Below are 144,179 nucleotides of genomic sequence, written 5' to 3'. Positions count from 1 at the left end.
TACAAAATACAGTTGTATTAGGATTAATTGTTCAAATAAAATTACTTCAATATCATTAGACAACCACCATAGGATTCTGTTTCTGTAAAAAAAAAATATTGAGTGAAACAGCGTGTAAGCAGAAAGTACAGCAAAATACCAATTGTAACTGACAAGCCTAAGACTGGAAGTTCCAAGAAGCTTCAAGAATGGCTTATACCTTAAGACAATTTCATTTAGGAATAAAACTGGGATAAGATTCAGGTGTTGTCATCTATCAACACACAAATGTTGATACACACACAAAACAGTTTTGAAATCAGGCTAAATTATGAATGAGAACACAGATATTAGATCACGACACAATGTCATCAAAAGTATACACTTCAGTTATGCGGACCTCATCAAATATAGTAACAAAAAACTGAATCCTATAGAGCCGTCCCTAAAGTCAACATTTAAATCTGGAGAAAGTTCAATTCTAATTCAGGAGTTCTAAACTGGTGTTGGCATATTGCTTAAAATGTTTGACATATTGACTGCCACAAGGCACAAATAAATTTTAATTCACCATTCTATCCTCAATGACACAAGACGTACAGTATTGCTTCAAACTTCATCTTATATCAGGATCACAATCCAAAACACTTAACTGGAATAATTAAAATGTTATTGCAAAGGAAACTGGAAAGTTTTCATGCAAAACATGGAATAATTTCCTCCAAATCCATTCCTTAATATCAATGAAGCTGTGGGACAATTATTATTATACATTCAGTACATTATATTTCTGGTTTAGAAGGAAAAGGATGAACATACTATTAGTTTATATTTATCAGTTTATTAGTTATTAGGTATTTTCCAGTGTACAAATTTAGTTATTTGAATATTTTTTTTGATGTACAAATTTGGTTATTGGAATATTTTTTCAAAAAGGCAGATTTGTACTGAAGACAGTATTTTAAACAGGAAAAATTGTTATTTAAGAAAATTATATGCAGACATCTGTATCAGACATAACCATTTACTACACTATCATAGACCACCACCCAGGAAATAAAATCAGTGTGATAATACTTTTATCATGTGTTTTTCGTGGGCTGCCCACAAAGACAAACATGATGGCTTATAACCAAATAGGAACTGAAGACAAGGCACACCCTCTCTGTTGAAAGTCCTCCATTGTTGGCCAGAAGGTCACAGATGCATTACACACAGAATACACTACACAGAAATGTGCTTTTCTTATTCATCTGAGTGATTACATAATCAGTATAGAACACAACAGTGTAAAGGAATGACAATCCAGAGTCTTCTTGTACTGTGATTAATAATGCTAAGTTGAGTTCCAGTAATTAAATTTCAAAACATCTTTCTAATACTAATTTTTCTGATTAGTAACAGTGTATTTATTTTAGTTTAACTCATACAATTTGTGGAATTATAAGAAAAGGGTTACAGCTTCACCTGACTCTTACATGTGGGTTATTACTAGTATAACTCTGTCACGACTATAGTCCCCCCTCCTTAAGGGTGCTCCAGCCCTTTCACTAAAGACTTCATTCCATGCACCTGCGCCCTATTCCCTGCCCACCTTATAAGCCAGGCGCTGACGCTCTTCCGGGCTCTGCATCTGATTTCCGTATCGTGCGAGTCCGGGACCAGGAAGCGCCTGGTCCCGTTAAGGTTTTAACCTCGGTTCCCGTTCCTGTTCCCCGTCTGCCGGTTCCGACCCGGCCTTCTTGGTTTTTAATTCTTGTTCTGATGGATCTCCTGGTTTTGGACTTACTCGTGTGTTTTGGATTTTCCCTAAGGATTACTCTTGGATTGTTCGCCTCGGCCACACCTCCCCCGTGCACCAGCGCACCTTGGACACGCCCCCCTGTCTTCAGCCCCGTTTTCCTGCATGACGTTTCCCTAGTGTTTCCCCACTCCGTCGGACTGTGTCGTCCGCATAGGGTCCGGAAAGAACTGTTCGTTACAAACTCTTTATCTAACTAAATCTTACCGATTTCATGCCTAAATCTTCAAAATTAAGTTCCTCTTGGTGTGCTTGTCCAAGGGATTTTCATGGTGCTCAATCAATAAAGTATTTCATCAAAGTGAAGGCTGAGCCCAGTTGTCTGATCACCAGTATATGTACTAAGTTGCTTTAACCAGTACTCCACAATTATCAGAATGAAATTAGGTGAACATCTGCTAGAAATGTATAGGTACGAGTCAGTTAGCATATCAGTGACCCTTCTGTCTTGCTAGCTGCCTGTGAGTTTTCAGGGTGGTCAGTATGAGTCACATTACTGCTGATCCTGCTTTTGCGTAGACAGTGTGAATAAGAAGTGCATGGCTCTGACATTGTACAGTCCTTATTCCGTCTGTACTGATACAAATTTTGTCATGTTAAAGCTGATTTAATTGACTTGTAGCATCTGTAGTTTAGGTGGGTATAAAAAGTACTATTGGTGATTTCAGATTGATGCTGAAAACCATGAGAGAAGTATCAGTGCCCCGGAGCCCCAGCATAACATCTGCATTATGCTGAACAATCTATCAGCACTGTAGTCTACAATGCAATCTTTAGTTTCAAATAAAAGTGTCAAAAATATTTTAATGTACTGCTCTAAATTATTAACACTTCAGAATTGTACTCATAGATTTACATAGGTTCTACATGGTTTATTTTTTTAGATGTTGTATTTATTCAAAATCCCATAACAACACCTTGGTTTTCCAAAGTCCTTCACATACATGAGGAGAAACACCTTATCCATCACTAAAGCAGAACACTCACCTGTGTGATACACAGCAGCCATTGTGTCATGTGCCAGAAGCCCCAATCAGACAGAGAAGTGAGAAACAACTACAATAATTGACCTAAAACAGAAATTGTAGGGAGGCCTAAGGCCAAGCCTTTAATCAAGACAATAGGGTTAACATCCCAAAGGAGAGCAACTCCTACAACACTGTCCACTTTCACCACACAGGGGCACTGGACTGGAAATTCCAGTCCAGCAGGAAGAACATGGTCTACCGGTCAACCAGTACCAGCATAGTATCAAACAGTTTTCCTTTGAGGACTCCCACCATAGTACTTACCAGGCCTAAACTTGCTTAAACTTGCTTAACTTCGGAAATTTTTACTAGATTAGGATGCGAGGTCATAACACTTTTGCGATTACAGTAAACCACACTTAATTCACCATTGTTTATCCATAAGGCAGGTAGCAGCTAAGCTGCACAACACATATACAACAGCAATTCTCTCTTGTGTCCTGTGAGCAAAGGTGAAAAATGTATCATGTATTTCTAAGGAATTAAACTGTGTATACGTGTTTAGGCCAGGACTTTAAATACAGATGCACTCAGCCTGGGCAAGATCTAAGAGTAGTAGCATGTACAATATACTGAAGGGTATTTTGCTTTAAGAAAATAAAGAGGTGGTCTTGGATGGGAGCCTTGGTATTCGTCTAGCATCAGAAAACACCTTCATAGCATCTTTTATTCCCTGAAGCCTATGAATAGTGGTACCGTGGGGTAACAACCTGATTGTTGGAGTTGGAGTATCAGTACCAGGCTTTCATCACTGTTCATTTCCATTTAAACACCTGTTATGTAAAAAGTTTTTAAAAGTCTCAAACTTTAGGAGCACAAACAGACAAGCAAAAAAAAAAACCTTAAGCTTTATCAGGTATGAGGAACTCTAGGACTTAAAATCGAATTTTGTACATAAAAATGTTTACTGTTATTTTGTGTCTGTGGCAGTGTGGGGGCAAGTGCGTGTTTCTACTGTGGCTAGCCATTATGTGCACGTTTCAGCATGCACTGCTTATGCAACACCCATGGGGGGGACAGAGAACCTGACTGGGGGGATGATGAACTGTACTGAATGAAAGTATTTCTGCCCACATAAAGGTAGAGTATGTACAGATTCACCCCTCATATAATGGGGGTTACATAGGGGCAGGCTGATGTATCTCTTCTGCCATTTCTTATTGTCCTGTGTTTTGTAACTGATTTCTGCAAAAAATCAGTTGACCCATGAGTACATGGGATTGTGACATTATTCTCCATGCTTCACTTCACCCTTGCCACCTCTTCTCTCTGCACTCTTCATTGGCTATCCATTTCTGCTACTGTCTACAACAGTACCCTTCCCTCCATCACTCTTTCATCTCTTTCTCAGTGCAGTCTCTCATTTCTCCTCATGCCCCCTCTTGTTCTCTCTGCTCGTCTTCTTCTGGTCTCTTCCTCCCCCTCAGACTGCTCATTCTTCTAATCCTCACGCCATTCAGGGACCCTGAAACCTACCAACAGTACTGTACCTTCTCTGACCATCTCCAGGCACTTCCTTAGAACTTACCAAATTGATGATTTATCATTGTAATTTTTGTGCCTTTTTATAATTTTTTTTTTCATCCATCCATTTTCCAAACTGCTTTATCTAGTTTAGGGTCGTGGGGGGGACTTGGAGCTTAACTCTTTAAACAACAGGTGCAAGATGAGATATACTGTACCCTGGATGGGACACCAGTCAATCACAAGGCACACAAAGACACACACACTCACTCCAAGTTAATTTTGCTAGAAGCCAATTAACTTACCAGTATGTCTTTGGACTGTGAGAGGAAACCAGAGAACCCAGAGGAAACCCACACAAACTCATGGAGAGCAGACAAATTCTATGCAGCTAGAACCCCAGGAATTGAACCCAGAGCCCCAGCGCTAGAAGACAACAATGCTAACCACTGCATCACTGTGCCACTGCTGTTTTTTATTTCAATTACAGTTAAATTATGGTTTCAGTCTATACTTTTGATATATTTTGAAGCATAGCATTTTAGTGATTTTTTACCTCATAATCATTTTTGGTTTTGTTTTTTGTATTATACAATGTTGTTGTATTGACTCAGGGGTGAGCCATCCTGTTCCTGTGGGCCTGGAAGGCTGTATTATTTAAAGCAATGATTTGTATTTTTGTTTGTGTTTAACTTAATGATTAAAAAAATCAATATACACACATAATAATAACATCTGCATGTCTGGTTTAAGCCACTTCCTTCCTCGTTTCATTCTGACATGCAATTCAGCATGTCTTCTGCATCTGTCAATGCGTGGTACTCAAATGAGGCACAGACAGTGTAAAATTCAATACAGAGGCAAGTAACCACATTTAATAATGGCGGCACATTTTTTCTCTCTTATTTATTCTACAATCAGAAAAAATGTGAAGAGGTGCAGATTAAAATTGATTCTGCCCTGCTCATATCTTTACACCTCAATGATAAGCCTTGTCTAATCTTCATCCTATTTTGATTAGAGTACCCTAGACTGGGTATTTTATGTACTGTTGATAACAATACAATATATAAACAACGTGATAAAACTTGAATAATTTAATTTTTCAAGACGACTGCAAGCGTTAAATTTGCTCACATTGTTTTTTTTAACTTTTGTATGGTGGTATCTTTGTTACTTGAACCATACAGAGTCTTTATTATGAACAAATATATGTATATATTTATGTACAGAGCTGAAACCACTGAAACTCTATAAAAGTATCTCATGTAGTACAACCCAACATAAATTAAACAAATGTCTCTACCAGTTTTACTGCAACTGCTGGTTTTCCCTTTAGTATTGAATGCTATACTGACAGTGCTAGTAAGTACTTGGCTACAGTGTTCAATTTGGTCAAAACAAGCCAAATGGATTATTTCATAGAAAACAACACCATCTAAATTCTCCATGATAGAATATGTTACAGCTAAGGACTAAAAGGACTACAGTGTATGTTTTAATTTAAAAAATTAAACTATTACTATCATAGTGAAAACATTTTGACACATTAGCTGGTGTGTTATAGAAAACTGACGTGCAGATGACAACAATAAAGCCTTTCCCTTCCTGTTGAGTAACTTTCATCACTCTTCTTCAATGATACAGTTCATGTGCTCCTTGAAATGTACAATTTCATTTCCTAATAATTCTTTCTCGGAACATTCATTGAAATTAGACACAATTTATGTGTCAGCTGTTTGTAGACACCTTCCTAGAATTATTTGTCATGTAAGACATCTGTATATCTAACACTTACTGACATTCATCTGATTATGAAGGGACTGATATTAAGACTAACCTCCTCTCTGAGTAAGCTTTTAGCAAAGCAAATGTCTCAACAAGGTTTTCTTTTCATAAAATCAGCTGTCCTTTTTTGCCCATGAGGTTTGTATATGAAGGCATAATCTTGTGCTTTTATTCTTGGTATGAAAAAATAGCTTTTACAATCAAGAATATTAGAGAAACTACCTCAGTAAAAGGCAACCTTCCAAACCACAGAATGCTCTAAAATTGTTATTCATTTAATATAATGTGTTTCATATACTGTATAATTTAAAAAAATGTAAGCTGAAAATTGTAACTTGTAACTTTTTTTGTAACTTTTGATGTCTAAGTTCTATTGACAATATCAGTGTGATTACCAGTAAGTAATTAAAAAGCTATTATCCATATTATTTTAAGCAAACCATAGTTCGATTAAATAAATTGCTTTCACTTCAATAAAAATAGTTCTTTTTAGAAAGCAATTCAGAAAGGCAAGTGTTAAAATTGTATTGTTGTATTTTATGATTACATTTTTGGAACAGAAATAGACACTGACTTTATTTTCTTTCGTAAGTGTGGAAACCAGGAATAACAGGAACTGAAAATTGCCTCTCAAGTTCTTTGCTGAGGAAACTGATATAAAATCCAAGTTTATTAAAAGCTATACCACTGGAAGAAGGATTGAGTATGTAATGTATACTCCACATAAAGGGCCCAAAAAATCATTTTGCTATCTTGCACCTTATTGCATCCCCTAGAAGGTCAAACTGAATAATTATTGTAACTAAAGTAACTGACAATGCTGTGTGATTTATGATCCTGAAATCCATGGTTTGCAAACACTGGTTTACAATCTCAGATTTTTGGGGGATATAAGTTTATATTTGTAAATATTTTAGTGAAATACACAACATTTCATCGTACAATAAATAAACAAGTGAGACACTTGCATTTTTGTGGTAACCTAAATTTTGTGTGAACCAAACTATTGCCCAAATGAATTGCATGATCTTACTGGAATTACAATTAGAATTAAACCATGGAATATAGACACCATTTGGGGAATAGTAAAATGGAACATGGCTTTGTTTCCAAATACTTAGTCTCACATAATGTGTTGCATGCTTTAAGACTGAACAGCACAGCAAAAGATTTGACAAAGCAACAAATTCAGTGTTGACTTTTATAAGAGAAGAATTACCTCAATAAAACACTATTATATCCAGTTCACTGGCATGATTGTTCTTACTTGATTTATTATCGTGTACCACAGCTGCACCATCCCCAGTTATGACTGACAACAGTTTCCTACATTTTCCTGATGAATGGAGAGTAAAAGAGGTCAGCCGATATAACCTAGCTCCTCAAAATCTCAGCTGTGTCACACAAGGCCAGCTCCCCAGCCTTGTGTACCTTTCAGCCCAGGTCAGTTGGCCCAGTGCCCAGACCTCTCCTGAGGCTCTAGTGCTTCCCTGTGTGGCAGCTTGGAATCCTTCCAATCCATCAGTCCCAGCCTCCCCACCGGGTCCTTGCCCGACCTTCTGAAGCTCTCTGCTGGGGTTCGTTTGCAGCAGGCCAAGTTATCAGCCACTGTGTCTCTCCCTCACTTTATCTCTCTCCCAGGCTGACCTTATCTTTGTATTCCACTTCATACTTCTTACTTATCCCAATCTCCCTGTTCCAAACAACCGTTTCTCCTTTCTTCTGCTGAGATGATTTATGATTTACTGAACTAAACTGTTCCAGAAGAAACAGTCTCTGACTTTTCTGAACTGATTGGGAGGAACTGCACAGTGGAGGAAAACTAGCATTGTAATAAAATCCAAAAGCCCATTCAGTAGAGATCATGGACATGGCCCAGTAGCCAAAAGATATTCTGCACCAGACATCTATTTTCATTAGAGACTGAACTAAATAAGTATAAACTTGTAAAGATCAACACCAATCAAGACTGAAAGAAAAACGGAGAATAGTTATATTAGAAGATGAAACAAGAAAGACATTTGATTTAATTTGTTTTTATTTAAAATATCATTTATAATTTAAACTATTTTTGCGAAAAATAGTAATGAAATATTTTAGGATGGTATTATTAAAAATCTTAAAATATTTTTGTAATGTCTTAGATGTCCTTTCCCTCACATTTTTAAAAAGTTGTGATGGTGCTAAGCAAGTCCCTCTGTCCCCTCTAACCTAATAGGTATTAAAGCTGGAAGACTTCAACACTATAAACATGTCTGGTCATTAAGTTCAGGGCCAATGAAAAGGTCTCATTAAGAGAAAGATTCTCTTAAGAGTTAAGATAAGCTTAAGAGCTCCTTAAGAGAAAGATTCTATTAACAGTCCTTAGTTTTGTTAAATAAAGTAAAGAAGCTTTACTGAGAACTGAAAGTTTATTCACGAAAAATAATAATGGTTTGGATTTTTTCTCATGTTATTACCTTACTCCTAACACTCTGATAAGTCCTGCTTCCAGGACTAACGCCAAGCACCACACATAGACACACACAAAGACCAAATTGTATTGGTTTAGATGTATATTAAAAAATATTTAATTAGGGATTTGTTAACTTTGTAATTCCCAAAACATAGTGAAATAAATCTGTACAAATCAGATTTTTGCTTCATAGAAAGTTCAATGTATGGTAGCAACCAAAGATTCGGGTCTTACAACATACTCTTGATATACAAATTTGGAGATTCTTTTTTATAGTATTAGCAATACCTGATATTGAATAGAAATGATGTACTTCAGGGATGGGCAGCTTCAGTCTGTAGTTTTTACAGGTACTTTCCAATAAATTAAAACCTAATAATTAATTAGTTTAAATTACAGATATTTAAAGTAGAATGAAAACCATCACAGGGTACTCCACAAAAGGACTGCAATCACCCTAGGAATGCCACTAGAGGCCGCCATACCAATAGTCTCAATACAGTAAGTGCATCAGTACAGCTCACTTGTGGTATTGACATCTAAGGACAGAAATTGTTAGATTGGAATGTAAGGATTTTCACATGCATTTTATTTGTATGAAAGAAGAGTGTGTCAGATATAAAGGGGAGTGTTAGGGCTAACAGATAAGGTTTTATCTTGAGAAACGTGTTTACTATGGATTTTTGGATTCACATCTGGACTTCTACTTCTAGTTATTGATGTAGCTCTTTGTTACATCAAATACGTGTTTTTATAAGATGGTACTGCAGGCAGCATTTTCTGCAGGGGATCTCCTATGGGGGATGAATATTTTTTTTGTTTCCAGAACTCCAGGCTAATGTTCACTTCTAAAACTTCTGCTTTAAATGTAACAATTTAATGTTATCCAATTAAAATATTAATTTCCATTGACATGTCCTTCCTGGTGAATGAAGGCTGTTCTAAAAAGTAGCTTATTTTGACATTTGGCATCTTCTGTAGTGGGAAATTAAAGAAAACCCCTTTAATACACCATTACATCAACATGGGGCCATTATTGGCTTCTGTCCGTAACATCTTGCATGCAAACGGGTTGCTTCTGCACACCATCGGTTAAGGGAAATGTGTTTTTGTTTAAGGCTGGATATTCAGAAAAACTTAACAAAAAAAAAGGTTGGGCTGTTAGTTATGAAGACCTGGGGGCTAGACGTGAGAAACTGTACATTTTTTCAGTCTTTCTTGTAAGCGCTCTGATAAGTGCATCCTTTCTGTTACATACTTCTCCACCAGCCAAAGCTTGTTAGGCCAGTGCGTGTGGATTGTTCCTTTCTTTTTCTCCTTAGCGTTTATCTAGATGAGTAAACATCGGCCTTGTGACATTAGAATGCTAGTTTTCATATTTACTGAATGTTGTTAAAATCTGTGTGTTTTGTAGATTTGGTTCCAGTAGATAATTTAAGAAGTGTCTTCTCCATCATGCTATGTTACAAAACAAGCAGCAATTGGATCCAAGACTTTACCCCAAAAAATAAACTTTCTAAAATGTTTAGTTGAGTTCATGTATTTTTTACTTAACAAGGACTATGGGCCCTATCTATCAAACCGGTTATTGTTAGTGCAGACGTTTAAGAAAAGAACTAGTATGACAAGTTAATCAGAGTGAACACCTATTAAAAGGCATAATCCCTTTAATATTCTTGGGGGTTACTATTCTGACATCTTTCCAGATATTCTCTCGGGATATTCCACCAGATTTCCTGCAGCACTTTCCAAGATTCTTGTGCTGTTGGCTGTGGATTGTGCATCTGTACACCAAGGAATAAAGGACTCTCATCTCACTGGCTCTGTTGGCTAAACATTTACTTTTTCTTTTCTTCTTGCCTCTTGGATCTAAAATTTCACATTTAATTGCAACCAAACTTTTTATTTCTGATGTTATGTTAGACGTTTTAATGCCATCTCATTTTGGTACCCAACCCCGTTAATGGTTCTTTTAACTGTTATTGAGCTTTTTTGTTCTTTTACTTCAGATGTAGCAATCAAAGGGTGATCGTATAGCAAATATTTTATTTTGCATCACTAAAATGAGTTAAGCATGTCTAAAAGGGAGGGGTGATCCCTGTCAGTCCCAGCTCCCCACCCAAATAGGTCATGGTCAGTTTCTTCAATGAAAATCAAACTTTGCAGTAGAATTAATTGAAATATCCATTATATTGAAAAAATCCTCCTGACCTAACACATCTCTCTATTTGGGCAGGTAAGAAAATGCAACCCATTTCTTAACAATTATCCTAACTCTCATTTAATTTTAGAATCAATGTGTAGTCAAGTGGAGTGTGTTGATTTAAAAAAAATCTCACAATGGTAGTGAAATGACAAAACCAAAAAAGGAATTAACTAAAGAAATTGTAGAACAGGTCTGCTTACCAAAAAGTACAGCATAGGTTACAATTGACAAAGACATTACCCAGAAGATACTGTGACTTCAGGTGTGGAAAAAAGAATTATGCAAGCATTAAAAAAGGTTTGTATTGTAATTAAAGGGTTTGTGCAGATGGAAACATCCTTTGCCTATTCCAGTAGTGATGTGGCACAAATCTAAAGAAGCTCAAGAAATTAATGAGCTCAGTGATAACTCAAGAGGATTGTCCACAGGTAAAACCCAAGTGCAATTTTTTTTTAAAAATTCAACAGTCAAAAAAGCAACTGGTTTTGAAGAAGCCTCTTTGATCCTTCAATCAAATTCTAAATTGCTCAGGTGAATCTACAGGAGAAGATTTAGAAGTTGTTTTAGAAGTTCTCCTGTGTTTCAGAAGACAGGAGAAGGACATAAAGTGAAAAAAGTTGAAGAGGGCGAATGTTATGATTCCTATACTATAGGATTGTTTTATTTCACCAAACACTGAGCTTCACAAGAAAAAGACAGCCCATATGTGTTCCCTGACTGGAATACCATTAAGATACTAGTCGTCTGTCCTTTGCTGTTGCAACAAAGTAACCAATATTTAAAAGCCAAACCCCATATGTGTTTAAGGATGAGTCAGACATATCTCCAGACAGATGGCAGGAGCTACAGTACAAGTACAAAAAAACCCGAAAACTGTAAAAAGAAGGAAAGAGTTGACACATAAAACATTAAAATACAGAGCTTCATCTGATTACCTTCTAGGGCTAGGTTCCAAGGGTAGTGACACAGTGGAGTGACCACAAGAGGCTGCTAGAGCAATCCCTTGAAAAAAGTATAAATACCTGTAATTGATAACTGAATGGGATGTGCATCTGGGGTTAATTATTCAAAGATCACAGTCACCTAGGGTAGTCGGACGTGCACTTACAGTGTATATATAAGGTAAGGCAGTGGGTTGTGGTTTGGGAGATAGGAACTACAATTTGTGTATGTCTGTATTTATGTTTTTCTCAGGAAAGCAACTTAGGTGTCCTGGTGTATAGAGAAGGTAGCATGCTTAGGGTAGGGCTAGGTTTTCTTTGTGTTTCCTGACTCACTTTTTTTTGTGTTTGTTTGAAAAAGACTTTTAACTGTCATGGTGCTGAGAATATCCTCAGTCATACCACCTCATCAAAAGAGGTAGAAGATATTCCACAGTTCTCAAATACTAAAATTGTATTTTTTTCCTGTTATTTAGCTTCATCCATGTTAGGTAGGATCGTTAATCTGACATTTTCACTTATATCTTTCAATAACACAATTTCAAACTATTAAAATTCAGTTTATGTTTTCCCTTACCTCAATTTAACGAATCAAATACTTTTGGCTAAAACTGTATAAGAACAGAACATAAGATTATGCTCATCTGTTTGGCAGTAGTTAAATGATCCAAGCATCATGTAGTTTTTGAAAGGGTTGTCATCTATTTTAATAAATGCTCCTAGAGTTGAATGCTCTCCATATCCCCAGGTCTTTGTATAACTAGTTTTGATGAAGATCCCTGGATTGGCTTGATTCATATATTCAAAATGTTTAAATGTATGAGTAAAGTTCTCACATACTCTTTCAAACTAAACTGCAAATTAAAAGTTGCCTTAAACCCTTAAGATTTGATTGGTGCAGGCTCGATAGATGTAAGTAGATCTTTTCTTATTGTATATACTGTAAGTACAAACTGGAATGTGTATTTTCACCCATTTGAGCAGTTACACATATATATATCAACATAGTATCAGAAGACTTATTTGATTTATTTGACTTATTTGATAATTCTGAGAGTCAATTTTACCTATGCGATCAGAAAGAAAAGTAAAACAGCAATCTTTTAAAAATCTGCTATTTGATGCACTAATGTCCATATCTCTATAAAAAAATAACATCACTGAACATTAGCACCACACATTAACATCTATTTGAGAACTATACTCTCAATTTTAAGCTTTATAGCCTTATTGGTGCAGTATTATAGCTTTATGTAGTAGTTTATTGAGGTTCGCCAGCCTAGACAAGTGAAGAGTATTGTAGCTGACTAATGAGTTAGCAAATTGCAACAGTTTACCTTCAGTTTAACACAGATAAATAAGCCTCTGGTCTGTGTATTTATACCTGATAATCTTTGATTTTCATGATGAACTGTACTTGCAGAATGCTAATACATGTGCCTTGAAAGGCACAAAGAAAAAAAATCAAAGTCTTCAATAGCAGTGAATACAATACAATAAAACACATGCTGCAGCTGTAGTTCACTGCTGGTGCTACATGGTGTCAGTTTGAAATTGTGACATTTTTATTGGGAATAGCAGGCCATGAGATTGTTTAACTTTGTAGGCATCAACTATTACTTTCATGAGATGAGTAGAAGAATCAGACAACTTACATTTCAGACATGAGAAATTTTCCTTTGTATTAACAGTATAACCCTTTCCTAAAAAAATATTTGAAAGTAATTGCATTGTTCAGGCAAAAGGTACCATTTAGATTTTAATAGACAAGTCAAGACCACACTAGTTTAAAACAACCATCTAAACTAAACATAAAATATCGGAATCCTATCCTTAAAATCCATATTTTGACAAGGATATAGGTCTAGTTCAAATTATCAGCTGTTCTAAATGTTTATGCATTTGTTTGATCATATTTTGTATATTTTTAAAAAGAATCTTTGTTGTTAAAAGCGTTATGGACTGGCTTTTCATTAAGCATTAAATCAAAGAATTGTGAAAAAGCTAGAATTTCACATTTGAATCCCTCAGTGATGTATGCCAAGCCCACATTCACATTTCAGCTTCCAGCTCCATGGCCTTTGTAATGTATATCAACTTTTTGAGCCTTTTAACATGACTGTGCATTGTTCTCCTTGTGTCCCGGGAGCAGGTTTGCTGTATTGTTTATGTAAATGTGTACTGCTGGGTGCTCCCCACAAAAAGCATTGAGTGTCTGCGGGACTGACGCCGACCCTAACAAATGCTCTGACCCCAGCAGATGGTGTTGCAGGGACTCTAGTGATCCAGAACTAATAGCGTGTGCCATGTCACATTGTCTGAAACAGACTGCAGAGTCCCTGAAACTCCCCACTGCAACAGCTGGAAATACAGTGCAGACTGCTCAACAGTCACTTGAACAGTCAGTTAAACATTCTGCTCTCCACCATTTCAGCTCTCTACTTGCACCAGCCAATCGGCTTTTCTATCTAAGAGAATGAAACATTAAAAATAAATATGTACGGCATACATACATTTTTTAGTCTTTCAGTTTTAACCATATGCAGTGAGCGTGACATGTCTTAAGGACCTTCGGTTGCACATTTGCCTTTTTTTGGATCTGTGCTTCTCTTTACATTTTTGGGGCCTCCAAAGGATCTGTGGTTCTGCTGCCAAAATCTAAATGTGCTTGTCAGATGCTCACTCTCCTGCTCCATGTTGTCTTGCATTATCGCTGCACTTCCTGGTTTGAAGGAAATACCCTGATAGCAAAGAAAATGCCGAGTGTGGATTTTGCTGTTCCAGTTTTGACAAGTTCTTGCTGCTGACATCAGTTGAAACTTTCAGTCTGTAACTGCTGAAATGCTACTGAAATGCTACTTTAACATTACAATAATACAGGCTGAAAAACTACAGGCATACAGTATCATCCTACAGTAGACAAGCGAAGATCATGCACATGTAACCACACAGCAGTGGAAAACGTCTTTTTAGACAAAAAGTAGTCACAATGTATTTCCTGCCTCCACTAGTCTTTTTAACTGTAATAACTGTTACTGTAGTTTGTGTGAGAAGAAACAAAGATTGTCAACACTGTAATTCACATTAATCAGGATCTTCAAAAATTCTATTACAACCACTCACAGTGCAGCAGCAATGAGCATGAGTTGTGGCTAATTCAACACATTTGCCAATCAAATCTAATTGACTCAAACATCATTTGCTCCTCTCTCTGTATCCTTGAAGCCAAAAGACTACCTCCATACTATTATATACAGCTCTGTTATGATTCAATGGTAGATTAAAACAAAATCGCAAAATGTTAGTAGAAACAATAAAATAAAAAATATAATTGAAATATTTTTCCAAAGAAAAAATGAAAAACAAAACAAAGTGATGAGTAGAACAATGCAAACTGTCTCTCATTTGTGCATAACAGCGTACAAACAAGGGGCATGTATAAACAAAAATAAAAGTAATAGAGGTAATACAAATAAAAGAAAACCCTTAATATTTTTATTTTAAAAGAATTGCAGAATATAAAACAACTGCATTATCTTGGCCATTGTTGACTAACTATATAATGACTTTTGTCAGCGTAAATTTATACAAATCTTATTTTCAATAAATGTTTGCAGCTGTTGTTTTTGGATTTTAAGTCTAACCATGTGTAGCATTACACTGTCAGTTCAAACTGACAGATTTGCTGTTTGACGCAGGGGTGTAATGCAGAGTAGTGCAATGTCTTAACAGGCCTAATTGCACTTGGCCCATAGTTTTTGACATACCATACTGACATGCCCTTCAGAAAGGAGTAATGTACATGCAACTGCTTTCCCTCATTCCCCTTTTCATTTTCAAAGTTTTTTCCTAAGATATGGAATTTTTACTAGGATGTAATCAAAAATTACTTTGGAACTTCCATAAGCTTTGAGTCAGACTAAATACACATCGATATGTTATTACAAAATACATATCTTTGTTTAATGCAGAACAAAAATATTTTATTTTATTTCTAAAACAAAAGAGCTATGCAAAACTATTTTGGAAAAAATAAAGCATGAGCTGAACAGTGTTAATATTCATAATTTCTTGCTCTGAAATAGAAGCACGTTGTTCACTAAAACAACTTCTTTTTTGAGATTTCTCAGTTGCATACTCAGTAAGAAGCATGTCTGGAGTGCATTGCTGAAAGCTTTAATCCAAACAAAACTGTTTAAACCTGGGCTACTATGCTATACTTGTGACTATCTCCCTTGAGATAGTCTGTGCAGCATTTTTGTGTGTAACAACGAGCCCTGAGCCCTGAGCCTGAGGTTCCTATGGGTTTTGTAGTATAACTCCTCCAGGCACTGTGGGATTTACAGTGAGTAAAATGTAATATGTTGCTATATTCCCCCCTGCACTTGTGTGGTTCATAGAGGTAAAGCTACAGTGAATATCTGGGGAGATTAAAAAGAATTTTGAAATTTGGGGATTTCAGACCTTTTAAAAAAAACTTTATTGCTAATTAGAATTGTTAAATACGAAGTGAGTATAGGCAACAGTAAATTTCTGATAAGACTGAAAAAAGGATTCAAGTGATCCTAACCTAGTACATTTTAAATAGACACATTTAAGACATATTTCAGTACGGTCACCAATTTTTAGACAACAAAGGTTTAATATTTCAGTAATATGCCTATACTAAGACCTATTCCTTTCCTCTGTTTCTTTCACAATTGAAAGGATTGCTTCATGTAAGAGATTTTTAAAATTATTAACACCTATTTGAATTTCATGTGAAAGAAAACACAATCATAAACTTGCGTAATTAAGACAAATACACAGAATATATAGAAAAGAAGCACACATTACACTCCAAATGCAGATTGAGATGACTGTGTATCTGATGTATGACATACTGTAAATATCTTACTCATGTTTGCTAGGCCAATCAAAATTCAGTATTTGCGTGATCTAAATCTCTAAGTTAGTCATATAACCACTGAATGACTGTTAAGCAGAAATCTGTACTTTTTTTACAACAATCAAGAAAGTTGATTTTACCTCGTATTTTAATATACTGTATGGTGCATCTGGAAAAGGCACGCATATCACAAAATCCATTACTGGGCACTATGTTGCGCAAACATGCAAAAGGAAGTCACATGAAATTATATGTATTTTATTGAGAAACATTTTTGTTCAAACATGGCAGAATGCAAAAAAAAAGTTAAAAAAACACATTGGAAAATGAACTCTGGCACATGTTTGATACAAATAGTAAAGCATTGTCTGAGGAGCTGGCAGGCATAGAACCACCCTTTTTACTGTTATAAAATGGATAATGCAGATGTGGTTTAAGGCATCAGACAAGGAAAGATTGATAAATCAATTAAAAAAGAAGGATTGTGTATTTTAACGTATGCAGTGTTCTAACTTCTATTTACGAAAACCAAAACTTCAGTGATGAAAAATAGAAGCAGCCTCAATGTATGTAAGTGATGAAAAATAGAAGCAGCCTCAATGCATGTAAGAAGGGACACTTATGCTTATACAGTATGTCTTTATTAACACTGGGAGAGAGATATTAAGATGATGAATAGCACTCTGTCAATATTTAACTTTTAGTTTGTACAAATAATTTTTCAGTATTCGATTTAGTTTCTATTATGAACGAAAAAATAAAACTTGCAGAATTCTTGTTAAGTACCAAATGCCCTTCTGTAGGGCCTTTGATATTGTGAAAAAATCCCCAGAAAGTTATACTGTGAAAATGTTTACTACTAAAATTTGATTTCTGACTGTATTACCCATCTCCCCATTGACTGTACTACTCATCTCTCCTGCTCTGTATTAATGTAATCGTACAGTTTGAGCTAATGTCATTTGAGACAGCAATATAATTTCTTTGTACACTTTGTTTCATTTTTTACTTTTAGTCTACTACAAATATTGTATAATTATAGAAAATCTTATTTTTACACAGTTATATACAGTAAGTTGAGTTATTTTATATATATTTTCTATGCTTCAGTGTGCTGCTTTACTTTTTAATATAAGAGAAGATGTGTTTTAAGTTTCCTTTGTTGCTTATAACTTACTTAGTTGTAATCTCTTTCTTAAATGGCTATATCATTATAAGTAGTCTTGAATTGTGTTTCTTGCTGAATGAATAGTTAAAGGCTTACTCTAGTGGTAAAGCCATCAGAACGTAGACTCCAGTGCTAAATAATACCAAGCTTTATCTTGTGCTACATTTTATGTATGATTTTACAGAATTTGTATATTCTTTTCCATCTATTTTTATTTCTTTATTGAATCACTTTGAGTGAATTGTTTGAGGGAGAAATTTGCTTTGGCTTTTTAACGTGTTTTTAAAGCATAACCTTCACCTTGACTCAAATAAATTTTGGGGGGGGAATTTAGACTCAAGTTTTAGAGATTTGTAGTATACATCAAACGATACCATACTACAGTCACAACGTCCCAGTGGTTCTACTATTATTATTAGTAATAGGTAGGTAAGGTCCCCTTTTTCAGGGGATAAAGGCCTCTGGGGAATGGGGGACAAGGGCCATCCAACACTGGAACCCACCTATTACCCCCAGAATGATTAACCACTGGTACTCATTTGGAAAGCAACCTAAGTGGATCTGGGAGCCATCTGGAAGGAATTAGAGCAAGCTACATCACTTGCCCCTACCCGGAATTGAACCCAAGATGTTGCAGTCAGGAGCTAGATACCCTTGCCATCTGAGCTACCATGGCTCCGTTATTAGCAGTATAAGTGTGAAAAAAGTAGACTTCCACTCAGTTACCTCTTGTGTCCAGGTTTGTTCTAAAGAAAATATAAGGACTGATATTATCCAAGCCCTTTAGAGTATTTTATATACTAAGTACCCTAATAATCTTTTCTGTTCAAGACCAAGAAGATTTAAATATTTTAGCTTTTCAATACATAAAAATAATTTGATCCTAGGATTTTAAATCAAAAACAGTCGTAAGTGAAAGTCAGCTATGCAGACTGCTCTTGGCAATTGTAATGAAACACTAGTGAATCTGATCTAAGGAAATGTACCTTGCATTTACATACCAAACTTCAAGTTTAATATCACTTTTAAGGATACTACCTCATCTACATAACAATATTTTTTTACTCAATGTAAGCCAGCTTAATGTAATGGAACCACTGTGCTCTTTCCCGTATAAAAGCTAACTGTGGTTTACCACAGAAAAAGCGCTGTAGAGTGTAAGATATCTACGCAGTAAAGCGTACAAAAGTAAGGAAAGTCATCATACGAATACTGAGAAACAATAGTCAAATAAATTAATATTGTAATGTGAAAACTGCAAAATTACTCTCCACATTATCTTCTAAACCTTCATAAAAGAGCTTCAGCATATATATTTTACAAAACAATGAATTATAACTTTATATACTGTATATACATGGTAGTACAGGACTCCAAAGAATGTTCTTAGTGTACAGTTCAAAATGAATTTGACTTTGTGGACTTGATAGGTAAAACTGACATAAGAAACTTTGTATAATTAGCACAATTTTGCCCATATAACTTTCAAGATGTGTCATCATAACCCTTGCAGAGAGCACATAATCCATGCTCAGCTAGCAGGCTCACTAAACAAAACCACTGTGCAAGAAGAGTTTAGTCATGATTGCCAAGTCTTTTTGAAGCCCGCAAACCAACATCTGCAGATCCTAGACTCACCACCCACTCCCAGTGATTCTACATTCTTCCTCAGCCCTTCAGAAATGATTATCTTCCTTCAAAGAATATTCTGAAAGAGAAATTCATTCTTGTAAATGATCGTTTTTTAGTTTTGTTTTTAAGTGCTCTTTTAATAGCTCTTCTTTGCCTGTTTGAATTCTAAATAACAAGAGACTGGTGAAATTGGTTCTGGTTTCAAAATCACTTAATTGCCAAAGGTCTTTCACAGGACATTAAGACAGGCTATTGGGACATTCTTATCAATTGATAAGTACAGACACAAAGAGATGAACTACTGTACATTTATTCTTGGAGAGGTTTTAGTTTTATCTGGATTTTTAAGTATTCACTACACCATGACCATTCACATCCAGATCTTTACTTCTACCAGGAATTTGGCAGTAGAAATCCATAGGTTAAGCTAATAGTTTTATATCACCACATATTACTGCAGGCCACAGTTATTTTAATAAGTACAGCTAGGCACTTCCAGATGGAGTCCATATTGTAAAGAGAGACAAAAACTATACAACTCCAAGTTTAATACCAGAGTTGCAGAAAACCACTTCTATATGTATATTTGTGAAAATCTGGACTTAATACTGAGTACAAAGAAACCGAAAATTAACCTGTTGAATTGTCCTCAAAGACAAATGCATGAGAAAGAGATGGGAATCAAATGCCACCAGTTGGTTACCCAACTGAAGTGCATACTTGTACAGTGTACTGTATGTGCAAGTAGTTGTACAAGTGTGTTTGAGAACATTTTTATAACATACTACATTAAAAAGGGTAACAAATTGCAATATGACAGAATGATTACTTTGAAATATCCTTAAATTCTCACTGGATCTGAAACTTTCAGATTCACCCACTCAGTTCCTTATTTAATTATGGTGAACATTTTGGTTGTGAGCGGCCATTGTCTAGCAATGGATCTGAAACCTGGCCATTTCATATGCCTAAAAGACTGAATCTCATGTGGCACTGTAACCACAACACATTGCTTCAGTAGTGTTTTAGCTCAAGTTTAAAATACTGTGTAAATATATTTCAATTAGTATATAATTACTCAAATTACAAGGTAAATGTTTTTGTTCGCTGTCATAGAAAACAAATGTGTATGTTTTTTTGTGTTTGTTTGAATTATAATACTACATTTAAGTTAGTGAGATACTAATTTATTTAAAACATCTACCATAGAAATGTATGCCAGCAAATGGCAAAACAGCAAAGGTTCGGCCCACATAATAAAAACAATAACTAGAAGAAGGAGGCAACTTTATGGCTTCCAAGTTTTACAGTTACAAGGCATGGTTTCAGACTTATAAAAATGGGAGTTAGGATTTTTTATGTGTATGTACAGTGTATATATATATATGGTATCTTAGAAATGATACTTTTCTTAAAGTTATAATAATAGTTGAAAGTAGTGTAATTTACAGAGTAACACAATATCAAATACAAAAATGAGTTATGGCACAGTTTTGAAAAAACTCTTTATGACCAACAAATCATGTGACCCATTACCCACGTTTTCATACACACACACACACACACATGCACAACATTCCAAAAACTTCTAACATCCAGAAATAAAAGACTCCAACACTCTACCACAGAATTATAAAGCAAGACCAATGTACTGCAATAGACTGGCATCCTGTCCAGGGTGTATCCTGCCTTGTGCCCGTTGCTCGCCAGGACAGGCTCCAGATCCACGATGACTCAGACACAGATACACAGACACGCACAACAGGGCCAGTTTTCCCAGAAGCCAATTAATCTACCAGTATGTCTTTGGAGTGTGGGAGGAAACAAGAGCACCCGGATGAAACCCATGCAAACACAGGGAGAGCGCACAAACTTGACACAGATAGCACATCAGATCCTGAGTTGAATCCAGGGTGGCCGGCTTGTAAGCACTGTACCAGCCCACCACTCTAGATCATTAATATGAACACAACAGAAAAGTCATTATTCATAAGTATTCAACTCTTCACAGTGGCAAACCTAAATTTAGGTGGACATAATTACTTTAATGAACTGCTACACAATTAGTTGTGTAACTTCTCATGATTTCATAATAAAAAAACACCTGTTACTATGAGGTTCTTGGTCATGTAGTGAATTTTAAGTAAACACTTAACCTTCAAAAAGCTAAGAGGCTTTTAAAGCAAGGGAGAGAAAATTATTTAAAAGCATTGATCAGGAGAAGGGTGCAATAGTGAAGTCCATGAATATAATAGTGCCATAGTGCATTAGTATGCTCACAGATCAGCTGTCAGGGGGAGGAGAACAGAGTGATGAAGTCAATTCATAGATGCTGATTATTAGGAGGCCATGAGTAGTAAAGGCCGATAGGAAATTTGGCCAGGAAAAAACCCCTACTCTTTTCAAGAAACGCCCTGGGATTTTTATTGACCAAAGAGAGTCAGGCCCTTGGTTTTACATCTCATGCAAGGGACTGCACCTTCTTTATAGTATATTGTCCCCGTCATTCACTGGGGCATTAGGACCCAAACAGACTGCAGGGTGCACACCTCCTACTGGCCCAACTAACACCACTTTCAGCAACAACCTTGCCAGGAGGTCTCCCATCCACATACTGCCCAAGCTCACACCTGCTTAGCTTCAGGGGCTACCAGTTATAAGTTGCAGGATAATATTGCTACTGTCTTATATCCCTGGGCATTGTACTACCCAGACGCTGCTCTGACTATCCATTCCACCAAACTGAATAAACAGTTCTGAGCTCTGTTGTATAGTGGAAAACGGCCTTTTCATATTCTGCATCCCTGCAAAAAACGGTAAAAGATGTAGTGGTCGGACAAGCACAGATTTTTGGTCTAAATCCCAAATGTTGCATTTGGTACAGACCCAACACAGCACATCTCCAAGGCAACCCTACCCCTACAAAGGAACAAGATGGGGGAAGCATCATGCTCTTGGGATGTTTCTCCTTAGCAGGGAATGGCTTGTCAGGGCTGAAGGAGAAAGGGATAGAGCAAGGTTCTAGCAAATACAGGAGGAAAATAGAATTTTGCCTGCTAAAGACTTAAAACTGGGCTGAGACTGACCTTTCAGCAGATCCAAAGCACAAAACCAAAGCTACACTGGAATGGCTTAATAAGAAAGTGAATGTCTTTGTGTGGCCTAGTCAAAGTGCTGTCCTGAATCCAATGGAGAATTTGTGGACAGAATTGGAAAGATTTGAAAACCAACTTGAGAGAGCTTGAATAAATGTGTCACGAAGAATGGGCAAAACTTGCACCAAGCTGGTATGCAAAGTTGTATACAGCAGTTACAATTTGCACTTGTAATTGCTGCCAAAGATGTTTCCACCAACTTTTGAGTTCGCGGCTCTGATTAGTTAAGTATCTACATATTGTAGCATGACTGACTGAGATCCGATACAATGAATTACAAAGAAGAAGTTTTTAATGCCCCTTTAAATTTACAGACAAGGCTATTCCCAAACCAAACTTGTAAAGGAAAAAAAAAAGAAGAAGGACCGACTTTCTAGCTGTCTCTCTGCCAAATGACTGCTTCAATGTTATTTTTTTTCTTTAGTTTTTGCTGTCCTTTACTGCAACTCGTATTACCATTAAAAATCTTCAGTTTGAGCATTCAGGTTAACAAACTGAAGCATACATATTTTTCTAAAATTAATATCTTATTTTCCAAAAATATGTATTTAAAAAAGGGAGGAACAATCTGAATACTTTAATTCACATATCAACTTTTTTAAAATAAGTTTTTTGATTGCATAATAGTTATCCTCTTTGTTGATTAAATCTACTCAACATACGCAACCTCAAATTTCCCCAAACAATGGTCACAATTCTAAACTTCTACTTAAAGTGGTCAACAGTTGTAGTGAAATGACAAAATGTGAGGTATAATACTAAACTAGTATTATACTAAATGAAAAATACTCAATTAAAATAGTTTAAAACCATTAATTAATCAACTCCCTCTCTTCTGGAGAATATTTCCACTAGGCTTCTACTGCTTGGTTTCACTAGTCTGCAAAAGTTTACTGTACATAAAATGTGCAATATGCGTGAATTCACCATAGACTAAATTTGCTTGGTTCATGGTCTCTTCTCTTACGGTAACTTTTCCTTAGCATTAGCATTTATAGATTACAGTACAAAGTTAACATTTATTTAAAAATTCTTATTAATCAGACAAAAGGTTCCTGAGGATCTGTCATTTTCAGGGTTTTATGCTGTACAGTGTGGCCACTACATCGTGTGACCCATCCATTTTTCTTTGAAAATAATTATATGATCATGCAAAATCCAATAAGGTAACCTTTGCTTACAACCCAATAACACCATTTTCACTCAGGAACAGGAACAGGTCTGAACAGGTCTTTACAAATATCTCATGTTTCATGAAATTTACTGCAGTTAGATTTTGATTGGTCCATGGTGGTATAGTGGTAAGATGGCACCCTGGGTTCAATTCCAGGGGTGGTATCTGTGTGGAGGTTTTTTGTTCTCCCTGTGTTCAGTGGATTTTCTCTGGGTGCTCCAGTCCCCTCGTACAGTCCAAAGACATGGTGGTAGGTTAACTGACTTCAGTAAAATTAGCCCTGGAGTGAATGTGTGTTAGTGTCTGTACAGTATGTGACCTGCAATTGACTGGGGTCCCATCCAGGGTGTATCCTGCCCTTGTATCCCCTCTTAGACTCTGGCTTCATCCACAACTGGACGAAGCAGTTTAGGAAATGGATGGATGTTGGCCATCTTGGAATGATGAAAACACACACAATTAATACATTTGAATACACTCATGTTTAATGAAAACCATATCTAACATTCTGTCCAGCTGTTATAGAAGACTTGCATTTTAAGGTAAAAAACATGTAATCCAAGATAATATCTACATATCTTGCACCACAACCCCAGAAAAGTAGTGTGTTTCGTCATAGTTAACATTTACGTTCACTCTGAGGGCAATAATTGCAATTGGTCATCTTTGTGACATTGTGACTTGGTACAAGGCAACTTCTCATAATTGATAATAAATACCATAACCATCCATACAATGAGATTGTACCAGGTGATAGTCACTTCAAATAAGGTGAAAGGAAATACTGAGGTTAAAGCATTTTAAGGATATCTCACTTAAGAATTTCATAATAGATGACTACATTTGGGAAATAAAGGCTTGAAATGAAAGCCAAAGTTAAAGCAAAACATCATCACCAAACAGATGCAATGGAATATTTTGTAAAATAAAGACCAAACTGTCAATGTAATACAAACATTATTTGTTCACCTAATATAAAGATATTGCAATAATTACATTTATTATGTTAAAGCACAGGTTTTTATAATGTATTCTAATATTCGATTAACTAAACCAAAGCAATTTTAAAAAAATACAGGTTTATGTTTAATATAGGATAAAGATCCGTAAGATCTTTACACAACACAACAAATTCTTGCTATTTTACTCTTTACAAAAAAGATATAACTGCTCTGGAATCAATCCAAAGAAGTGCAACCAGATATGTTCTTGGGCTTGAAGGAATGTCCTGCACTGACAGGCTTAAAGAACTAAATGTTTCAAGTCTTGAACAGAGACTAGACTCTAGGAAGGGAGCAGGACCTGATTCAAGTATTCACTGACAAAACCAAGCATATGGACTTTTTGAGAATCAACAGGAAAACACAATCCAGAAGTAAGAAGCTGAAACTGCGGAAGAAGTTTATTAGGAATTTTTTGCACAAAGGGTTGTGAGGGTCTGAAACTGAAGCTGATAACCAACCATTTCTTAAAAAGAAATCCTTGGTAAAATCCTCACATTAACTAGTTGCTAGCAACCAAATGGATTAGATAAATCACAAGTGGGAGGAAGTCATTTGGCCCTTCTAATGATTTTAGGCACACAATTAATCCTTCACAGAAGATACAACTTTATGAGATGTCCTTTTATATTGCGTGGAGAATTGTATTAGTAATCATCACAGCTATGTGAAATTCACAGGTGTACCATAAGAAAAATGACTGAAAAGCAGTTCAGAAATTAATATGTTCATCAAGATACTGTAATGAAAGTCATCCACAGAACATTATTGGGCTAAATGGCAACTCAGCAGAAATAATCTATCCATGTTCTAACTGCTTCTTCCAATTCAGGGTCGTGAGAGAGCCAGACCCTGTCCCGGCAAGCTTCAGGGACAAGGCAGGGCAGCAGATCTACATTTTAATACCTTACACTGCGGAGCAGTGGCTCTGTAGCTAATTATCTGCGCCTGTGGCTTGCCGGTTCAAATCCCACAGCCGGCAGGGGAATCCTACTCCTATGCGCCCCTCAGCAAGGCCATTAGCCCCAGCTGCTCCAGGGGTGCCGTATAAATGGCTGACCCTGTGCTCTGATCCCAAACTTCTCTCCCTGTCTGTGTGTCTCATGGAGAGCAAGATGGGGTATGCGAAAAGACAAATTCCTAATGCAAGAAACTGTATATGGCTAAAAAAGTGATCTTATCTAACAAGAGCTTTTCCATATCCTATGCCACATTTTAAAAAATATTGTTACAGACTGAAAATTTGAAAAAATTATAAATGTGAAAATGTATCTGTCTTCAAAATTACTTTTAAGCATAGTGTTACAGGGAGATTTCAAAAGACCACCTTCACTCTTAAGCAGTTTAGAAATTCCAACTGCACACACAAATCACATGTACTGTATCACACCACTGGAAGCTCAAATTGACAGATTAAAAATGTAAATCCCTTTCTATCAAATACATTAGCCGTACAATAGGTTATTCTTTAAACTTCAGAAGTAAAGTCAGATGCAGACTTGTTCTCCAGAAATAAAGATTAGAGCGGACTATAGGCCATCATCTCTGGAAGGGCTGATTAGTTCTAATTCTACATGAAATCCTTTGTGGTTTGTTGGCTTCATCCTGGCTGTAGAAATGTATGCATATGTGAACTGGTACCTTTAAGGAAGGAAACAGCAGAATTATGTAGACAACAATATCTAGCAAACACCTGCACCTCAAATATATTTTTGTCAGCAACGTGGTCTATTGCTGAAGGGTGTTTAAAAAGTGAAAATCGTGCTGTCTTCAGAGATGTACAGTATACAGTAGGTGTACTGGCATGAATTCCTAGCAGTGCTATCTCAATATGTTCTATCTAAATTGTGAACATAGATTGTGTGGTCCCAAGAGTTCTAATTCATTGTTAAATAGTGAAAATTGTTTGGAGGATTAGAAACATTCTCTGCTTACCAGACAGGGATGATGTGGCATAGACAAATTTCATACCCATGTGCAGGGCAGAAAGGTCTGAAGAATAAAACAGCAAATGAGTGAGTGAGTAACAGAAGTGATGTCAGAGTTATCAGCTGTCCCGAGAGAGGTGCTGTGCATGCACAGAGCCCATAGGCAACCAGGATCAAATCTGACAGGCTCAGGGAGAGCTGCACTTGTCACAGGTGCAAAATGAGGATATGTGAGATGTGTTATTCTGCAGATTCATTCATGTTTGTCTCAGTTATTTAATTTAAGTAGCAGCCCTTTACTTAGGTACTTTTATTTGAACTAGATATATTATTTTATTTTTGAAATATAATTAATTCTGCTCAGACAGGGACAGGTACAAGCACAATTGAGTCACTAAGAACAAATGTGAGATACATACGTACTCTATATTTTCGACACTCCATGATGTCATATTTTCAGTGCTGCTAAAATTATAAATAGCAGTTACAAATATTGCTGTTTGTCTAGCATGACACTAGTTAATTTGGCAACATTCAAAATTTCTTTAACAAAGTTCAGGAGCTTTTTGAGAAAGTTTAAAGTTTTTTTTTGCAGAAAACTGAAGATTATTCAAAAACACTAAAAGGTTAGAATATTTTACAAATGGCATTCTTTTTCCCCTGATTTAGCCCTGATGGTAAAAAACACTAAGACATGACCCTTGTCTTATTTTGGTGTTACCAGAAATGGGAGAATTAGAGATATTAATTACTTTATCATTTAAAGCAGTATGGAAGACTCCTGTGGCATAATTTTGTATTATCCACTTATTTATGCCCAGGTCAATGCTAATTCATTTAGACAGTACACACTTTGCATTCATAGGTACAACAGATCATTTTCACTATTCCACATTATACTATATCTTTATTTCCACATTAGACAGAAGGTAAGACCCATTCTGCACTTACATAAAATAAGTCCTAGTTCTGTAGCGGAACTGTGAACAAATAATACAATTATTTATGCAGCAGAATCAGATCCCTTAATGTGACATTCTATTTGTGTTTTAGTAAGGATCCTATCTCCAGCTTGCATTTGCCCCCATTATCCATCCATGAATAAAAATAAACCACATTTACAGTACTTTAGCAGCTAACTGGTTCCCCTTTTTTTCTAAGGAAATGAGAGGAACCCCATTAGTCATTATGACAAGAACTGTAAATCAACCTTGGCAAGGAACACAATCAATAAGCATCTTCTGTAAACTACAGCCTCTCTTCTTTCACTATGACTGTATGTACAGTATGACAGTTTATGAGTGGTTTATTTACACGGCGATGACTACAACAGAGCTGTTTGCACAGGCTAACAGAAATTGTAAGATTATGATACAAGAATGTTACCTATGAACTGCCAGAAATGCATAACAAAACAGAAGAAGACATTAGTAGGACACGATAACAATGAAACATTCTCATTTCGTTTTGTTTTCTTTTACCCAGCCAAGTGTTGCAGCACTTCTTTAAAATTTTCTAATAAAAATTAAAGAAAGGCGTGACCAAAGTTATTGTTGGGCAAGTTAACAGCTTCCCCGTTAACAGTTTAATAATTCATTACTACTTCAGATTTTCCCTTTCTATGTTATTTGAACATCTGTTAAAACAAGTGGATGCTTTGATGCTCTTTTAACAGCTTCAATTAAGAATGACTCAAGGAAATTATTTAAAGATGTAAAAATATAAAACGTTTTTAAATTTTCCGAAATTAAATGCAGCATTGTTGCTTTCTATGTTTCATGAAACAACTCGGTAGCACGAAAGGAAAACAAATCAGAAATCCAATTTTCTTGAGACATTACTTTTCTGTGGTTACATATTTAACTACAGAAAATCTAATACCCATAAATTCAATCCATATACTCTCTCTCAAATACATAGCCGAAGGTTTCTGAAAACGTAGGATTTTCCCATATGCGAAGTGTTAATAGGAACTGCGATGGAACAAACTCAAATCCAGCGTTTTATCCAGGTGTAAAATCAGGGTCTCAGAACGCTTACAGACTTCTACCTCTATTCGCATTTCTAAAGATATGCAGTCACCCCTGCTGTTCGTCTTGTTCTATATTACCAGTGAATTCTGCAACCATTATTAAGTCTCACCTAACTTAAAACTGGAAAACATCTGCTTCATTATGGGTTATTAACAATCACACATATGGATTTAAATGAAATTTTTACTTTCTTAAATAGATCAGTGAATCCATACAAACTGAATGCAGTTATGATAACCATCATCACAACTAATAATAACAATAATAGAAAGTTCTTTGGATATACGTTATCATTCTGATAACAGGCACCATTGTGCGAGTCTTGAACACTTTCGCACTTTGCTGTATTTTAGTTTGCCAGTCAGCACACAACCTACTGTATTATTTGCGTTTTTCATAATACAGTGAAAAGCTCTTATTTTACTGTACCGTTTAGTACACAGTAGGGACATGCAGCGCTCCACGTTTTCTAAAACCCATGTGCAGAAGTGAATGGCACAGTTTGCAAGTTTGCAATACGCCATTGGGCTAAGGTTTTCCGAGTAGTGTGTTTTAAAATTAAATTACTGGAAGGTTAAAGATGCTACTTCAATATATAAAACAGTCGGACAGTAAGGTGGCGTGGCGGATAGGGTTCTGGGTTCCGGGGCGTCTTCTGTGAGGAATTTACATGTTCAGCCAGTAGCCGTGTGAGTTCTCGCCAGCCCACCCAGCTTCTTCACACAGTTTAGAGATGCTGTCTAGGATGACTGGCGTCTCTTACAGTAATTGTCCTGCAAATGTGTGTATCCTGCAATGCACCGGGCGATTCACCGCGAGTCTGTGTTGAACAAAACGCTCGTCGGGAATCGATGTATAATTAATTTTCATGAAATAGCGAATAATGCAACAAAAGCTGTTGTTTCCAGTACTAATGTGTTGTGTTTTTTATGTCTACTAATAATATTGCCCATTTGTTCTTATATTTGTTTTACGTATGAATGTATAGTCGCTCGAAAATAATACTTCATATTATTTTTTAAATGATTTAGTATCAGATGTATGAAAACAAAAGACTAAGCTTCATGAAGGATTTTTAAAAATGACATTTTTTTAAATAAGATAGTGCTGTTATGGGTCCTAGCACAGATTAGAATTGCTCTAGGCAGGGCTAACATGGTATTTTGTCCTCTCACTTGCAAACTGTATGGCATCCACTCCCACGTTGCTTCCAAAAAGTAATTTAAGCCAACCTTTAAACGTTAGAACAACTTCTAGTGATTCAAATATAAGAATCTTAGATTTTTTTTACACTAAGAAACAATCTTTCCTGCTTTTAGGAATACAAAGACTTATCCAGCTTTTAAGCTTGTATTGGTTATTTCATTGCATAAAATAAGCAAAGATTATTAAGATTAAAGATTATAGATTTAATCTCAGCCTTAAGGATGCATCCAGGTTTGTTCAGGGAAATTAAAGGTTTTTGAAGAGCAAAAGAGGAGCTGAAAGCAAAGCAAAAACAATCAGCAAATATTCACAGATACTAAAACAATGACCTAATATCATTATTTAATTTCCCAGCCAGACCATTAATTCTTCTGAATTAAGACAAATTGTTCTCAATTTATAGGCCTGATTTTAATTATCTGAAAATTTAATTTTCTCAGTCTCTTTATCTCAGGCTGTGACAGGAGATCAACTGGACTGCCAGATCTATTGAGGTTTCACCCCACTTCACCCAGTACAGTTGAAAGATGTTCTGATTTTGGCACGTGTCTGGGACTTTTTAATAGCAGACACAGCTCACCTGAGACCCAAGTTGTTATCTATTCCTCCTCAAATAGATCAGTAAAGGATGTTGTATGCATACCACACCCCTCAGTCAACTGCCTATTAGCATGATAAAATGGAGGTGAAAGATGAGTCAAGCTGCACCGCCCAAGAACCTTGTTTTCTTTGAAGTTAAAATACAGTCTCTTGACTCATGAACAAAAAAAACTCACATTTATAAAAACGTGTTATACTGTGCAGGATTATGATACACCCATACTCAAAATTATAGGGACACTTTTATCATCCTACTGAAATGTAACTCAAAATGGGAAAAACTATAAAATATTTTACAGAAAATTGAATTTGTCAAAAGAAGATCTTGCTAGCAATCAGGTCATGCAGCTTTAATTCTGAGTACTGTGTTCATTTAGTACTTATCATTACACAGAGTACCTTTATGTTGGTAACACTGTTCTTTGTCACTTTCTTTATAAGTTAATTCCAATAAATTTAATCAATATTAAGGTCTGATGAAACGGCCCACTGAAATGTTAAAAAAATGTAAGTAGTAGGAGTCTGGAATTAGCTATGGCTTTGAAAATAATGCACAAAGATCTTCCAGGATGCAGATGGATGAGATGCTTTGATGGATTATTTGCTTGCAATCAATGAAACTACAGGGGCTGAACAGCCCCTCTCTTTTGTAACCTTTCTAATGATCTTAAAAATGTCAGATATTTATTCATGTCCCAATAACTCTTATCTTCTATATTTTGAGAATGGTTTGGTGTTTGGTCTTATCCCTTTTTCATAGTTTTTCCATCTTAGCAAAGTTTTTTTTTAGTACTATCACCTCTCCCAATCATATCTGCGTCTCAAAGCTCTGTCTTTTCTGATTGATTTGATTTACACTATCATCCCATGCATTTCCTTAGTTTTAACTGAGTCACTGTTAATTGCAAAACCGTAACCTGGTTCTACAGTTATTGACTGTGGCTTGCATTCCATTCTTAAAATGTAAAATAAGGCTCCTTTCTCACAAGTTAAAGTATTGCTGAAGTATGGACTTAAATTTTAATTGTTGCATATTTCAGGGTATATTAGATATAATGTTGGAAATAGTTCATTTTCATTATCGTACAAATTAGAAATTAGGGATATCCAATAATAACCCCTCTGAATATTCGTGAACCAATATATGTAGAAGAAAAGAGCGGTAAGCTCATTTAACTTAACCACTGTGAATTGATCAATATTTTTCACATGTAGTTTCTTCCAGTTAATTATTTGCCATTTTGTACCTACAATTTTTGTTACCTGCATGCAATGCTCTGCACATCCGACTATATTTTATTTTAATCAGTACAGGGTCATGGGGGAGCCAGAACCTAACCTGGCAAGAAACACTCGTAAGGTGGGATACACCCTAGATGGAACGCCAGTCAATCTTACTACTCTGCACATGTTTCCATTAAAGGGAAACTGCAGTCCCAATTTCTCCAACTGGTTATTAAATCTCAGTAACTAAATAAAATAATTGACATTATAGAAAAAATTACACATTTCAAATTCAGCAAAAAATCATTAACTTTGTGAAAATACTATGTCACATGAATTATGACTTAATGCAGCCCTTACTGCTCTCGAGTCACTAATGTAATGTGATGCACAAGCAAATAAATACAGGTTGTGAAGCCGACATTTCACCGCAGAAGTGTTCCAACGTGATCTGTCAGGATTTGTCAGGAAAACTGTCTTCAAATCGAAAGCAGTATTTCTATTGGATAAAAAGGGATGTATTCACAAACCTGCTTGTTTACAAAATGATAAGTCCACACTGGAAGCTTTATTGCCTTGTTCTGAATCACAGAAAATAGTGCTGCATATACTTGAAACTTTTGTCTATTTTGTGATGTAAACTAGAGGTAAACTAAACTAGAGATAAGTTACTGTGTACATTTTACTTTTATTGTGGTTTGAAATGAACACATCAATGCTGATTCTTTCTAACCCTGAAAATAGGGTTGCAGTTCCCCTTTAAATGTCATCTATCGGGAATTTGTCCAGTCTGCAGTTTTGTCATAACCTTTCTGTATTCCATTCACTGCTTCTACGATTTTTGATAAGTCTCATATTTATGTACCATCTAAGATAAGATCACTTATTGGCAATATACAATTTCTTGCATTAGGAATTCTGTGTTTTCACATGCCCCAGCTTGCTCTCCATGAGATACACAGGCAGGGAGAGAGAAGTTTGGGGTCAGAGCACAGGGTTAGCCATTTATATGGCACCCCTTGAGCAGCTGGGGTTAAGGGCCTTGCTCAGGGGCCCAACAGAGTAAGATTTCTCTGCTGGCTGTGGGATTTGAACCTGCAACTCTCCAGCCACAAGTGCAGATCCTTAGCCACAAAGCCACTGCTCTGCCCCATCTTGGTATAGTTTGTATATTTTACAAGATCTAATGTATGCCACACAAATTATGGATGCATTTTACACATTTGCTTAAACAAATTGAGCAAAGGAGAAGGGGAGTTGCGTGCATGTTTGTTTGCTGTGCAATGGACTAGCATCTAGATAGGCTTTAGCTCCCCCGTAACCCTGTATTGGATAATGTGGTTAGAAAACCACATTAGATTGGATGGATGCAGAAGGGGAATGTTGACCAGAGCTCTGATGAGTCATGTCAATGCAACTGTGTTCAAGGCCGGTGTTGCTCAAGCTGTATTTGTACATGCAAGCTGTAAAAGATGATCCTATACCTCTGATCTGTCTTCAGATGATTGCTAAGGTGTTAGCCTTAAGAGTTCTGCTTTGCTGATATGAACAGTTTGAAGGAGAAGTGGACCAAATGTACTGATGGTGGTATTTACTAAAAAGTCATTTTAGAAACATTGTAGATTTTATAGCTGAACATATTTATCAGTCTAAAAACTAAGCCACCATTCATATCATGGGTCAAACGTGGAATTTTACAACAATGTTGTAAAGAAAGGATTCCTGTGCAAAAGAACACCTTATGTTGTAATGCTGATAAGATCCTGTGATAATTTAATTTATTTAGCCAGCAGGCATTTCACCCTGCAACTCACAACTGGTAACCAATGAAGTTAGGGAGGTGTGAGCATGGCCAGTACCTGGATGGGAGACCTAGGAAAGCTAAGGTTGCTGCTGAAAGAAGTGTTAGTGGGACCAGTAGGTAGTCTTCATCCCGTGGACTGTGTGTCCTAATCCTACTGTAGTGACAAGGACACTATACTGCCAAAAAGTGACTCTCTAAAGAGCTGCTAAGGAGTAGAAAATAATAATTTATTGCTATAAAGAGACATTTTTTCCTTCTTTTACTTTTTAATGTGTAGTTTACCTAAAATATAGAGTTCCCTTGAATTATTCTGCTTTGATATTCAGTAAGGTTTTTATACATAACCTTGTTTAGAATAGTATGTTTATGATTATTACTTTTGTAAAGACTGATTTGTGATAAAGCAAAATGAAAGGCTAGATTCTAAAGTCAGTTTTTTTAGATTTACAAAAAGGTTGAAATTATTAAGACTTTATTATGAAGCATTTAAAAGACACTATTAAATAACCAAACTCCAGGACACACTAGAAGGAAGGGATGATGATAATCGTGATAATCGTTAATAATACAGATGATGATAACGACATTAAATGTATTACTAATATGTGTATTAATATAGATAGTATAATTTCATGCGGTGTAACATTATGTGGGCCTGGGAAAATACAACATTTTCACGGCATTGTGTGACATTTCGTGGAAACCCATCCCGCTGACGGCTATAATTTATCGCCCTGTAAACACGTGGGAATACAATCACAGTACCATAAAACAAGCAAGCGGCTCAGACACCAGCGAGATCTCGCGATGGGATGGGTTCCCCTCCATTATTGTCTATTATGAGAGTTTTCCTAATCTCGCGACGTTTCTGAAGTTTCCCACGCCTGTTGTTGTGGCGTCTGCCCTTTTCTTTTCACTCTCTCTTCTTTCTCTCTCCTCCCTCCCTCTCCCGCCCCCTTTCTCTCTCTCCCTCTGGCTCCTTCCTCTCCACTCCTCGGCTGTTGTCTCGGCGGCCCGTCAGGCGAGAGCGGGGATCTCGCGAGTGTTGGAGTTTGGGTGAGAGTTTGTGGAAGATGGCGCCTGTTGTGACAGGGTAAGTCTGAGATTCAGAGCTGATGGTGGTACAAGAGTTAAAGTGGAATTAACTAATTGGAGTTAAATTAGGTGTTTTTGCCGGAGCCCAGCCCGACGAGCAGCCCCTCTGCTCTCCAGCCTGTTTTTGTTTATAATGGGTCTTGGTCTTTCCCTCTTCTTTCAAAATGTATTGTGTGTATTCTCCCACTACTCCACACTCCTTTCTACTGACTGTTGCTGCACCGCCGTGTTGTGGGGGCTTTGTACTGATCGAGCCCTGTGCTTCTAACTGGAGTTCAGGCTGCACTGAGGATCTTTTTCTTCTTTGGAAAACCCGGTAGCTCCACGAGTACAATCAGTGGATCGAAAAGCAGAAAATATTTTCAGCGTTTTCCCCTCCCCATTGCTAGGCAGTCAGCGAGTTGTAACTTAAATCCACGATGCATTTTTTCCCTGAATTCTGCTGCATTGTTTTGTGAAGCTTGCAATATCTGAGCCCATTTTCAACTCTCGTTTGTGTTTTTTTTTTAACTTCGGCTGTTTTTTTGTTTGCGTGTTGTTGCCGTTCCTCACCGTCTTTGACAATAATCCCGCAAATCGTGTTTCGGGATCGCAGTTTTTGAACTGCGAGTGCTCGAGTGTTCATTTTAAGTGTTGTTTATCACGGCAGCACCTTGCCTTGTTTCCAATCACATCTTTCCTGCTGCGCGATGCAGCTGAACCAACGCAGATGCGGAGTGCAACTCAGGACATACGAGGCAGAAGATGAGCACGAAAGAATGTGGTAGCTGCATTAAAACATTTCAATTTAATGTTTTAATGGAGTTATGGTTTGCTCAACGTTTTCATTTAAATACGTTTCTTCACAATTTGCTTTGTTCCGGCGTCCCCGGTGGTGCCAGTTACAGCATATTGCTGATTGCATCTTTGTGGTTCACTTTATTGACAATGTTCTGAAGTTAGTGAACGTGGTTTATTGAACCATCAGCTACGGCGATCAACGATTTAGGATTTATGAAATGCAGACGGACCGATTTAATCTAATCCAGGGTACCATTTAATTTATAATGATTGAGTACTTTATATATTTTAAAGAAGCAGAACGTATACTTCTGCACATATACAGAAACCAAACTAATCTCTGGTTTTAGAAGTCTGAGAGCGTTATTTCCGTTTTCTCAAAAATATGATCCATATAAATCTCCATGACCCGAGCTCTCTTACTTTGCGCTTAAGACAAAAATGTTTGATATCAATATTTTAGTCTGGGTAACAAGTCATTACCTTGGGAGGGTGTGATCGTGTTCCTTTATTATATTGCTGCTGGCTGTGTACAAGTGGGCAGGCTGTCTGGCCACCTGTCCAGACAGTATCTGGTGGTTTTAGAGAAAACTTGCCATAAGGGGCCCCGATTCGCATCCTGACGGTTCTTCCCGAGATCAGTGTCAACAGTATTATCTTACCGATTCACATCTGTACTGTTAGAGCACTTCTACAGTAGTATTGTTGGCATAACAAGCTATTATTGATGCGCAAGCATTGTTTAGGTGGTAATACATATCATAGTGTACGTTTAATACGGTTTGATTTTTTATTTACATAGTCTGGTATCAAAGCTATATCGGTTTACTTTTCATTAGTGTATATTTTATAATTGAGGTTTTCATTTTAAATCAATAACGTTCATATTTACAAAAGACTGCCCAACTTTTGTAATAATATTATATTAACTTTTGGATTGGATGCAGTTGGAGTTGGGAATACGATTCAGTTTACAAATCCCTTTTAGATATGCCCATATTCTGAGGCCTTTACGGCTGCGTGGCATCTGGGCACAAGTGATGAGAACCAATGGCACTGTTGTCATGTTTGACTGGATATTGTGCAGGTGAAACAAAGGAGACATCACAGTTCTGAAAGTTGTGGTCTTTTGAGGATAAATGCAACCATTTCTCATGTCCAGGTTAGAATGGGTTTTTATGGTATCTGCATCAAGCAAGTTGTGCAAAGTGGTAGCAGATTGAGGAAATGTCTCACAGCATAACTTCATGCATTTGCTCAGTTTAAAAAATCATTTGACTTGGCTTATTTTTTTTTAAAGTTTGATATGTCCAATTCTTTTCTTTTTTTTTCTGAATTCTTTTCTGAAAGTGTAGATTAAACAACTGGTTTTATGAAAGGTACGTTTTCACACAGCTGTAGAATATATTGCAGCTCAGTGAGAATATGAGTAAAGTTTTTAAACTGATGTGTAACTACTTATGCAAACAGCAACTCAAGTAATAGCAGTATTTATTGTGTGTGATGCACCTACTGTAGTTTCATTGAGTCACTGGAGGGTAACAGGATGTTATTTGCTCGGACAAGACTCTCTTTGCTTAAAACCTTTGCAAAGATAGAGTTGATGTCATTTTCATTATTCATAGTAATTGAACAATACAGTATTAAACGTTTTACAGATTGAGGGGCTGCCTCAGCTTTAGTATTTTAATTAATCTAGTTAATGGTGCCCTAAAATGATAAAGAAGTAAAAGCACAAAACATTAAAAGTGTTGAAACATGAATAATAGGTTTATGTTTTTATCAAAACTGGTGAAAATTGTTACCGGTGGAAATTTAGAAAAATCGTTTAGTGGCATTTTTCAAGTGTCTCCTTAAAAAATCCTAAACAGGAAACAGCTGTGACATACGTTTGTACTGTGTACAGTTGTTTCTGGAGGCTCGAAATTGGTGTGGCTTTAACATTGCTAGATTTTAATTTTCTCCCCCATTGTGGAATCACAGATTCTCTAAATGTTAAGTTTTCTTGTTAATTATTTCCCTCCTGCTATCCTAATAAGTTGTTTTGATTAAGAAAATAAAATGGGATCCAGATTGGATGAGATGTATGACATTCTCAAATTGTGACCACTGCCAGAAAGACAAAACAGTATTCATCTGGTAAAGTGTTAATGGGAAAAGACGGGGGCATTTATTTTTAAAGGAACAAGTTAAAGGTTTATTCCATGCTGAAAAGAGATGTAAAGGAAACAACGTTTCGGCTGTGGAGCTTTCTTCGGGTGTAGAAGGCTCCACAGCCGAAATGTTCTTTCCTTTACTCCTCTTTTCAGCATGATATAAACGTTTACTTGTTTCTTTGCAGCCTACGCATGCTGACGCAGCTACCTGCTTGATTTATTTTGAAGGTGTGCTTAGCAGTTTTTGTTGTTTTTTATATTTTCTCTGTACAGTGTTTTCTGTGGCGTGTTCTTTTTATCGGCAGCAAGTAGCACAGTGTTTTTTCTGGAGGAGACCTCCAGCTCATATAGAAACTGTCCCTTTTCTGATGCCTTAACAACTTAAATAAACAGTGATATACAATTCAGGTCACTTGTTGTTTCATTATAACTTAAAAATAGTTTCTTTATTCATTGTATTGTGTATGCTGCAACACATTACAAGCAGAACATCTTGTATTATTTTGCATTTTGTTAGTAGTTGCCTATTTTTGTAACCATGTTGGATGTGGAGGAAATATCCTTATGCTTATTTTTTAAAGATATATCTTAGTGAGGCCACCAGGATTATGATTTATGTCAATGTAATGCAAATTCTAAATCGATAAAAAGAGCCAAACTATAAGATTGCCATGAAGAATGCAAAGCTGTTTTGAGAAGAAATGTTGAGAACGTTTTGCATATATGTAATTTAATAATTAACAATGTATGTGTTGCATCTAAAATCATAGGTGCACAATGAATCAGACTTCTTTTCTCTGGCTTCTGTCATGTCCTTAAAAGGACCATTTAAAAAATTAAGACGACCACAAGGCTCTCAGTATCCCCCGAAGTCTTTCAATTCCATTATTATTCTGCACTCAGGAGTGAGAACCAGACTGAAACCCTGACTTTTCAGAACTTCTCTGTGATCAAAACGTTCTGCTACCTATGGAAAGTTTTCCTGTACAATTGTTGAAACCTCAGCAGTTGTATGAATATATAATTCAGTGCTTTTGCAATACAACCTACCCTTGCCTAAAGGTATTTTTTAAGTTGGTGATTCACAGACATAATATCAGAGTATCTCTGTATGCAGTATCTGTGTGTCTGAGCAAGCTCCATTCTTAAACTCTCTAACCTGTCACCGTCAGAGCAGGCCCCTGTTGTCTCCTTATTCAGATCTAAACTAAAGACACATTTGTTACCATTGACTCTCCATTAACTGGTCATTTAATGGTAGTACATCTCCTGGCATGAGAGGGACGTTGAATGTTGCCGTGTTTTCAAAATCAGCAGCTTTTTGTAATTTGCTGAAACTCCTTAAATGCCATTGGGTTAGCACTGAGGATGGAGCATATGACATATATATCTATTTTGGTTTTCAGCATCTAATTTCTCTAAGTATGACTAATTTCCAAAAGGGAAGGAAATTGAATTGAATTGTTTTTGCCAGTTCAGGTAAATATAAATGTTCTGTTTTCTTTAAATGATTTTAATTGCCTTATTTTCTTGTGAACAGTTAGTTTCCCTCATCTGGATGATTAACTGATTAATCTTCATATTTACTAAGTAGCAGTTTAAGTGGCTTTCAATTAGTATTTAATGTCTTATAAATATTGGCCTGAAGAGTGCTTTATATGTAATACTGGTCATCACATTTTCAAACTAATTGATTAAATAATTCCCTGGTAAAAGCGATAATACACAGCTAATTTGTTAGTTTGACAGTCTAATAATTTAATTAATAATTAATGGTAATATACCTTATTTTTTGCTTTCTGAGTTTTATATGCAGGGGCTAGATTCCTAGGGTTATTGAGAAGTACAGAAAAAACAGAGCCAAAGGTCACATTTGTAGGTATTATTTTCCCCATGTTATTGTTACTGCAAATTATCTTTTATCGAACGAATTTTTGCATGTGCATTGGTGCTTTGACATGACTAGCAGCTTCTAGATATATAACTGGTTTCTGAGTACAGTGCAGAATAAACCACATTTCACTTACTAAGAATTTTAAGTTTAGTGGTTTAGTGGTATAAATTGGCCCTGGCATGTGGGTGCGTCTGTATCTGTGTGTACCCTGTGATGGACTGGTGTCCCATTCAGGATGTATTTTTCCTTTGTGCCCGTTGCAAATGCAGGTTGCTTGGGAGGCAACCATAATACCAAAAGCAGCATTGGAAGATCTTAAACACAAACGGGTGCCTTCAGAGTACATTGTTGAAAGCTACCATTTGATGACTGTAGTATGCATGGCTGGGTTTCAAGGAAGAATGCTTTTTTAAGTGTGAACAGCAAAAACAGGTGACTTGATATTCCCAGCTACATCAGAAACATTACATTTGCTCATAAACAGCTTAAAAAAGTTTAATTAGTATATAAATGAAGCTAAATTCAGTTCTAAACACCTGCCTGCGCGGGAGTGCTAAAATATGTTTTATGTGCACTGCCAACTTATCTTGGTACAGTAAACCCGGTAGTCCTTTCTAAGAGCTGTTATTTTTAGTGCCGGAGAAGACAAACCAAAGAACTTTGCAGTCTGGATTAGATCTGTCATTTTCATCTATAATCAAATCAAGTCATCCTTCAGGTTGATCGCCTGTTGGATGTGTTGAAAACACAGCAGAGAAGAAAAAATGCTGAAGCTGTCTTCACCCAGCTCCAGCAGCAGTTATGAAGATGTACAACTGGAGCATAAGCCAAAAACACAAAAGAAGGCTTTGGGAGCCCCTGGTATTAAAGATGTATAAAAAGCTAAAGGGTGTATTAGTGACTGAGAGTGAATTGTTCCAGGTTCCTTTTAGGATATCAGTGTTTGAGTGAAGTATGAGGTCTGCCCAAGTTGTAATATATGAATCATTAAAAACAGTAGCTAAGTTTGTATTCATGTTTCTGTCTGTGTGCGTTGTGTTTCCGTCATGTGTACTGCACTTCTTAAATCTTTAAATGTACAATGAAAATTTAAAAAGCCATTCACTGATTGACTGTCAGTGTTATTATAATCATTATTCTTAACATTTCTTTATACTTGTTAATACTGTTATAGACTCTAGAAAAAGTCTCTTGTCGTATGCAAGTTTTTATCTTTTTCCATCCAAAAGTGATAACATCTGCTATTAGATTGTATCTTGTGACCCCACTTCTGAGAATAATTTATGTGCTCTCAGGTTAAGTGCATTTCTCTTTGGAGAAATTCTTGCAAACCCTTGGCCCTTAGTGCTTACTTTGGCACTATTGATCATGCTTTCACAATATGGATTAGGGAGGGTTGTTTGGTTTTATGGGGAGTACTGACTGATAGAAAATAATCTGTGTGTTTGGTCCAACAATAGTTTGTTGAATTGTTGGTAAAGAGTGATCATTATGTCTGTCAGAAAAAGTTTGTAATGTCATTCAGGACACTTTGTCCTTTTTGTTCAGTTCTTCTGTTACCATTTGGTCAGTTTCTTCATTGGCACCAGCTTTCATTTTTGTGCTGATGACACCCACATTTGCACAAAACCTCTCATTAGACAAGCTCTTGATGCCTTGCCACACTGCTTTGATGATGTTAAAAATTGATGCAACAAAACCTTTGCATCTGAACTCTGTCAAGACCAAAGATAGATTGATTGCCGGTCTGTATCAGCTCTGAAAATGTCCACTGTAGTTTGGCTATTTATGGTCCTGGAATCAGGCCATGAACTTATGTAAGGAATTTTGGAGTCAATTCTGACTTGAGCTGTGTGTATTCAAATACATCTCTCCCTTATGCAAGAAAAAAAGATATGTGGGTGCTTGCTGGTTAATGAAAACCTGTTATTTCATTTCAAAGCTTAGCTGTTCAGATTTAACCAAAACTAAAATACAAGAGCATATTACCTGTTTTACACTGGACCACTGTGGATTTCAGATTCTGATTTAAAATGCTTATGGTGATCTTTGAAGGCTTGAATGAAATCTACTATATATCTACCCTTTATTTTTGCTGAGGTTGCTGTGCCCTTGTTTCAAGCTGGTGGGATGATGCCCAAGCCCATATCAGATCTTGGCCAGCTCTGTTTAATTTACTGCTTTACTTTGTGTGTTCCAGTGTCTTGTTTTGTTGTACACTGCCTTGAGAAAATGTTGCATGGAACGTACTTGATAAAATAGAAGTTTTTCCTGTAGTTGCACAGAACTGGTCCCGTTTGAAATAACTTAAGCCGCCTTTGAACGGAAACGTTTGGCTTACTAATTAATAGGTATGTTTCAGCACATTTAGCACTTTTTTAAATAACGGTCATTTAGACTTGAAATTTGCTCTTCTGAATTTAATGGATACCAACAGAAAAATAAATGTATGCATGAGACTGTAGATTGTTATTGTTGTAAATGAAATCGAATCATTGGTTAATGTATTTTTTTTTGCAAATCAAATCAGATGAAATTGAAATTTTCACAGTGATTCCAAAATTGATGTATTAATATTGAATGACAATAATTTACCAACCTAGTATCAAAAGGGAATGTGCATGCTTTTTTTGTTGTCTAATAATCCATTCATCCATTTTCTAACCAATTAAGGTTTGTAGGGGAGTTGTAGTCTATCTCGACAAGCATCGGGTGCAAGGCAGGGTACATCCTGGACTGGATGCAAGGCCATTGCAGGGCACACACAGACACACACACATTCACACCAGGGCACCAGGAAACCAGGACCCCCATATGATCAGAGGAGAACATACAAACTCCACACGGATAGCATCCCAGGTCTGAAATTGAAGCCAGGACCCCAGTGCTGCACGGTAGCAGTGTTAACCACTGTGCCACTGTGCTGCTTTTGTCCAATAACTACTTCTTAAGATTGGATGATGGACCAGAATCATTGAGCAAAGTCCTCCTACATCGCTTCACAACCTGTGAGTGTTCTTCAGGACCAGCAGATGGACCTCGATAAAGCTGGTACAAACCAAAAGTCAAGTTGATAGCTGAAGTGCTTTCAAATCCTTTATGGTGTCAGCAGGGCAGAGTATGCTGTGTGTTGTAATCTTTGGGCATTGTGTGGTTTTGGGCAACATTTTATACACAACCACACAACATGCCAAAGTGTTTGCAGTGATCTTTAACCAGGTGATAAATTGAAAGTCTTTGTGACATTTAAAGGTATCTTTATGAAATAATAATTAATTTCCTCAACAGGTGTGGTAGAGCAGCATGCCTGCAGTTTTTGTTGTGCCGTTTAATGTCTGTTGCTCATTTTTTTCACTTTCCAGTTTACTCTTTTGAATTACTCATTTTCCTTTTCTTGTGACTCAAAACTACAAAATTATTTACATTCCTGAAAATCTTTAGCTAACAAGGTCAACAATAAAATTAGGCAAACCTTCTTAACCTTTGTTTTTTTTCCCATTTAGTTTTACATGCGGCGAAATCATAAAATTGTGAACATTTAAGACCGTAATTAAATTACAGTTTGGCATCTTGTGCTGACTGCGTGTATGGCAGTTAAATATTTTTTTGATCGCTCAGACTGGTTTTGCATAAACAGTATTAAATGCACAGATCAAAAAGTTTGTTTTAAAATTTATTACATTTAGTGCTGTCATGCTCATTATTCCATAAGAGGAAGTTTGTATTATGTTTCATGCAGGTAGCATAAACCATGTGGTATGAGGTTTGATTGAATTAAGTTACATTGCATCAGATACACTATTAATTGCATTTTAAAAACAGATTTTTTAAATTTCATTCTTCCAGTGTTATATTTAGTATGGTATCCATAAAAATACAAAGATCTGGTTCAGATTAACAACATACGCTCTTTTTTACCATTACCCCTAATCATTGTATTTCTAGGTATGCCATACTATCTTGATTGATACCAGTCTTTATCTTAATTTATAATGTTATATAGTGTGTAAATGCTGATGCCCAACCAAATAGTTTCTAATAAACTGTATATTATTTGTTGTTTCATTTTTAATACTACAGAGAAATTAACAATAAATATTTAAGGAAAATATTTGTATCTTATAAAAATCCAAATATAAAATGTCTGTCTGTGATTCTAAAGTAATCCACAATTGAATAAATTATCCATGAAAGGAATGTTAGTGGTCATCTCCATTTCAGCTGTCACTTGTCAACATGTAATCACTTATGAGAATAGACTGTAATGTGATTTCCAGCTTTATTAAATAACCACAGTTTGACAAACCCGATGAACATCCTTTCAGGATTGGAGAGGCTTGATTTTAGCAGAACCAAACAAACAGAAATAATATCATAACCAGAATAAAAATAAGTAGTAGAACTTGGGGTAACAAAAGTAGCATTTTTGCTATTACTGTAGCCTTAAGCCTTTAATGCAGATTCTTCAGTTCAGGGAGTTATTGTTTTTGGAGACAACCAGATAGCTTTAAATCTGGTTAACAATAAAACAATTAGCTAAAGACTACAGTATATCTTTCTTTTCATACACAACAGGCTTACTCTTAACGTATTCATTAAAATACTGATTTCTGTTCCCTTCTGTTTTGTATCAATATCTGTCTCTTTGTATCATCTCACCTCCACTGGTCTTGGCAGTGGTTACTTCTCATTTAGTAACACAACGGTTTTATTTTTACTTAGTTTAAGGTTGAATTGTCAAATTAATGTTTTAGAGTGTATTTTGACTAATACAAGATATTAACAAATGTTTAACACAACCAAACAATGTAAAGAAAATGAATTTTCATAGCTTCAGCTGACTTTAACCTGAGGCACTATGGTACCTAGTTCTGCCACCATAGTTTTGTTATTCTGTAGTGTTGCACTGGACAGTCATACCAGGGGCAAAATGGAGCATTACTTTAGAACTGGAAAGAATATTAAATTTAGCCATCGTGATAAATGTATCAGAATTCGTATCCAGGGGTGAAGTTGATTATGTTTAGGCATATGTTCTATATTTTCTTCTACCAACATCTCTACTGATACAATCGTACGAGGAAGAAATATTACCAACAGTCTTGTCTTTTGTATCTGTTCCTCCCCCTAGATTTTGAACCCCTCCATTTTCTCTGAGTGTGTGTTTCTGGAGTCTCTCCTGAATGCAAAAATGTAACTCAAGCCCTTAAAAAGTCATGTTGCAGCTCCCTCAGACAACCACAGAGATAGCAGCAGCTTGTCAGGATTCAGTATCCCATGACACAATTTCAGTGCGAACCACAGCAGAGTTCATTACTGCCATGATGCAACAGTATCCCTATTCCCTGCATGGAGAGTTTCAGAATTTCCAGAATCTAAACAACCTAGTTTGCTTTGAACATTTTCCATTAATGTGTTTATTGTGCTCATTTTTGTGTGTGACCTTAGCTGTCGCACTGTCAAGTGTCTTATCAGCATCAAGTTTGGCCAAAACAGAAGTATGAGGAAGTGTGTGTGAGGCTTTTCTTTTTTACTCTTTTTTGTCCTGTTGGTAAATCCTAGAATTAATTCTGTTCAAATTAGATGTTCTATGTTGTACAACATGTAAATGTTATACCACCAGTGAGATTCGAATGAAAAATGAAAGAAATGTTTAAAGACTCTTAAAGCTTTGTCTTCTGGTTTTACGTGGCTAGAAAATGGGGCCTATATTATTTAATTGTGAAGAAAGGATTCATTTGATCACCAGGATACATATTTTCTCAAATATTTTCAGTGACAAAAACGGTGTACATTTTAGAGTGGTTAATTCTTAGCATTACATTTTCTTGTGTTGAAGTTGATTTGTTTAATGGAAAACAGGCATAGATGTGTAATTTTTCTTTATTTCTTCTTTTTGAATTCTAAAATCTGTTTGTCATCCTTTAATACAGCCATGTTATAACTAATAATCATTTTTAATCTGCTATTTCAGGGAGATAAGTCAGATAGTTTTTCTGTACTCTCCTGTTTGTGATGTCTTGTCAGTTTTGAGTAAAACTAAAAGGACTGTTGCTTAATAGTGCTTGTGCAGCCAAGAGCCCACTATGCCTCATAAACACAGCCATTGCCAGTTGAAATCCACATTCATATCAGCATCCACTTGCTGTGAGCAATTCCCGTAAAACTTTATCCCCCCTCATGGAATAACAGAAATCTGTTAAAAATGTATGTATTCATCAGATGCGTCAAACAAAAACAGATTAATTCTTTATGTGTTGAAGATGTTTTTCATGCTCCGCTACACGTCTGGTTGGCTGATCTCCATGACCTCCTACAAATGCTGGTGGTTTGGTACAACAGCTTACTACAGTGTGCTTTCACTGTATTAAAATGTTGCTGTTGCTTTTAGTTCTAAGTACTTTTGTACTAAACAGGTTAGAATTTGATTAAAAGTCAGTTTTGATTCTATATATATTAATTACTTGTTCATCTTGGACAGTACCCCAAGTGGTCATAATAAAGCTCAAACCTTTTTAAACAAATGCCCAAAATACTATTCACATTTTAGTTTGATCCCTCATGTGACATTGTTGGACCATAAGGTTAAGGATAAACTTTTAATACTTCTTAACTGGACTTACTTGAAGTTCTATTATATTAAATGTAGCAGTGACTGTTTTAAGTGATATCATGTAATTGTCATTTCCTCTGATCTGTGTCGAGTTTTGTTTGCCTGAAATGAAAAGTAATGCACAGTGGTTTTGCAAGAGATAATATGCACTTTGAGGAAGAAGTTAGGTTTACATTAAGATCTGCAGCTTCATTTTAGTGGTAGTCTGTTCATATACCTCCTTTAACCGATGCGCCTTAAATTTTTTGTATCACTTCACAGATTTATCTTATTTGACTTTTCATTGCTTAGACATGTCTTTTAAGGTAGTAATGATGCTGACATTTAAGATTATGAATAACTTATGGATATCTTAACATAGTGACAAGCCTGGGCTTCATTATCATCTAGTAGATCAGGGATGTTTTCACTGTGAATTCAAGGTGATTGCCATTAAGCCATTAACCAAGGAAAGTTTTATTTTCTTGGCCACTAGCCTTTTTGACAAACACATAATTTAGCAGAAGACCATTGCTTAATATAATATTATTAAGATTATAAAGTAATCTTAAGCATTTTAATTAGAAAATATATATTTTGTGTGAGTTCTCGGTTAAAGTAGAAATAGAAAACCTTACATTTAAAAAATGATAAACATATTATTTTAAAATGGAATCTTTTTCTTAACATATTTCAGAAACTAATAAGATTCTAATTCATTTCAACAGATTAAGTCTCTGAGAAAACGTTTGTTTTCTTCTTGATAATCTTTTATCATGTTACTGTTTAGACCAAAATTGAAAGTTGGAAGTTGCTGGCTTGGATCAGGAAATATGAAGTCGTGAAATTTTGTGACTAATTCTTTTTAAGGTTGCTTTAAATCATGGTTTATAAAAGGGAAGTTTGTGGAATCTGGTTATGGAAAGTACAGAAGAGAATAAAATGTATGTGTTGTGTTAAAGTCTCATTGAGCAAATGTCCTGTGGGAGAAGCTTGATTATGTTTCTCTAGGCAGATATCATACTGCCAATCCAAGTTCAACTGTAAGATCCACATAAAAAGGGTTACTTACAGCTTTCTTTCTGGACTATTTATTTGTTCTTCATTTTCTGATATTAAGTTATTAAACCATGTCAGTTTGGAACAGGTGTTTGAGAAAAATAATCTAATAATCTAATTTTGCCAATCTTACAACTTCCCTTTTAGACAAACATTTGTTTAAAACAATTTTGTTTGCTTGTGAGGATCTAGTCACTGAAAAGTGTTTTAATCATTAAATGTCTGTCGATACCATTCAAGAAATATCTGTAATAAATAATTAAATGATTAGTACAGCCAAATACATTTTCATTGAAAAGAGTGATGTTTAAAATTGCAAATGAGTGATAAAGAATACAGAACTAGACAGTCATCTCTAAGCTTTTTCTGTAAATCCCCTCCTGGAGTCAAAAGAAAGACTTGCTGAAGCCAGTCTCATTTTCAGTTGATTTATTCTAATTTTTTTAATTTTTATTTTACGTGTTACTAAAGGAGATAGTTAAAAGATAATGGTTTCTATGGGGATAAACGTTGAGAATAGATAATCACACTTAATATAGTTTTCAGTAGGATGACATTCTTTGTACAAGAGGCTACAATTTTAGCTTCCAGAACATGAAAATCATGGTTTGAATTGCAGTGGGTTGTGGAAATTGCAAATGTTCCAAGTTTTTCCCAAGATTTGCCACACAGTACTCTCAAGAAATGATTCTAACAAAGAAATGCTTAAATAGTAGCAGTCTTGGTTTATCCTGGTGATGTAATAATAGTAATATGAGTGGTGGAGATGAAACATTAAAAACATTTTATATACCAAATAAACTGGTGATTACATTTGTTTTGACTAGGCTATTCCAAAAAATGAAAATAATTTATTTGCAGTTGTGTCAGGTTTTCGGAGTGTACTAAACAGTATGAAATTTTTACCATTTGCTCAAGCATGAGATGGACACTTCTTAATGAGCCATGACTTCTGCAGCTTTGATTCAGTGTTGTATCAAGATCAGATAGTTTATTGCAGCTACAGCTGAGGCAAATCTTGCAAGGTGTATTATCAGTGTGTCGCATGCAATCATTCCAACGAGTGGAAAAAGCGGTTAAGAGTTTGTTTTGAAATGTTGATGCGTGCTACCAGTTGTTCCTCTTTTTGGAAATGTTTGGATATTTATGACTGAATGTGTATCAGTCTATAAACTAGAAGAGAAAATCGTGTGAAATTACCAAGGACATTTGCAATATTTTCATATGTCCTCCACGGAGCAGAAAAAAGTCACAAGTTAACATTTGGAAACTAATGAAATATAAAGGAATATTTTATAAAAAAACTTCAGAAATGTAAAGGATTGACGGCATGTTTGGCTCGAGGGATTGCTGAAAGTGCATTCTTACATTTATAACCATTTTTCTGGCATGTGAAAATAGAATTATTGCTACTTTTTCTATATACTTCTATATACTGGAGGCCCTGTGTAAGCAGCATTTGTGATAGGTGACAGAAATGTAAGGGAGGGAGGATCCAATGATCTTGCATTTTGTTATTTCTTTTTTATATGATGTATGATGTATAATGATGTATCTTACAGTTACTTGTAATTTCTTCTGCAGCTTTGTGGTTGGATAATATGTGGTTGTAATATATTTAGTAACATGAACATCAGATGGAATCAATCTGATAGGCAAAAATTACTTATCATGATTATAATCCATAATATTTTTTAAAAGCTGCTTATTCTTCAAAAGTTAGACTGGGTGCCCCTATATATGTGGGATTTCCCCAATTACCAGGGTGTGGTGGCACAATCCAAACTGCATAGAAAAATTATGTTCAGGTTTTCATAATATGTGCCTAAGCAGCATGTAATATACTAATAACAATAGTGGATGCACAGCATTCCAAATAGAGAGAAAAGATGGAAGAGGAGGAGTAGTATCACAAATACTATTCGATACAGATAAATAACCTAGAGGAATCAAGGCTCTCCACATTTATCCAAGTTAAACTTATAAAAAGCATTTAAAGGGCATTGTGAAAGAGAATGCTACATATCAATACATATATACATGAACAAGAGCTGCTCTGACTGCTGTACAGGCCGAACAAATAGATTTGGTGGGCCAGAGCAAGCCCACAGGCTGTATATTGGACTACATATCCCAAGACAGCTGGCTATTAAGTTACCTGTGTCATATAGAAAACAGAATAGCGTTTAGTATTTAAACAGTTGCAAATTAGTGAAATGCTAAACCATTTGGATATAGGCCATCTTGCCATTTCTTTGATGAAAATGCAAAAAAATTCTACATTAGTGTAACCTGAGGTTATTTAAGTGCTAATTAATATTTTGGTCAACATATTTGATAAATTACATTTAGTTTCACAATAAATCCACGTTTCATTATAAAAAAAAATGTTTTAGGACGTAATATTTAATGAATAATGCTGAATTGGGTAATGACTGTTAGGTTATGTTAAATAATTATATGGATTATTTTGATATTTCTCCAAGTTTTTATTTGTTTGAAAGCTTTACCTAGCCTGATGGCTGGATGATGTTTTTACAAATTCAGCACTTATTTCTTTAGCAGACACCATTATCCTGAAGTAATTTACAGTATCTCTAAAATTTATATTATGGTAAGTATACGTAATCCAAGTATCCAAGTACAGCAAGTACATCCATCCCATTTTTAGTGGCTGCCTCATCCTAAGAGGGATAATGAGAGCAAACTCCAGATCTGTTTATCTGAGAGCTGGTCACTATGATTAATTAGTCATAAAACTGTACGCACTGCTCAAATTGTGATAAAACTCAACTGTGAACTGTTTCAGCTTGATGGGATGAAAATAAATCTATAAATTTAGTACAATTATATCTTATGTGTAGGAGGCAAACTGCAAACATGGTGTTTGTAAACCATTTGATTGTAGTGTTATTTCCTTATTCAACGTCAGCAACTCAAGAACACCAAGATTGAAGAGTAACATTCACAACCTAACCTCCTTCTCTCAGGCTCATTTGGGCTATGTCATAAATATTATTGAATAAAATAGTTTTGAGCAGTTTTCCACCTGCACTCCTCAAGAATTGAGGACAACGTTTTTTTAACTTCAGGTATGAAGTAATGCAGAAAAGGAGAATCACTTTCATTATGAACTCCAGTGTAGTATTGTTCATTGACTAAATATTGTTTAGTCATTCAACTTTTCTCTATTACATCAATCTCATCTTTAGAAAATATATGATAAACAGAATGTGAATAGGCATTTTGTAATGACCTGCCTGGTTGTTTTACATGCAGAGAATGTGAAAATGTATCTTCCAATAACATTTTTTAAACATGAACAATGCTTCAGACCAGATCGTTACCAATGTTTTATCGGAAGCCTTGCTAAATTAAGTTATTTGGGATTTTGAAAACAGTGATTTAACACCATACATTATATAACAGGTAGAACGTGCTGCCATACTGCTGTTTGTGAAACCTGTAAGTCTATATACAGGTTTCACATAACCTAAGGTTATCAGATGAATATCAAGAGATATTCCAAAATGGTTTGGCTTCAGCACATAACCAAGATGCCAGCAGGGTTGTAACACAGGGTATATCCTGACCTTTGTTTTTTTTGCAAATGCATTTTCCAATAAAGCTGTGAAACTGCCCTAACTGCTTTCCTCAACAATTTTGCTCTGTGGTGTTCATATTTATCATATTTATTTTGTTCAGTTGAACTTTTTGTGCACACTTTGGAAATCTGATTAAACATGCAGAAAACAATTTATTCTTAATGCTGTAGCAAAAAATGCAACAATGTTGAGTTACAGTAAAGTAAATGCGTAGTCTCTTATTTTTGCAATAAACTGACATTACAGTTGATTTAAAGTATTTACCTAATAACCAAAGACAGTAATGAAGATGCACTAAAACAGTGGATTAGGCACGAGAAAGTCTCGCCATATAATGCGGCAACTTATAAAGGGGATTTTTTTGTAAATTTGTTGGGTTTGGGACCATAAGAGTAGAAACTTTTCATATGGGACTTAAGGTGTGAGGTTATTCCCATAAGAATTAATGGAATTGAGCTGGGATACAGACCATAACTTAGACTGAGTGTCTGTTTCACTTGTAACTAAATACAGTATAGAGGGTTCGATTGTTAAGTCCAGTCTGCATTCCTAAGTAATGCATCTCTGGAACACAATTATAGTGAAATGACTTGGGGAATTAATATCCTTTGGGAATAATGTAATTAGCTTCAGATAACATTGCCAACATACAGTTCAGACATGGGTATAGACAGTTAATGTACATATGTCCCATAAACAATAACAGATAGCATCACCAACTCCTTTTGAATTGTGGTCATTATTATTACATTATTAGTGTGTTTAAGGATCATGAATTTGTTAGCCATTGAAGTTTGATACATTCCTTGATGGTGCAAATTCTAATGTTGGGTGTAACGATTCATAATATGCAACAGCATTGTCTACAGGAATAAGAATTTGTATTGTTAGGTTTTGCTGTTCACAATATTTTTTTTTAAATGTAGTGAATAAAATAATTCATAAACCATCTGCAGTGCTGGCATTTGGTGCTTTGAAAAATGAAGTGAGGGGAAGGGAATTTTTACATCAAGTTTCTTGATTCATCAGCGACGCAAGTGCAAAATGTAGTGTAGCAGAGTGATTAAAACTGGGACTGCCTGTAATTGGCCTTTTGAAATGTAATCATTGGTAGAATACAAGTCTAGTAGGTGGGCAATAGAGGCAGACAATAGGGGATTCATATTTTTTTTTTAACATAGAAAATGCCAGTTACATGTCCCATGATATAAAATGTTCTCCAGCTGTGTTGAGAGCATAATTGTCACTGAGGTTTTACAGGTGAGGTTTCTAAATGATGTTATCTTTCCAGTCATACTCAAGAAAATTAGGCAAATAATTCATAGATCTCTAGGGTATTTCAAATCTCACTTAGAATGGGCACAGTATCTACAAATTGAAGAATTGCAAATGTAACCACAATTCATAAAAAGGGGACAGAACTGAACCAGAAAACTACAGAACAGTCATCCTTTATTGGTAAAGTTATGCTTATAATAAAGTTCCTAAATTAGAAGAATACTTGGACAGATGGCATTTTAATGGTCCTTTTTTACATACTAGAGTTCATCAAACAATAAAAAGGTAATTCAATACTGTTTTTTTGCTCAAATTCTACAAAAAGGTGGTTCCTGCAATTAAAATCCAGAGGAATCTGAGGTAATGCATGCATTTAGATTGAGAATTGATGAACAGGAAACAGTGCATCATCTTAATTGGACAACATCTGATTAGGCAGATGTAAACAGTGGTGTGCAACAGGGGTTTGTTTTAGGCCCATTGCCTGATCTTTGTATGTGGCTTCAGTTCTTATTTAGATAGTAATCCGGATAAATTTGTAGTTGACACAAATATAGGGGTAATGGCAAACAGTATCAAAGTCAAGGGAAATAAAATGAGACTTATACACATTGCATGGATGATTTGAGAGGGAGGCAGCTACGTGTACATGTAAAGTATTGGTAACAGCTGGGTTAGAACATTCAATCATAAATTGGTTATACCTAATGCAAAGCATGTGCAATTGTGTGCTTCAAATGAATGCTGACAGATTTTAACATTAGTTTTTCCACTTTGATAAGAGATCAATACAAGGAAATAAAAGAAGAGTACTTAGTTATCTGAGTTGCAGCATACGTGTCATGGAATGATTACGAGTTCAGTATTCTCGTGTGTTTAAATATAGATTTTGACAAAGTGGGCAGATAAAACACCTAGGAATATCTCTACAAACTGAATAATCCAGTAACACTGTAGGATTCCAGTATGTACCAGTACTGATATATTGGAAAGCTGCAATAATTGGGCATTTTATAAGCCAAATTTACACCACCAGCTATTTGTGGTTTTTGTTTTGACCGTTAGTGTTGAAATTATTAGTGTTGCTGTTTTATTTGATCCGCTCACTGTATGACACAAGACAAGAAGTAGACACAAGTATTTCTTTCCTTACAAGTACTAGCATGTGGGATACACCTTCAGAATTCTGTCTCAAAAATCAGTTTGAAAATATTGCAAATATCATTATCAGGGAACATCAGTAGCAGTGAACCAACACAAATAAAATAATAGTTGTGTAGCTGCGTCAGCATGTGTAGGCCGCAAAGGAACAAGTAATAGGTTTATTACATGCTGAAAAAATGAAGAAAGAAAACACTGCCTTGTCTTTCTCACGCCTGAAGAAGACTCCACGGCCGAAACGTTGTGTTTTCTTTCTTCTTTTTTTCAGCATGGAATAAACCTATTGCTTGTTCCCAAATAGAATAATAGTGAATTTGTTTTTCATTTTTAGCTGAATTGTTTTTCATTTTCTTCCAGAATATTGATGAACACTGGTGTACTAATAATAATGTGAATGAGAACAGGAACAATATTTTTATAGATATATGTAGGGAATTGTGATTTTTGAAAGACATGCTTGCACTCAAACTACTTTGAGTGGGTTCTGTGAGTTGCTGTTAATTTATTAATACTGCTTATGAATAATATGCTCATTGGTGATTAATTATATTTGTGGAAAAACAGGACATTACATAGTACTTGTTTCACTTTACTAAACAAAAATTAAACTTTGGTATATTATAAAACTATGAAATGCCATCCATAATAGTTTGGATTTGTTTTGAATATTTAACATAATAAGTGAGCTCTTGTATACAGTACATGCTTCAGAAAACGACACATTATGTTTATTCTTTTAAGTAAACTAAGTAAACATTTTTTGTTGTTGCTAATGCAAAATAGATCTCTGTGTACAAAGCCATGTAAATGTCATTTTAATTTTTAAAACTATTTTAAATATTACCAATAGTGGTACTGGCCAGTATAAATAGACCAACCAGCATATTGGATTCACTTCAGAAGAACTTTAATGGAATGCTTGTAGGAGCACAGCAAGTGCTCATGTTTCCTGACCTCTTAAGTGACAGAAGAAATAAAAGTGAGAAATTGCTTTCTTATGAGGAAATACTCCATATTTTGTGATAAAGCAAATAGGCTAAGAGTGCACTGACTAACAAGAATTATTGTTACTCATTTTTTCCTGTTTTGGTCACAAGCTCCCAAGTGCATTTAAGCTTGGCCTCAGCGGGCGCAACAACACTAGTGGCATCACATTCACTGGCCTTGTACACTTTTCTCTTCTGAATCAAGTTTTAAATCTCAGTTAGTATCTCTGGGACATCACTGAGTGTCAGGTTTGTTTTTTGAATAAGCATATATCCAACCTATCTTAATTTTAAATTACGTTTTATATTTATGTACAGTATATGTGTGTGTCCTTTGTTTAAGTGTATAGTGCCTTGAGAAGCATCAGTGCATACAGTAATAAACTCAGGAGATATTGCAACTGTAAAAGACAATATTAATATAGGTATCATTTGCACATTCTGTACAGCCTTTATGAAAACGTCAGTGCTTCTTTCCTCACATAATATTCCCTTTTTAAATTCTTCGCAGTTATCACCTAAAACATACACATCTTTTTTTATAAAAATAAGTTGGAGTTTTGACTTGTTTGTGCAGTTTCCAATTTATATTTACTTATTCTTCAACAGTATGGCTCACCAACATGATGCACGCCCCAGTATTAGCAGGCTACAGTTAGAGCACTTGTCTGTAATGTGCAAGGCTTTTGGCACTTGGTGATTTTAGCCAGTTTTATTTACGGGAAGATTTACAGTACAGTAATTTAGTGATGTGCCGATGAGAGTGCTCACTCATGCACCCTGCAAGTCTAAGTGGTCATTTGTGCAGCAAGCCAGCTCAAACTCACCCAGGTGTGGAGCTGTTCTGCCAGTTGTACACTGCGTCTGGTGAATCCTGCTAGTCTGAGTTTGAATGGGTGATAGCTGACCTGTACAGTTCAGTTTGCTCTGCACAAGCTTTAGGTGTATTTAATTAGAATTTGAAATTCAGTCAAATTCATACTGTAGGACTGACTATGGAGGAACTAAGGAGTTAGGATTGTTCAAAACAGGGTGGCAGAGAAGATGATCATTTTCAGTAAAGTTAGCAAAGGATATCTTCATCCTGAATCTAGCTTAATATGTTAGTGTTAGAAGGGATGTATTTCGGTTTTAAGGATTGAATTGTGATGCAGTTGGTCTTGCTTTGATCTTTCCGACACTTGGCCTCTGCCACAAAGGAAACTGCAGCAGATTGAAAGAGATACCTGTGAAGTTGGATACTTTTCGCCCGTGTTATAATAGGACAGAGTAGCAAGAAGTCAAAAATGGACTCTGCAGAATTTTTGAGCAGTAGAAATGGGTGCATGCAAGAGTGCAAGCTGATGGAGAATGGGTTAATGTTATGTAGAATTTAAAGAGGAATTGTCAAGTTGAAAGGAAATTTCACTTTTCCCACTTAAGTAGAAAAAATGGTACAAAACTTCAAACTGATTTTTGTTTCTACAAATATACATCATGTTTCTTCTTAGAACCGTTTGTGATAAAAGCAGGAAAAAATAAGTAACTGATTCTTGTAATTCAGTGTACCCTAAGCATATATGCTTTATTGTAAACTGCGCTTGAATAATACAGAAACATTAAACATTTTCAAGTAAATGAAAAGAGGTAGTTTGTATTACGTTACAGTTTCTCAATAAATAGTCATGGGTCAGCATGATAAAGGAGCTTCACTCTACCCCTAAAAGTAAATAATAATTAAAAAAAACTTCTAATCATACTTTGACAGCATACATGCCAAATTGCAAATGAGAATGTTAAAATGGAGACCTAAAACTAAAATGAAATAAATGTCCTTTTTAAATGCATTCCACATTTGATACTTTTTAGGCATGGTTTGAATTTTTATTATGTTTTAATGGCTGTTACCTTTCTAATATGTACTGTACAAGTGCAGGAATTTACATATTTTGATCAAGCTCAAAATAACATTTTTTTTTTAGTCTTAACTAAGACTCAATCTTTGCACCTGCCCTGTGATGCTGCAGGCAAAATGCGGACAAAGGGTTCTTCAAGATCCTTTCCTTTAGTCATTACAGCTGGTTGAGCAATTCCTCGTCTCTTTGACAAGTGGGCATAGTGGTTCTGTAACCGTTACCAACCACAGGCTGTCATCTGTTATGATATTGGATGTTTCCAGCAAAGGTTATAGAATATGTGGTGCTTGTGTTTTCTATTGTGCCTGTTTTCATAACTGAAAATACCTATTAATTGGTTAATATAATGTATAATACCTGTGGAAGAACCAGTCTAATGTGGTTCCTTTTAATGTATTTAAGGACAGAATCAGATTTTTTTTCTGTGATATTTGGAAAAGGTAAATAATCCAAAATTCACAAGTATTGAACAAAGTTAGAAAATCACTAAAAGTGTTGACTTTAATCATGCAAAAGAGGATATTTGACATCTTCAACCATTCTAGAACATCTGAGAAAACATCTTTCATTAGTGCAAAATATAGTGTAGGAGTCAAGGTCATGCTCTCTGCACTAAACAAGACAGACGAAACCTGTTTCTTTTATCTGCTGAAATAAAATGTTAGCACTTTCATGTTACTGGTTAGCAAGATGAGCAGCTCAAATCCTTTGTGTATATAATGACAATTGTACTACATGTAACCTTTTTTAAGAATATATTTAGTATTTCTTATATTGATACTTGGTGATATGCAGTATGTCAGAGTTAAATTTATGAGCTTGAATTTATTTTGGAAATGAAAGGAGAGTATTGTTCTTGAGTAGATGAGTAGTGATTCTTTGCTAAGACTGGGTGTTATTTTTTATTGTAAAAATGGCAACAGACATTAACTAGTTGTCATAATAAATGGTCTTCTTTAGTAATATTTTCTGGTTATTATAACCTACAAGTGACAGCATCAAAGTGCAAAGAGTAGAACATTTCTTTGATTAACAGGGAGAAACTTCCAGCCACTCATTAGCCCAACCAAAGCAAGTAATCCTATAATTTTCGACTAACATGCTGTGCACAGCATCATTTTCTGGAAGTCCCCAACCAATCTTTTGCCCCTTGGCAATGTGAAAGGAAGCTTTTCTTACCCTTAATAAGGGTGCAAAGAAAATTATTCACCTTCTTGAAATGCAAGAAGCAGGTAACTTTGCTTTCAAGTATTTTATTTATTTTCCTTCTAGATTTGCTTTTCAAACAATGATGAACTTGATAGCCCTTTGTTCACTGGCTGAAAAAAATTGTAATTGCCATTTTTCATCAGAGAAATCTACAATAGGTTGATTAAAGTTATGGAAAAAGTTATGAAAAAGAAAAAAACAGATGTGAGTGAATCAGTTGAAGAATTATGTCAGAAAAAAATATATGCATAATCAAGGTTCTTTCCTTAAGCCTTCTTAAATCTTTGTGATTTCGTCCTTCACTAAAGATGTGTATAATTTGAGCTACTGTATCTAGACTACTTTTTGACACTTTCTTCTCCTTATTTCCTCTTTTTCTTATTTCAAATTCTGCTTTAAGAATTAAGCGTCTCATGTTGACATGACTGTTTTACACATGCTGATGGTCTCCAATGGCCTGTGTCTCAGTGATGCCCTTTTCTACCCAGATATTTCAAACGTGTTTTTATTACTGTTGATGTTTGCTATTATGCTGGTCTTTCCTATATGTTTTTTTCACTGCTTTCCTGCTTTTTCCCCCATCTCATACAACTCACAACTTTCTTGAATCTTAAATCCTATTATGTGTTCAGCGGACCTGACAGGTCCTAAACAACTGGCTGTAGAGTTTTTACATGCTACCCTTGCAGCTGTTTAGTATATAATATATTTATTTACACTTTGTTTCTAACCTTCCAAAATTTTAGTAGAAAAATGATTGTAATATTACATCAATATTTAGGTTTGTTTTGTGTGTTTGTGGTTTGTGACTAAAAAAAAAATGTTTTTCTGGTAAAGCTGATGTCCAAGGGGATCATACTTTTTTTTGTGTAATTTTGTGTGTAATTTTCTAGGCTTGTGTCCAACAGTAAATTGTTTCTCCAAAAGCTACATGTGGAACAGCAGTGGCTCTGCTTAGTGTTGGAAGTGGTCAGAAAGTACAATTTCTTTGGCTTTTCCTCTTTCATTAAAGAACAGAATGTCAAAAGGCCTGGCACCAAGAGCCTACAAAAGCCATGTGTGGCTGCTTGTCCCGAAACAACCCATCCTGTCAATGTGCCATACTAGTCAGTTGTTGTACTGTTTGGAAAGGAACCTTCTGAGAGGGATCTTATTTCTGGCACTTTTGGAATTCTTTTTATTAAACATTATACCTTCTTTTGAAATCATCTTTTAGATCTAAGAAGGTGAAATACCCCAAACAACTCATTTTAATAGCAGTGATACTGCTACTTAACCCATTTGGTGTTTTCTTAGGAAAGTGTTTAGAAGTTGTGAAAGGTCAAGATTTTTTAGCTTTGAAAGGAATGATTGTTTTTTTAATACAGGAAAAGTATGACCCTTCTGCAAAATCCCATTGAATCATTTTAAACAAGATGGTTTAAATATCTTCCTTGATTCTCAGTCTTAATTTGACAACTGTGGTCAATGAAGTGTGGCTTATTTATGGGAATATCACCAGATTGGTAGAATATAATGTATTATGAAATGACAAAATTAGTGTAGATTAGCTTTGGTAGATAAGTTATTTTAGACTGACCAGCCATTTCCATTACATCAGTGGTGTTTCTCTTGGCTAGTTGTAAAAATGTTTCATTCACTGTGAACAAAAGGCATTTTGGTTTGTTGTGATTTCGCTAGATAATAAGGAAACTAAACAGGTTATGCTACCATTGAATGAATTATGTAACGCAAAAAGATCTTGATGTTGTATTAAAACTAATGTACTATAGAGCTACAGTAAACTTTTTTCTGAGGTTTAATGTTAATAGTATGATATTTACACTTATGCACTTTTAAGATGCCCAATCTTTCCCCTACTGCAACATAAGAGTCTATCTGTTAAACGTCACTTTTTTTAGAGGTGGACAACTTGAAGAATCTCCATCTCAGGTTGAGAAAAAAAGAAAATTCTCTTTTAATATAATAAGAATAGAATTGTATTCCAAAACATATTGGCAAAACAAAAATTATTCACCACAATGTAATTGAGATATTTAAAGTTGAATGTTGGGGGTTGTGCTTGAAATTGTACAACAACAAGTGTCAGGAAGTTCCATACTGATGCATGGATTTTACACTTTTGCAATTTTTGTAAAAAATAAAAAAAATGGAATTGGAAATGGATTTACTTCAAGATTGAGGTTGTAGTGTTTTTAAAACAAAGACTGTGTTTGGGTGTCTGATTTGTCATGGAAAAACCACTTGTCTTTGAACAACACTGACGCTCTGATAGTTTTTATGATAGGGTTCTGTGGTATTGACAAAAGTTATTTGTGGTACTGAACCTGCTCTCATACTGTATAGGCCCATGTATTGACTATCTTGTTTGGAAATGTGCAAACATTTTTGGATTGTATTCAAGAGCAAGCTCAATTGTAGCTTGGGGTTTATCTTAATATTTTCAAAGATCCTAAACATTTCAGTCAAGATGTCAAAGTAAATGCTAAAAATGCTACATAAAAAAAAGATATTCTATCTGGTGAAACCTGCCAGGATAGTGACTTAGAATAACGTAAAACCTTCAATGTTGTTAAATTAACTCTGCAAAATATATATGTTTTAAAAATAGAAATTGTTCTCTTAATACAGGACTTTGTTTTTGTTTGTTGCATTGTAGATGTCCAGTGCCAGCAACCACAGTTTGCATTCTCTTCCGCTACCCTTTTTTTTCTGTGTTGTTTGAGTGATCAGGAAGTCTTTATGCTGGGTGTTTTTTTGCACATAAAGAACAAGTCCTCACCCCAGAGATCACAAGCTAACTCCTTACTAATGTTGTTTTTCCACTTCATGTGATCCGCCCATGTTTATATTTTACTACTGAAATTGACCGCAGTGCTTCTGCTACTATTCTATAACTATTGTATTTGCTACCAAGTAATTTTCTGCATTGAAACTGAATAATACTTTCTTGCTTATACAAGAACACCAACACACGGCAAAGGTCTGAAGACCATCTAGTGTCAAGTAATTTTTCTGTGTTTTGGGGACAGAAATATGTCAGAATTTAACTGTACACTGTACTGTACACATGGACTCTAAAATCCTAAACATATGATAAAGGAGGTGGCAGTTATAGTGTACAGTATATCAGGGAAAGTTCAGTTGTACTTAAGCAAATACAGTTTTGATTCATATTGGCAATCCTACCATTCTTAAGGAATCATACTGCATTGTTTTTGAAAAAGGAAGCGCTATCAAGCCTATTGTAAGTGAGGACCCAAGTTACATCTATCAGAAAAGTCATTGTAATGGCAGGCATTTATAAATGTTTAAATATATACAAGGTGGATTTCATTGCAGTGAGTTTGGGCTTCATAATGTGGGTTTCTTGATTAAGGGTTAGAACCATATTTTATATCTTGTAAATGTCTTTGACTTGTCATTCCTGTTTATGTTTAAGAATTAGAGTGGAATCATGACAAAACAAATGTCACATTTTGCAGTGTTTGAAGCACAAATTTGAAGTTTTCTACTCCTGTTAGTAGAAAGGAATTCTGTGCCAGTGGCATGGATAATGAGAAATACAGAACAAGAGTTTTAACATACCAAAAAGCAACTGAACATCCGTGCATGCTCATTAATAACATAGCTTAATGCATCTTTTATAATGAGAGTTAAATAGTGGGGTTTCTTTTTGTTTTGGAAATTAAGAGCTATGGCTAATGATAAAGATTTGTTTCCACTGTTACAGATACATTTTATATGTTCAGATGAATCTAAGAAGAAACACTCATAATCATTTTTTCCCCCAAAACATTATTGTATTGCTGGGATTTCTAGGTAGAGAGCAGTAATCATTTTTAGTTTCTGTTAAGTTGAAGTTTTTTTTTTTATCTTGATAAGCTTAGTGTATTGTGATGTTTCAAGTATAGTGTGTTTTTCAAACATAAAGAAGATAACAGCATGGAGAAATTTCCAAATGCCGTTTCTTAAGCGAAAGTTTTTTTTATAACAATTATTTTCACATGAAAATGTATCAACGTTTATGGTCCCCAAGATTCTTTTTTATGTTTCAGAATGTTTTGAAATACACAGTACAAAGACTTCTTGGTCTTAATATCACATTTGGCAGACCTCTTTCCTCATCATGTACTGTCTTTAGCCATGTGGTTCACTTGTCGTAGCTTAGCTTCAGCACTCGTTGGGCTTTATTGATCACTTGCTGTAGTTCTTGTCCTGTCAGGGCAGCATTTTGTGTTTGGATTAGTTATCTACATTAATGCTTGTTTGGCAGTACTGCAGTTTTCCATTCTTATAGTATGTCTAAAACTCTATATATTCTGTATCTATATAGTCTGCTTCTTCAGACATTTGCTGACAAGTGTCTTGTTAGCATCTATCCGACCAACTTCTCTTATTCTTCAATTTTAATGATCTTTTCATTTTAGTGGTAAGTTGTGCACATCTTGATGTTTCAAATATTCATTCTGTTTTCATGGTTTGCAGAGAACACTCTACATCGAACCTGAGTCCTTTCAACTTTCTCCAAAGCCCTTTCATCATGTTGATGATTGGATTCTAATTCACTATATACACTGAGCAGTCTGTTAAATTGCCAGTGATGCATGAGCTTTTATTGTTTGATTCTATAGTTTGGTCGGGTTATAGGAGAGTGGATTATCGCTAACTCAAGATCAACCCTCCTCCTTTACCCAGGCTTGGAACTGGCACCTGAAGGTGATGAATGCCAAAAGAACACAACAGATAAAAGAGGAAAAAAAAGTTTGCATAGAAGAATGAAGAGACTGCAGAGGTTTGTAGCTAGAGCTCTGACTAAGAATACATCTTCACATATTAGACAACAGTGCTGTGCCTTTACTGTCACACTTAAAGGACCATAAACTGTCAAGTTTCCAAGCCAAATTCCATTTCTTGGGCGCGTCTCCCTCCTTTTAAGGACTGAATTGGTGTGCAGACGTTTTTAAGATAATTTTTTATTATTTTGGTTCATAATGTAATCATAATAATTATTATTTATACATACAGTGCAAATGTTTTCAGATCCTTAAACAATTCTTATGGTTATATAATGCTATATACACAACCTACTTTACATTTGACTAACAAACAAAAAGAGAACAGATAATACGAAATAAAATAAAAAAGTAATGATTCATATGTACAGTATTGAACAATTTCACGTGGCAACCCTAAATTGAGGTCCGCAAAATGAGATGCATAGTTGAGTGGCCTCAGTCTGTCTGCAATAATATATGTTTTTATTCTTTCAAATTTCAAGCAAAGAATTAGGCACGAAGACTATGGAGCTTTCATAGCAGACCAGTAAAAGTCAAAAGCACAGATCGGGAAAAGGTACAAAAGTATCTTTTAAAGTATTTAAAGTTTTTGAATCTCCCTGTGAATTCAATCTACTCAGTTATCAATATAAGGAAGTTGCACTGTGCTATCCTGATACTGCTTGGATCAGGTTGTCCCTCTAAATTTGAGCTGCCAGGCAAGAAGGAAGCCGATGAGAGATGCTACTCTGAAGCCAATGAAAACTTTGAAAGAGCCGCAGAGTTCAATGGCTGGAATGGGAGAAAATGTGTATCAGTCAACAGTTTCCAGCAAAGCTGACCAATAATGAAAAGAGGCAAACCCATCTTAAATCCCACATGTAGCTAGCAAAAAAGCATTTAGATGATGAAAATATGTGGCAAAAAGTTTTGTGGTCATATGAGACGAAATTGGAACTTTTTTTTATAACTGTAAAGCGTGATACTGGTACAAAACCAACACAGCTCCCACCCAGTCAAAACTATCCCTACAGTTTAGCATTGTGGGTGCAGCATCATGCTATAGCGATGGTTTTCCTCAGCTGGAACTGGAAAACGTGTTAGGACTGGAGGAAAAATGGAGCAACGTTAGGCAAGTACTCCAGGAAAACTTGTTTCAGTCTGCTAAAAACTTGAAGCTAGGGCGAAAATTAGCATTTCTGCAGGCCGATAATGCAAAGCACAAGGTCAGAGATACACCTTAAGAATAAGAAAGTGATTGTCTTTGTGTGTCCTGGTCAAAGTCCTGACTTGAATCCTGTTGAGATCTATGGAAAGAGTTAAAAACTGTTGTCTGATAGTAGTCTCCAAACTGAGGCATTTTGAGTAACACTGCCAAGAAGAATTGGAAAAGTTTTCACCAAGCCGGTGTGCAAAATTAAAAATAAAACTTACCAAAAAATGCTTGCAGTTGTAATTGCTGCCAATGCTGCTTCCACCTTCAGTTCACTGGTCTGCTTACTAATACAATTAACATAAGTTAATATATTCCATCACCTTCTTATCAAGTATTGTTTGTCACAATTGTTACAATTATGTACAATTGTGTACAATTTAAAAGAAACCTATTATATATTTTTTTAATTCATCAGTTATATCAATAAGCTTTTATTATGAAAAGCTGCAAGATTAAATTTGGTTCTTCTTGCTTCTGCAATCAATGCTATTATGGCAAAGTGAACACAGCTCTATAGAAACTTTAACAAACAGAAAAAACAATCATGCTATTGTGTAACTTGCGCGACCTGTAATGTTGTAACCAAAAACAGTTGGAGGAATCGATTTACTAGCATACAAAGTATGCACCAAATCATTTTCATTTATATTACTATGCTTTGACATACATGTTTAGGTGTGTGTACTTGACTGTGCTGGAGTTTACCAGCTGGAAGCTTGCATACATTATGGTTTATAAAAGGTAACAGGTTGCCACTTAACTAAGAACTACCTACCTCCTCAGCATTACATTAATGCAAGAGTAAGATTGTAGGTTGTGAGGTACTGAGCTGCACATTGGTCCCATCAATATGACAGTACAGTACGGTCTCGACATAAAGTAATATTACATTAGCAAATTCGCTTATCCACCATTTGGTCTTTGGGGTCTTGGATGGAAGAAGAGCAGAGTGGAATAAAACCAAGCGATAGACTATTATATGCAACTTTCAGATGAACCATGCAAGAGACAAGGTTGGTGAGATGAATCTGCCTAGTGAGCAAGTCTCCCCTTGCCACCTGCCCAAGTACCAACTACTCAGCCGCTACTTCTCAGTGTGATCTCGTTTTTGCATTGTAACGAATGGTCCCAGTTTTTTGTCAGTTGCATATGGAATGAAAGGCTAGAGACGACTTTACAGGCTCAACATAGTTTTATTGGTTGACTTGTGTTTTCATTTTTAGATTGACTATAGTTTTTGCACATTCTATATTTACAAATATGATGTTTTGTGATATAGCATTTGGCATAATGCCCAGCTGGGAAAATTGCCCAGGCTTGTCAAGCTCAGTGAAAGTTTCAGTAACTACACAACATGTGTGTGTGGTGTTTGCTATTACATTAATTTTGCATAATTACATAAGATCCAGCAAACATACAGTATATCCATGTTTTTTATTTCCTTTACCTAAGTGATAGATTTACAATATACCATTTTATTGTGATATTTAGTTGTATTATCATGTACATTTGTAGTGTTTGTTTTTGACCAGTTCCTGAATCATATGTGCAGTATTCCTCAAATGCCATAAATTGGTGCAGAGTGGACAATTTTTTCCTTGGTTTCTCAGGGTTCATATTTTGGTTATGTGAAGTCCGCCAGAGACGTTTTAATGCCTTTTTCCTTTTTCGAGTTTGTTGTTGTGGCAGGCAGTACCACTTTCCTGAAACGTACAGGTGTGAGACACAAAATCAGTATTGTGATGAAAGAATGGTAGGAGTTGTGTGCTCAGTTATATGATGTAACTGGCATTATTAAGCCTGAACAACTATCACAAAAATACTTTTTTAACCAACACAAATGCCAGCCAACACCACGAGACAGATGCTACATTGGACTGTCCTCTGCAGACATCACCTGTTTTTATCCACACACATCTGCTGTGGCTGCAGTGCTGAAATCATGATTCATCAGAGCAGACTACTGTCCCGTCAAACACTAGAGAATAGTGACACATTTCTGTAGCTGTGGAAATTCCCCACCTTAAACTTGCTGTAGTGAATAAAGTATTTCTTCTAACTGCTTGCCATAGGTTTTATCCGATGAAATGTATTTTTGCCTACCTGCTGTTACTGCAGCATCTAAAAGCTTTTCACACTTGCCTTATTTATGCCCTTCTGATATATATGAAAATGGTTGATGAGTGTCTGTGGTGATGTTTGGCACTTGTCATACTGTTAAAATTGAACTGGGTGACCGTTATTTACATATCATTTTGACAAGCTAATATCTTCTCTAGTCACTCTAGTGTAGTCAAATTCAAACCAGTCTCCAGGAAATAGGAAAGTAGCTACACATGTGAGTAGTATTCTAATTACATCTTATGTTTTAACAACATAGTATGTTTAGTGTGCAGATGTATAAAACGTATTCAGATATGTGCTCAAGTAAAAGTACTGTTACTCTGAAAAACATGTATTTAAGGAAAACACCCCTTTTCAAAAACTACCTGAAAACTTAAGTGTGAATGTCTCTTAACATTAAATTAATCTCAGAAGTAAAAAGTAGGCATCGTTGAATTCTGCCTAAGAAAACATGCATTTCATGCCAGTTACATTTATCAGCAGCACTACTTTTTTAAATGAAACCACATTTATGCATGTAAATCTTAAAGCAGAAATTGAAATTGTAGAACTTATGCTACACATGTGAAAGGGCTTACCAGGGTATTGACTCTGACCTGTTTGCTTATAGACTCAAGAGTGTGGATTGACTCCCTTTTTTCCTTTTGCTAATTAGTCACAGTAAAGTCAACACTGTGATCTTTTTCAGCTGGCGGGGGTGTTTTCTCTGCAGAGAAAATCATATTAAATGTATAGCAGTTTAAATGATCATATTTCAGTTTTTAGAATTAGTCATATCTGTATATGTATGTTCACATTAATTAATTCCATAACCTGTTTGTATTCCTTTATTAATGAAAGGAAAGAAAAAACTGATGCAGATACCTTCACTTTTTTTACCTTTATGGTAAGTGAATATACAATACGTTGACAGTGTACTTGGTAAGCAAAGAAGGCATTTGCGGTGCAGAGGCAGATCAAAGTAGATCTTTAAGGTAAGACCATAGGTGATCCATGTTCTTCTCTGCCATTTTCAATATGAACAGCACATTTATCTTCCCTTCTGGCAGTATTCTTGTGTTGACGGGCGACACGTGGTTAGCATTTCTGCCTCTCAGTTCCAGAGCTGGGGTGCTCTCCCTGTGTTCAAATGGGTTTCCTCCTGGGTACTCCAGTTTCCTCCCATAGTCAAAAGACACTATGTCTTACATGTTGCCCATGTATGTTTGTGAAAGTGACATTTGATGTACTGTTGTCCTGTTCAGGGTTTAGTTCTCCACAGAGCCCGGTGCCTGCTTAGTTCAATGGATGAATTTTGATTATTATTCTTATTTGATTTATATTAAGCACAGGTCAATATGGTGAAGATTTTTCTGCAGTTTTCTCAGCCAGTGGCTGTTATGAAACTTAAAACTTAACTTTTCACTTTATGTGATGCCTGAAGGGGCATAGACCCTTACTTAACTTTTGGAAAAAACATCCGTAGGGCTGGGGGTGTGGTGTGTTAATAGAAACTGATGGGTTGGTTTGGGGGTAAGACAAACATTTAGCATTACTGCTTGAAATTGTAGCTTTGGAACTTAGAGCTTTAATTTGCATTACAAAATATTTTGTCTCTCTGCCTGGGAGTAGACGAATAGAATTTCAGGCAGTTCTTTGACTCGCATAAAAAAAAAAACTATGGTCACTTGTAAGGCTGGATAAATCTTCTATTCCTGTGAGATGTTCGGCACACATACATGTGGAATGCAGTCATTCTTCAGCTATCTGCTTCTGTAGGTTTCATCTCATGTCACCATCTGGTGGTTTGGGAATATTTTTTAGGACTAAAAAGGGTTTAATACAAAGAATACTGTGCTGTAGTTACAGATATTAATGGCATATGTTATTAAGCGAGAAAACCTTCCTTTGCTGTTTTAAACTCAGGGGGACCGTAATTGCATTTTTAATACTCAATGGTCTACTAACATTTTTGAGGTGAAGGTCAACACTAAAAGTAATTTATTGGCTGTCACGGGACAAAGAAATTAGGTTATCCCTCGGCATATCATAAATAGTGGCCAGACTCTCAACATACATTTAAAAAAAAAAAAACGTAGAAGAATATTTTTATCAACTACTGGCCAAGGAATATCTGTCAGGTCACACACTTGACCATACCATTTTTTTGAGGAAACACGTGTATTTCACAGTTTTCACAGTATTTTCTTCATCATCCTCAGTCAAAGGTTACCAGTAACAATTATTAAGAGAATTAATCCAGATCTTAAATATATGCCTTTTTTGTTATCTGGAGTAATTTAGATATAAAGACCTCTTGAATATCTTGCTGATGGTTTACATGTTTTAGAAGTTTGTTTATTCAAGGTAAATTCATTGTTTCTATACTTTAAAAAATATTCTGTATTGACAGTCTAATACTTCTGCAAGTAGCGAAGATATGAGAAACACCTCAACTTGAAAAAAGGTCTCTTGCAACCACAAGACGTCCCATATATTTAATTTGCACAGTGAGATTTTGTCCATGCATGCTTTTGCTAGCCTCTTTATCCAGATAAAGACATCGTGGGGGATGGCACAAGGCAGGGTGGCCCTGGACGGGACACAAGTCCATCTCTCAGGGCACACACACAATTAGGACATCATTGCAAGGAGGGTGAATACTTTTCAAGGCACCATTACCTTGAATAGGCCCTCAAGGAATTGCCAAGGTCAGCCCAATGGACATCTACAAAGTCAACAGTGAAACAAAAACCAGAGGACAACTGGAAACCATGGGAAGTGCATTTCAAACTAAGAACAGGTATCACGGTTTTACACAAAGGCTTGCACACATTTTTAAACAGAGCGTTCTGCAAGTCTTTCCGGGGAAAGAACCCAGACAGTTGAACCTGATACAATGGCTTCCTTCATGAAGCAGCTGAATAAGAATTTTTGCTTCAGTTGCTTCTAATTAAGTAAGCCATTTGTTGCATCATATTATATGCTTAATTCTGTGCATAAGCTTTATAACATCCAAGTCATAATATGATGCTATAACAAGATGACATATCTGACAGGCCTCTTTGGAACAGGGCTGATCCAATTTACATCAAACCAGTGATTGGCTGTAGTAACATCAATGATGAGAGATCATGTGTAAAGCTGTTATTTCTCAGTATAATACCCTTTACACAGTCTTATGAATGTTTAAAGTAACCCAGTATTTTTTTTAAATAAAAATCCTTCATTCATAAATATGGGTTTCTAATGTTTACATTTTAAGATTTTAATTATTTTAGGATTCATTATAGCTTTTGAATTGCTAGTAATTAGGCAAATGAGTAGAATAAAGCAAATTACTAAAATATTATAAATATTTAACTTGTTTATAAAACATTAATGGGGACATTTTTCTTCATTTGTTCTCTGCATTTGCTTTCGATTTTAATTGTGTAATGTTTAAAGTGTGTTAATTTAAAGTGATTGCCTTTACTTGGTCAGATATGAACTATTTTTTTTGTCCATCCTTTCAGAGAAAAGATGTTAAGGTTCGTGTAATCTAACGCTAGGACTATGAGTACACAACTTCCTGTTTGAGTCACTGATGTTTCTTCAGTTTGCTATGGATACATTTCTTGCCACAAATCAAACATTCAAACATGTAACACTGCAGAAAAAAGGGGGAAGCCCAAATGCTTCTAAAATAGAATTAAGAAGCTTAATAAACAATCTTTATTCCTGTTTATTCAGTTATTAGTCGTTTGTATTTTATAGGCTTATTAGTGTTACATAGAAAGTAGCAGTGAATGTGTATGTGTAATGTATTTGAAAATGTATCTTATTCTGCCCTTGTTTCAACTAGAGCAGTCACAAAGATAAAATTGTATTGTAAAACTTTGTAAAATAAGTAGGTCTTGGGTTTTATAAAATTGTGTGAAAAGTATAGGTACAGGCTCTAGGAAGTATGTCTTATGTCTGTTATTTGTGTTTTAATACAGCATGAATAGTACACTTATTATTAGCAATAGGTTCCAATCTGATACTGTTTTGGTACGCTGTGTATAACTTGGATCCATTTTGTTGAATGTCCTGTATGCTTTCGAAACGTTCAATCTGTCAAGCAGAAAAGTTATTTTCGGTATTTACCTTATTTCAAAGCCTGTCATTTGTTGTTTTGATCTAGCTATAACGCTCATTGAAACACCGATGCGTTCTTTCCCCGTCCCTGTGTCGGTTGTAATTTAACTACTTTATCTTCAAGCTAATTTTTACATTTTTTGTATATTTGTACATCTGTTTATTACGAATGTTCAATTATTACCAGACTCACCGGTTCCACTCCAGTCAAATAATTTATTTATTTGATTCAAATAAGACAACACATGTTTGTTCCAAAGCGCATACTGTTGGCGCCATCGCTTCATTTCACACCATGAGGCCGTAATGCAAGCAGCAGTGCTTGATGGCTCAGTGAAGGACATGGACAGTTCACAGACATCATCAGCAGCTCAAGGACAGATGACTTCACCATTTACCCAGACTGTGCTTAGCGGTACTACTTACCTAGGGATGCCAAAGCTTGGATTTCAACTAGAAGCCTCCAGGCTTTAGGCTCATGTTTGCTCTCAGACCAGAGGAGACCTCCGGCATTTCTTTTTACTAAAGTAATGAAATGTCATGATCTGATTTTGCTTTTGTATTTAATAAAAGTTATTTTAAGAAAATAAGGAAAATTTAAAATTTTCACTTTTAGTGTCTGATGTCCTCTGCTGATAAATTTAATATAATGCTTACAGCCTGTTATGTTACATATTTTCCCAGACGTTTTTGCTGTTCGCACTGATGTATTACACTGAAGTTGCAAATGCCTGCTTAACACAAAGTCTTGGATTACTCATTTATTGTGGAATAATAGAAATGCTTTTATTCCTGTACATTGAAAAAATTAATTAATCATAAAAAATGCTGTGCTTGGAACACTAGCCATTTTAGGTTTGCTTGTTCAAAACAGATCTTTTGAACTGCAATACTGAGGTGTACTGTGAACAAAACTTGCCTACAACTATGCAGTCCTTCTGCATTTTAAGTCAATTTAGGTTTTCTTAATTATATAAATGATTATATTTGGGTGTGTAATGTTCAGTCCCTGCCTCTTTATTACAGATAAACTCACTTTGTCACATGACAGCCCCTGTATGCATTTTGTATGAGATATAAGTCTGTTGAAATATAGTTCTCCAAATCCTATCTCAATAACTTGCAAAAACTCCAAATTACAGTTGTCTTGCTGCTTTGGTATTGCATTTGCAACATATTGTTTTCTGAGGTAGGAGTGTTCCAGAATTGTCATCTTGTCTGGATTTGCAGATATCTATACTGCCTGCAAATGTATGAAGTGCTTTAAAACAGGCTCCATCAAATTTTCCGTTCCTAGTAATTGTATAAAATTATATTTTATCTACTCTCATCTTTTTCAGAAAGCCAGGCATTATAAATTTATATTTTTCACTGAGGTTTATCTCTGGTATGAGGTATTGAAGCAGAACGTTTGATGGCATTTCCTCATTAAAGTGGTTTATCTGCAGTTTCTAAGAACTGAGAAAGAGTTAGCGGTTAGCTGTTTATTTTTGTAAAAGGGTCTCGCTCAGCTGTAGGATTACTGTCTGAAGTCAAGGGGGAAATTGAAATGTTGAACTTAGTTTTCTATGTTTAGTTTCTCGAATAGTAGACTTCAGATTTGCAAAGTTCCGTTCACTACATTACCAGCTGTTTAATACCGAGAAAAGGCATGATCTATAAAATGTGACTTTTATCTGTGACTGTTGCTATAGAAATGTTACGTAAGACAGCAATTGAATATTTAATCACAGAGTTACTCATTGGCCAATGATTTCTGGACTTTCTATTAATTCAGGGGTGGGGAACCTTTTTTCTGCCAAGGGCCATTTGGTTATTTATAACATCATTTGCGGGCCATACAATATTATCAATTTAAAATTAGCCTGCTATATTTGGTTAAACATTTAATTAACTCACCCCTAATGTGATGGCTAGAACTGCCTCCCTTTGGTGAGGCGTGTGATGTTAGCTTGTATTGATGATGTTGCTACTTGCAACTGCTTTTCCAGGTTTGCGTCGGTCAGTCTGGAGCGCAGTCGATCAAACAGCCACTTTCTATCATTGAGTTCCCTGACAGGTTTTCCCTTCATCTCCATGAACTGCTTGACTTCATACCACAGTTCGTAAAACACAGTGTGTTAACACTTTCAGAACGTATACACTCCCAGCCTGCCTGTCCTCTGAGTCACCGCAATACAGGCAGACGGGCCGCGGGCAGCTGACGAGAACAATGCGTGTCTGTCCCGTCATGTTATCACGATATCACATTAAAAATTTTCATAGTAGTCGATATCGATAATTATCCCGATAAATGTCAAATCATTATTTCTTTCAAGTTTAAAGGCAGATTTTTTCTCCTGAGTGAAAGTTGAAGAAACCAGACAGTTAATTGGTAAACTAAACAACTCTTTATTTTAAGAACACAACACTTGCCAAACAGCAGAAAAATTAAACAAATCTGTTAGCTGCCCGGTCTGCAACACACACGCGCACTCGCGCAGTATTTTGTGCGCATGGGCAAACATGCAAACAGAAACATATATATCGAACTTTTGTTAAAATTATATAGAGGAAAATTATATGGCGATAATAATCGTTATCGAATTATCGCCCATCTCTACGCCTGCGGTTGCCTTGGCAGGGCCAGACCAAATGATTTTGCGGGCCTTATATGGCCCGCGGGCTGGACGTTCCCCACCCCTGTATTAATTGGCTGCAGTTAGAGGCACAGCCATTGTATAAATGAACACTGAAGTTTTTTTCTTACCAATATTTTTCCATATATCCATTATAACATTATTCCCGTTATAGGTCACAAAAAACCAGAACATATCCAAACTCATGAGGTGCAGAGCACAACCACACACTGGACAGGACAACAGTCCATTTCAGACTGGCAGATGTAAGCACGCAGGGACAATGTTGAGATGCCAATTAACATGGCCAGCACATCAGGAAACCAGAACACCCAATGAAAGGACACAACACAGGAGGTGTCCCAATCTAAAATCTAACCCAGGACCTATCCCAAAACTGTGAAATTGTCTATTATTAATACTAACATTCCTGTTCTGGAAACTTTTCTTGTAATCTGTTCCTAAGTGTGTCACTAACTTTGTGTTCAAAGGGTTTTGTTGAGCCACTTACAGCAAAAGAAGTTTTGGTTTTCATTAATATTCTTGGCTAGAAAGGCCTAATGGCTTCCCCTCATGTTAAATCATTCTGTTCATAATTTTTAATTTTAATGTTGCTAGATGAGTTTTAGTCAGTATTAAATTAACTTAAATTACATGGTTTGTCATACTCCCTTTTGAATGGTCATAAAATTTTCAAATGCTAAATAGGCGCTATTCTGTATTTTCAAATGGCCGTACAGTCACATGGCCACTTCACAAATAACAATCATCTGATTTGACTTCAGATGCTGTCTTCTTGCTTGCCTTTTCATTTTCTACAGCTCAGTTTTGGATGTTTAAAAGGCTACCTATCCTGTCAAGATAATTTCAGACTTGCTGATATACCCCTATCTGCATAATTACATTGACTGTAAACTTTGTTCTCAATATGATGTTTCCTATGCATTGGCTGTGATTAGGATGTTTTCTCCTTGCATGGTATGTGTACAAAATACTAATAGCTTTTTGAGCATGATGGGCAATTCTTCAGGTTTTCTTTAAGTATGGTTAGAGCTTTCTTTTTCCTACTTGATACCTCCTGGGTATGAAATGAAAAAAAAAAACATGACACCTGTGGTTAGAAAAATGGGCTTGTTGGCACACTGACAACAAGTCTGTGAATTCATAAAAGGCGCACAGGTTCACTGATTATTATCATCTTATGTTCAGTTAAAGATAGGAAACATGATGGTAGAATTTATCAAGTTAGACCTTTTAAGTTTCATTTAGGATTCATCTGACCACAAATAGTAAGGAGCAGCAGTGCCACCAGCTGAGTGTCCATGATTGACCCAGATCCAATAAATTGTGAATACTGTGGATCGCTTCCACATAGCATCAACTTTGGATTTGAACAGAGTCTATGCCATAACTTAAAATCTGTGGGCTGAGTGATGCAGTGCAGTCCCATAGATACTGGTAAAGAAATGACCCTGACTAACAAAATCGTGAAGATTTGCTGAGCTCTCTGTTGTTGAGCAAAATTGATAGCAGGTTTAGGGACAGGCCTTTTTGTTTTTGATGATGAGCTGACTACATAGCCCCATATCAACTCTAGGTGGTTAGGGAGGTTAGGGACCATCAAGTCAAGACGTATGGGGAAACAAAGTATATAGGGGAATTTTTATCCACAAGTGTAAATATGGAGGGTTCAGGAATATCTAAGAGTGTAAACTTTGCCCTCATTATTCAACTTGGGAGGCTTTCCTATATGAAATAATGGAATAGAGCACCATTAGGGACAAGATACGTTCCTAAATAATGCAATTTTATAGCAAAATTACTTAGGATAATTTATATCCATAAGGAATAATGTAATTAGGTTGAGATACTTTCCCAATATACAGTTCAGATAAAGGTATATACATTATGGTATCGAATGGTATATACATTACATGTCTATATATATATACACGTTGTATTCTCGCCAAAACCAACAGTCATTCATTGGTTCAGGGTAGATTTTTTCCACATGCTGTTCATGCATATAAAGTTAGTAATCACACCTTGATCCATTGGTTGGATCAAAATTTTTTAATGTTAGGTTTTTTTTTGTCACTATTTTTTTTCATTTATAGAACAAAATAGTCAGTGATTTACCAAAGGTTTCTGGCTTTGAAAAATGGCATAAGTGCGGGGAGTTTTTATATCAAATCCTCAGTTTATCAGATATATAAGTGAGAAATAACATGTAAGTTCCCCCACTGTAATGGGGACTACCTGTACATTTTGAAACCTGTGCTCCATCTCTTATTTGAACAAAACCCGGCTGTTAGCCTAATCCTTTATTCTCTTAGCACAATAATACTCATTCCACACAGCAAGGGGCACTCCAAACTCTCTGCTTCAGTGTGGAGTCACTTTTATTGATGTCTCCAGATCAGTAAACCATCTTGGGTAAACGTGTAGGCCCTGTATCAGCCAACACTAAATACTGCAAATTTGGCAGTTCATTTGCTGAATAAATACAGGCAAATCCCTATGTTCTGTGTCTCAGCCAGCTGGTTAGATTCAAGCAAAGTGGTAGCGGTCACTTGGGGTAACTTGTTTGAATATACCATATTTCATACCACTTGTGACTTTCCAGAATTTTTTTTCAGAAACCTGATTACAACCAGTGAAATAATGTCACAGTCAAAAGTGTCAATGCAAACCGGTTCATGGATGATTAATGATTTTAATCCATAACATGAACTTTGGTATCCATATGTTGATGACGGAGAGTTCTGTGCATAGATAGGTTATGTGACTTCCGAGAACAACAAAATGGGATTGAATACAGCCCTTTTTGCTGTAGTATACAAGGTCCTTATATGTTTAGCTTGAAGAAAAGTGAGGTTTGTGTTAGCTCTCTTAAGTCTTGAAGAAGCTCTGTGGTTATGCATTCCATTTGTGGGTTAACCACTTGTGGATTTTCAGGAATAGGTTTCCCTTATGGATGAAGGCTTGCTTGATTAGGCTTTCACAATGCTCTTTTAAATTAGCTGCTTCCACAAAATTTGCAGGTTTGCAGATTTGAAGGTATCTTCAATAAAAATAAAACAGGTTTTAAGTTTATTTTTTAGCACCTGTTGTCCTGCGTTACCCCACTTTTAATCCTGAGGTCATGAATTAATTTTGCGGTATTATTCTGTCATCTTAGCCACGGGATACTGTGGGTGTTGGAGGGGGAGGAAGGAAGTGAAAGGGGATAATACTGAGAAAAACAGATAAAAATATTATTCAACAGAACTTCCTTTTCCTCTATGCACCCCTAGTACTAACACTAAAAGGGAAACAGCAAAATTGCACTTTCTCTAATTTTCAAGTTATTGTTTTTTACTTTCTTTTGTGTAACACTTGCCCTTATGTGGAGATTATTTTTTGATGGACATGTTGAGAGCACAAATGCACAACTTCTTGTTTTCTTTATTTGCTAGAGCATAACAGTGCCCTAGCTTTCAAGTCTCTGTTTCATCTGCACATTTAACATCTTTCTCGGGTTTTAGGGCCATAGTACTGGAGCCTGTAGTAATGTATACAGATGTAAATTCCTATTGGCATTTTGAAGTAAAAAATAACAAGTATTGTCTTGACCTATTGGTGAGCAGTCAAAGCACTGCTAGCATAAATAGAACGGATACAACTGAGTAGCAGCATACAGTTATACTAATACTGCTAAATGAGACTAATATTTTGAAACTGTTTTGAAAGTTGCTAATATTTAGAAAGATCTGCATAGAGATGTGGTTGGTGTCTAGCAAGAGGTTTTGGTAAACGCATATGGTTGTGGTACTACACTATAAGGAAGGGTTATGTTTCCCTGTCAGTGGTCTGAATATCTTTCTGAATGAATTTGTGAGCTTTTGATAGAAACTTGAATAACTTGTGATATGCTAGCTAAAAACATATATTTGTTTTAAAATTGTTATCCGGTTATTACTATAAATTGTTTTAAGCACTTTTTTTACAGAATAGTAATCATATTTCTGTATTGAAACAGATTTAGCTTGTGATACAACACATGAGCTGGGGAGAAAATTGTATTTGTATTGTGGACAAGGAAGAAGAGAAGAGGTTACACAGTTACAACAAAGATGTATGTTCTGACCAGTGGCACATTAATATTTTTAAAACTTTTGGGGGGTGATGCTCGGACACAGTGCAGTAAAACACTGGCAAAATCCATACTACCTTAAAGCATTTTTTTTTTGCACAGTGCCCAATGTCATCTTTATAGGATTGCAAATTTTTAACGTGCACAGTTCAGGAGCTGCAAAAACAAAAACACAAATCACTGTGAAGATTAGGCTATTTAGCATCTGCATTTTAAGCCCAGAGATAAGGTGAGCCTGGAGAACATACCACTGGAACAGTGCAAAAGTGAAATTAAACTTGAAGTGACGTGGGAGGGAGAGAAAAAACAGAGAAAAAGTCTTTGACACACCCAAAAACAAATGTTTGTTTGCTGAGGGTCCTCACAGCAGAGGAAAGTCAGCATGAAATTAGTGTGTGTAGATGACTCTTCCAACATAAGTGTAGCTTCCAAAGAAGCTAGATAAAGATGTTTTCCTTACTAGATGAAATTCCTATCACATCAGGAAATAAATGCAGAACTTTACCTTTAAAACAATGCATCACTTAAATAATGTTCTTTCCCCTGGCTAGCCCTATTTCTAGAAGCTGAAGATTGGATGGTGGTTTGAAAAAAGCCAGTGTCTGATTGTCCCAATGATCAGTGGTCAAAGATCTTTGGCTGAGCTGGTAACCCTCTGCTAATTGTCCCACACTTCTACTAAGTTATGTTCTGACAGCAGCTTGAGAAATATGTTTGTCTTGATTCATATAAACATAGGTATTTCAGAAAGGACACTTATAACGTTTATTTAAATATTCTGTGTGCCTTGTTTACAAACTTTTGATCCACAATCCTGTTTCACTTTTTCTAATCCTTAATATAATTTTAACTGCCAATGCAAGCCACTAGATGTCAGCAGTGGTAGAACCTCTTTGTGACATTTGATATCTCCAAGCCACAGAAAGCCTACCATAGTACTCAAACAAACTTTAGCCTATGAAGTAGTAGGGAAATTTTATCTTCTCTACCTTGGATATCTTTTTTTATTTCCACAAGTAGCTTAGATACATCTCCTGTCCTGTTTTAAATTGTTAAGTTTGACTTGGAATTGTGTAAGCTTAACTTTCAAATTGAATAGTCTTTATTACAGTCTATAGAAAACTACATTCAGTACCATGCACTTTGTTTTTAAGTGCTTTCACAGGCTTTAAAATGTCATTTGTTGTTACAGATAATGCAATAGACTTCTGTACATGATATTGGTGTAAGTTAATTGTGTAATTAAATTAAAAAAAATCATAGTTGATTTTATTTCAGTATGACTGGTACTGAAACTGATCAACTCTTCCTATGGCTGAATAATGGCACCCTTTGTGAATTCACTGCTGTTTTACAACTTGCGAAATTGATTTTAAAAGGAAATTAAGCGATTTTGCTAAAAACTGGATCTACTTATTAGTAAGGCAAAAGATATATAGCTTCATAGTGAACTTTTAAATTACTTGAGCAATGAAGCTGGAACACCCTTGTTTTATAAGTGAGAAAAAAAGTGTTTGCTTCAGGAAATTCAAGCAGAAGCAAAAATGAACAAGTTGTGCTAAGTGACAGCAACATGTATGCTACCCACATGCTTTAGTAGAGTGAAGATTAATAGTTTTTGAAAAGTTGGAACACTGAGCCAAAAAAGATGGTCTTCACTGTGATTCATAGTGAGTTGTAAGTCATTTCAAGTTTGTAATGTGAGGTGTTTCAGTAGTTCATAATTGTTTTCTTTTTGTTTGTTTTATAGTAATATTTTTAACATGTACTGCTTTCATGTATTTTTTCTGTTTAATTTCTTTGTGTCATTAAAGGGATATTTGTTGGTCACATCAGAATTATTTTATTATAAGTCACAGTAGAAGCCGGTTCATTTATTAAAACTGTTTGTGTATATAGAGAGTAACCCTGTGTATTGTAAGTGCAGAGTATGAAAGATTTTATTCAAATCAGTTATGAGGACACAGTTTTTTTTTTCATTTTAATGGTTCATTCTTGCTATAAGTAATTGAGTAACAAGTAACAGATTATTGTAAACTGGGAGCCTTTAATCATTTTTGGCATATATTAGAATCATTGGGATTAATGCAGTCAAACCTGTTAGATGGAAGTACCTAGTCCTGTTCTGAGCTACTGATTAGTCTTATTATAATATATCATGTCAAAAACTAGATTGTCCTATTTAGTCAAATATTTGACAGTTAATGAAACAGTACTTGAAATTAATCTGCTTATGTAAAAATACATTTGTATACAACTATATACAAGAATTATGTAGGTAGAATCAGATGAATAACATTAAAATGGCACGTTCTATTTGATGTTTCTTTGCACAATACACTTATGTGGTGTATTGGTCTATTTGTCCCCCACAAAATCACACTGTAGCAGTTTGTGAGCTCTGGTGTCCTTTGAAGGAAAATGTCAAGGATGGAGAAAAAGTAACTGTCAGATTATGTGGCTTCATAATTACTTTTTTGTTGAAATATCAGTGTTTGCCCAAAAAGCAAAACCAACAACTTTTGTTTAGTTTTTTTATTTTTAACTCATTTTAACCTTTTATATTTTAAATTTGTTTTCCAATTACTTGGAAAAACTGTCAAATTTGGAGCTGAATACTTGAATGCTTTTCAGTATCAGTAATACCTGAGTGTACGTTGTGCCCCATGCAAACTGATCTAAATCTGAATACATCTGATTGAGAACATGTCTATATATTTTGAGTTTCTTTATGAAGTGATTAAATATAGTCATTTTATGTACTAGAAATGTAGCACCATAATTCTATTTATCTGAAAACATGCACCAAACCAAATTTCTTATTAAGGTTTGTTCCCATTCTTTTGTTTTTTAGTAAAAACAGCTGATTAAAATGTTTGTCTGGTTTTTCACAGATGGAATAGGAGGTAGCAGGTCAGTTACAGTCTTATCTTACATCTAATGAGCTGTTTGAACATTTTCAGTTGGAATTTAGATAGAGACACAGCACTAAAACCAAAGCCGTCAGGAGATCATTACTTCCCCAAGGGTTGACTTTGGGTAATTTAATAATTTTCTCGTTCTGGATTGAAGTACACGTTTTGATACTGTCGAGTACAGCATCCTTCTGGATGGTAATTCAAGGACTAATGGGACTTGTCTTTATTTGTTTGGTTCATGTTTGGATACCAGAACCAAGTTAATCAAACTTGGCTGTCTAAAATTTCATGTCACACTCAGGTGTTCCCCAGGTTTCAGTGCTTGGTTCATGTTTTATTATTGAGACAACATGTTGCGTCTTGCTCAGATTACCTGCATTTTTGTTTGTGTCCAGAATTCTACATCTTGTATGGTAAAAAATATAAGGTGTATTATGCATCACCCCAACGTCCGTCCACTGTAGCAATGGCTCCCTGTAACTTCCCTGAAATGTCCCTTCTGTTCACATGCCTGGAGCTAGACCATTTAGTGGCATATAGTCTTAAGGACTTGTTGGATGAGTAAAGTTAAATTCTTAGTCTCCTGGCTCTATAGAGTGAGTAGAAGTGACACTTCTTGTGCAGCACAATATCTGTGGGTGCAACACAGTGTTTAGTATAGACTTACTTTCATTTATGTTCATCAAAGACTCTATGACTTCAAAAATTTAAAACAAATTTAATGACCCATCTTTTCATTATAGCTTTTAATGAATAATTTATTCTTTTTACTGGTTAATTATAATTATATAAAGATATCCTTCATGTTCCAATCATATAAATATAAATGTATAAATGTCTGACTACTACATACGATTGACATATTCTGGACACTTTTCAGTTAAAGAAAGTGAATGTGTATGTAACAGAAAAGAAATATACTCCAAAGTCAGCATCGTCCTCCTGTGACAGAACAACACAGTTTATTTTATATTTTTTACAACACAGTAGAAATATTTGAAGTGAAAATTGACTATGCCACTTCACCACCACAGCACAGTATGCAGTGAGTTACCCATGTAAAGAGATTATATAAATCTGTTACATCTGATATGAAGATAGTTATTGTAAACTGGTATGAAAAAGGTGAACGTGTTATGTTGAGAAGTGCTCATAAAATCATTACCTTGGCAAATCAGTATCAACTGTGTAAGATGAAAACGGGTATTGCACTGTATAAACTGCTCCTTTTTTCTTAACTTTACAGGAAGTTTGGGGAGCGACCTCAGCCACAACGCCTAACAAGGTAATGGAATTTCTAATCATTCATGTGTAATAGTTTGTCTGACTTGTGATTCAGGGTCACTAGACATAGAGTAGTTGTAGTTTACCATGATAAATAGCTGCTGCTTTTAAGTAATATCTGAAATACCCGAGGATTTTCAGCATCCCAGGACTCATTAAGTTATTTTTGTAAATTATTGCTCATTTAAAAGCTCTTTCTTTTAAAAGGGCTCTGGGTAATTTAAAATAACCCAATAAGAAATTCACATTAAGTGATATGCATCTAGGTCACATTACTTCATATCAGAAAATTATAATTCATTCAAAATATAAACATTTTGCATAGAAATAGTAATAAATTATTTAAAAAATAGATGGAAAAAAGTCTGACCAAATTGTTTGCCACTGAGTTTTGCTAATGTAAATGGGAAACAAATGTCTGCAAAGTCCTATTTTCAGGTCTGGACAGTATTTAGTTTGTGAGATTTTTTCTTCTACAACTGTTGGAACTCATAAGGTCATGGTTAATCCTTTAAGCAAATTATGCTTATGGTTTTAGTTACATGATGTTTTCGCAGGCAGATTTAAAAAACCTCTCAAACTATCCTACTGTGACTTACATAATGCATATTTGTATATAAATCAGGTGGGTAGCTGCGTCAGCATGCGTAGGCTGCAAAGGAACAAGTAATAGGTTTATTCCATGCTGAAAAAAAGAAGAAAGAGAACACAACGTTTCGGCCGTGGAGGCTTCTTCAGGTGTGTGTGCATTTCTTCTTCAGGTGTGTGTGCACACCTGAAGAAGGCTCCACGGCCGAAACGTTGTGTTCTCTTTCTTCTTTTTTTCAGCATGGAATAAACCTATTACTTGTTCCTTTGTATATAAATGCATAATGCATGCTTTTAGATTTTTTTCTTTCATGTTCTAAGTATTACATTGTAGGATTAAGTTTTTGTTTCTACACGTTTTTTCTAAAAAGGACAAATAATTTATTTGACACCAATGCAGAATAATTGTGTTCAACCAAAATAAACAAGTATCCAGAAGGAGAAGTAGAAAAAGTAAAGCACTTCTTTATTCCTTTCCACTGACATTGCTCAAACATACCAAGCATTAATGGATATTTCTGTTTGCAACATCAGACATCAGAAAGCGTTTGCATAGACATTGTTATTAGTCTCTGTTCAATGACTCATTTTAAATGATGTTATTCAAACGTTGTGCTGCCATTTTAATATTTTAATCCTTCCTATCTCAAATACTTGAGATTTCTGTCTGTATAATAAAAATGAATACTTTTATATACTATTTTACACAAAGTCTGAGAAAAAAAACACAATGGTTATCTTCTTGGAAATCTTCTCTAGTGTTCATGCATACTAATGTATGTGTTGACTGTTGTGCTATCCCAAGGATGCATCAGCAACCGTATCACCCTGCAACTCACAACTGGCAACCCACTGAACCTAAGCAGGTGTGAGCCTGGTCAGTACCTGGATGGGAGACCTCCTGGGAAAAACTAAGGTTGCTGCTGGAAGAGGTGTTAGTGGGACCAGCAGGGGGCGCTCACCCTGTGGTCCATGTGGGCCCTAATGCCCCAGTATAGTGACGGGGACATTATACTTTATACAGGCGCCGTCCTTCGGATGAGACGTAAAATCGAGATCCTGACTCTCTGTGGTCATTAAAAATCTCAGAGCGTTTCTTGAAAAGATTAGGGGTGTAACCCCGGCGTTCTGGCCAAATTTCCCATTGGCCCTTACCATTCATGGCCTCCTAATAATCCCCATCTATGAATTGGCTTCATTTCTCTTCCCTCCTCCCCACTAATAGCTAATGTGTGGTGAGCGTTCTGGCGCACTATGGCTGCCATCGCATCATCCAGGTGGATGCTGCACATTGGTGGTGGTGGTGGAGGGGAGTCCCCATTACCTGTAAAGTGCTTTGAGTGGAGTATCCAGAAAAGCGCTAGATAAGTGTGAGCAATTATTATTATTATTATTATTATTATTATTATTATTATTATTATTATTATTTGACACCACATATTTCATTTGGGTGGCTATAAGAGAGAACTGTAACTCTCCCTGAAGTCATAACAAAATTCTATCTAAAAATTAACAGGAATTGATCTCCAGGAATCCTCACATGACGAATAAAAAAAAAAGATAATTGTTGTGGGAATTCCACTAAAACAGGTGTGCTGGCTCTGGTGTACCAGTTAAAAGAGCTGGCAAGCAGGAGAGTTAGTCTGCGATCAGCTTTGGAAACAGCATATATTGTGACTTTTCTGTAAGAGAACTATCTTTGGCTTAAAGATAGCCCTGTGAATTCAGTTCCTTCTTATACTCAGAGAAATAGCACTGACTGCTAATGATGCAATGTAAAAACTATATTTTGCTTTTCTCTATGAGATTGTACAGAACAGACATCAGATGCTCTTTCAGGCCAGCTAGCCTTCAAAATATGTAAAAGTAAATCAGCCTTACAATTTGCTTGTGGAAAAAAAGATCTATTCCACAAGCCGTAAGGGGGCAATTTTAATGAATATTAAGATACAGGTTTGCTCGCCTAAGGGCAACCTTATCACAAAACATAAGGCAAAGACTACATCGAGAACCTTCTGTAGATTTATGTATGAAGTGTGAGATGATGAGGGATGATCAGACGCTGGAGGAACACTGAGACCGAGATTGCCCAGTTGCTATTCATCCTCCAGCATTTGTGCAGCTTACATTGTCTCAAACACTCTTTCAGGCTGCCTTTTGCAGACTGTGGTCATAGTTAAAATGAAAACTATGTTATGAAATGGTATATATTTTTGGGATGTACTGAACCAACCATGAAAAAAAAAAGAGCCTGTAAACTGAAAACTACCTGAGATTCATATCCCAGTGTCTAACTGAAATTTAAATACAGAAGTTGTAGTCATAAAGATGCATAGAGCCGTAGTGATCTTAGTTATCATTTTTGGTAAATTGTCTGATCATTAATTGAAAGTCCAACAGCAGACCTTTCTAATGCCACTGTCGCTCATTCACATTTCTCCAAACAGTAAAAGCACATAATTAGGTGATTAATTGCCATTGTTTTAAACTGATTCATGAATTGGGTCCTCTCTGCCTCCAAAAGCTACTAACTTCCTATGTTCCAGATTATGCTGTTAAGATCACAAAATGTGGACTGTTGTGTTTTTTATAACTTGATATATTTTATGGGAGATATTGTAGCTTTTCTGCTACAGAATATCCCTTCAGTTAAAATTTGGAATATTGGAAGTATTTTAAGTAAGTTAATTTATAATTTATCTTATGTATACCAGCTTTTAACTGGTTGGTAAGTGAAGTGTGTCATGGATTGACATTACTGTTATGAAGTTACACATATACACTGGAAAAATAAAACTCATGTGAAGTTGTACTACCCCCTAGCACTACCAAAAGTAGAAATGTTAGTATAAATATACAGTAGCTGTATGGTACCCAGTAAAATAAAATGAGTTTGGATAATGTTTCCTTATCACTGTTCTATGGAGAGCTACTGTTTCATGAATAAACAAAATGTTTGGATTTAATCAATGCAATTTTGCTGTATTGTACTAAAGAAGTGGTTTCTCCAAACTTATACAACCTTTTGAAATTTAAAAACATCTCAGTCTCCACCCAATTCCAAAAAACAAATTGCTTTGGCTGTGGTGAAACCAACAACAAATGTGAAAATTGACAGCATATATCCTGTGATGTGTGTGAAAATTGATAGCAATCTGGGAGTCATCCTAGGAGCAGTCTGAGACTCATTTGTATGGTTCAACACACTAGTTGTAATAGTATACTATTTGCATTAAACCAAAAGCACTCTGTTATGGAGAATTCCTTAACTATTTGTACATAGGTACCAGTCACTCCAGGAGTACATTTGTAACAGAATTGAGATCAAACCCTATCAACCTGTATAATTTTAGACGAGAAAATATTTCTTTAAACTGTCTCCTAGCTTATATAGTTCTGTTTTTGATATAAGTGACTGGGAAAGGACTTATACAATACCTTGCAAAAGTATTCAGACCTTTTCACAGTTTTCAAATTGTTGCTTTAAAGGTTGCATTCATAACACTTTAAAATAGCTGTTGATATTTGTTGTACACACAACCTACTCCACATTTTTAAATAGAATGAATAGGTCATGTGTAAGAAAAGTAACAAACCACAAATGCATTCAGACTTTTAGCTGTAGAAAACTTAAATTAATTTCAGTGCACAGCATTACCTTAATGAGCCACACAATTAGTTGAGTGGCCTCTGTGTGCAGTATAGAGGTTTCTCAGTTATTTCAGAATAGAAAAACCTGTCTCTATGAGTCTTCATGATTGAAACTTTGCTTGAAATGTACTGCCGACTAAGGAATAAGGAGGTCTAGTTTCTCAGACCAGTTATTAAATCTCAACAACAAAATGAATTCATTAAGGATATAGAATTTGTTTTACAAGTTTCGAATTAAGAAAAAAACATTAACTTTGTGAAAGTACTATAAGTCGCCATGATGTCACAAACCTCTGGTCTCACCAGGGATGAGAGATAGAGTTCCCATGAATTGCGACTAGATGTGACCCTTTCTGCTCACTAGTAACTGTGATGATTAATGTGTGCAATATACGAGTGAATAAATACAGGTTGTACAGCAGACATTTCACCGTAGAAATGTTCCAGCGTGATCTGCATGCAGTGTTCACAAGTAGTATTTGTTGGTATTTGTATTTGTTGGTAAAACGAAGTCGAGAGTAAGATAAGATCACGTTATTAGCCCTATACAATTTCTTGAATTTGTCTTTTCAATGTAATAAGGCTGCAACACATCACTGGAAGTTAGTTGCCTCATTCTGAAATGCAGAATACAGTGCTGTGCATACCTGGAAATTTGGACATTTTGCAAGTTACAGTGAACTTTTATTGTGGTTTGAAGTGCACTCATCAATTCTGATTCTTTCTAACCCCAAAATATAAATTTAACATTGCAGTTCCCCTTTAATCTGTGGTATGAATACCTCTGGAGGGCTCTGTATATGAATATGACCTAACATGATCCTTGAAGATTTCAAAAATATGGAGGTGGTCTATTGTAGAGCGTGGAAGTGTAGTAGAAAAACTAGTAAAAACACTAGCAGTATCTTTAAAAATTTCACAACTCTGTTTTCTGTGGTATATGTACATGCAGTTTAGAAATGAACATCTTATTTATTTTTAGATGAAAATTGTATTTTGGAATCTCTGCCCATTTTCTGTTTATTAACTTGACACTTTAACAGTGTGCTGAGATAACTTCAGACCAATTTCAATATGAAATCAAGTACTTTTCATGCACTTCCATACTCTGTAACATTCTAAAATACATGCATAACACCCTGCTAGCTGCTTTGTCAGTCTTACAGAGATAGCACTTCAGTATGAATAGTTATGAATTGGTTACAATCCTGTAAGTGAAGAGTAAGTCTTCAATTTCTGCCTGGTTATTTATAAAGTTTGCTTTATAAAAGGTTATGATAATGCATCGCTACTCGGATGCTACCTTAATCTGTAGTTAAAATCTCTTCCTGAGTTTTGTGGCACAGGATCAAGGGGTGTTCAGTTTTGTCATTGGCAGGTGTTGTCATATCAAGCAAAAGCTCCAAAATATAAGGTTTTGATCATTTTGCATGTTATTCAGCACCACTGATCTTCTGGACAACATTCCAAAATCTCAGACTACAAAGGGGCAGCTATGAAATTTCTAGCATAGCTGGATTCTCCTGTTGTGCCTATGAATACATAATTCATTTAATTGTGGTCCACAGAACTATAGTTTGGGTAGGTTGTATTTCTCACTAAGTTGTATGACACAGAGTATGTACTTTTTTGCATGAGACTTGATAAGACCTACAAAAATATTGATATATTACATCTGTTGCTTTACCACAAAACTAAGCAAATTTTATTTCTAAACCTTCATTCAGAAGAATGCCAATTGTATATAGGCCATTTTACTTGAAATACTGTATTTACAGAATGAAGGTGATTGGGTTGGGGGTACTGTGGCTCTGGATGCTCGCTCACTCACTTTCCTGTTCGGTAATCAGTCTTTTTCCCATGCCTCCCCAAAAAATAAACTTTTAATTTTACATTCGCATCATTGCCTACAATAAAGAAATCGCTTTTACTTTGCAAAGGTGTGATTTGGATGCAGGTGAAGAAGCAAGCAAACTCATCAGAATACTGCATCAAATTCACCTCTTTGTACGGCTAAAGCGTTCCCTTGCAGGAATTGTTTTATTTTAACATTTTGTGATTTACTTGTTCCTCTGTTTTTTTGTACAGTCCTGCTCTATGACCCAAGTCTCTCATTTTCAACTGAATCACTGTTCTCCGATTCTTGTATGAAATCTATTATTGTGCTTGCGCAACCATATGCAGCAGGCTATGTATTTGTTAGCAAAGGAAACGCACAAACCTGAGGAATATGTGAAAGGGAGTCCACTTTTGCCTCCACCATGATGCCTCCACCATGATGGTTAATAGAATGTTGGTACCCTTTATTTCCAGAGTGGGTTGGCTACTAAAATGCTGTGTGCAGCATAGAGCAATAAGGCATTCTGGAGATAATAGAGAAAAATATTAATGGAAATTCATTAATCACCATAAACCTATGCATCCATCTGTTAGTTTACATTCTGGAGTGGATGAGAAGTTGTTGTTCTTCTATCTGATAGATACATCATTTCAAAAATATTTCAAATGTTTTTATTAATTTTTAAAAGCACGAACTACAGAAGGATGCATTTATCTTCTAGAATGATTAGGTATTCTAGAATACCTAGACAGATTTTTCTCCACTAAGTTATATTATGAAGAAAACATTTATTAAATGCTTATTATTAAATTAGGCACCAGCAATGTCACCCTGCAAATCACACCTGACAACCCACTGTAGCTAAGCAGGTGTTAGCCTGGCCAGTACCTAGATGGGAGGACAAAGGTTGCTGCTGGAAGAGGTGTTAATAGGGCCAGAAAGGGGGCGCTCACGAGTCTGTATGGGTCATAATGCCCCAGTATAGTGATGGGGCTTCCTGATAAGACATAAAACTGAGGTCCTGACTCTCTCTGGTCATTAACAATCCCAGGGCATTTCTCAAAAAGAGTAGGGTTGTTACCCCGGTGTCCTGGCCAAATTTCCTATTGCCCTTTATTAATCATGACCTCTTTCTAATCCCCATGTATGAACTGGCTTCATTACTCTGTTCTCCTCTCCACTGATAGCTGATGTGTGGTGAGAATACTGGTGCACTTTGCCTGCTCTAGGGGGCTGCACATTGGTGGTTGTGCAAAGGAGTCCAAATTACCTGTAAAGTGCTATGAGTGGAGTGTCCCGAGAAGCACTATATACAGTATAAGCACTATAAGTGTAAGGAGTTAATAAAAGCTAGTACCATAGTTGCTAGGAGTTGTTGTTTTTTAATTGTAGTGTGACTTTTGATTTCCTGATTTGATTTTGTTTGTACATACATATGTTAAGACCTGTTATATTAGTAAGTGGTTAAATGCTCAAATGAAACGTCTAAATGTTAAAAATAACTAGTTCTTTGAAATTTCCTTGATTTAGGTCTTATATCTGACACAAATCCTACAAAACACACAAGACAGCAACTTGATCACCAAATCCGATAATACTTCATTTTTTTCAGATTTCATCAGATATTTCAGCCACCTACTGTGGCTGCCCTACATTGTTTATGATTAAATACTTTTGTGTAGATTCCTGAACTAGTAGTATCTAATGACTATGTGCGGGTTATAGTCTTTTATGCAATTTTATATTATTTTTAAAGTAATGATTACTTCTACTGTTTGTATGTTTGTTGTTAAATTAGTGAATGCTCACAGTTTGTTGAATTTGGCCAAAAATATTAGCATTCTGCATGAGGATCTCCTTCTAATTTCCTCTGAAAGGTATGAAGAAAGGCAGTGGCAGATCATAAAATATGCACAGTGTTATTGTGCCACAAATTGCAGGTTATAAAGAACAGGTAAATTTCACATGCAGATGAATAGCTTGACAGTGAACAAAAGGGAAAAGACAACTGCTGGCAATTCGTAGCAAGCATTCAAAGGCCACTGTACAAATTTTGTGTCTTCAGAAAGAACGCATGTAACAGCCCTAGTCAATCAACATTTCAACTGGCATTTCAGACTTACTGTAAGTGTCCATCAAATAGTCAGGCAATAACTCTTCAGCATGGGCTTCAATGGAAGAGTTTCAACAAGGAACATTGCATAAAGGAAGCAGCAGACACAGGTGCTGATCATATACTTGTTTTCTCAGATAAAAGTAGCCTTAGATTAATTTGCAAAAAAACATTGTGTGTGGATTCTTAAGTTTATATGTACTGCAATTGAAAATGGTAGTATTTCTGACCTTCTGTTGATTGCTTGTACCATTCCTGTGGTTTGTGATCTTGACCAAATACATAAGAATTCTATGGAAAGCTCATCTGCTCCTTTACACTAGTGGGCCAGCTGTCATTAGAAGACATTATTTGTATGTAACACAGAGCATTGTCTCCCATGCCTGGGCCAATCATCTTATGTTAACCTTCTTTAGCACATGTGGTCCATTCCTAATCATACAGAACATCTAGACTGACTCTTATCTTAGGGTTGCCTTTATCCAAACTGTGAGATGAATAGCCTACAATATCAGAGGCTGCTATTTATTTACTCCTTACTTCTGACCTGTCATTGTACTTGTAGGTAGACCAAGGATATTGTAAACCTTTTTAAAAACCCAGTGTTTTCTAATGTGACTTAAGTGTATTTCATGATACTTGTTATTTATCAGGTTTACCATAAATGTACAATTTTACTTGCCCACAACCATGTGTTTTTTCACGCATCTGTTTCTCTTTGCCTTTTTATTTTGTTTTGTGTTTTGCCATGCAACTGTGAAGGTGTTTGAGATGAATGGCTAGTCTTTTGTGATTTTTTTCAGTCACCTCATGTTAGATTTAAGCTGTTGAAACGAAAGCCTTTCAGCTGCTGGTAATTATGTAAAATGAGTAGCGTGACCCCGCTCATGCACAGGAGCTGTGGGGGGTCCTGCAATACCAAGGCCTTATTGCTGAAGACGCTTAAACAGATATATTTGGCAGATGCGTCTGATTTGTCTCCATCTGCATGAGTTTATTTTGAATAATTATCTTTCCACTCCTTCCTGTGTTCAGTTTTATGAGCTTCAATGTTTCATGATCAGACTGTCCTTAGTATGGTTACCTTTTCATGCACAAATCAAAAGATTTTTGCCGAAAAACAGCAACAACACAGGGTAAAACCATTCTAATGTAAAGATTTGTGCATTTCAGTATTTGTTTTCTAATTAGTTTTACTCAGGTGGAATAATGTTTTCATCCCTGCTTTCTGAATGGTTTGTTTATTTAAGTTTCATTATTGTTTTTTTTCATGTCAGCCTGCCATCCAGGTGGCAGTCAAGTCCAAATATAATCAACTGAAGGATTCAGTTAAATTGAAGTCTGGTGGTGCAGAAAATTTGAATTTAATTATCAATATGGTGATTTGTGTTGGGTAGGCTTATGCAGCGTCTTTACCAGGCAGTGGGTTTTTCACTGGTACCCTTTTTAAGGGTTCCAATCTCTCCTAATACAAGAGGTGCTGTTCTTATTCCACATAATCCCGATTTCAAATTCTTCTTGCACTGCTTTTAGGTGATGCAGAATCTGGTACAATTGGCCTCTGTGCACACCATTCTTGTATTTGTAGGGCAAAAGTACTGCACTCCACTGCTAATTGTATTGTCTGTATCGTAATGTCTGCTTGATTATACTAAAAATCAGTTACTGAAATAAGCAGGGATGTCAGTGTTCAAATATGAAATGGAATAAAACATGACATGTCTCACGTGCATTCTCATTTTAAAAAGGTTGTGATTATTTTAAACGCACTTTGTAGTATCATTCTGTGGGTGGGAGTCAGGCTTTCCTTGAACTACTAGTTTGTCATTCAAAAGATATTTCATGTTATTACAATATCTGTCTTTTTCAGTGCTTCTGAACCACAGATTTGTTACTGTGTAATGTCATGAAATTGTGGAACATGTGATTCAAATTCTGTGTTCTGAAGGGGTCTGTAATCCTGGTCATAGAGAGCCCCAGTTGGCAAAATACATAGGTGACCACTAACCTAACATCAGTTTCTAAAGATCTGGAACAATTTAATCAGTAAAATGAATTTTGAAATTGTGATTTTGAGATCATTTGGAACTAAATTCAGAACACACTGCAGCTTTTAAGGACCAGAGTTCCTTATGCTGAACATACTACTTATTTGTTCAATAACTTCAAAGTGTTCCTAATCTTTAACAAAAAAGGTGATTCTGAGAGACCTTTAGCTTACAGGTCTAGAGCATACAGCAAAGATATAACGATGAGAGTTGGTCAGTAATAGGGTGTAAGGAACAATGTTTTATCAAGACCTTGAATATTTCAGTGCATCAGATATTAGATAGTACATTCTGTTTAACAATCATAAGGTTTATCCTGTGTATTAACGTTGAAAACTGTGACCAGTGCAGTCTTACCGCATTAGAAAACATGAACCAGTAAAACAAGATCTTATGAATAAGTGAAACAGACATGTAAATCAGAGTATTACTTTTGCCCTTATGTGCAATGAGAACGTGTTACAGACAAAAGCCTAATTTTGTATTCTGAGGATAGAATTTGTTTTTTTTCCATATATTTGCTATACATTCTGCTATACCTAGAAAGAATAGATTTACATACAGAGTAGAGACAGTTCTTTTATATTTATGTATGTAATCCTGTGTTTCATTTGTTTTAGAGAAGCAATGCGGAATTACCTAAAGGAACGAGGTGATCAAACAGTACTAATTCTACATGCAAAAGTTGCACAAAAATCCTATGGAAATGAAAAAAGGTAAGTCAGGCAATTTCTCACTTTATCTTCTTATTTTCTTTTCCCTGTTTCCAAAAGATCGAAACATTTTTCCAGCGCTGCAAATATGTGCTATAATTCTTTGTTTTTATGGTCATTTTTATTATTCACTTAGCTAATTCTCACCAACTCATGCTAGTTGTCTAAGGTTTCCAGCATATTAAAGACCCCAAAATTTTATTTATTTATATTTTAATGCATTATTACAATACTCATAAATTAGTCATAAGTTTATTTTTTAATTTAGATTTTGCAAGTAGACATCCGTTCATTACACATGGTTATAATAAATAATTCGATATCATAATATGTAAATTGTCCTTAAGCATTGGAAACCTCAGAATTAATGTTATATATGCTTCTCTCTGTTAAGTCATGAAGCATGTTAGGCAAAACTGAATTAACTTTTTAGGAGCAGGTTTTATTATTAAATAGTTTGTAGTGGATACGGGGATCCGATTTTTGTATCAGAAGCTGTGTGCAAAAAAACTGTTGGTGCATCTCAAACTTCAATTTGTTTTAGCCTGACAGAATTCCAAGTCTGATTTTTTTTACAACAACCACTTTTGATTCACTTTTTATTGTTGCTGTCTTCAGTGACAGTTGTTACATTGTGTTCTGAAATACTAGCTTTTAAATATATGTTTTTCATTCTCTTTTAAATTTACATGAAAATGTGGATGCTTATAATGGACAGAAAAATTTAAATCTTCCTGTATTTTATTCTACATTACAAGGAGACATAATAACAAGCATTCCATGTAAATAACCAGATTACTAAAATCTTATAATATATATAAAATACATGTTTGTTTGAAGTTTTTACAAGTAAAAGTAGAAATGTTGTCTTGTAATCAATTTGTTGTTTCTTCAGTTTACTCACAAAACCTCTTAGAAATGAATTTCTTTTTACACGGTTAGGTTGTTTCCAGGTAATATTTAAACAAGACCAATGTGTGCTGCAGTAATGAAAGTAATGCTTTTTTATTTTGATTGTAATTAAAGTTTTTATTCAGGTAATTTCCAACAAGTTTTTATTCAGGTAATTTCCAACAGTTTTCATCTATGGATTTTAAGACAATTTCTGTGTTATATGAACATTTTAAGCAAACACTTTGAGACAACTACTCCAGCTTCAATTAAAGGATTACTCTAAAGTCGTTGGATTCTAAAAAGGGAATTTTCTATTTTGTACATAATATGTGTTTTCATGTTAAATTAAAATCATCTTAAACGGCTACTGGTGCTATCTGTGGACCATATGTTCAGTAGCCCTTCGTCACAAGCAGTGAAACTGTCGATAAACAGGATCTGTGGAATAGCAAGTCAATTTCTCATGCTTAATGAAATAGGAACAATACCTGGATTTGTTTTTTTTAAATCTTGAAACATCAATTTCTTAAGGGCCCGTTGAGCAGCTTTTTTTTCTTCTTTTTTACATTACTGTGTGCAATTTGTAATAGTAACAAGATACAACATAGAATCATTTTATTTTGTGGTCTACAACTTATATTTAAGATAACAGTGGACTGAAATATTTAAATAAATGGTACACTTGCAATTTTCGGAATATACTAAGAGTGATTTTCATATGCATGCAGTCAGTATATTTCCCTTTAGTTTACTAGAGCTTGAACCCGTTTTGATTAAAGTACCCAGCATGTAGTTTTAAAATCCCTTACCCAAGCTTATTGCTTAATGGCCTTAAACTGCTTCTCCTTTTTTTTTCCTGTCTGTTGTCTATTTTTAGAATATGAAAGTAGACAGCTAGTCAGAGATGTAGTGTTATGAGCTGCTACTGTTTCCTCATAAGTATAAAAGTTTCAGTACTTTTACCAGTAAATAACTAATCAAGGTTTGTGGAGTCTGTGTTAAAGAGATGCCAATTTGAGTTCTGTAACTTGAGGGCAAAGTTGAAAGAAGTACTTATATTTGTACAGCTGGGCATGTGTGGGGAAAGTGTACACAATGAAAGGTCAATCTTTACAAACGATAGTAATTCTGTTAGGAGCAAGCTAATTGCTATCATAGTGGGAAATAGTAAGGAATATAATAAATGATAGAAAATTAGTTTTACAAGAAAAACTGTTTTGTAAATCTGAAGATACAAGGTCAAGATGGCAAACATGTAACACATTCCTAAAAAAATAGTGTCTAAATAAGAAAATCCAGAAAGTTAGGAGAGGTACTGTATTGTGCCGGAACATATCTAATGAGCATCAAGATTGCATTTACAAAGACTTACAGTTTAACAAGTCAAAAACACATGCTGTACAACCTACCAGTTTTGGGTCCAATCAAAGGTTGCTTGTGGCAGAGGTCTGTGAAAAATTTGCCTTAACTCCAACCATTTATCCCAAACTAAAAAGATAAAAAAGTAAACTTAAAGCCAGAAGAATGAGAAACCAACAAAAACATTTCTCAGTGCAGTGTTTTTGCAGTTTCTTTTGTATGTAATTAGCCTTTTTGACAAATTTAATGTACAGCTGTGATTTAAAGCTTTATTGCATTGCACGTTTCTTTTTTTTCTGTGGCTTTTTGCGGGATGAATTTTTGTTTTCAGATATTTAAATATCTTATTGTTACTTTGGAAATCGATTTCCTAAATGTGTCTAGTCTGCCATCTGCTGGTGTGATTTAAAATAGCCATAGGAATCGTTTGAGAAGAGAACTACTTCATACTATGAGCAGCCGAGGAACTAATAGAGGATTTCACTATGTGAAGACCTACTGCTTATCACTAACCATATGTATGTTGCAGATTTTTAAAACGGTATGCGCTTAAGTAGAAAAGCACACCAGAAGAAACATTTCTGATCAACACTTTTTTTAATTGTATTTTTTATGCTGATAAATGGCTGCATTTTGGTGAAGTGTTTTGTTCCTGCTTGTGCTATGTTAAAAGATTTGTTTTTATAGGTTTTTCTGTCCTCCACCGTGTGTTTACTTAATGGGAAGTGGGTGGAAGAAAAAGAAAGAACAAATGGAACGAGATGGCTGCTCTGAACAGGAATCCCAGCCATGTGCGTTTATTGGGATTGGAAACAGTGACCAAGAAATGCAGCAGTTAAATTTGGAAGGAAAGGTAGGAACAGAGCCATCCATGTTAATATGCTTTAATGAACCACACATGCACAGGATGACCAGGTGAACACATTCTACCATCTTGATCACCACGTGGTGTGTCTTTTACTTTTCCGTATAGTCCTCTTCGATTTCAGTGCAGTGGGAAACCTTTCCATCCAGCTTTGTAAGCAAACAAAATTGAGTTGTTTGTGTTGCCCTTCTAGACAGGCCTCTGAATGCCTTTGGAAACCTTGTACTGTGAGAAAATGTCTAGTATTTCATGGGAATTAGGGATCCTTTATCCAAGGGTGTGAGGAATTTCTGGTATAAAGGTTCTTCTGTTACCTTGATTATTGTTTGGTTCCTAGGGCCCAGTAGTGAATCAGATCAGATCACTTTATTGGCCATATACAATTTCTTGTATTAGGAGTTTTTCTTTTGGCTCCAACTTGCTCTCCATGAGACACACAGACAGGGAGAGAAGCTTGGGGTCAGAGTGCCAGGTGAGCCATAATAAGGCACCGCTGGAGTAATTGGGGTTAAGGGCCTTGCTCAGGGGCTCAACAGAGTAGGATTCCTCTGTTGGCCGCGGGATATGAACCAGCAATCTTCCAGCAACAGGCGCAGATCCTTAGCGACAGAGCCACTACATCACCGATCATCACCATATATGAAAGTTAGGTGGATCCTCGTTTGAATATTTTTGGATCTGACCCTTTGTTTCCTTCTGCCGGTACAAGTCTTACAGGACATCTTGCAGAAACACATAATGCTTCTGGATGATCATTAAAAACTGTAAAATGGAGGTCTCATATTGCATTCAACAGTATTTGAGTTTCACGTCTTGTACGAGGCCCCAGCAAGGTGTCTGGTCCTTGAATTCACAAGATTGTGCTTGAACGAAGCTGAAAGCTTTACTGTTATTGACCGAGTACTTTCTATTTTCTAGTTAATTTCTGTACCTTATACCAGGATGACTAATAACTTTTAAGTTTTGTTCAGATATAACCACATTCTACGAGCAGGGATTTACCCTCATACATGTTTACACATGATGATGTCACTACAACTGTAAAAGGAACTGGGTCACCTAACAGTTTTGTTGACAATATGCACATAGTATTGACTTAAATTTACTTGTCTTATTTTAGGAAAAGAAAAAAATGATAAAATGATAAAAAAGATAAAATCTTTAATTAAAAACTATAAAAATCATTGAAATACAAAAAATGCGTTATCATACATATGTGTATCAATTGGTAAACCACAGGACTGAAATGTAATTTAAACTGCCTCGGTTTATTTATCAGTATCACCTGTGTTAGGGACTGGTAAGACACTAATAATGTCTTGTTTCATAATTAGCATTTTAGTATTTTTAATTGGGAAACAGAAAACAAAGGTTAAAGGTAGGTTGTGTAACAAAAATGTGGAACACTTTTCTACTGTAATTTAAAAATAATTATAAGTATGTATAACAAAGTTCAAATTAAATCACAATAATACTATATTTACTGCTACTACCACTTCTTGATGCCTGGCACCTTTTAGTTCTGCATCAGAATATGAAGAAAGTGACTGGTCTTTGGCAGACTTAAGTACCGAGTTCAGGAGTGCGTTGAAAACTTGAGGTGTGCAATGCCTTAACTTATTTATGCTTATTACAGAAAGAGCTGTTCATAGACCTACAAACAGAATTTTTTAAACAAAAGGCTTAAGCCTGGGATGATTTAATCCTATGTATTTTTAAAGTATTCCAACATCACCACTGGTAAAACTAAGCCTTCAAAACAGAATCACCCATCCGTTGCATACAAATCAAACATGTCGACTTTTCATTCACTGAGGCAAGGAAGTAGACATTTTACTACTTTTGAACCATATGTCAATCTTTATTTTTTCTAATTGTTGCGAGATGCTTACTACTTTGCTAGTATCTTGTCAAGATCATAAAAATGTTGTTTTCTTGAGAATAATGGTAGCTGAGTGGTTCAGTCCCTGACATTGCTGCAACCTTTGGAAAAGGAATTTAGAGAAGTGTGTGGACAGACCTCACTTTATTTTCCTCCTGTTTTGGTGCAAAGCTGCACCCTTGTCAAAGCCGTTTTTTTGGCATCATCAATGGGTGATTGCACAGAGGTAGAGACCCACAAGGAGTTCTGTATGCCAGACCTTGTATTACGATAACAAGGGCATCTGCTTTGTGGGAACTAATTTGACTGCCACATGGGCCTGATCCCACCTGTGGGCCATACGTTTGACACTCTTGCCTTATGTTAATCAACTCAGATGTCTGCCTGTCTATCCAGTTTATACCAAAATGTTCTTAATTCATTTTGTCTATTAACAAAATTTTAACATTGCAAGAAGTGAAATCTTTGAGTGCGACAAGTGGTCTTTGTAGTCTGCCACACATCAAAACCATGGCTGATATTAGATACTCAGTTAGATACATGTGACCTCTCTTCAACACTTTTGGTAGATGGAAAAAAGAAAATACTTTTCTCTGTGTTGAGTTGTGAACGTAACAATTTGTCATGAGTCAGAATGCTGTCATTAATTGGAATGCCTAGTTCTATGAACTTATTGAGTTCCCCCAGCACGTTTACAGTAAGGCCTTGATGAGTGTTGCTCTGTATTTATTGTATTAATGTTTTGTGTAATGAATAGGGACATAAAAATACATCCTTGCATTTATTATCCAGTTAAAACTTGTTGCATAAAACAAAGTAGAAATAGCTTTAGGTGCAAAATATTTTTTAAATAACCTTAAACTACAGAGAGGATGAAAGTACAGTAGTCCATCTTAAGACTTTGTGAACTACAGTATAACAGCAACTGTAACTGCTGATATTAATGGCAACCAAAGGTCCTGAGGAGGTCTACATAATAGGTCACTGATTAGGAACCAGGTTTACATCTGTGTACAGCAAGAGGGCCTACTGCCACCTGTATGCATATCCACCTCGTTTAGTATTATCCTGAATCATCAAGAAGTGGAAGGGCTAATTCTGCCTCCTTTTTCTATCTTTGTGTACAATGCGTTGCAGAATTGCACTGAAAACAAGTTTTTGAAATTTGTAATATGTGTAATGTTTTGAAATGCTTCATGTTAATGGCTGACAGTAAATGTTTTAAGGTGCATTGTTGTAATTGCTTTTCTACTTTTCCACAGAATTATTGCACAGCCAAAACTTTGTACATATCTGACTCTGACAAGAGAAAGCACTTCATGTTGTCTGTGAAAATGTTTTACGGTAATAGTGATGACATCGGCGTATTCCTCAGTAAAAGGATTAAAGTCATCTCCAAACCTTCCAAAAAGAAACAGTCCTTGAAAAATGCTGACTGTAAGTCGTGATGCACTTGATTAACAAAATTAATAAGGCTTCTGAAGACTACAATTAGATTTTTTCGAATGTACTTAGATTAATACAATATCTTCTGTTTAAAATTATATGCTTTATTATTTTTTCAGGAAGTTGAACATTTTATGGCTATATTGTAAACAAAGTGTTTAATAATTGTGGTACATATCTATTTATAATGTGTGCAAAATTTAGGATCATAGTCATAGATTCCACTACCCTGGATTTCCTGCTAGAGGGTGCTACAATGTAAATATATGTGTTGTGTTTTTTTCCATAAACACTAGCTGTAAGGCAGGCAGAACATTCTAGTTATTAAGGAAAAAGATAAATGTTGCATTTTTAAAGGCAGTGTTAGAAAAACATTTGTCAGATATTATTGCCTATGATTACACTTTAATGAACATCATTATTGTTTTACATAGTAGACGAAAATAGACTTTCTTTTTTTAATGTGTTATCTGTATCTTTTTTTAAATGTTACAAAGGGCTACTGTCTCAATGCATTTTTGTATAAGAAGCACTCTGTGTTTACAGATGCAATTAAAGAATTTCATTAGGGGTCATTCACATAAACATTAAGGTTTTTCTTCTTCAGTATGTATTGCATCAGGCACGAAGGTGGCACTCTTCAATCGACTTCGCTCTCAGACAGTGAGTACCAGGTATTTGCACGTTGAAGGAGGGAATTTCCATGCAAGTTCACAGCAGTGGGGAGCCTTCTACATACACCTGTGTGAGTGTTTTTAATTTTGATTCAATGGAAAAACAGCACATTTTTTACTTTTTCTCTCTGTGACTGAAAAATCAAATTATATGTTCATTTCTGTATCACCATTTTTTAAATTCAATAAGAATTTGTTTTCTTACTGACAATTTATATAAACAAAGACTGCAAATTATATGGTTCAGTTAGTCTGATTTGACTGGATTAGGATCCTTAAGTTTGGATTCTATAAAAATGGAGCAAGCAAGCAAAATTTGATTTGGTTCTGTAGAGCCCTTATGTTTTCTTTTATTTAGACATTTCTGACTTGCCATTTGTAGGGCCATACACTTCCTGCACTGATGGTAAACGTATTTGATAAGTCTTAAGTATAAGTATTTTTTCACAGACCGTGATGCTTTTCTGTGAAGATTTTTTTTCTTCCACTATTTTAAATTTTGTCTTTTTAACCCAAACGGTATTTTATATATTCACTACAATGTGAGTGACTTTATTTATTTGAGATTTTATTGAGTGCCTTTTTTGCTCCCATCTTTTCTGAAGTGGATGATGAGGAGTCAGAAGGTGAAGAATTCACAGTACGAGATGGCTATATTCATTATGGTCAGACCGTCAAGCTTGTGTGCTCAGTAACTGGCATGGCACTTCCCAGACTGGTATTGTATACTTTCTCCAATATTCATATTTTAGATTTTCAGTACGTTTGATTTATGCATCTTCTTTTTTAAAAAGGCGTCACAATTTATAAAAAAATATATGTGCCATCTATATTTCTGTTGTTTTGTTTGCCTGTATTGTTGTTTTAGCTTATAAATAACTTGATATTATGAAGTGACTTGGGAATAAAATTCAAATGATTATTTCAGATGTAGCAACACTTAAGGTGCATTTTTTCTCAGAAAGATAAGAGTTATGAGATTGGAAACAGATTTTCATCTGATCAGCATATTTGCTTTTAATTCAGATTTTAGGCATGGATACAGAATTTATATTCTATATCATTTTTACAATATATTTAGCATTCACAAAACATGTTTATCTGGCTTGTGTATTCAAGGCAAAACTTTATTTTTGAAGTCTATTATACTGTAAGGGTAGCAGATGGTGTATCTCTTTTAATTGAAACATTTTATCTTTAAAATATCAAAATAAATGGAAGCGATCAATCACCTGTGTTTTACAGATAATCAAAAAATAAATCTGTTGTCAGGTTTTCCAGACATTGCCTGATTTAATTGACCCCAAATGCTGATGTAAGATGACATTTAATCTTTTAATGTATCAGTAATTAAATACTTTCCTGTGTGCCTTTGCAGATAATTCGGAAAGTGGATAAACAAACAGCATTGCTAGATGCGGATGACCCAGTATCACAGCTCCATAAGTGCGCTTTTTATTTGAAGGATACAGAAAGAATGTATCTGTGCCTTTCTCAGGAGAGGATAATCCAATTTCAAGTAAGGGTTAAAGTTGAGAGAATTCATTTATGTCTTCTGGAATCAAAAAGATGTTGAGGATTATTTTGAGAAAAACACTAAAAATGTTATTTACAGCCCTATACATTTTATTTCCTGTTTTTCAATTTGAAAAGTTCAGAGATTAAAATATCTGTATCTTTTTGGAGGCCATTTTTGTAACAGCAGTAATCATAATAAAGCTTAAATGCAATTTGTTCTCCTAAGGGAATAGTTTACCTTCTTGGGTCAACAAGAGGTCCTGCAGTAGTGTACGCATCATAACAAACAGGTGAACTTCCTTAACTAACATATGTAAAAGATTGGAGGAAGAGATCTTAAGGAAAGTGATTTTAACATCTGACAATGCCCGTCAATTTTCTTCTAAAAATCATTTGCTGTGAGTTATATATATATATCAAAATATCTCCTCCTTGTAGCCAATGTTATCTGGTTTCCATAGTGAAAATCTGTTGGTGAATGAGAAAATTTAATCTGAAGAATTAATTGCACACTGCATGAAATAAACCCTGTATCTGCAATAGAAAATCAACTGATTGCATTAGTGTTTCTTATTTTAGGCCACTCCATGCCCAAAAGAACCAAACAAAGAAATGATCAATGATGGAGCTTCATGGACAATCATCAGCACAGACAAGGCAGAATATACCTTCTACGAGGGGATGGGCCCTGTCCATGCACCAGTTACTCCAGTGCCTGTGGTAGAAAGCTTACAGGTAAAAAATGCTAAAAATATTGTTAATTAAATGCTATTAAAATATTATTAAATTAAAAATGTATCTTTGTAAAAAGTTCAACATCCTCTTCTGATCGGAAAAAATAAAAACATTTTCATCTTAAGTGCTATGAAAATTAGTATATAAAATACATGTGAAGCCAGATACATGTGCTGTTCCTCCATGAGATGCGCACAGGTGGTGTTTTTGAGCCTGCGTATAAAAGGGCAGTGTGGTTATCCTATTCTTGTTTCTCAAAATAACACCACATTAGACAGAGAAATGGTGATAGGGAACTTACTCAAGGCTACAGCAATTCTCCCCTAATCTGAAAATTCAAGAAATATTTTAATATTTGGTGCTTGTGTGTGTGGCTCCTTGACTGTATACTGTACCTTACATTTTCTTTTCACATCACTGCACTGTGCACTTTAGTAATACATATTAAACTTTTAAAGGAATTATTTATTGTTAATTATCTTGTGCTCACTTGAAAATGTGGTTTAGATTCTTTATAAAGTTATTTTAATTTATTTTTATTTTTATGTTATGCAGCTAAATGGTGGTGGGGATGTGGCAATGCTGGAACTTACTGGACAGAATTTCACCCCAAATCTTCGCGTTTGGTTTGGAGATGTAGAAGCTGAAACTATGTACAGGTAAAAAGATGAACTACTAGCTTAAAACATTTTTTTTTTCAAATGAAAAATATCCCTTTTGATTTGATCTTTATTTTCACACATTATTATCCATAGTGTATTGTAGGCTTGTGAATTCTGCCTGGATTCCTTTTTTGTGTGTTGTTTTAAGATTTTTACAGAAAAGGAAAAAGAAAATGGCTTTTGTTTTCCAGACCTGCTTCCTTGGACTCTAGTTCTCTTAGTTTACATTGTATGTTAAGTATATCCACACTGAATTCTGAGACGCAAGTCAAATCGTCTAATGTCACTGCTCACCAGAAACAATTCAAAACACTAAATAAACATATAGCCCTGCATGCATTTTTATTTAAAGTGGAGCTGCAACACTATTTTTATATTTTGAGGTAAGAAAGAATCAGCATTGATGAGTGCAATTCAAACCAGAATGAAAGTAAAATGTGCACAGTGATGTTAAACCACCAATTCACATTGCAAAATAGACCACATCTCTAGGCATGCGCAGCACCATATTGCTGTCATTGTCTGCTGTTCAGAACAGGGAAACAAAACTTCTGGTGATGTGAACCGGCCCACTGTTACACTGTAAACAAGCAGGCCTGTGAATACATCTCTTTTAAAATATTGCTCTTTGTTGTAAAACTATACTAAACGCACATCTTAACTTAGGTATTAAACATAATTATGATAAAAATTATCACTTAAATCGTGAAGATGGGGAAAAAAAATCATCAGTGACTATTGAGCAGGAAGGGCCAATTTAATCACCATTCTCGCAAATTCTTGCTCTTGTCGGCAGTTTGCAACAGGGTGGTGACCATACAGTACTTTCACAAAGTTCACAAATTTGTGCTTAATTTGGAATTTGTAACATTTTACAATAGCATCAATTAATGTATTGTGTTACGGAGATGTATTAACCTGTCTGAGAAATTGGAGCTGCAGTTCCCCTTTACTAACTTTTGTTACTCCAGTTGTCGGGGGAAAAAAAAGGCAGTTCTGTTAAAATATTAAGAATATTTCTTAATTTTTATGTCACCTGGTTCTTCATTGCACTGCAATAACTTTTTTGTGTCTAGTGTGGATCCACCTTTAGGCGCTTACTTTATTGGACTCTTTGTTTAATTACATGATTGTAAATGTGTCCAACAGTGTTTTTAAAACTGTTGAAAAGCTGAAAGTTACATATAACATCTGTTGGATATAGTTTCAGTAATGAAGCTTTATAAGATTAGCAGCTGGATTTGGGGGGAAAAACAGCTGTATATTATAGTTTGGCAATTGGCTTGAGTGAAATTAGTAAATGGTTCTCATCCTTTCTAAGCTGGTATACTTGTAGCTGTGAAGCTGAATTGATTAATAATAGGCAATTCCAAGTTAGGGTAATTCAACGTAAAAATAAATAACTTTCTGAATTTAGATATTTTAAATATTTCGATTATATATAATATCATTTCGATTATAGAAAACTAATATCTATGAAAAGGGTGTGATTATTTTCAATTAAGAAACCGATCGTTTGGAACTGGAACCAAAAGGCAGTAGCATCCTCAAGACAAGGTTTCTGAAGACCTGATTTAACGCTTTTGTTATAATGGTAATGACTCTGCAGCAGTCCTTATTACTGCATAATTGTACTTGATATGCATTGTGTCCTTGCTTGTAGCTTAGGGCATTTACAGTTCACTCTTCAATTATCTAGTTATAATGACAATTGCAGAAGTATATTGCTCCCAAAAGGAAAGCTTTAGATGTACATGAGAGAGTAATATTCTTTTCTACCCAGCACAACAAAGTTTTTTTATATATATAGCATCTTTAATAGTAATCAAGACATTTTACATTAAGGCAGTAAAGACAGGTATACACAAATTAATATAGTAAATTAAACCAGAATTAAAAGCACATTATAAAAGTATGTTTTAAGACAGGATTTGAAAGTGTTAGTATGGGCTGGCAGATTGTCCCACAGCATTAGAGTTGCAGAACAGAAAGCACAAATTGTTTGGAAACTGAAAGAAGGTTCAAAGAGTACAAACAATGTTTAGGTGTGTTTGGAGTAAACAGTTAACAATTCACTGATTCAGTCAGGATCCAAATCACTCAAGCTCAAGCGAGGTGAGCAGCAATGTTTTGAATTTTAATGGATGATTAATATTAAGTTTTGTATAAACGTAAATTTTGTAGTCATAGGAACAGAAATGGAAACTGATGTCTTACTTATGAAGGATCTGACCCAATAGTAACATCCAACCATCCAGTTTCTTACCGCTTCACCCAATTCAGGGTCGCAGAAGAGACGGAGCCTATCTTGGCAAACAATGGGCGTAAGGTGGGGTACATCCTGGGAAGAATGCCAGTCTTTTACTGGGGCACACACAGACACAGACAGGCACACACCCACTCCAGGGACAATTTTCCTAGAATCCAGTTAACCTATCAGTTGTCTTTAGACTGTGAGAGGAAACGAGAGAACCTGCAGGAAACCCACGCAAACACAGGACAAAAACTCCAATCAGACAGCACTCCAGGTTTGGAATTGAATCCAGGGCCCCAGCACTGTGAGGCAGGAGTGCTAACCACTGAACCACTGTGCCTCTCCAATGGTAATATATAAATACTAAAAAGAGTAGGACCAAGAACAAAGCCCCGCTGGAGGTCAGTTGCAATTGACTTTATTGAAGAGAATTATTGTCCAATTTGGACCAATCATTTTCTGTTAGTGAAGATTTAAACCATAACAAAGCAATTTCTCAATAATACCAGTTACCCTCTCTAATCTGTTAAGTAAAATTGCTTGAGCAACAGTATTAAGTCAGCACTGAGATCCAGCAGCGTAATTATTGATGGAAAAACATAGTTAGAGTCCTCCCAGTCCAGACATCATGGATTTGAGCCTATTCCATGTCACTAGCAAACAGCAAGAAGTACAATTGTCTAAGAATCGCTGAGTGCATGATTGGATTAGCCAGTCAGGCTCAGTCAGCTGTCGGCAAACAGAGCAACACCTGCGCTTCTTGGGCACTTGCAGATGTTCATACAGGAGTTGTGCTACCTATGACAAGTTAAATATTAGTGGTTTTGTGAAGGTGGGCTGGTCACAGGAGTCTGCCTACATTTCCTTGTTATCTCCTGTGTTATGTCACAGAGCCTGTAGCTCTGATCCAACACATGAAAAACACAAAATATGGATATAACAAAACATCAAAATTAAAATAGTAATTTAAAAAAATTAAAAATATATTTAAAAGAGTTGGCAGTCATTAGCAGAGTATAAGTAACTTGGTACAAGAACCATTACCTAAAATTAAATATTGGCCACTTATAACTTAATATTGTAATATTATAAATTCAAGATCATTTAAGAAAAACTAAAGAACTAAAGTGTGTTGCAAAAATGCCTGGGTCACCCTGTGGAAAACTAGCTGAGGATGTTAAGCATTTATGACTACAAGTTGTACTAATTTTTCATATTACAGAAAGCGCCTTGCAACAGTATTTAGATCCTTGCACACTTTTCATATTTTGCTGCTTTAAGGCATGCACTCATGACAGTTTGAAGTAGCAATTAATATTTGTTATATATACAATCTACTCTACACATTCAAAGCACAAAACGGAAAGAAGTAGATTAAATGAAAGAAAAACGGAAAAGTCAAGATTGCATATTTATTCAAACCCTTTTCAGTGGGAAGCACCGATCAGGAGAGGGGTACAAAAATATTCAGTGAATATTCTTGTGAGTAGGAGTATTAAAGGAGAAATGGATCAAGGTAGGGTGTGGAACTGATGTGGAACAGAGGGGCAGAAAGAAAACAAAGTAGAACAGGTAAAAAAGGTAGCACCCCACAACACTTGACAACATACAGTGATATTTCTACGATTTACCCCTCTTCTTATACTCATTACAAAATCATTCAAAGCACAGGGTTGCACTGGAGTGGCTTGAGAATAAGATAGTGTATGACTCTGAAATGTAAAAAGTCCTGACTTGAAACTTGTTTAGAATTTGTGGAAAGACTTTTAAATTGTTATTCATATACAATCTCCAGGCAGCTTCAGAGTGTTTGAGCAAGTCTTCCAAGATGAATGAGGAAACAATTGCATCAATATGATGTGTAAAGTTGGTTGAGACCTACCTAAAAAGACCTGCAGCTGTAATTGCCGACAAAAGGGCTTCCACTAAATATTGAGTTCATGGGTCTGAATACCTAATGCAATCAACATATTTCAATTTTTTTCACTTTAGTTTTTGCTAGCATTTGCTGCAAACTTCTTAACCTGAATGCTTAAAGTTTTAAATAAACTATTAAAAGAATGTGTATGCATCATTTTATAATGTAATTTACGTGGGACTAACAATAGGAAATTGTTTGCAAGGCACTGTATATTATTATAAAGTATTTCACTTTTTTGGTACTTACTCTTTTTATGGTTATTTTGTCATTTGAAAACCTACACATCAGTCAATTTCCAGTCAGTTTTTTCTGCATTACTTCAAAATGGGCAATAACCCCATTTTACCGTGTTGACAGTAAGAGGGAATGCCTTGTTAAACTGCAGTGAGATTGCTAATCCTGAATTTCGTCTCCTCTCAGGTGTGCAGAGAGCATGCTTTGCGTTGTTCCGGATATTTCTGCATTCCGCGAGGGATGGCGGTGGGTTCGTCAGCCGGTCCAGGTTCCTGTCACTTTGGTCCGTAACGATGGGATTATTTATTCCACCAGCCTTACTTTCACATACACACCAGAGCCAGGGCCCAGACCACACTGCAACGCTGCTGGGGCCATCCTTCGGGCAAACTCGAGCCTGATGGCATCCAGCGATACCAACACAAACAGCGAGGGAAGTTACACAAGTGTCACCACAAATTCTACCAATGTCACATCATCAGCAGCAACGGTAGTATCTTAACCTTCAAACTGACACAAAAGACTTAAAACTGACTTTTCAAGTGCTGCATAAGGAAAGAAGAAAAAGAAAAACTAATCTTCGGCACCCCTTTGTGGTTTCCTAGGGACACTCCTGTTTGATCTTATGTGTGGTGTATTGAAAGCCAAGATCAAAAACAGGTTCGGTTACGAAACCGCAACAATGATACATCAGCCATGTAAAAAACTTTATTAAAGAAAAGTCTATTTTTCGCTTTTTGTTTTTTTTTGTTTTTTTTTTTTAAGGGGCAAGATGTATTACTGTGGGTGGGACCTGAAGGTTAAGCAAAGTAGAAGAAAGCATATAAAACATGATAACATAGTTTTTATGGACCAAGGATATTGTATAAGCTTTAGTAAAGGTACATTTTCACCATACCTTTTTTGTATTAAACATATAGTACACTTTTGTTACCAAATAGTTTCTATTTTTCCTCTGAGCTTTGGCTCTGAAGTATGTGCAGGTTCCAGTCCTGACCTTGCTTGTATATTATAGCTACCTTACTCTTCCAGTTAAACCTGTATTTTGGTCTTTGGCTGGAACTTTATTTTTATTTTTTGTTTTTTAAACTGAAGTCTTGTGACTTTTTACAAAACTGAAGGTGTGTTAATTTCAGTATCACAGAACCTCAAGAGGGCCTGTTTTATTTTCAGATATGAAGTCTTTAAAATGAAAGCTTTAAGCAATGCCTCTGCCTTGCCTGCAATACACCATGTACACTTTTTAATTTTAAAAAAGAAAAAAATACATGAGCAGAAGCTGCTCCTTCTAGTTCTTCCATTTTTTTATTTTCTAGCCTTCTTATGTAAGTCCTGAAATCTGTCCAAAGTATTCACATTATCACTTTCTGAAACCATGTACGATCAGTGGTGATATATAGTTGAAACTCTACATCATTCACCTAATTAACAAAAGACAATGGCAGATGATTGCTTTTTAATATGGTTTTGGTGCATTACTTCTGTCCATCATAGTATGTAAATGTAAAGAATACAGTCAGATGTATCTAAATTATATTTAAAGAAGCCTAACCTTTACTGAAGGGCAGCTGTTTTGTTCTTCAGTGGTTTAGAACTCATGACAGTGTATATATGTTTTGTTTTGTTTTGTTTTTTTGCTCTTTAGTGTATCCCTGCTGCACCATTTTTGTCTTCCTGGTATCATTCTTATTTATATCTTAACCCCATTTTCTTGAATCCAGAAAAATTCTGAATAATGTGCTCAATGTCATGAGGTTTCAGAGACTGATACTTAAATTTGTTGTGGCCTTACTACAAATTTTGTGTAAAGTGTGTTTCTAAGTGTTTTTTAATTGGCTACAGCCATTTGCTCTTTTCTATTTTGCCTTTCATTTTTAGCAGCTGACTTTTTATTTTTTACTTTTTTTAAACATTTGTGTTAAAGTTCTGATATGTGTATCTTCTAAAGGCTGTCTGGATACAAAATTCTTCATACTGCTTCATATTTTTTTATGTTTCATGGAATGTCAGCCTAACATGCACTGTACAGTTTGTTATCGTTTAGGTCCTTTGATGGAAAACAAATTGGTTACATTTTTATTACATTAAATGACTTCAGGCTTATTCTAGCTGCAGCTTTATAACTCTTAACTATTTATCTTGTACCTGTTTAGCCATCCTTATTTTTTAACTGGAATTGCTGGTCTGTGATTTGGCGCCATCTTTCATTAACTGAAATTGCCCAAACTATTTTTTTAATGCAGCTGTTATGATTTGAAGGCACTTACTTTTTCCATTTATAGATGGAAAATGAATTTGAAAGCAGCTTCCCTAGCAAGTTCAAAACACCGAGCGATTGCCTGTCAAGTTGCAAGTAAAGCAAGTACACGTTTACCAGTACCCAGGAGAAAACCTGGCTCGTCACCTCTATTCTTTCACTATAGAGTCATAAGTTCAAAACAAGTGATCTAGTCTTAATATATAAAGTTTTGAAATGTTTGTTTCTCCCTGTACAATGCCTCTTTCTGTTAGTATCTAAAAACCCTCAGTGTTTTTTTTTAGATGTAGGATTCATCTAACTTAAAATATAAGTCTGACAACAGTTTTTCAAAACATTGTTTTTCTTTAAGACTAGTGAAGGTTATATACAACTATGTACAAAACTGTGTTGTAGATCAGTATAGAATAAGATGCTGGCAGAAGTAAAGGACTGACTGAACACTGCCCTTGTAGTGGTTTCCTAGTAAAAGATTCGTTGCCTGTCAAGTCCTATAACTGGTAAAATCATTAATTTACAAACTGGATTTATAACGGGAATATATCAACCTGAAAATAAATAGTGTAATATTTTTTTTTAAATCGTATGAAAACATACAATGCATACCCCTGATTTAGAAACCTGGAACTTAATGAGCTTTAATCATCATTGAAGTATATACCATACTTCCATCAAGCTGTCAATTCTGCTTTCATTTTTTGTTTGATTTCTGTACTTCAATCATTTTCACAACAAGAATGTTTTTTCTTACAAAATGTTCAGCATTATAAAGCTAAGTGATTTGGCTTTGTAGGTGTCCATTATTCACTTGCAACTGAACCTACTTTATAATTGGTGCCCATTAGTGTGTTTCCTGCATGTTGCTGTCTTGTCAACTGTGGATTTGTCTTCAATGCGACTCAGTTCACTGAACTGAAAGGATGACAGAAACAGCTTTCGAACATATGTTACTGGCAGTAAAAGTTGCCCAAGTAAAAGAAAGGCATAAGACAACCTTCTTCAGATTTTTAATTTTGAGAAAGTCAGCTTACTCAAAATTAAATCTGGGTCTGTATGCAAGTTTCCTTCGGCTAAGCAAATGACCAAACCCAAAACCTTGTACACCTTGTACCTACTGTACTTGTATAACAGTAGTAGAAATAAAACATGAAAGATGAAATCCAAACATAAGTTTTAAAAACGTATGCATTTATGTTTATATAAAAAATGCAAACAAAAAGATTAGTATTGTGTACATATTTTAGTGCTCCCATGCTACAAAATTGTGCTTCAGTAAATAGAAATACAAAAGTATCTGAAAACCAATTTTTTCAAATAATTTAAACCACTAATTGAAAAAATCCATTGAAACCTCTGAAGAGTATACAGCCTTTCTGAAAGTTCATCATGGACTTAAGTGTTTGAAATTAAGCTCTATAATTTTTTTATTAAATGAGGTGACGTATGGGTTGCCCCAATGAAAATTGGTATGTAATCCCACTGATTGGAAACACTTTTCAAAATAATTATAATGGGGAATGACTGATTCAGTCCCCTCCATGCACTCAGACAGGTTGAGTGAATATCTGCCTGAAGCAGGCCTCAAGCAGAATATTTAAGACAGTGTATGAAACACTTCAGCCAGTAGTAGATCATGTACAACCAAATTTCTCAGTACTGTATTGTGATTTCAGTTTGTTGCGTCACAAAAGTGTTTGTGTAAATACAGCGCATACTGATAGTTTCAAATATTTTGTTTTCAAGTGTTTTTATTTGCTATGGCCATCCTTTATTCTCCCAGTTAGTTACAAACCCATTGGCCTAACTGTAGCGAAACAAAATTTCAGATGTACACATATTAAAATATGAAGGTTATTTTTATAAATGACTTTTTTTCCTGAAAATAAATTCTCTCATGTTTTGGGTTATAAATACTTTTGACTTAATTTTTTGTGTCAATAAACGCAGGGTTATGTTCAAATGTTTAGCTAAAGGTAGCTACATTCACAAATATTTATTTAGCTCTATAGGGCAAAATAATTAATGGAAGTAAAAACCACCATTGTTTTTTTTATATAAGGCAGATTTTAGTGATTGATGAAGAGCAATATAATTGGCAAGAGAATATAGGTCAAGCTTTATTTCTGGTAGCAATTTCACATTATTGGCGTATCTAATTGTATCAATATTTATCTAAACACAAATGATCATCATTTGTGTCCATTTGCTAAGGTATGTTTAGTGCAGTTTTTCAGTGTTCCCAGTGATTTGTGTGGTCAGTTCAGGTTCATCCAGCCCATGTTCATGATGTCTTTGCAAGTTCCGCCTTTTTGGACTTCTGGAATGTCTTCCTTAATTATCAGAAACGTTTTTGTACCCAAACGATGCAATCTCAACAATTCTCGTAAAACCTAGATATATTAGCAAAATGGCAATACTGTGGGTGGTTTGAATTAGAACTGAACTATGTGAATTGTGAGAATAACTCTAGTACTGTTATTTGAATGACTGCATATGTATTTTGTCCTCCATTGCATTTTGGATAATACACCTTTATGAATGATAAAGCGTGTTATGGTTTTGTTCCTTCATAGAAAAACATATATTTGAGGGACATTTCCATATTCTCAACTTTTGCAGCATTTTATATACCCAGTATACAATGTAATATTATGTTTTTTTTTAAATTATTGTTGATAGTGCTTACCCTTTGTCTGTTTTGTCCAACAAACAAGTGCATTATGCCCCTAATGCCTGATGGCCTTTGAATGATTAACAAAGGCCTTTTGCTACTGTGGATTAGGAATGGATTAAGAATGTTTGCTATGAGTCTGCATAACAATGTAGTTTCTAGCATCTCTACGTAGAATTGCATGAATATCAGAGTGAAACTGATACCGTTCTTACTGCAAACAGCAGTAACTTTAACCCTTTCTTATTCTGTTTCTCTAGCTTTCTACATAATTAAATCAAAAGACACAATTGTTTGTTTATTTTCAGGCTTTTTAAAGTAATAACCATTTTAATTGCCTTCCTATTATATCTTTAAATCTGAGATGTATAGCTGTAAACCATGATATTTGGGACATCTAATTTCCATTGAAGCTAAGTTTTTTTACCCTCAAACACTATGAAACTGTAATGAATTCTTCAAACTGGAAGTGAAATGAACCTAAACGCTGTCAATTTTGATAGGATATACATGTAAACACAAATGATCGTCATTTTAAACTAATTTGACTGTATATATTAAGAGTACTATATTGTTAAAGATGACCTGGGTTTTAACTAGTAAAAGCATACATATTGTTTTTCCAAGAGTAGTTAAGAGTAAAAAAACTAAGGTCAAAAGTAGTAACCTTAGTACTTGATGATTTGTGTCCACTTGGTTTATGCAAAAGCAGCCAGAGCATATCATTTGAATTGGAGGACGGGAATACTGAACAATGTTACACATCAAGTTGATAAAGTAAATATTCATGGTGACAAAGCTAACAGAACAAAGACTTTTCAAGTGTTTTTTTTCTTATTTTTCATTTCTTTTCATCGACACTTTTCTAATGTACTTCAGTTGTTTTTCCAAAAGCAGCTGTTTTCAGGTGAGCTCTGAACAAATATGTGTACTCTAATATGCCAAATTTTGACTTTGATTTTCATGCACTGCTATATGGGATTGAGAGGCAGCTTTAAAAAGAAAGGTTTTCTTATTAAGCCCTTTGAGAACTGAATTTGGTTCAGCCTTACAACATTGTCTGCATAATGCACTGCACTCTTGAGTAGTACTCTCACCACTGTGTTATATGTAGGTATAATCAGAAAGTGTTCTCAGTGCTCAAAGGGTTACGTTGTAGCACATGTGCAGATGTAACATTTTAGCAATAACGTGAAACAAGGGGACAGTTTTGATAAGTTTTTGTACATATTGCACCTGCTCGGTTCCATATTTCATTAAACAGAAACCTACAATATTGGCAAAAATCAAGAAATAAAAACTGAAATGTAAACCACTTTGTTGTTTTGTGTCTTGTTTTAACAAATTGAAAAGAGTCTTCACTGATGGAGTAGGGGTTGAAAGAAAACAGACTATTGTGGTATTTCATTTGGATTGTTATTCCTAAAAGCTGTTATCTACCTCAGTTTACAGAGTAAATTAATAATTTGCTAATAAAAATAGTGATTAAAATAAAAAACAATTTTGCAAGGATGTTACTATACATTGTGTTTTGTGCTGTCTCTGATACTACAAGATCAGTTATAGGGAGATAGATTAACAGTGTATGCAGTATATAAATACATGCTAAAATTAATAAAACAGATGCTTGTCAAGGTTTGCTGTTGCTGCTGAACCTAGTAATGGTAAGTGACTTCTGCTTACTAAGAGATAACTCACTGTTTGGTGATGTACGTAAAAGAAAGGGATGTGCAGAAGTTGCATTAAGGTCCTGCTTTGCAATTAAGTTATTTGAAATGCAGTTTTGATCTGGATGTAATGGGCATGATACTACCATGTAAGTTTAACTTGTTTTTCCTTTAGCTTAGGTAAATATTGACCTGGAGGTTCTCTGAATTGTGTTGTACCATGCAGGATATATTTCAGAACCTAAAGGGATTCATATCTTCTGGAAAAAAACTTGCATCTGACAGTTGCCAGGTGACTGCCTTCAAATTGGGGTAATAGCCATTTGGGTCTGTTTGAGATCTGCCAAGATACAGGCATTTGTTTCTTTGCTTGAATTTTTATGGTACCTATTACTGGTATAAAACTGGCGGTTCAAAATTCTTAGTTTAGTAGTTTTGTGTATTTTAAACAATTACTCTAATAAAAGGGCAGGATTCTATATTCTAAGCAAATTTCTGACTGGAATTGAACCCAGGACCCAAAACCCTGATTTGTCATATTCTCTTAACTTAAAAACAGTTTTGTAGATTTGTTTTGACAAAAATGTCTTTGTATGCTTTCTATGGTTCCTTTTTTTATTATTGCCATTACCTGCTTCCAGTGTGCACTGTATCTTCTTGTTTTGCTGTGACTTTTTATCTTCATTCATTTATTTTAGCATCGGGAGCCCTGTGGTGAATTAATAATTCAGTATTAATAATCTGCTTTTAATTCCAAACTGTCTCAAAGTACTTCACGTGTAGGAGGGTAACCACTTTGTCCACCACTGAAGTACAACACCACCTGGATGCACAGCTGCCATTATGCTCTAGCAGCCATACTACAGAGTAGTGCAAGGGGAGAAGTTAGAAATGAAGGGACTGTGCTAGACTGTGCAAGGCCAAGTGGAATTTAGGTCAAGTGGGATTGATCACTCTTGCGAACACTTCCAGTTGACTTTTAAAGACCACATAATCAGGACCTCCATTTAATATCCCATTTGAAAGATGACTTCTGCTATAGCACAGCATCATGTTGCCATACTGGGTTATTGGTTTGGAAATTTGGTCCAGAAGGAACAGTGTTACTTGTTGGTTCACCACTTGCAGAAGGAACTCTTTGGAGGTCTTCCATCCCAATCTTGCTTTGATATTGAAAGCTCATGTGACCAGACTACTGGGTGATGACTCTGCTGTTAAGCTTGTGCCTTGAAAGTTGAATAGAGAATATTACATAAAATGGTGATTTTCTCAAATGCACTTATTATGAGATGGGCAAGTACACAGGTTAAGAGATTTTTTCCATTTATTTATTTTTTACATACCGTACATAAGTAAATAGGATTTACTGAAGTGTACACATTTTTAGAGAGATTTTTAAGTCTAATGAAGCATGAAGCAATGTGATGAAAAATTATTAAGACATAGGTCGGTAAGAATGCAGTTAAGTCACATCTTATAATGTTATGGATACATTCTTGCAACAAATCATTAAAGCTTCTGAAAATGAAGTGAAATGGCATGTTACTCTACATAACATTCCACTGCTCTATGAAACCTTTGAGTTTATTTTGCTATATACATATCTAAGCATGGGATAACAAAATTTCTAATGTTAAGTAGCAGTGCCATGTGTTTCAGTGTTAATTGCTAGCATGAATGATTTACCTAAGATGAGGGGGGGCACTTAATTTAGGCAAAGCCATATTGACGTGGGTTATTATCATGCTGTTATGTTTTGTCTAATTTGCCATCCTGGGAGTATTGCAATTTACCAAGTTTAATAGGCCCCGTCCTGCATATGTGGTTATTAGATGATCCAGCAAGGATTTAATACAGCCATTCTATAAGGATCCCAGACATTCAACTTTAATAATATGTCTGGTCTCCTTTTTTCTAAAAAAGCAAAGCATTTATCCAAGATTGTTCCATACCCTCTTGCATTAGGAGATGAGTCACTTACTAACTGTTGTTGTTAACATTGTCACAGTCCATCAATCCATCCATTTCTTTAGCTATCCAGTACAGGGTTGTGAAGGAGGCAGAGCTTATCCTAGCAAGTAATGGGCCTTAGCATGATGATACACCCTAGAAAGCACCCCAGTCCATTGCAGGACATGCACAGGTAAAAACACACAAACTCATTCCAGGGCCAATTAACCTACCAGCATGTCTTTGGACTGTGGGAGGAAACTGGAGAAAACCCATGTGAACATTGGGAGAACATACAAACTCCACACAGATAGCATCCCAGGAATGGAACCCATAGCCCCAGCTCTGTAAGGCAGCAACTAAATGCCAAATGAGAGGAATATTTAATCCCAAAAGAATCGAGGATGGTTACAATAAATTCCAATTTTCATTAAGTGTACTTAAACTAAGCAACCAGGTCTTATCTTGTGCGCATTATTTTTATTTTACACAACTCCCCTGTCTTGAGGGATAAGGGACAAGGCCTGCTGATTTCAAAATGTTTCAGGATCGGTCACCGAAGGTGTTCTGCATCCTGGCAATTCCCTCTAGGAAGCATTCACAAGCTAGTCACTACCCTGAGGAAAGCAGTACCCCCCCAGTGACTGAACTTGGGAGTGGGAACGTATTAGTGTGAGGTTTATGCTAAAACTATAATAACAATAATAATACTTTATTTTATATAGGACCTTTAAAGGTGGCTTCTCAAAGCGCTTTACAGAATGTCAACAACAATAAGTAAAAAGAATACATAAGATAAAACAATAACAATATACAGAGGAGACTGAGGATGGTGGTACTAAGAAAAGCAGAGGTGTGAAGAATGGAACAGTTAAGTAAAGGCTTTTCTGAAGAAAAAGGTTTTGAGTCTGGATTTGAATGAGTTTAGAGAAGGTGACTCTCCGATATCCTTGGGCAGAGAGTTCCAGAGCTTGGGGGCATAACAGGAGAAGGCCCTGTCACCCATACAATGTAGACAGGCTTGGGGGACAGTAAGGAGACCAGAATTTGAAGAGCGAAGGTTGCGAGGTGGGGAGTACGACGATAATAGTTCAGACAGGTATTGAGGTGCCAAGCCATGCAGAGCCTTATAGGTGAGCATGAGGATTTTAAAGTCAACACGGAATTTGACAGGAAGCCAGTGCAAGGGCTCCAGGATAGGAGTAATGTGGTCACTTGCACTAGACCTGGTCAGGATTCAGGCTGCTGAACTTTGGACATACTGCAGTTTGTTCAAAGTAGATTTAGATACCCCAGCAAGTAGAACATTACAGTAGTCAATTCGAGAAGAACACAAATGTGTTGATCAGCTTTTCAGCAACAGTTAGTGATCGAATAGGGCGAAGGTGAGCCATATTTCAGAGGTGGAAAAAAAAGATGTTTTGACAATATACTGCATATGTGGGTCGAATGTTAATCCAGAATCGTATATCACTCCAAGAACTCAGGGTGACTTTATAGTCTCACAGGTCGGAAATATGGTGTGTCACATTAGAAAACTTCACTTCTCTTTTACTGTCTAAAGTTGTAACATGAGAGTACCCATGACACACATTTTCCATGGACAATTAGTGAGCATAAAAAACAGAAAGGAATGCATTTCAAACGTGTATTGCTAGTCATGTAAAATCAAAGTGTTTGGCTGTAAACTTACTGCAGCCTAATTTTAATTTATGAAGGCAACCTTAAACTATATGTGGGAAGTCACAATTTTCTTCTCCAACACTTCATCTAGTGCATTTTCTTCTAAATATTGCACTACATTTATATAAGGCATGTTGATACACCCTAGAAAGCGTTAACTGTTTGAGGGTAAAAAACAAATCAATGCAGTGTATACAATATGTGTATGTATACATAGTATATTCCGTTTAATTAAAATTAATATTAATATAGTGTCAGGGTTTAAAAATGGGGGTAATTGCCACTACAAACAATGAAATAATCTTTTCAGTTACATTGTAAGCTGTAGTAAGAGGTACTATTAAACAGTTCAATGTTTATTTGCATGCCTACAGTAAGTACTCCTTTAAAAATATAATTCTTCTTAAGGATTACTAGTTGTATTCTGAAGCTAAAACCTATTATATAAAGAAGACATGCATAAAATTGTAATCCTGTCTGGGTTTTTAAGCTTTTATGCCTCAGATACAAAAATGCATTTGTTTCACTAGCTCTGAAAATTGTACAGTGGTTAAGAAATCACTCACAAAAGTGCTCTGTATAGTGCTTAGTTTTTTACTTATCATCCTCCAAACATGATAATTTAATCATTTTTTCATACTGTCTTACTTTAAATCTGTTTCTTTACATCTCAGTTCACAGCAACAACTCCCACCAGCAAATGGGAGAATGAGGATGGACACATAGGCTTCTTAACCTGCCACCTCTCTGGGGTCATTCATGACATTAAAAACTCCACGGTGCCTGGCAGGAATGTAAATGGTGATTGAAAGAGTGGAGCTTCTTCGCTGACGTCACTGAAAGCCTGCAGGAGCCCAGGAAGTTGCTGCTCAGCCAGCAGAGAGCTTTGGTTGACTACATCTAATAAACTCCAGTAGTGTGCTGACAATTGTGCACCGATGCTTGGAAATTCTCTTCCATTCGGAATGTACTTTTATTCAAAAGGCCTGTTAACTGTGACTTTGTATCGTATGTCTTGCCATACACAGTTCTAAGTGAGGGTTAACACAAGATTTTTAGATGTTAAGCATTCCCTGAGAATCTAGGTTTCTGCTCAAAACCACTAAGGACTTCCATACTTATTTTTAGACATGCATAAGAAGGTACACTTTCTGTTTAACCAAAAGGCTTATTGATTCAGCTGTGGATTTGAAAACAGTAGTATCTTAGTTGGTAAAAAAAATTGTTTTAAGGTTTAAGTTGGATTCAAGATATATAATTCAAAAGCATATAATGTACTCATAAAAATACTAAAAGGAAAATAAAGACACTAAGAATTGTGACTTATGACTTGATTTTCTAAGGCTTTTAATTCACATTAGTATTAGTGTAGTATTAGTGTTGGTTGTTAGGGCGTTGCTCAAGAAATGGCTAGAGAATATCATCTGATCAATTAGCTACTACAAACCAAATAAACTTGATGGACCAAAAAGCCTGGTCATGTTTCTTATATGGTTATAAGAAACATTTCTTATATGGTTCTTATATGGTTTTGAAAGTCGTGGGAACATTATATCCTCAGGAGGTGTACTAACTCTGCTTAAAATCTCACCCTGTATCAGGGGCTTAAAAAATGAAGTGCCTTTTAATAGGAGTATCTTATCTAAGAAAACAGATGTATTTTTTAGTATCATGCATTTAATGATTCAAGCAGATAAATATTGGTTATGTTTTCAATTCAATTAAGTCCTTCAACCAACATGTTCATCAAAGCTAAAAATGTATTCATACATATGGGAAATGTATAAAATCTATTTAGATTTTACAAAAGTCTGTTACTTAAATCCTACATTTTTTTCTCACTTAACAATGACTGCAAAATAAACAGAAAAATATATTTAAATCTGTTGCAAAAGGCTGGAGAAACAGTACATATTAAAATGACATTCTGCAAGCTATATCATTAAACAGCTCTGACTGACATGTTAACATTGAGAAAGTCCTTTGAAGGTAACACAGGTGCATAAAGTCTCACCAAGATAACACTTTGTAACTAAATGCACAAACATATATTCAAGAATACTTCCATGGGCCAAGGACAAAAATATTACACATTTATAGAAACTTTGTAAGATACCAGGGAAATGCCAGACATAAATGAAGAGATGATAACACTTCTAGACAAGTAAACAGACTGGTGTTAACACACAACAGACATTGCTCTGTCTGGATCATCACATAAATAATTTTGCAGCAGAGTGATGTTTTAAGTGTAGGTGGATGGATACAATTTGGAATTTGGCAGGCCAAAGGCAGATTGGACAGTAAGTGTTTTCATTAAAGGATAAAGCAGTCTACGATTTTATTTCCATTTCTTGCTGGTTCTAGACTGATTAAAACAGAGAGCAGAGTGTTCCAAAAGCAGAGAGTTTAAAAAGTACTAAAAGTGTTTTCACATCAGTGCTGTCTGGGCAAAGTCAAACTTGACAGCAATCATAGGTGCCTGAAGAAGAATAGTGAAGCTGCCACAAACCTCTAGGACCTGCCAAAGCCCGTTTTTTACAGATAACTGAAAAGTACAATCAAGTAGCATGGACATTAAAGTCAGCCTCATTGCAAGAAACCTAAGAAGCATAGCCGTATAACAGCACTAAGACATAAGCTCTCCAAATTTAAACCACATCTTGTTTAAAGTAAACTTACATTCACGGCCAAGAAAGCTTTTTCACTATTAATATATACTTTTAAATGGCTATAATGTTTAGAGGATATACTGTATATAATCAGTTTATTCTTTGCTTTTAGAAATTGAATAAATCTTTAGATCTTTTTTAAATACTGTAATTGAAGGAATAGCATTCAAAAGCTTAGAGAGCACTTAGTATGACTTGGGGATTTTTTCTTCCATGGTGTTCTAAAAATATAAAACCTGGAAAAACACAACTTATAGCAAGTAGCAAAAAGTGCTACAAACATCCATCCACACATCTAATCCCTTCATCCAATTCCTGGTCACAGGGGAGCTAGAGTCTATTCCAGCAAGCAACAGGCTCAAGGGAGGATACACATACACACTCACATCAGCGCCAATTTTCCCAGACGACAGGAATTTGTAGGGATATATCTCAGGATTGAGGCTTCTTGCCTGTACAGTGATTAAAAATAAGCTAATTTAGAGCATCCAGGTGTTATAAAACATTGTCCAGTACAGATACAATTAATGAAACATAGAAATATAATCCAAAATGTACATTAAGCTATCAACTTCTTTTTGCACTACAGTCTTAGAAATGAAAGAGCAGGGCTTTGTGCCACTTTCTTTACTAACGGAGTCACTAGCCCCTGATCTGCAACAAGGATCCTCTCTGTTCAACCCAGCAACTGAGCATCTGTGCACAGTAAAAAGACAACAATACTATTGAATAGAAAAATGTCAATAAACATGACTTTCATAATAACAGGTTTAAGATGGATAACTTGTAGTTTCACTGCCTGAATTCAGTTAACTTTTAACACAACACAATTGAAGTATTTTGAAAATAAAAGTTGTGAAGTGTGATTAAATATTTTTTCTTATTCCTTTCTATCATGGTAAAGTTACCATTGTGGTTGGTATAATGTCACAATACTAATTTTCCAAGGAGTTTCTGAATCAGTGTCAACATAAATTTACTGGAATACATAATCATTGGGAAATGTGTCTTTCTTCCCTCATTTTTAGTTCACATTTGAGGCACACTATTCACCAAAAATATCCTGCGCTGATGTTTAATTATGTTTTGTGAAAAAGAAAAGTTTGTGTTCCTTGCTTTTACAATACCATGTTGTCTCATCTTAATCACACAATTTTTTACTTCAAAAATAATGTGCCCAGCAATATTTTGAAGTCAGCTACAGACACATTGTAGCAGATCTACTGTAAATCAAATCTGTCTTGATAAAGATGTTGATAAAAATATTATCCTGGGCAAATATTATTCTGTATTAAGAATGGTTGTGATTAATTTTGTACATTATCTGACAATAATGATCCTACTTAAAAACAAGATTGCACCTAAAAACATCCATGAAATGAAAAATATTGCAATACCTAGGGTGACACTATGACTCCATGTTTATTAGGTCACTTTGAGAAAGGATGGAATTTTAAAATTGTCCTTAAATTTGAAAACATACTAAAAAATCTGTCCCTAATGATGTATTCAAATCAGTAACTTTGTTCAGCTGTTCACAGGATTTGATCATTGGTAGGAATACTGCACATGGGCATGAATCGCCACAGCAAAGGCATTTTCATCTTAGCAAAGGCAAAATGCTGTATGTGCAGGCTAAAGTCTTCATCCTAGTTCAAAAAGTTCATCTTAGCAAAAACACTCTAGAACCATAGCATAAGAAGCTTCCTCTTCCTCACGTACTGCCAAATGGAGGGAGATTGCAACACAGATGTGGAAAGCTAATGAACAACAGGGATCTGCAAGTGATGTTTAAAAGAAACTGTAAGATGAACATCTACAAAAAGTAAAGGAACAAGTAATAGGTTTATTCCATGCTGAAAAAAAGAAGAGAGAAAAAACACAACTTTTCGTTGTGTTTTTTCTCTGTTCTTTTTTTCAGCATGGAATAAACCTATTACTTGTTCCTTTGCAGCCTACGCATACTGACGCAGCTACCCACCTGAACATCTACAAAAAGTAGATTACATATTTTGAAACTGAAGAGTGAAGATGTGTTATATGCAGGTTGCCCACTTGCAAAAATGTAATGAGACATTGAATATTTGGGGAAATAGGGATTGTTGTTAAGAATTTCTAGAACTTTATTTTGTCTAAGATGTTATCTGTCTTATGCATTGAACATTTTAATGCATTCTATTCCTGTTTCTGGATGTTATGAATGATGCTGACATTTCTTTAAATTTATATACTCACTTGGTAAAATTTGCTGAGCCTGTACAGTGCCTTTCAGAGGTATTCATACTCTTCCCTAAGATGTCCCATATTGTGAAATTACAATGTTTTATATATATACACATTTTTTAAATTACTATTTTATTAAAACCTGAATGCTCATACTGAAGCCTTCTAGAGGTTTAATAGGTTACAGATAAATTGCAAATGTCAGCAGAAACCAGAGAGAAAAAATGAAAAATGTTGTGTACTGTATGTATTCAGACCTGTGAACTCAATATTTGGTGGAAGCACCTTTGGCAGCAATTACAGCTACCTGTCTTTTTGGCTCACTCTCTACCTGCTTTGCATGCTGGCTTGGTGAAAGTTCTGTCCATTCTTCTTGACAGATTTCCTCAAGCTCTCTCAAGGCTTAGGGATTGCTTTTATACAGGAGCTTTCAATATTTTTCCACAGAAATAAAATCAATTGAATTCAAGTCTAGTCTTTCTCTGGGCCATCCAAGGACATTAACTTTCTTATGTTGTGGTGTGCTGTCTTTTCTTTCTATTCTACTTTCTTTTCTTTCAGTCCCTCTAGGGTCTGTTCCAAACCCTACATATTGACCCTGACTGTATGGTAATTGATGAGCAATCAATTCGATCACATTGCTGCCACAGTGCTGATTGTATCAGGTTTGGTAGAGGACCTTAAGAAGGGGGTCATCTACAGAGCAGGGGGATATTCCTGTATAGTTTATACAAACCTGAACACATTTCTTTTCAGTTTTTTCCTGAAAATAAGTCTCTTTAGCTGAATAAATTTCAGTAGTGGTGGAATCCAAGAAGAAGATAACGTATTGTTGTCTGGTTTGAGCTTTATTGTGTTAATCCTGTTGTTAAGGTTAACATCCACTTCCTGCTCTGCAAAGTGCTTGAGTTTAATGTAAATCTGTCATCCCTTCATATTTGTGCTGTTTGCCTTAATCTTGTTAATCTACAGCTCTGTTTATTAGAATATTTTTATTCTAATATTTTGTTATATTGGAGTCTACGTTATAACTGTTATCTGTTAATGTTATCTAATTCCCATCATACTGAAATGCATGTTGGTACTGTAAAATAGCATAACCTTGCTTTAAAGCTTCTTTGCAGAATTCTCTGTAAGCACTTTTACTGTTGAAAATAATTGACACCATATTAACATGGAAACCAAGAGGTGAAGGTTCGGGGGGAGAAGCTGGGGGTCGATCCTTCGCTTCTTCTATCATTCCATTTTCTCTTTACTTTTTAAACCCTAACCACACAATGAATCACACAATTGTAGAATCCTGTGTTTTCTCAACCCCTCAGACTTCAGCATTGAGAGTTCCTGGTCCCCTATAACAATAAGTGCTGTACCTGGAATAAAACATCCTTTTTTACTATTTAAGGCTGTAACCTGACCACCGCAATTGTCCTACTGAAAATTGAGTTTTCTCCACAGTTTTAAATCTGTAACAGACAACAAAAAAGTTTTCCTCTAATATTTGTCTGGACATTTTTCCTTCAGTCCTAATGAGCTTGCCATGCTGTCCAAGCTAAGGAGAAGCATCCACAAAGCATGGTGCTGCTCCCTCCTTGCTTCAAAGGATGGATGGTGTTTCACTCAGCTATACTGGTCAGCTTTGTGTAGTGACCAGGATATTTTTAACAGATGCACATTTCCTTCCATCTCATTTAACTTTTAAGCTTTTTCAATGTTGTTTTCGTCTCATAGTGGATCCCTCTCCTTACCTGGCTGCTACTGTAGGTTTGGAGGGACAGTCTCTGGGTGGTACAATGCAACTTCCCTTTCTTTGTGATGTGCAAGCTTTAGTCTTCATAATTGAGTCTTTGCTTGAAATTCACTGACAAAGTAAACTCACAGAGACAGATGTTTTTATTCTAAAATCATGAGAATTGCTATTATTCCACACAGAGGCCCCTCTACTAAATGACCGGTTAATGTAATTTCGTCCACCTAATCAAAGTTAGGTGTGCCACCACAAAATGTTAGAATATTTATGGAATCATTTAAATTTTTCTTTCATATTATCTATTTACTTCTTGTTTTAGTTTTTTGTTCTGAATGTATGGAGTAGGTTGTGTAAATGACAAATTTAAATTGCTATTTTGTTTTTAAATACTTTTGCAAGGCACTGTGTAATGTACCTGCTAAAGGTTTCAGAACATATCAGAGCAAGTTTATTTTCATGCAGAAATATCTTCTTTCTGTTACCCTGGATAAAATGGAACACTGTTTCAAATCAAATCACTCATCAGTCCTCAAATAGAGACAGGCTTTGGCAACCTTTCTTTAGTGCGTGCTATACTATTTTATCTAAAGCTTTGCGATGGAAATGGATCTTTAAACCATCATATAATAACCTGCATTATTCCAGTCTTAATGGTAAGCATTTGCCATTGGATTTTCTGTGTGCAAAATGTCCTATCTTTGTTGTCCTGGTGACAAGACTTGAGCAACAGAGCTTGTTTGCTAGAGAGCTAGAAGAATACTTTTCAACGAAAAGTAAAGCGCAAGGCTGTATATATACATGTGTATATGTAAAAAAGAAAAGCACATTAAAACGTTTCCAAAGCGAATGAGCTTGTACCATATATTACAATGATTTGAGTACTTAAGGGGATTCTTCTCCAAGTCTATGCCTGGGCTGACATGGTGATGCTGGTGTACGTAAACCTTGAAAGACTGCCACCCGTGGAAGCTCCATTCTCTTCCACATCCTGTGTGAGAACTTGGCTTTTTTCGCAACAGGCAAAGGTGGCCAGGAAACCCAGACGAAAACGCTTGTTCATGAAACAATAAATGATGGGGTTGACGCAGGCAGATGTGTAGGACAGCAGGTGAATAAATGATATGGGGGCCCCAGATAGCAGTCTGTCGGCAGAGAAACTGTCGAATGCCCGCCAGGCATTAACAGTGAATACAGGAGTCCAGCACAGGAAGAACAGAATCACAATGACAATCAGCATGCGTATTACCCTTTTCTTAGCCACTAGATTGGCTGTAGAGCTGTTGCTTCTCACCCTGCTGATCTTAGTCTTGTTATTGGTGCTAGGCAGTGGCTGCATCTCCATCTTTTTCTTCTTGGATTTCTGAATGTAGCAGCCGTCTCCGTCATTGTGTTTAATGCTGCTTGTACTTGTTTTTCTGTCTGGAAGCAATATTGTGGCATATATAAACAACTCCTTTGTGAAATCTAGTCCTTTTTGTAATGTTCAGTTTATGTTTTTTTTTTTTAATATAACATTTGTTTACTTGTTTGTTGAAGATTTTTTGTTTTACTTTCAGGGAGGATACCACACCATGGAAAACAAACAATACACTAACTTATTGTATTTTTTTTTTGCTGAAATTAGGTTTTCTATTGAGGTCTTTACTACAGTATAAAAACAGATGTATAGTTATAGTTATAACCTAAGTGATATCACAGGAAATATTATAACATAGAAAACAATAACAACTGCAGTTTTATTTTTGAAAACTATGGTTACTATTAGTTTACAAATACTGTAGCTCCATCTTCACCTACAGATTATATTATTTATTGTATTAGTATCGAGAGTGAAGAACAGAGATAATTTACTTTTGCTTCCTATTAATTTACTAATAATTACTATTTTATAAAAATAGAAGAGATTTGATATTTTTGGACAACTACAAGCAATAACATAATACTTTTTTCTCACTTTGTAACATCTTTTCTTCCCTGCCTCTGCACAAACTCATTTGTTTTCAACACATTTTTCACACTTTTTTTCTCTGTTCTTTTTCAGAAACTATAGTTTATATGCAGTGCTATTTCCAGGATTCTGGTTGCAGTACATCCCCAGAAAAGGATATATAAACTATTCATCACATCTTGAATGCAACAGATGCTCTTGTTAAATCTCTCAAAGTAAATAACTTTTGCTAACTAGCCTATAGCCTAAGTTTGCATATCAATCCATTTGTGCTCAGTTCATGTAATTCACCTCAAGACATGTTTCTGAATATTGTAATAATATACATTCCTCACTTTTATAGAACAAATACTGACATAATTTTACAAAGCAGAGTTCACATTAAATTATGGATAACTGGTTCAAATAAAAATATACACATAAAAAGATTATCACATTTTTATACACAAATATTTCTATGAATGCTCATATGGGGTAGTTTTGGATTTGTTTATACTATAGCATGTCTTTAAATCTTCCCTTTTTCCAATCTTTTCTAATGTAATTTTTATATCAACCTCATATATTTACAAATGAAGTGTTAAATTTAAGCAATTTAAGATGCAATATCTACATATCACATCAAATACAAACCAAATATAAATGTATCGACAAAGAATAAAATGCATAGAGAACTTTCGTGAGTGAACAAAACAAAGTCAGACATTAAGCAATCAACACTAAGCTACATTACACAGAATCACATTTATTCCTCATAAGATCTCAAATTTCGCTCTAGAATTGAGTATTAAATGCTCTGTATTGTAGACACTGACCCTATTCATTCCGTTTATTGTAATTATAAAGCATCTTGTATGGTTAAAACAAATCAATTAAAATGTTGTATCATGCTAAAATTAATGGGTTTTGCCTTTCCTCAAAATAAGAACAGTGCTGTCTTACCTCGATTAGATTTTCTGTGGCTTATCTCAAACTTGATTCCCCTATAGAGTTCAAGGGAAATTAGTCCATACGCTGTCATCATAACAACTCCAGGCACAAGAAAAAGAAGCAGTAACAGGAAAACGTACCTGTTTGGTTTAGGAAAAAGATATAGAACATTTATCATTTTGGTTTAAGCAAAGGTGACATGTTTAGAAATGTCAAATAGTAAAAAGACATAAGATGTCAGGATGCAACCTTCTTCAAAAGAAAAGTAACACTTTACTATAAAAAGAAATATCATTTAGCACTTTAACTGATCTTCTTGTTTAATTTTTAAGTTCAGATTTTCATTTCCCTGTTTTAATCCTAGTATGAAACAGACAGTTGTTATTCAAGCCACATGGTTCTTGAGGCACCAAAAAATATGACAGAAAGAAGCTATCGAGTAGGCCTGCCTGCTACAACTACAGTACAAAATAAAAGAGAGCAACTACCCAGTTGTTCTCTTCTGGATGGCAGAGATATCATGCTTCTGTGGCACCATGGCTCACTGTGAGATGAAAAAACTCTGATTCAATCCCCTGGTACAATTATAGGGAATCCTTGCTGCCGCGAAATTGCCACAGTTTGGATTCAAGCCAGCAATCCTCATGTGGTAGACAACTTCCTGCATTCTCTTTGGAGAGTTTTACCCCATTAGGCACTCAGGAGGTTCTGGCTCTTTGGTTTTAATCAATAAAGGTATACTTCTGCTTTCAAGATCTTTCTTCAGCTGCCAGAATATATCTGAATGTTTTATTATGTTTTGAGGTCCTAATGAAACATGATTCAGCTTCCATTTCACACTAGCAGTCTAAGCCAAGAAGCAGGGCTTTTGAACTTCACATGGCTTGTGTCTGATTGAAATAAGTCTGATCTTTGTCATGTAAAATTATAATGTAGGATTTGTTAACCCAAGTTTATTTAATACATCTCTGAGCAATACATTTCCCTGCTCTTGTCCAATTTTAGAAACATCTTTTGGACTACTTTAATATACAGTCCCACTTTAAACAATGCTTGTTCAACACATGGAGACAGAGCTGCAGCAAGAAACAGTATGAAGGTGTGTTTATTAAAACATACATCACCAATTTCATGAAATAGTCTTCAAGGCAGTGTTGTTTGTATTTACATTAAATTAACGGTAATCCTCCACATTTCGCTATTCAGCAGAAATTACTTTTTAACTTTTAAAACTATTAAAATTATTTTAACTATTTCTGTCCCTGTGTTTCTCTGACATACTTTATAATTAAATATTTACTTTTTCTCAAAAAATGTTTTAGGGATATTAACATACAGAAGAGATAAAAAACATAATAACTGTAAAACAGGCAAATGTAATGTGGGTTTTTATACTTCTAATTCAGCACAATTGTGGTTTTTCTACTTCTAGTTCCGCCCAATCATGTGTGAGATACACAATATTTCTATGATTAACTTTAAAAAGTCTGACTATCGAGAACTTATACAGTATGTGAGTTGTCCTTCGCGACTTTATAAGCTGGCTTTGGAAACACAGAATTAGAAAAGAAATTGATTTAACTAAACTAAATTTTATTCAGAGATTTTATAGTTTATTGAAAACTCTTGAACTGAAACTAAGAATTGTGTGCCAAGTGATTAGACTGAAAAAGTTAATCAACTTAACCAGCCCTTTATCCTATCTGTTAAAGTTTTGGTGGAACCTATCTTCACTCATGTGTAAATACTGTAGCTACCTGTTTTGTGGCCTTACAAAAGAGAATAAATAGTGAAATAGGTGTGTAAAAACATATATTTATCTTACCATGACTGTTGGATAATATCACTGGGCCAGATAAGGCGGCACATGTTACCAGTGCTATTGTTGGCTCTTGAGAAGGGCACCAAGGTACTGGAGATTGGGTATGGTAGCATTAGAATAAAGGACACAATCCATGTAGCTGTGATGACTTTGAAGGCATGTGACTTTGTTTGCCAGACTCTGGACTGCAGAGGTTTACAGATTGCACTGTAGCGCTCCAAGGATATTGCAACTAGGTTGAAAGTAGATACACTTACAGAGATACCTGGAGAACAAAAAACTTATCAATTCATATAATCACAAAAGAAGATCAATGGATACATTTTAATTATTATTATTTAATTTATTAAAGCAACTTAGTAATTTACTGCTGTTCTACAACACTAATCAGTTCCAGTACTGTTAAATTATTCAAAGCAGCAACTGTCTAATAAATATAAACATGCTACAGAATAATAACAGAAACAAACTGTAAACATGCCAGCATGCTTACAATGCATCTTAAAATGTTGCTAGTTATATTGCAATGTTTTCTAGCACTCAAGAGTACACAGTAGAAGAAATAACCATAGTAAAAAATAGAAAATAATTACTGAAATGATCATACTAGTTTTGCTAAAGAAAGTGCCCTGCATATATACTTTACAAATGTTTCTAGTAAACTTTTTTATTGTTTTTGTTACAATTAGTCACATCAGCATTGTTTCCTTTTTTCAAATATTGTAATATCACATTTAAACAGAAATGAATAATGCAAATTGATTTTATTCCAACAAGTGCTACACCTTGTAGTTTTACAAACTCAACTATCACAATTATTTTGTATATAACTTTTTCAAGTAGTTAATACATTGTCTGTTTGAAAATGACAACTTCATAAAAACACACAATACAAAAAAAAATTATAATTTAAATCCATTACCGTGGTTACTAAACAACCAAATTTTCAAATTACAGAAATGTTCTCATTACTAACAAAAGGTTTGCAAATTGTTTTGCATGACTGTGTAAACAATAGGGATTTATCAGGCTATTATTAAACAGAGATAAAATTTTTCAGACTGAAAGGTGGATGTTTTTTTTTTTGGCCTTCAACTTTCATTACGCATGAAGAATCTTTTTGGGATTGGTTAAAAATGCTCATGACAGTTTTTAAAAATCCAATAACAAATATTACAAAATACATGAAACTTCCAACACCTCTCACAGGATGTGTAAATCTCGGTTTATGTTACTGCATCCTCCTCAAACCAGAGGTTTCATCACTATTTAATTAACCAGCTGATGAATTCATTATCTTTTCTTTTTTCAGTTCCTACATGGAACCTCCTCTGTACGTTTATAACAGACTGTCAAAGCACCATCACAAATTCATTTCAAGGCATGATGGAAACATGAAGACATAAGATAAGTTAATACCATAATTACCTCATGACACTGCATCTGATTTTACGTTTGCTTATAGACAGAACATATTACAGATATTTTTACTTACTGTTTGTGCTATTTCAGACTAAAAGGTAGTATAACAAAATAAATAAGAATAGATGAGTATATACATAAATAATGGGATGGGGGTTATCTTTTATAACAGAAATTAGAGATTTACTCATTACATAAATAAAGCACAACTTTGTCTTAGTCAGAGCAAAACTCATATTATAATGAAACTCAAAGATCATCCAAAATCCAGTGTTAATTGGAGAAAGCAGACAAGCAAAAGGAAAAAATGTATACCATCAAATTATGTTTCAGTTTAGATGTAAGGAGTTTTTTTTTGCCATTTTTTAGCATACCTTAAACTTATTTTCCCCACCACAGTGGTATCCAATTCCATGTTTCCTGCTATAAGAAGTGAAATCAAACAGAATTTGTAGTGTACTATAATATAGACCTAATGCCATTGACACCAGCTTTCCATGCCATAGATTTTCCTGATCATAACAGATTTCTGTACTGTATTTTTTACAATAAAAAAGGGCAAAAAGTGGAGTTTATCTGCACAGGACCTGACAGTAATACTTCCAGTGCAAGAATATCTGGAAAGCAGTCATTGCAAATTAAATTATTTATTTATTTTCTAACAAGGTATGTGTTTAATTGCATAAGAACAAGTTGAGGAGTTGAGGATGTTCTAATACAGTCAGCTTGGTTTCCATTTCAGTAATAAAATTTATGCAGTTTTGGAGAAAATACACCTGAATTATCTTTGATTGTGAGGGGTCATCAACTAAGCCATGGCTAGAATTAAGAATCCTCCAATTTAATGCTTGAGACTGCATCCAACTTATACAGTAGTTTTGTAATTACGTGGTACTAAAATGCCAGAGGCAGGCATTTTAATGATCCATATAAATCTGCATAAATTGGTTAACTGATTGGATAGTGATATGGATAGTGCCACAGCAACAGAGAAAAGACCTTTGGAGGCAAAGCATATTTCAAAAGTGTGATTTATTTCTAGCTGAAAAAATGTAATTTCTTTCATTAATAGGTTAAACATGTCTACCAAAGCACATTCACTTTATACATAGGATTTCTCATCTTGCTAGAATGGTGTCAGAGATTAGGCTTTCATCTCCTTTGACTTCAGTGTAGAAAACATATGACATTCATGACAGCATCTATCAATTGATCAAGAATAAGTTTCAGAAATAGAGATAAATACGTCTAAGATCGTTGGCGCATGAACTGAAAGAAAAGCAATTTTATCTAGAATATTAATTTTAAAGTATCCCATTCTCCGCAATTCATCACACCTTAATTAGAATGTAGCACCCTTGAGAATGCGGGCTTGCCCTCCAATGTTGGTACAGAAGCTAGCCATGTCTGAAACAGTGCTGTAAGAACATGATATGGATGTTTATCTGTTCCACCTGCTCCTAATTAATGTGTACATTGTATTTTAGTGTTGCTTTATCCCTAGTCCTATGTTCAGCCATTGGATTTCTTCCCTTGAGCCTGTTGTTTATTTTTAGCTGCACTTCATGGTTCTCTTAGTCTCTAGTTTGCTTCCCAGCTTTGCTTCGTTGTGCATAGACCCTCGTTTATACTGACAACCTTACTCCCAGATTCCCCTTTGACTAGTTTACTCCACATATCTACTTGGCTTTAGACCCTGCTTGCTATTTCGACTATGGCCATCTCCCAATATCCACACTTGCTTTATCGTGGTCTTCATATGCACATTCCTACGATGATCTGCAAAGGCTTCCCATTTCTGATTTCTTTTTTACAGGAGTGCTCACAACCACCCCCAATGAACCCTTTATTCGCCACTCTCTCTGCTTTAGACCAGACTTTAGTGAAGGGAATTAGGCCAGATTCTTTGCGGAATTGTGACATTTAATGTTCTAACCTATCAAAGCAGAGTGACAATGCCATGGAGAAAAATTCAAGTGGAAGTAAAATTTTATTTTCTGTACAAATCTCATAATAATTTATGCAAAAACAAACAGTTTCATTAGGCAACTTTAGATTCATATGGATTCTAGGAGCTGTTGACATAAAGTTTTTATTTTGTTAACTGACTTCCCCATTTCAACTGATGAATATTTGTTTATCTATGGTGGTTTAGTACAAGCTCGGAAGAAACAGAGACAGGAACGTCCAAGTTTACCTTATTTAGTTTACTTAGCCTATTATGCACCAATCCTGCTCAATATGAATGAACCTGTATGTTCCTTATACTATCATTATTTTTGTACGTATGTTCCTTATACTATTATTATTTTTGTACAGGGACAGACAAGATGAAATGTATTTAATAGTGCAAAGCTGAATAAACCGAGAGCAGTATTGCCAGTTAAGATTAGTTCAGTTTGTCAATTTTGAGTAAACCTGCTCAGCATAAATGAGCACGTTATGTTCTTCGTACTGTCACTGCCTTTGTGCAGGGACAGATGAGATAACATTCATCAACAATTTGACCTTGAGCCGTAACCAACTATGATGTCATGTGAGGGAGTCCCAAAACCCTTTTTATAACAGTGCAACCTTGAATGTTTGCACACCTTAAGTCCACACCTGTTCTATGTCACAAAAATGTGGTCCTGGAGGAAAGCTTTAAGGGCTTAGAGCGACTTTTGGGACACAGCCTATGCTTCCTGGATTTGCTCTTTGTCACGGACAGAGATCCGCCCTGCCTCTCAGTTTGGTACTTTTAGTTTCACCTTTGCCGGTCTGCTTGTTGACTTCTCAGAGCCCAGCAAGTGGATTGACCCTCCTGTTTTGCGACTACATAACTCTTGAGGTCAGTGCAGCATTATTACAAATTAAAGCACACTTTCAATTGGTCTCTGCAGAAGAGGAAGCTGCCATATACCTATTCAGGAGTTGGGTCAAGTTCTGATTATGACAAAATCATCCAATGAATATAAATTGATAGAATACTTAATACTTTGGTGTTTGGCATTAACTTGAGAAAATAACAACCCTGGCTGAAGGTCAGGTCTGTCACTTGCAGTAGTTGTAAAGTATTCAATCCCTTGGATTTTTTCACATTTTATTCTGTTACAATATGGAATCATAATGTATTTAACTGTGGTTTTTTTACATTGATCAACACAAAACACTCATTATAACATTATAATGAGATGATCAATTGATAGTAATACTCGTTTCATAGTGACTCACCTGGCTGAGGAAATAACTGCAGTGCCCAAAAATCAAGCTGTCACAAACCCCAGAAGAGTCACTTCTGAGAGCACTGATGCACATTTCATCCAACTCAAAGCTATTTGAGCAAGCCAGTTCGTTTGTAAAATTTCAAAATAACTGAGCAGAGAATATGCACTATAAGATGCAGTGAATGAGAATCATGTACGCATCCAAGGCTGCTACAGTGACCGTTTTCTCCCCCCTTTACCCACCTCTCCATTGGAAAGGTGGGAAGACAGTATAGCTACCACACCTTTCATTTGAGATTGCAATTCTGCGGTGGGCAGTGGAAGAAACTGTGTTGACTCAGAAAGAGTAGCCTGGGATGAACTGTGCTGATGCAGAAGTAGGATACGAACCATATGAATCAGTATGAGTCATCAGTGAATTTTGCTGGAACTGAATAGATGAAGATGATGTACAACCTGAATCCCCCAGAAGAAGAAAGAAGATCACCTATATTTGCAGTAGAAAGCTTGAGGAGGGGAAAGAGTTGAGAGTCAACACTGCACCAATAGGATGCAAATGGAGAGGTGGGTAAAGGGGTAAGAAAACAGTCACTGTAGAAGCCTTGGATGCAACTGGTGCACAACTAATAAATGGTGAATAGGAGCCCTGACCAAGTGCAGACTGACACCATGTGCTTGGACCCTCAGGGCAAAGTGGACATCCTTGACTGTGGGGATCCCATAGGGACAGCAGATTGGAGAATTGGGGAAAATGGAGAGGTGAAACAGGAAAGACTGGATGGGAGTTTTGGACACCCAATAAAAGTAAGGTATTAGCAACACCAAGTGCAAGACACATCTGTCTCTGACAAGAGTGAAACACTGAGTGCTAGAAGAGATGTACTGATGACAGTCAGCAAGTATATATACACAGGAGAGATCAACTATCTATTGTATCTATTTCAGGGGACTTGAAATCCTTTAAGCTCTATTTACTTGGTGAAAAAGTACATAAAGAGTATTCTCTTCAGCATATCTGACATTTTGGATGGTACAACATAATTTTTTATAACAAGACTGGATTAAATACTTTTGAAGGGATGTAAACCTTATTAACCTATTAATTCCTCATTGACTCATTTGCTTATACTGTATAATTTGTTTGCTGTTTAATACTGTAAATTGATCTTAGATTCAAATCCTTCAGGACTGACCTAGCCACAGAGGCCCTTGAATGCTCTTTATTACCATTTAATTAAATCTGTTGTTTCCTCATGACAGCTTGTCTGTATGATTTCATGTTCCATTATTTTCTTTGTCTCACCATTTAAACCAGTTTTACCATAGAGCACTAAACATACTATATTTCAAGTTTGAGTTGTTAATGTTTATTTGCACAGTATTAAGTACAAATTAATGTTACAAATAGGGGTACAACCTTTAGTCAGATCTCTCTATATAAATCTGAATGCTACAAAGTGAAATATATCTCCTTATTCTAAAAATCCATCCACCAACCAGGAGAGGCAAGTAGGGACTGTATACAAAAAATCAGAGTTTCCTAAAAAACACAATGGCAAGCCCAGGTTTACTAAACTAGAATCTGGACTTTACAGTATGAATGATCTGCACAAGGACCTTTTGTCTGTCACACTTTCTTCTCTCTAGTTGTGTCTTTTTGTCTCTTTCCATGTCCTCCTCTCTTTTCTGCCTGTTTTCTGTATTATATCCTGTTCCACAACTATTGATCACCCTTAATCATTTATGCAAAACTTAATTAACCAGGTAAACCAGACGATTCCTTTGATCAATGTGCCTTACACCCAGCACAACTCAGTAAAACCCCTTAGTTCCTTTCTTGTTGTGAAGCTCCTGAGAACTTTAAATGTTGACACTAGCCAGGCATTAACCATTGTTTCTAGATTCTTAAGACAAAGAAATATCAACAGTCACTTCCAATAACCGTAAGAGCATTTAAATATTCAGCGAAGGATTTGAATGTTTATTTAAAAAATGTCAAGAGGCTATAAAGTTACATGTTGTTCTAATGATTACTATTTAGTTGTTGTACTTCAATGATTTGAAAACAAAAGGTCTGGCCAAAATTTAGACAAAAAATATGTTAAGTGACTTGCGAGTGGAACAGTCACACCATAAACATAATATGTAATACAAAATTAGTAGCATGTTACTTTTCAAATGTATATGTATATATATTTCATTTTAAAGGCATGAGTAACTGATGGGTTAACCTGTTTCTAAAGATATGGGACATTTCTATTTTATTGATGATTCAAGAAAATAATATTTTGAGGGCTGAGATACTCAGAATTGTGTCTCTAAATCTCTAAATGGGTTAACTTGTAACAATGAAACTATTGTATGTTCTCAGATATTGGTGATTTAATGGTGATGGTAATGTAATGGTGATCTACAAGCTCTTGTTGATTGCAGCTCTCCAGGACTAGGGTTGGAATCATCCCATCAACTGTCCCTTGCACTGGATAGCCACAGTCTAGTAGGTTATACAAACCAAGTTCCTAAACCCTTGGAACCTGTTAAAACCATATTTTTAAACTAGTGATTGTTCAATTAAGAAATATAATTTGACAAAAATTCCCAATACCCCAAAGGTCTCAAGAAGAGTGATTGATTTAACTGAACCAATAAACTTACTAGACTGATTCAAATTCACACGTGTTCCAAGTCTTTATAAACTGATGATTTAAGGGTGAGCTATAAAATAGATCAAATTTATCTACAACCAAAGTTTGATCAGTCCTGAAATACACTGTTTCCAGTTTTTGGAACATAAAACAGCACAGAAAGATAAAAAGTGGTGGGAGAGACTCTGATATATTTAAAAAAATAAAATATTGTCTGCATATAGAAAAATCCAGAGCTGAGTGTCTTTTATGTTAATAGAGGTAATGTCTGGGGACTGGCCTAGGTATTGTGGTAGACGTACGAGAGAGAGCACAAATAGTAGAGGTGTGAGGGAACAAGTAATAGGTTTATTCCATGCTGAAAAGAGAAGAAAGAAAACACAATGTTTCGGCTGTAGAGCCTTCTTTGGGTGTAGAGGTGTGAGTACTATTTGTCACTCATTTTATGTATATGGCAAGATCTACAGTACACCTTACAGTATACTTACTACAACATTAAATACAACGGTCCGCAAATAACACTCTGTCTACAAATTACAGTCTTGTTCTTGTAAATATGATTATGATAATTATATTATGAGTCAAACAATCTCTAGACTGCATTTATTTTAGAATATTTAGTCTTACTTAATCTATGATACTGTAGAAATTGAGGATCAAAATATTAAGCTTCTACTACAATCACTTTTGCTAGGTCTTCTTATCCAATGCTTAAGTCCAACCCATTTTTCTAGGTTTCCTATTTTAATTACTTTTCAGAATTTTGGGGGCATTTGTTTTTTTCACTTGGAGGTTGTATGTTACAATATGCTTTTCTATAAGCACTGTAATAAACAAATTTGGTTTGTTATTTTATAAAAACGTTAAAGTGTTGGCATTTTACCGGGTGTGACTGTTTAAATTGGTTAATGTTTCTCACTATAAAAACAAGAGTTTTTAAAGAGTCTGAGATTTAATCACAAGCTAATTATGAAAGTTCAATAAAACCACTGAGTCCACTGAGTCAGGGAATATAAACTAGGTCAAATGAATTTAAATTTCCATGACCAGTTTGGTGTTTGAGAAGTAATTAGGCGATTAAGACAAGGATTTTTTAAACAAAAACTAACCCACAAACTAATATTTACAGACTACTATGCATAGTTGGAGCGCATTCCAAAGTCCAAAACACTGCACCCAGTCTTCACACTCAATCACTCACAACCACAAACCCTAATAAACCAATAAAGTAGACACAAACATTTACATGGGAAAATAAGACTGTATTCATAAAATAAATACTGTACGTATCCACATTCAGGTCAGGTTACATTCTAAACTGATGCTGAAAGGAGACTACCATCATTGCCTATTCAAAAACGAAACAAAGTGCAGACAAGAGTGACACACTTTGCTTGGCAGAACTTAAAGGGGGAAATAATTTCAATAAATATGAAAAATAAGGATCCTTTCCATGATTTGAAATCCCTTTAGTGCCAAACTCCTGACAAGTTGTGTTGCAGTGGAACACAATCACATTTCCCTACCCACTGAATCTTACCACACCCACACCCACAATGTGTTCCTTGAGGCAAATCCCCTCCCTTTAGTCTTACACCAGCTTGGGTCTTTTGGCTATCTCCAGTCTTCTTGGGGGCACAGACATAGTCAATATGAAAGAGTTGCCTCTGTCCTCCTGGATTAATTGCTTCACCACACTATCTACATGAAGACTCGAGTAAACAGATTCTCAGATCTCTCCCAAGTATTACTTCTTCTAGTTCAACACCAACAAAATACCTTATTTACCAGTACCTTGCCTTTATCCGCATTAGATTCATTTGCCAGAAGTTTGCCTATATGTGAATTGTGCCTAAGTCTTTTTGTATTGCTTGCACTGCCCCTGCTAAATTGTACTAGTTTAATGAATGCACATTTTAGATCAGTGATGTAAATTATGAACTGAAGAGGTCCTAAAAGCGTTCCTGGTGGCATGCCACTGACAATCTCATTCCAGAATGAAATAATTCCGTATCAGTATCCTTTGTTTTAGGCATGACCCCAAAGCAACTAAAGCATTGTCTTTTCTCAGTAAGTCTGCAAAGAGAAATATCAATCATCACAAAAATGTTTTATCAAGGGTGCCTATACATAGAAAGCAAGTTAAGGAACTGCTAACCATCTTTAGTAGCAGTTAACCAATGCCATTCTTTCACCAACATAATGTTTTGGGGTCCATGGACACTCCTATGATCATATGATTCATCTGTTGTTGTAGCAGGCAACACTTTTTAAGACACATTTTGGATCTTCAGTCCAGTCCTGCATGTACAGTACATTCAAAACACTATGTAGATTGTTCACTGTACCAGTAAAAAAGGAGGTTTAAGACTAATGTAACTAATATAATTGTGCTCTGGGCACAGGACTTAATGTTGTGTATCCTCTTCATTTCAGAGTTGTCAGAGGCCACACACAGTCTAAAAGTGAATTGTCCTTGCCATAACAAATATGATGTTTTTGGCTTGGCCTCAAGAATACACTCTACCTGCCAGTACACACTGAAGGGCTTATGGGCACTGAAGCTGCTTAGGCTGGCTTTCAGTTGTCTATTGTCATCCCCGATTCCTTTTAATCAGGACAGTGCATCTTGCCTCCAAACTGTATGGAAGCTCATACAGTTTCTGCAGTAGCCACTTGCTACATCTCATGTTCAGGTACACTACATTTTTTAATGGTACATGGTTATGCTTTAAATGAAAGGCACTGCATTGCCAGTGATTACTGAATGCTATACAAGATTAGTCTGAATGCAGTAGGAGACCTTTTAACATTTCTTCACTCCTTAGTTCAGTGGTTCTAAACCTTTGAAACATGATGGCCCCCTTTAAGTTAACACAAGACCACAGCCCACCTTTTGTGTATGGGCTAATAATTTTATTTAAATATTTTTTAAATTATTTAATTTCAATTGCTATTTATGAACTTAATCCTACATCAACAAACTATATTTTTTATTTTAAAAAACAGTGAAATATAGATTGAAGGTGGTATGATCCAAATTCATCTTTGAACTTCAGTTTATTTTTCGCCTGAAACACTTTCTATCAATGTGAACTCTGATGCTGCATATTTGACAAGTTTTGAAATTCTTGGCTCTGTGGAAGAAGGATCACAACGCAATCACTTTCAACAAATTGAAGTCTGTTGCGGTGCTTATTTTTGATCATCAAAAGTTAAGTGAAGTGAGTCATAATGATTTTTTAATGGTAGTGTTTCTCCCCTGAGTCATCATAAATTATGATGTGACATTTATAGAAAGAAAATGTACCTTGGCTTGTTCATAAGATTGCCACTAGAGTGGATATTATTGGTTGTTATTGTGAGATTCAATTCCTGCATAAACTGTGCTTCTGTGTAGTTAACAGCAAGGATTAAGATTACAAGGCAAAGAGCCTTGTAATCTTAATTTGTTTGCTCAAATTAATAAAAATGATCACCAAAGTAAATGCAGTCCTCGTGAAAGCTTTATTTAATTAAACTTTTTTATTATTAAATTACTGTGATGGGATCAGACATTATCTATGGGATTTTGAAAGCTAAAAATTTCAAATAATTTCTTGGTTAGTAGTAAATATGGTGACTAAAACACCAATATTGGGGGAAGCTCGATTAAAAGGCAAATATTACATTTCTATATATAAATTGCTGTAATAAATGTTGCCTTATAGTGGGAAAATCAAGTACATATTCTGAATTAGCGGCATATAAAAATCTCTCTCCCCTCACATCGTACCCTTAAATGCCCCACCATTTGAGAACCCCTGCCTTAGACAGTGGCCCAGCCTATCTTTATCCTGTACTATAACAAAGGGACCAAGTCCATTTACTGTGAAGTCAGGTACAAGAGGAGTAAAATGGTACTGGTGGTTTCTGGAGAGGTTGAGCAAGATTCCCTTTTACCTCTAAGTAGCTTTTAACCAGATCCAGCCCGATGAAAATACACTTGTAGATTCCTAGTCCCTCCTAATTTTCTTTAAGCAAAGCTTTAACAGCAACCACAAAGTTTTGTTGCAGTAAAACATAGGCGAGAGATCTGGATGTACTGTCTGAGACATATTTAAACAGGAATACATCCTGCATAAGGCTTTCTTATAAGGCTTTCTTGTAATAGTCCAATAACTAGATTTGCCAGATTTTCTCTTTCTTTTTGGAGCTCTTTAATAATTACTGACACTACACATTGGCATACCAGCCGAACAGGATAAGAGAAAACAAGAAAAAGCAGGCCCTAAAGAAATACAGGCTTAATGACCATAACGTGGCCACAGAAACCAGGTTACAGTATGTAGTCAGAACTGGCTACCCAGAATGGACAGGCTGTGCTCCAATTGCCAGTAGGGACAAGCAGATACAGCGGTGCACTTTCTAATACATTTTAAGAAATACTCTGGGATTAAAAATACTTACTTCCCTAAAAAGACAAATAAAAATCCAGAATTCCCACATATGTGAGAATCTGAGCAGCTATCAGTTATCCTGGAAAAAGGGAAAGTAAACTCAATAAAGCTGATATTGCAGTGTGTGATCTCCTATTAAAGCCCAAAGAACAGAGAGTGGGCCTCTCAAATACTAATATTATGTCATTATCCTAAATGTTTGTAAATGCTTTGGTACTTTTTATTGCTTTTGTAACACTGTAGTTCATCAGTCATGGCAATAAATGTCTTTGAATTTATACATATTTTCCAAAAAAACTCTGTACAATAATACATGTGTAATATACATAAAAGACAAACTAAGAAAAGAAAAAGCCTAGTAATGCAACACTGTAAAACCCAAATTAAAACTACATTACACATTCAAACGTGGGAGTGTGTTTAATCATTCTTTTATGAACTGTTTCCTAAGCAGTTATACAGTATACTATTTGTATCTTAGTGGATAAAATTGGACACATAATTACTTACTATTATCTCACTATTACTATTATTTACTTATAATTATCTTACTAGTATATTGTTTAGTTTTAACATTTATTAAAGGTATTATTAGCAATTTTCCAGTCCATGGATACTTTCCTTAAGTAAAGTAGGTAGAATACTATCAAGCCCTGGAGATTTGTTCATCTTAAGTGTCTCTAGTACCTCAAACATTCCTCCCCCCTCTATGCTAATGCTATTTAGTATAGAACTGTGTCCTTCCACAGCCTGAGGCATGTTGTTAATTTCATCTTTGTTAAATTTATGAGCAAAACATTTTTTTTGTATCAGACAATTACCTTTCATTGTCTAGATGATTCCCATTATCATCCCTAATGCAATTTACTTATTGTATAAAGACTTTAAATTATTAATTTTGGCCTAGATTGCAATATTCACCATGAAGTTCACAAATTTCTATCTCTAATTTCAGAGCACCTGTTAACATTCATGAAGCAAAACTAACTCCCTTTCAGCCTGTTGTTTCTTTCAGAGAAGTGGTCCTCCATCACCACGGATAAATACTGTACAATATACATTTTGACAAGCTCCTTCTGTTGCAGCAGGAGCATATTTATAAAGAAGACCCACTGCAGTGATTTCTACCTTGCATACTTCACAAATTGTCTCACATTTCCTTCCTGCAAATGGAGTTAAACTGAAACACAGAAGGGATGCTCTGAATCCAACAGTCACTCAATAATCTTCAGTAATGTTTTTTTTTACTGTAAGTAATGCTTTAAAGGTAACAGGAAAGGTAACGTATTTGCAAAGATTTCTAAATTTACCTTGAGCCATTAAATAATTGCCTTGAATAAAAACAATAGCTAAATGTTTGAACATGTGAGGATGATTAGGATTCTTATTCTTATTCTTATTCTTATTATCGTGAATGATATTGATATTGATGTTGTTCCATCAAAATATTAATAATTATTTATTTGTATCATAGTCCATATATTTGAATTGTACTCTTGAAAGAGATGTTTCTTGGTGGAATAAAAAGTAAATCATTTAAAGTCCATGGATGATTATTTCACTCATTCATTGCCTGAGATGTAAAATAAATGTTGATTTTATCTGCTGGTTTAGCATACAATTATTTAGCATAAAATTATTCTGCCAGATTTAATTATAACATAGCAGACATGTTTAGATCATACAGCATAACACTAATTTATAGTTAAAAATATTAAAAAAAGAACCAATATAGCCAAATCTGCCATTCACTACCACGTTTGTCAATCGTGATGCAAAATCCCACAGAGTAGAGGTGTGTGTGTCTTCAAGTTTTCATTGCATCTCAGCTATTAATATATCTTAAATGAAATAATTATTGTATTATTTGCAACAGCTTGAATTGTAATGGTGTCTTAATGGACTGTGTGAGTATTTGTGTTTGTGTACATGTGTGCTCATCAGATACCTTTATTTAGAAGCTTAGACCTGCCTCATTGTACCCTATCATCAAAACCTCGTAAATGGCTGCTTAAAATGTTGTTATTAGATTTACCACCAGAAGAAACTTTTATTTCTTGATTACTAAAACCCATGAAAGCAAAGTAGGAAGTATTATTTTATATTATAATTGCTTTCTGTTTTTTCTGTTTATTTTACTTCTTTTCATTTATGGCTGTATCTTAAAATTAATAAAACGAAAATATTTTTTAAGTGGTACAATCTGGGTAGCATTTTTATTTACATATACAGTAGATTGGAATAGTTTCTAATTTCATATACAGTTCTGCATTCAGCTCTGATGTATTCCCTGGCATTTATTTGAATTGTTTTGTTATGGCATTTAAGTGAAGCATAATTAATTCTCTAGCGAGGGAAAACGTCATGCTAAGGGTGGGCAATCCTACATATACATAATTCATTCTATTTACAAGAAATAATTAATTGGTCCAGAGGTAACTGGTAATAAGAAAGTCAGCAGATATATAAGTAAATTTTGTATAAAATTATTTTTACAGTGGCTATCAAAAGCATTCACTCCCCTTATACTGTGTCACATTTAATTGTGTAACAATATGGAATCATAGTGTATTTAATTATTATGTTAGCAATTTTTAGCAACTTAGATAATTGAAAAAGGGGCGAATACTTATGCAATCAGTTATTTTCTGTTTTAGATTTATAATTTAGGAGAATTTGTAGAATTTTGTTTTCACTTTGACATTATGGAGTGTTTAGTGTCCAATTCAAGAAAACCCAACTAATTCTATCACAATAAATCAATCAATGCATTATGTTCAAACATACAATACATTTTAAAACATATGAACACTTAAGGTAGCACTGTGGTGCAGATGTTATCATTGTTACTTCACAGTACTGGGACCCCAGGTTCAATCCCTGAATTGGATGATGTGGTTAGAAAATGGGATGATTGATGAATGACATAAACAGGGCATTCTAATTACATGCTTGATGGATTGATGAACTAATTCTAGTTATTATAACAATGAGTATCAACAAGAGAAAGCCTCAGTCTGCCATGAAAAAAAGTTTTTGAGAACTTATTGACTTTGAAAGCAACCCCTTAGTAGGGTGCAGATGGCCAATCAGGTGCATAATTTATATTTATAAGAACCATTACATGATTTCTGTGTATTAAGGCATCATACCAGTATCCTTTTTAGGGGCCAACCTTCTTCTTCTGCCACTACTACTTCACCTGTTAAGATATGTATATTTGATGCAGTTTGGAAACCATCGCTTAAATGGAAAATAATTACTCTTTGAAATTTAACACTTAAGTACTTTGTGTTCGTTTTACAGTAAATGAAACTAATGATAAGAGTCAAGATTACACAGACAGGCATTTTCTGTACATGACATACACAAACACACACACTCATTTATCAAGAACTGACAGGTCTGTTTGTTACATAGAGTACTTACCCATAAAATATGCAGCCACTTTACAGACACCACTGCCAAATATAAAGTCTTTCATCAGATTTGGGATTAGGGTGAACGGCATGCAGAACAGACAGAGCATCAGGTCGCTGACAGCCAGGGACAGCAGAAATATATTTGTCACAGTTCTCATTCGTTTATTTCTCACTAGCACTGCAATGATCAGGGCATTTCCTAGGACGCTGAGCAAGAATATTAAACTGTACAAGAATATCCGTACAGTCTGATTTATATCTGCAAACAAAATTAAATAAATGTTAACACTGTCTTTATCCCACAAGAGTCATTTATTGACAGGAAAAGCTCTAACAATTTTAGTACCCATAAAGATATATGCAAATACATTTGTACTGCTTTTGATATAACATACCGTACAGTTTTGCAAATAATGTGTGACTAATTAACACCATAATTTATTTTGAATACAATATAATCTCTAGAAATACGTAAAATACAAAACTCAGATGAACAATTATTAGTAACATAAAAAAGTGTTAAGTCTATTAAGTCTTTTCATAATCTTTTACTATTACAAACACACTATATTATTGTGCCATTTATAACATTACTTTGAGTTATAGTTAAGTATGTTTAAGCATTTTAAGCATATTAGTTAGAAATGCGTTACAGCGCACAAGTACAAAGCAGTAATTAATTGTACATATTACGCTACGACGTGGTTTTAAACAATTTTAACCCAAACGTTAAATTACGTTCGACTTCTATCAGAACTCCGCCAGACAGACGCAGTGGAAACGCTTGCCTATAAGCGTACAATGAAGTTTAAACCACAGAAGCATTCCTGCATATGTTTCTTATAAATATATCCTACTATAAAACATTATTAGTGCTAATGCCTTTCTTACAATTGAATTTAATATATGTGATGAGTAGAAAATCAAATGTTATTGTAACATAGTACTACCTGTCTGTACGATTTATGTTACCTTACCTTTAGGCTGAGATGGCTCTTCGGATCCTTTATTACACTCCGTTTCATTCTTGAATCCAAGTCCACACAGTAGTGTGTACATATCAGTGTAATTTAAAAGCATATCGTGCAGTGTGAATGTTTCCATTGTGCGCTCTTGACAAACGCGAACAAACAGCGTGAAAAACAGAATTTCTAAATCTTATCCATTTAAGTAACTTGCAGGTAAGAAAGAAATGGGTTACAGCTACACACCTAAAATTAGCCTTTTTTATATTTTAATAAATACTGTATTTCCCATATAAATGATTCCAGACAGCGAGTAATAACGCAATATTTATGAAAAGAAAATTACATTATTTTGACGATCAATGTTAGACTTAATGTTTTCAGTAACATAACACTACCTGCGCCCGCAACTGCTGCGCTCCCAAAGTTAACAAGATTTTAATGTCTCACTGTTACAGCCTCTGACAGGAGTCAAAGACGAGCATGGCATGTAACCCCGCCTTTCTTGAGAGTACAGGACTCTAGGATGATTTAAACAAACCTTTTCGGGTCATTTTGGACATTTTGTTCATCCATAAATTCAATAATAATAACAATAATAATATTTTTTTGAAAACATATTTTTAAAATTTTTAAAAAATCTATGTAGCATAGATGTTTATTAAAATTCCTGAAAACGATCTAAACAATATGAACACGAAATTATTATTTTTATTGTCGATGTTAATATTGCTTTTTTAAGTTCTGCTGTTACGTC

General features: G+C 35.3%; 2 protein-coding genes across 3 annotated transcripts; one reads left to right on the top strand and one right to left on the bottom strand.

The window, feature by feature from the left end:
- Positions 1–34,361: 34,361 nt before the first annotated feature.
- Positions 34,362–111,996, top strand: rbpjb (recombination signal binding protein for immunoglobulin kappa J region b). Of its 2 annotated transcripts, XM_088628067.1 has the most exons (12): positions 34,362–34,568; positions 61,884–61,980; positions 80,319–80,357; positions 91,217–91,312; positions 94,250–94,415; positions 97,572–97,746; positions 98,363–98,500; positions 99,035–99,147; positions 99,808–99,948; positions 100,527–100,682; positions 101,238–101,341; positions 105,940–111,996. In XM_088628067.1, exons 2-12 carry the CDS (start codon positions 61,964–61,966, stop codon positions 106,253–106,255), a joined length of 1,461 nt encoding a protein of 486 aa, XP_088484193.1. In that variant the 5' UTR covers positions 34,362–34,568; positions 61,884–61,963; the 3' UTR covers positions 106,256–111,996. The 2 variants fall into 2 exon arrangements, with proteins under 2 accessions (XP_088484193.1, XP_088484201.1); XM_088628075.1 differs by lacking the exon at positions 61,884–61,980 and having other exon boundaries at positions 34,370–34,568.
- A 1,662-nt stretch (positions 111,997–113,658) lies between these two features.
- cckar (cholecystokinin A receptor) lies at positions 113,659–143,848 on the bottom strand. The gene is made up of 5 exons (XM_088628053.1): positions 143,435–143,848; positions 142,465–142,716; positions 127,327–127,588; positions 125,514–125,641; positions 113,659–124,042 (listed from the first exon to the last, which is right to left on the bottom strand). The coding sequence occupies exons 1-5, from the start codon at positions 143,559–143,561 to the stop codon at positions 123,528–123,530; spliced, it is 1,284 nt and encodes a 427-aa protein (XP_088484179.1). The 5' UTR covers positions 143,562–143,848; the 3' UTR covers positions 113,659–123,527.
- Between the last annotated feature and the right edge of the window lie 331 nt (positions 143,849–144,179).

The sequence above is a fragment of the Lepisosteus platostomus genome, chromosome 1 (genome assembly GCF_059453375.1).
Source record: "Lepisosteus platostomus isolate fLepPlt1 chromosome 1, fLepPlt1.hap1, whole genome shotgun sequence".
In the NCBI taxonomy this organism is placed as follows: Eukaryota; Metazoa; Chordata; class Actinopteri; order Semionotiformes; family Lepisosteidae; genus Lepisosteus; species Lepisosteus platostomus.
The sequence above is the reverse complement of the archived record's forward strand: the minus strand, read 5'-3'. Positions and strand labels throughout refer to the sequence as shown.

Excerpts from the sequence above, each read along its gene's own strand:
- rbpjb (XM_088628075.1), top strand. The coding sequence starts at position 34,549 with ATGGCGCCTGTTGTGACAGG. Across the intron at positions 80,358-91,216 it reads CAGCCACAACGCCTAACAAG|AGAAGCAATGCGGAATTACC; the intron begins GTAATGGAATTT and ends CATTTGTTTTAG. Across the intron at positions 94,416-97,571 it reads AGTTAAATTTGGAAGGAAAG|AATTATTGCACAGCCAAAAC; the intron begins GTAGGAACAGAG and ends ACTTTTCCACAG.
- cckar (XM_088628053.1), bottom strand. The coding sequence starts at position 143,561 with ATGGAAACATTCACACTGCACGATATGCTTTTAAATTACACTGATATG. Across the intron at positions 125,642-127,326 it reads GATATTATCCAACAGTCATG|GTACGTTTTCCTGTTACTGC; the intron begins GTAAGATAAATA and ends TAAACCAAACAG. Across the intron at positions 124,043-125,513 it reads CCACAGAAAATCTAATCGAG|ACAGAAAAACAAGTACAAGC; the intron begins GTAAGACAGCAC and ends TATTGCTTCCAG.